The sequence below is a fragment of the Uloborus diversus genome, chromosome 3, assembly GCF_026930045.1.
Source record: "Uloborus diversus isolate 005 chromosome 3, Udiv.v.3.1, whole genome shotgun sequence".
In the NCBI taxonomy this organism is placed as follows: domain Eukaryota; kingdom Metazoa; phylum Arthropoda; class Arachnida; order Araneae; family Uloboridae; genus Uloborus; species Uloborus diversus.
Window position 1 is genome coordinate 137,629,145 of NC_072733.1, and position 144,179 is coordinate 137,773,323.

The 144,179-nt window shown below is 33.9% G+C and overlaps 1 protein-coding gene across 4 annotated transcripts; it reads right to left on the reverse strand.

The window, feature by feature from the left end:
- Window positions 1–3,828: 3,828 nt before the first annotated feature.
- Window positions 3,829–80,954, reverse strand: LOC129218623 (CCR4-NOT transcription complex subunit 7-like). 4 transcript variants are annotated; one of them, XM_054852943.1, is made up of 9 exons: window positions 80,827–80,917; window positions 77,656–77,804; window positions 69,234–69,332; window positions 56,011–56,148; window positions 39,015–39,208; window positions 29,979–30,140; window positions 13,633–13,810; window positions 11,047–11,124; window positions 3,829–4,478 (listed from the first exon to the last, which is right to left on the reverse strand). In XM_054852943.1, the coding sequence occupies exons 3-9, from the start codon at window positions 69,234–69,236 to the stop codon at window positions 4,353–4,355; spliced, it is 879 nt and encodes a 292-aa protein (XP_054708918.1). In that variant the 5' UTR covers window positions 69,237–69,332; window positions 77,656–77,804; window positions 80,827–80,917; the 3' UTR covers window positions 3,829–4,352. The 4 variants fall into 4 exon arrangements, with proteins under 4 accessions (XP_054708918.1, XP_054708916.1, XP_054708919.1 ...); XM_054852941.1 differs by lacking the exon at window positions 77,656–77,804 and having other exon boundaries at window positions 80,827–80,954; XM_054852944.1 differs by lacking the exons at window positions 69,234–69,332; window positions 77,656–77,804 and having other exon boundaries at window positions 80,827–80,908.
- Between the last annotated feature and the right edge of the window lie 63,225 nt (window positions 80,955–144,179).

A 144,179-nucleotide genomic window follows, 5' to 3' on the forward strand; every position in this document is an offset into this window, starting at 1 on the left:
TAACTTTTAGTATGCTAAAAATCATGAAATACAAGAGAATTCGCTAAGGTGAAGAAAAGGGACTGGAGAAGAAGCAGCTCTCCCCACTAGAGGTGACTCACCATCTGAGCAAGCTGGCCTTCCCTAGCGATGGTCACTGGGGGTGGGAGGGGGGATGTTGCTCATTAAAAAAAACCTGCCCCCCCCAAGGAACTTAGTCTTAAATCCGCCTATGCCATGGAGATATGGCGTATGACCTTGATGCGAAAACTTTTGTATGACTTGCAAAAGGTTGTTTGTTATTATTTTGTAAAATAGATACGAGCAGCAAAAATGTGCCTCTTACTACTCCGCACTTTCTGGCTGATTCTACCTATTAGAGCAAGTAGTCTAAATATGGGCCACCCACTGAAAGTGAGGGAAGGGGGGTTGAGTGCAGTCACAAAAATGGTATCGAATGAATCAACAGTAAGAAGCAAAAGCGTAGTGAGCAAATGACCTTGACAGCTAAAACACATGCTTTGTCAGGAATTGTTTTAAAAGATACACTCACTTTTGAAGAATTCGAAACTTTTCAAAGCTTGTACAGGTTAATATATACTTTCTAATTTATACTGTGAAGTAAGTGGTTTTTATCTTAAAATAAAGTAGATTATATGGGCTTTCTTTCAGTGTACTTGATTTGAAATATTTGTTTGTTTAGTAATGGTTTAGTATACAATAAACTTAAAGTACTGTGTGATCTAAAAATAGGCTACGGATGGTGGTCTAAAAACGAGCTAGCTCGTTTTTAAACCAACATTGGTTGCCCGTTTTTAGACCACGCTGTTTTTGATACTTGAAAGTTTGGACTTAATATAATGACTTAAATTAGTCCATTTGAAATGTCTCCAATCCCCACTTTTGCAAAGAAGAAGAACAATTGTGGCCGCAAGAGTGCCAAAACTTGCATTATCACTGGATTACCTTACAAAGACGAACTGGCGAAAAGTATGGAGTGTGCATTGAACAATAGTCAGAAAATTGTGAGCAGGAATCAGGTGTCCGTGGAAAGAGAAAACATCCAAAATCTTCAAATCAAAGAAGAAATCCCAACGATAGTAGTTGGACTCGAAAGGACGCCATACTGGTCTTCCTACTGATGGCAATGACAAGGATGAGGAGTTGGTGGTTCTTGTTTTTGATAAATCTGATGATGGTAATGTAGTATGCGCATTTTACAACAGATTCTTCTCAGATGACATTACAGGAGAAGTGTGGATTCTCTGCTGCAAGGCTAGACATCCGAGTGTGTGGGATGGGAGAAAAAAGGTTTACTATATTTGTAATTTCCGCAACTACAAAATGAAATAAATGATTTTTATTTTTCATAAAAATATCCAAGATGCTATGTAATGAAAATTTTGAATTGAAATGTCATGCTTTTTATTTATTTTTTAAGACATAAAATAGTTTTTTCCTCAAGTGCCCCGTGTTTGGACCACCTCTTGAAAAACGTGATTTTGCCCTTTTTCGTAATCATGAAGTTTTAAAACACTTAAAACTGGTGTAATGGTTTTTGAACCCTAAGATCATCTTCCTGAATGTTTTTAAGAGTTATTGGCACTAAAATTATCCCTTTAAGTGAACAGGTAAATCAATAGGTAGAAAATGAACATGGTGACTCATTTTTGGACCACTTCATCTACAAATGATACAAATGGTGTTTCCACTTCAAGATCATCTGTCATCTCTTGATAGTAAAGCTTTACCATTATTGTTAGTCAATTTTGTCATATAGTTTAAGGAGTAGTACTAGATGCCTTAAGAAGTGATTATATAGGATTCTACTTATCCTATGCAAATTGACTATATCCTAGTTGTAAAATTTGTGTTTCGTAAAATTTTCATAGAAGATGGAAATGACAAATCAGATTACCACAGCAGTTTCATGAATATCAAAGTAGGCAGTAGTACAAGTACAAATGTCATCCTGTTGAAACGAAAAGTTGGGTCATGTATTTATGTGTTCATGAAAGGAAAAGTTAGCAAACTTTGGTCATACTTAAGGACCTAATTTACCAACCACTGGTTTGTTCAAAATTTCACTCATGAAAATCAATAGCAGATAGGCCTCACATGAAATCACACGATGTATAACAATGTACACACAATGTAAAAATTTATATGCTTAAAATTCAAATAAGTTATGCTTACAATACATAACAAGAGTTATTTAATAAGAAGAACCTACATCTATACCCACATCTGTACTCAAAATGGCACATAAATATAATATCAGCGCTCTAGATCTTATACAATTTAAAGGAATAAATAGATTGAATATCTGCTGTGATAATCATATGATGAACTGCTTCTCAACAGCTTTGAAATGCGGTAGCTAAATCCAACATACCTTGTTTGTATCAAAATTATAATCTTTAGGTGTGTCATTCTATTTCAACTATCCTAGATTCTACAAAAACAAATCCTAAACTCACATTTTCAGTCATCCCTGGCACCTCCAGGGCTGAAACTTTCAAATATTAGAATTTCTAACAATAACAGAAAAAATTTTTACTTTGTAAAATACCTTGCTTCAGTATGAATGTAACATATTTTTTAACATATACCTTTTACATTTTTGTATAATTTTTAAAATGTATGGGATTAATGAACTCGAAGAGAATAAAAAGTACATGGAAAACTGTAGAAACAGAACAAAATGTACATATGGTTGATCAGAGCCGGATACAGACTACCATTTTAGGGGGCGGTCATGCTGAAGAATGCCCCATGAACAAACCTACGGTTTTTGGGTACGAAAAATTTCTGAAACTGCTTGGGTGTCAATAAAAAACACCGAATTGATCAAGAATAAGGCCCTTAGTAGATCATAAATGTTACAAATTATTTTCATAAGCAATGAAAAGAAAATTTCAAATGTTATCGTTTAAAAATAATTAATGAATCGTTAAGATAGTTGAAATTGTGATTTATAAAGTGTTTGAACACAATGTGTACTGATAGTATTGTCAATGGTTTAGAGGGGGGTCATGACCCTAATGACTCTTCCCTTGTACCTGCCCCTGTGGAAACTGCCAATAATGAAGCTCTATATAAGTTTTTCTGTGCAAGAAATTCGTTTAAAATGAAATATAAATTTTAACTCTCAATCATTACTTGAATACAAAACTAATTCCGTCCAATAAAAGCTTTTTAGGAAAATTGTTCATAACTTTGTTGTTAAAACATTTTCTTCCTTTTTTCTAATCAAACAAAATAGATAAATAAATCGTTTATAACTTGTTTGCCCATTTATCATTTGAGATGCAAATAAACAGAACTAGTAAAGTAAACAGAATAATAAAAGAGCAGCATGCTTTATAGCAGGAAAATACTAATATACATTTTTTGGTTTCCTTTCATTGACAGTCAAATCATTCCTTTCAGAAATGTAAACAACTTTATAATGGAGTATATTATTCAAAAGCAATGGTGAAATTTTGTTTAACAGTAGCTAAGTTAGAAAGCGCAAAAAATAAAAGCACACGTTTTAAATGTTTGTCTTTTAACAGTTGAAAAGTGTTTAGGCACAAAATACTTTTTCCAACTAATTGAATGAGATAGCTGGAAGAGTCTCCCTGTAAATAGCATGAAGGGCATATGTTTTACTGATACTGAAAATTGTCTGGTCTGAATTTTACTTATAATGAACTTTTATTACAAGGGGTTCGGTCAACCAAAGCAACCCAACCGATTTTATTAACAATCCGACAACTTTTTTTTACTTATTTTAAAAGTATTTTTTCTCTAAAATGTCTGATTAACACAAAGAGGGATATGATTAAAAGAACAGAAGAAAATTGATTAATGGAAATGATTTTTATTTTATAAAAACTATTTAGTTGAATTTATATACAGGTAAAATAACATCAATTGAAACAAATAAAAAAACACAATTTGCAATTTTCTAAATATTGAAAGACAATTGTTGACTAGTTCTGAAAACATTTAATTTTTTTTAAAGAACTTAATTTTAAGTTAAAATTTATATAAAGGTAATAAAACAAAGAGAAAAACTTTTGAAAAAAAAAATACTCCAAACCATTTATAGAGTTATTTAAGAGCAAGCAAAACAAATGACAACTTTATGGAAGATGACATAATTTCAGGTGAAAATGATTTTGTAACTTATCCTCATTCTTTATGTACTTTTTTTTTTCAACAGAAACTCAAATTGTATCAGGAAAATAAAATAAAACAAATTAGATTTTAAAATCTTTTGTAAAATATTAAAATTTTTATCCTTTTGAAAAATAACCAGAATATACTTTTGACTAAAACATTTTGATAATACTTATAACTTAAAGTAGCAATGAAATTATTTAACATTAAGCAGGAACTGATGATGAGGAAGGCAGCGCATCATCTTGAAAGTTTCCAGGGATGTAACAATTGCCAAGACCATATAAATGACCGCAATACTTATCATCATCAATATTATCTTCAAAGAACATCTGCAAAGTAATTATGTTAATTGATCACTATAAGAAAAATAGCAAAATTACATACTATTCAACAAATCTAAAATATAAATATAAGTCACCAATGTTTAAAAACATTTTAAAAAAACTAAAGTTAAAATTTAAGTAAAACAAGGTTATATACTTCAGGGAGAAAAAAAAATCAAGTACCTTTAAAAAGTCAAAAAATATTTTTCTAGATATTACCAGAAATTTGTACTGCGAATATTGTACGCAGATTTCATTTAATTCAAACCTATAAATAATAGGCAATAAGATTAAAAAGCATAAACAAACATCAGCAATTGCATTTTCTACAACAAGACACACTTCAATAAAAGATGTACTGTATCATAAGTATCTCTAAAAATCAAAATACCCAACTACAGTGACATGGCCAGGGGAAGGTTTCGGGATCAGTCCCTCCTGAGTCCTTCGAGGAGGGGGGGGGGGTTAACACATATTTCCAATCTTATTACAGTAGCTTACATACATGTAAGGGCAGTTATGACCAAAACTTCCATACAGAAGGTTATTTCTGGCTGTGTTACTGCTTAGGTTCTAAAACAATCGAGGTTTGCAAATCATTGTCAATATGCTAAGTTGTTATTATATGCTATTTGATGGAAGTAACAACACCAAAAATAATTTTCAAATGCTGCTTAAGCAATAAATATGCTGATCAATCTAAACTTCAGCCTGTTTTTACTGAATAAATTAATATAGTCAATAAATGTGAAAGTTCAGATTCATACAGCCATATTTTCAAATTGAAAATACTCATAAGAAGCTGAAATAGAATGACAATAGTAGCTATATTTTAGAAACAAATGCATATTTCGAACATTTGAGTTAGAATTCAAACTTAGAAAGATGATAATATTCCTGGGTGATTGTGAGTTCATGAAAAATTACCTGAAAGTTTAAGAGAAATTGGAAAGGGAAATCATTTTTAAAACTAAGACCCCTATAACTTAAATAGCTACATTAATTGCTTTTGATAAACATACTATTCATTTCTTACGTTTGAATAGTTTATTAGTTAAAATATTGCTCATTCTACTTTCAATAACTCAAAGTCCCAAAGGACAGAATAAAGCCTTCTAATTTGTGGTAGTTTGAGTTATGGGAAATTCCCACAGCCCTCTCAAGAATTTGGGACCCGGTGAAAACTTTGAGTTAAAAGAATATTCCAGTTATAAGGCTTCAAGTTATAAAAAATTGACTGTGTTATACTGATTATCTTCAAAAACTTACTTAAAACACAACATTGATAATAATAATAAAAAAAGTATACATACATTATCAAAGTTTTGTATCAATAGTAAAATTGTTTTTCAAGATAAAATCAAAAGCTAATAACAGTTTTCCATTTTGTCCCTCGCGAATATTTTTAAATTAATGAAAATTGTACTGTTGCTGAATATGGAAAAAGTTTAACTAGATGCAAAACATAAATCTCCTAAAAGAGATGGCATTTTTCAAAATGAAGGCATCATAAGAACAAAAACCGCAAACAAAATAATTTAATTTAGTAAAATAATTTTAGACCTGCATTTCACAGGTCTACATGATAAATAATATTAGTACCAACATCATAGCTGAAAATTAGGTGTAATGAAAAAAACGTCGGAGGTGAGGAGACAAAAGCATACCAAACAATGCTGCATTTCCGGTGCATAACCAGAACAGAAATATCCTTGTAATATACTTTGATTATTTTAGCACATATCAAGTCAATGATGTACATAGGTTCAACTTTATAAAATAGTACACATCAAATAGAAACATTACTTGAAAATATTATGTGCTCATTGTGTAAAATTTAATATTTTTCCAAAAAATCATTAATAACTGATAATATGCTTAAAACTTTTTAAATCAAGTTTGCAAAAAAAAAAAAAGGATTTTCAAAGACAAAAGTTATTATTCTTTAAGTTATTTAAAAAAAAATTAATGTAAGGTAACTCATGTCAAAATAACTTCTCCAAGTGGAAAAAATATTAAAATAACACAAAGACGAAAAGCAGATTTCTGCGAAGCACATTCAATGGTGGCATGCTTCCCAAAAATGAATTGATTCATTATTTAACAAAATTAAGCATAAAATCTGCAAATTTAAAGAAGTATATGTGAAAACAACATTCAATTGCACAAAATATTAAAATATTTAGAAGATGTAAAAAGATTGAAGCCTTAAACATGATTTTCTGCAAAATTTGAATAAGTTCAATGTTAGCATGCTTCCCAAAAATAAATTTATTTATTATTAACAAAACATGAACATAAATTTGCTAATATAAAGTAGCATATGTGAAAAAAACATCCAATTGCCCAAAATATTAAAATATTTATACAATGCAAAAAGATTGAAATCTCAAACATGAAGAGCTATTTTCTGCGAAGTTCGAGTACATTCAATGTTGCTTTGATTTTTTTTTAAAAATGCCATTTTCATTTATTGAAGTTAATCTAAAATTAAGCTAATCTACTATAGAATGAGTAAAAATGTTTTCCGATTATTAAAAATATCAAAATATTTACAAGATGCAAAAGGATTGAAGTCTCAAAAAAGGGAAGCAATTTTTTGTGACACTGTATTCACACTGTATACATTCAGAAAATTGTACTGATGAAATATTTTTGTCAAATTTTGAGCACAATTCAATGATTTTCTTAAAGAATTCAAGTTCTAAGAAACATTTCAAAAATTTCAAAGGTTTAGAAATTTTTTCAAGCACTTGAAAATTAACTTTTCTTTCCAACCACTTTTAAAGGTTTTTCAAGAGAGTATGAACCCTGTAAAAGGTGTTAGGGATGCGTATAAGCTACCATTACTCCTGTTCACAAGCATAGGAAAATTTCAGATCCTCTCATTGGCTTATTTGACTGTCAATCAAAGCTTCAAAGCTGTGACGCCACTGTAATGTTGCCAGTCATCTTTCGCAGTGTTTCTTGTTTGTAATCTACTAAATACGAATAAGCATTTGCAAATGAGATCTTTAATTTAATGTTGCTGACAAAAACAACATTCTTATTTCCAATCAATTTCATCCTTTGCAAAACAAATGAAAGCTGCCTTTGAGAAACTATGCTTTGAAATAAAACTAGGTGGAGCATCTTTAACCCCTTGAGGACCAGCGCTCGGAAAACGAAGCGCAGCTACGGGACCGAACGTTCTGAAATGGAACGCCGCCATCGGCCCGAGCATTTACAGCAGTTAAGCCTAACTGAACAAAAATATTCATATAAAATCAGCATCTCAAAATAATGGCTTGAAATTTTAATTTTGCTTAAACAATGTACTACTGATTACTAATTATTAATATAAAGACTATTACATTATTAGAAGGAAGTAAAATAAGTAGAATACTAAAACTTTAACCATGTGCACAAAATTAAATGATATGTGCACAAAAACAAAGTTAGAGTTTGACATCGTGAGTGTGGAATCAAAGAAAAAGAAATGTAGCAAAAAAATATGTTCCTTATGTAATTTTGATTAAAACAACTTAGGTCAACGAATTTAAACTAGTTATATTTCCCACGCGACAAGTCTCAAAACTGCTTCATAATTCACTCGAAAACATTCCCTTTCACTCACTTCGCTAATCATTTTTATTGCGGTTTTCTATCCCCAAATAAAAAAGAATAAATACAGAAGAACAATTTTAGAAAGGATTCAAAAATAATCATAAACTTCAGGCCTCTTGAAATCATTCCTATACTCTCATCGAACGGGGAATCCCAAAAGTCTGGAACACATACGCAAAAATATTTTAGCTTTCCTTCCCTCCCCCATAATTTATTCAGCTAGATGTATATCTCTTTCAATTACTCGTAAAAAAAAAAGAGAAGCAAAGATATAAACAAGAGCAATTGAGACCTCATAAATCATATGCGCAGAGCAGTGATTCACTGTTGTTTACATAAAAAAAAAAATCTATCCCATTGAGAGGCCCAAATAAGAAACTAAAGCGTGTACATGAAGGTCAAATACCATGTGACTCGAATATGATTAAAGTTATAGCCATTTAGCGCCATCTAGTATCATTTAAATATTCAATTCAATCGTTCCATTTCGAGAAAGCATATACGTGACGCTGGGACTACAGCGTAGATCAGAGCGCGTAGCGGATAAGTGACGCTGGGCTGATAGGAGAGGAATCGTTGCGTAGCGTCCGCGTGACGCTGGGTGCGAACGGGTTAAGCAAAAAATGCATATTTTACGACAATGTTTTAATTTAAATTGAAATTATTTTTTAAATAATTCCCAGGGCAAATTATTTTGTTAATTAAAAAGCAAATTCTGCAATTTTTCATATTCATAATGATATTTAATACAATTTAAACAGCTGTTGGTAAAGAAATGATTACCATTTAAGTTAATAATAAATACTTCTAGTGAATAATTTAATACACAATAATTTCTAATATAATTTTCCTTGTGCCAGTTTATTTCTAGTTAATTTCTATTGAATATGAGTTAGCATCTGAGAATAAGACCTTTAATTGAGTAGTGAGTGCATCTGGAAGAAGTTCCTTTTTGTTTTGGAAGAATTTCCTTCTTTACAAAAAATAAACTAATCCTCGACTTCAAAGATTATGTTTAAAAAAATCAGCTGTTCATGCACTACTATTGGTTAAAGTCAGCTGAACAAAATATTATATAGTTATTGGTCAAAAGCTTTATAAAGCTCTCTAACAGGTTGTCAATTTTTTTTTATGTTAATCTGCTTTTTTGTCTATATTTTGTTTATCTTATCGTTCATTGGTTGGATTGCTTTATATGTGTCTTCACTGGTTAAATTCATAATCCTGAATTAAATTATAAATAGCTCATGTGTACCCTTTATAAAATGCTAAAACAATTGAGATGTCTGTATTTAAAAAAGAAAGACTTCCACCTTCATTTGTTTTAAAGACAACTTAAGTTTAACACTTTTCAAAAAAAGAAATATTTACAAAGATTTTAAATTCAAATTTTTTTTAATACTTTAAATTTTTTTTAATGAATGTATGATATTTAATGTATTTGAATGATTACATTCGAATGGTTTCAGAACTATTCATGAAATCACGAAGGTCTTATCAGCAGTACAGCAAAAAAAATTAAGAGAACTTTTTTGCTAATTTTGCTGAAAATATTTAGCAGCTGCTGATCTCTTCATGGGCCCAGTCTAAAAAATTTAGTTGTATTTATTACAATACATTAAAAGTCATATATTGATTTCAAAAAATTTCAATATCATCTCAAAAATGATTGAATTTTCAAGTTTCAGGATTTTGTGAAACTTTTTGCTTCCCAAATGTATTTAAGCTAAATAGTAATTGAAACTGCATGAAATTATCTTAAATTGATTCATCAACTGTGTGTGATAAAAATTTTTAAAAAAATAAAAATGAATTTAAGGTGTCAAAGGGTGTGATTTCTGAAAGTTTGACTTGAAAGTGATTTGACTTGAAATAACATGTGTATAATTTTACATTAAGAAACATTGCTTTTTAATGTTATTTTCAATTATTTCATTCAAGATTTTAAATTACCTATTCCTTTTTACATAACTTTAAATATTATGAAGAATATGAAAAGATAAAGAATTTGCTGTTTAATTTAAAAAACTTACATTGAGAATTAGTTGACAAATGAGTTGAAATAAAATCGAATAGTACCTTCTTCAAAAGCGCCATTTTTTGCTTAAAGATAATGCTATTTATTCATTTAATTATATATTTTACATGGTTTTTTTTTTCTTAAAAAGAAAGCATTATTTTATTTTATGAGATATGAAATTAGTATGAGACAAGAAGGATATGTTTGCCAGATTCACTCAATATTCAATTGGAAGTCTTATTCTCGGATGCTAACTGATATTCAATAGAAATTAGCTAGAAATAAACTGGCACAAGATAAAATTATATTAGAAATTATTATGTATTAAATTATTCACTAGAAGTATTTATTATTAACTTAAATGGTAATCATTTCTTTAAGAAGAGCTGTTTAAATTGCATTAACTATCATTAAGAATATGAAAAGTTGCAGAATTCGCTTTTCCATCAACAAAATAATTTACCATAAGAATTATTTTAAAAAAAACTTCAATTTAAATTGGAACAATGTCGTAAAACACACATTTTTTGCTTAAAGATGGAGCCACCTATTTTTATTTCAAAGCATAGTTTCTCAAAGGCAGCTTTCATTTGTTTTGCAAAGGATGAAATTGATTGGAAATAATAATGCTGTTTTTGTCAGCAACATTCAATTAAAGATCTCATTTGCAAATTCTTATTCATATTTAACAGATGACAAACAAGAAGCACACTGCAAAAGACGACTAGCAACATTACAGTGACCTCACAGCTTTGAAGCTTTGATTGACACTTGAATAAGCCAATGAGAGGGCCTGAAATTTTCCTATGCTCGAACAGGAGTAAAGGTAGCAGCTTATATGTGTCAGGGAAAGCCAACAGTAATGAAATGATGGGAATTATGTTAATAATACAGTGCATCATATCAGAAACTTTTTACTAAATAGTATCTTTAAGACAGAATACAAACTTCTCGCATCTTGAAAAATGCAATCCCTGTTAACAAACTGTCACTACCAGCTTGATGTTGTGGCCCAATTCTTTCCAACTGAAAAAATAAAGAAACTCAGAATTTTTACTCTTCTTAATATTTTGCTGTACAAAAATAAAATGCTTATTTTTCTTTGTATGCTGGTTGTTTTCATAGAAAACTATTCAGTACCTGCCCAACAGTATTAAAAATACTATAATAATATGGTGCCAATATCAGTTTAAATTACTTAAAATATATTCAATAACAGTTGTTAGTCAAACAACTAAACAACTTGCCTATAAATGTACCACAAATAATTCAGTCCCCGAAAAGTCATCCTATGAGTGATTCTAAACCAGTGGGAAAATTTAAGTTTCAAATTGATCTTATTTTTAATTTTACACTTCTTATAGCAATATATTTTCATTATTTAAACAAATATAGAAGGACCTGCTCCTTTCTGCAGTCCCAATAGGGCAAGTTTTAGACTAACAATCGATGACTTTCTATATGGACACCTTCAGTAGGTATCTATCAGACAATCTATTCAGGTAGTAAGTAATAATAACTGTCCTTTGTGCTTCCAGGCTTAGTAATGAACCTTTTACATCTGACGAGGTGCTCTGCACTCTTTAGCATTAAAAATTGTAACCCGGACAACTCTACCAAGGTTAAACTTTATTGGGCTGCTAGGAGACTTATGGTAGATAACGCCACAGCTTTATGATGCACCGGAGGGGGGGGGGGGGTGACATTCAACCATGCCAAAGTTGATAATCTTATTCAATGAATTATAAAATTTTCAGTGACATGTCAACCAGATCCTTTGTCCCATAGCTATAATTATCATATTCTACAAAATTTGGGGATAAGCTGATTAGAAATTTCAGTTTCATCTCTTTTTACAATTAAATACATTTGCATTAAGAAAATGTCCCATAAAAAAACATCAAAACAACACCTCAAAAAAGGAGTCAATATAGCCCTATAGACCAATGACTAAAAATAAAATATTTTTCAAATGAAGATTTGATTCAAAAAGTGGCAACACTTCTGAGAAAAAAGGCATACTTATCAGATTAAAGATGAATGAAAGCAATTGGGGGGAAAACCCTGCCTCCCCCCCTTTTACATCCCACATCATGGGGTGACTATACTCAGGATTAGGTTCATATTGTCAGTAATTAGACTGAAAAGTGTATGAATTTAATGCTTACATATATATTTTCTTCATTGTGTGTGGGGGGCGGGGGTGACAACATAAATTGCCATCCGGGGCGTAACCCTGGCTAGGTACGACACTGGTATATATTCAATGCACATTCTATTGAAAATAACAGGAAACCAGGACTTCACATATGGAAATACATTGACTTCTCAACCTTAGTTAATTAAAGTTGAATGAAAGCAATCTGCTCTTATTTTATTATTATTATTTGAGATGAGGAGTTTAACTGCATTTCCTAATTATGTATTTTCAATCCCTGTCATTCACTTGCAAAATAACCAGCAATTTCAGGCAGAAGTTTTTGTGTCTTACATACTATATCAGTGGTGAACTATATTAAATGATGTAAAATTCAGCTAACAATAAATATTAGCATTACCTAAATATACAGGTAGGGTAACGCCACCAGTAACAGACATCGCTCTCAGGCCAACTCAATGTTCTGAGCCTTTTCATGTATTTTGACTTTTAAAACTTTTTTTTTTCGGGCAACTACATCTCATCTGACATTTTGGCTGTTTCTGGATGCTCTAAATTAGTTAATTCTATTTTTATTTGCTCAATTTCGAAAAAAGGTCTGACCCCCCCAGTAACAGACACTGACAATTCCAATGATACCCAGTAACAAATAGGATGAGTAATGGACAGAATTCTCTTCCTTTTCTTCAAAATGGGCAAAAGTTTTTTATTTTTAGATTTAAAGCCTTATAAAATCAAATGAACATGAAACACCGGCAGACTTTGTGGTGGCTGTTCATAACCTTCCACCCCTGCCTTGCAAATACCAACTGGCTCATAAAATTCACTTTGATAACATTAGATGGTTGCTCCATATTCATGGATCGCAGCAACATCAGTTTAACCCGCCTAAAATTCTAATTATTTAAATCCAAACTTACGACTGTCTGTTACTGGACCTTTGTCTGTTACTGGTGCCACTACCCTACACCTGTTTATAATAAAGTCGAAGAGACCAAATAAAAATTTCATTATCACTCTATCTTCATTTTAAAAAGTTAAACTATGCACAGCACAACGCAAAAAGGATTTGAAGCTATTACAATATAGCCATAAATTTGCTACATTTAGCTTTGCCATAAACAGGTGCAATTCTAAATCTCAGTAACTACAAAAACAAAAAATACAAATATTTAGGCTCTGTAGATGCCTCATTTCAATAATGTATCCTTTAAATTATCTTTGTTAAAGTTTTTTTCGCAATCTCTTTTTTTCTTTTTCTTTTTCATTTAACGCATAACACATGAACTCCAAACTTTCCTGTATTTATCAAATAACACATATAGAAATGAGGGAAAAAAACTAAATACTTAGCACTTTACACATCAAGGACTTACCTCAAGTTGATCAGCAACTTCTTGCAAACCTCCTTTCAGATTTTTACAGCTTTTCATCAAATACTTGACATCATAAATGGTTGGAAAATAGCATTGTAATAAATCAAAAAATACAGCTTCATTTGCAGGCAAATTCTGGTCAGTCAAAAGTTTTAAGAGGTAGCCAAAATCATACCCACTGAAAAAAATAAATTCAGAGGAAAAAATTTAACCGTGAACTGAAAATCACATAATTTATTTTTTCAACTATAACAGTGTAATTATACATTAAAAACATCTTACTTCAGCAACAGAATGTTTTTTTTTTTTTTTTTCAATTGTGTAAAGCATGTATAAAATGCAACATAATTTTACCTAGTCCCATCATTCCCTCCCCCTCCCCCAATTTTCCAAAGCCATTGCTACCAGGGTATATACAGTGGAGTCTCTACAGGGAAGGGGGACAGGGGGATGGTTCCCCGGGTGTCTTTCGTCTGGGGGGTGACAACCAAAATGGAATTGCAAGTTTGAAAAATATGAAGCTAAAATCCATTTTAGACTACAGATTTGAAAAAAATCCGGGGAAAACAATCCACTCCCCCCCCCCTTACATCCCACATCATGGGGTGACTAAAGTCAGAATTAGGTTCATATTGTCAGTAATTAGACTGAAAATTGTATGAATGTAATGCTTATATAGAATATTAAAACCTTTTTTTTTCGTTTGTGTGTGGTGACACCACAAATTGCCATCCTGGTTGTCACCCTGGCTAGGTACGCCAAAATTTCGACAAGTAGCGTCATTTCTGCGATAAAGAGGGGTGAGGTGTCATTTTCTTCAGTTTTTTGCGTAGGTTACAAATATGCGATGGTGGAAATCGAAATCGGTAGCTTTTGTACAGCAATTGTCAAAAGAAGCATCAAAATCATCAATTCTAGAAGTTTCGGCTTTTTGTCAGTTGAGGCAGTGAGAAGCAAAGGAATGTAAGTGGCAAAATTAAAAATTTGGAGATAACCAGCTAACAGTAGTAATTCTCAACCAAAGAGAAAGAAATAGAACAGGAAATGTTACATCCTGGTTCTTCTGTTGCAGTACAAAGGTCAGTTGCATTAAAAAAATTAACTTCTGAGGATGAAATGGAAGATGGCTGTGGTGTAATCCACATTGGATTCCCTTATTTTTTCGTTTGTTTCGATTTCGCGCAGATTTCCTCAGAGCGAACTTTCGATCTAACCCGGTCTGTGATTTTAGAAAAGTGATGACGTCAGAGCAGACGGTTATTTCGTATGTGGCGCCAGTGTCTTTTTCCCCGTGTTCATAGGCTGCCGTATATGGTAATATTTTGTTTAAGAGTGTTGATTTGTGCATTTCGATCACCCGTTTTGTTATCGGTGTAACCGACTTTTTCGCTTGCCACATAATTTGCTCGGATTTTTTTGACAGTTCATAATTTTCCTCCGTGCTATGCTGACGTGCGCGGGGCTTGTTTGTTTTTTTAGCGGATGTGCCGTTTCCCGCTATGCCTGGCCAAACTTCCCGATTTTGAGCCGGGGATTTTCATTATGTCCCCAACCTGCCTGTATGTGGGTGCTTGATGTTTTTTGGATGTAGGTTCCCTATCTCATATTATGATGGCCTAAATTGGAATTGATAAAGTGTTGTTGTTCTGAGCTGATGATATTTCGCCCCAGTGCTGCCAACCGGGCATTGCACAGCTTGTGAGCCAATTTTTGTGACATTATTCAACTTGGTGAAAATAAACTTCCTTAACTACCATTCTAAACGTTTGTGTGGACTTTTCATGTTTGGATTACAGCGGGCCTGCAAAGCGAGATCACATAATGGGTGAGACACTTCCATTTTATTTCCGTAATTACGTAATTAAAAGTGCCAACTTTAGTTATCTTTAAAAAGTGCTTGACCTGTATAATGATGTCATTTAAGTCTGATTGTCCCCGCCATATTATTCTCACACTTACGAGTTTCGCTTCATTGGACAAGGGGTTCTTGCAATGTGTCGTGGTTGCAAGACTCCGGCTTGGGTTCAATGCACCCACTATACGATACGGTTGCCTTCCAATTAATGTACCCCTCACCTTGGGGGGATCTACACGACATTTTTGGTGCGTGACCAGTCCCTTTTTGGGGTGTGACAAAAAAAAAAAAAAAATTCTGAACAAAATGAATAATTTGTGTGAAGAATTTTGCTGGGTTAATCAGACTCAAAATGTTTTTTGGGGGTCTAGAGGTGCAAATTTTTGATATGTTCAATGTGCATTTTTATATGTTGATGTTTTGCATGACCAAAAATATTTGATTTGTGAATATTGTGAGAAAAAAAAATTTTTTTTTCGAAGTGATAATCATGAAAAACAGAAATCATATTCGCAGAAATAGTGCACCTCGTGCTGCTATTTCTAACAGTACAAATAATGTGAATCCAAATGTAAACACAAATGTTACACAAACCCCTCAAAACATTTCAAGGTCTCCTAATGTAAACAAATCGCCTTTTATGTTGCATGTAAACAATTTTAGTGGTGATTCCACTCAGGTTGAATATTTTGTAGAGCAAGTAAAAGATATAATTGAAGTTAATTCTTGGCAAAATAAGAAGGGAGTGCTATATTTAAAAAGTAAATTGACTGGAGCCGCACTCAAATATATTTTGGAAACACCTGATTTATGCTATTCTGATTCAGTAGAAAAAATAACTGATGCTTTGTTGACATTTTTCAAGCCGGTCACAAATATTCATTCCATGAAAGATTTTCATGCCATTTGCATGGAAGAATCAGAGTCAATTTTGAATTTGGCTCATAGAATAAAATTAATTACCACTAATGTTTTCAAAATTAAAAATCCAGAATTCCAGAATGAGATAATGTTGCAGAAATTGCTATCCACTATCCCTTCAGACTTTAGATCCAAAATTTTGGAGTTGAACATAAAGTCTTTTGATTCAGCTGTAAACAAAATTGAACAATTGCAACAATTAGAACGAGATGTTCAGTCTTATGACCAACCTCAATTTTCTGATGAACAGGTAGTAGCTCTTAACAAAAAAATTGTGTTTTTGGAAGAGCAGTTAAAAAATGCTGAAAATCTCAATGTAAATTCACAAATGAACTCTGATGATTGTTTACCTAAAAAAAAGTTGTTTACTTCTATGGATGATTTGTCTGATGATGATGAAATTCCTTTAAAGTGTTCTGATCAAAATGGTGTGTTTCATGGGAAACAAAAATTTTGCAATGATAGAGAAAGTGCTAAAATCACTTGTTATTTTTGTGGTAAATTGGGTCATGTTCAATCAAAGTGTTTTCAATTTTTGAAACAATTTAATAATGTGAGATTTCAAAATAAATCTTTGTCGAGAAATTTTTCTCAATGTAATAATGTAAATGCTAGAACTGATAAATTGTATCGGCGAAGAAATGAACGTTTTCTTTTGCATGAAAATAAGGAGAATAGTCAGGTTAATTTTTTGAGTTATTCAGAAATTCTTAAAAATAAGGTGACATATAATGATGTGGGAACTCAATTTTCTCCAACTAAAAGTGTTCAGTGTTCGCAGACTGTTCGCGTTGACACAATTCAAAATTTTGTCCCACTGACATCAGAGAATTCGTGTCAAATGCAAAATCAAACACCAATGGTAAATTTTGAACATCATGTTCCAAATAGAAGTCTGTCGGTACAAAATCCAGAGCCCAGATTTCAGTTCCCACAACCTATTCATAACACTGTTGAATTGTTACCAAATTACAATTGTAATTTCATGCCTAACAATATTCCCATGGCTAATAATTCATATGGAGGTGATTCTTCATTAGTTCAACCAGTTGTTGAACACAGAGCAAATTTTGCCAACCAAAATGTTGTAAATGGACAAAATTTTATGAACTCTAATAGAAATACACAAAATGCCTATAATGGTAATAATGCTGGTTACAACGTACAAAATCAGGTTATTCCACCTCCTCCTGGTTTTAATTTGTCATTTTTGCCTGCAAATAATGCTGTGATGAAACAACCACCTGTTTTTGACAATTTAATGCCTTTCCATCAAAATTTAAGTGTGATGGGCAATAATCCTGTTAATCGTAGTGCTTATGTGTCAGATGTGACTCGCTCTAGTGGTTATGGTTGCTCGAAACCTGTTAGAAAGTCTACCGGTGTCATTAAATTGGGTAAAACTCTTGCAACTCAAACTTCTCCTGTGAAAAATAATTCCTCATTGTCGGTTGAAGCTCAGGAATTTATTCCTGCTGCTCTGGTAAATGTAAGATTACAAAGTTCACATCATGAGGACTTGTCAAATAAGTTACCATTGGTCAAAGTTCAAATTTCTAATTTGTTTTTTCCTTTTCTAATTGATTCTGGAGCTAGTCTAAGCATTTTGAGTGATGATGTTGTCCAAAAAATTAAACAAATTGTCAAAATCAAAAACTTAGGAAGACGAATAACTGTATCCACTGTGAATTCCAGTGTAGATTTTATTTCATGTGTGGAATTCTCATTTAAAATTCAAAGTAATTTCTTCCGTCATTCTTTCTACACTATGAATATCAGAGATAATTCTCCATTTGTGGGAATTCTTGGTTATGATTTCTTAACTAAACATAACATGTATATTCTCCCTAAAGAGAATGTATTATTTTATGACGGTAACAAATTTCCTTTGTTGAGGAGCCCTCATGAACTTGACAACAATGTGAACTTGTGTAATAATTGTAGTGCTTACACATCTCCCAGTCTGGAAGCAATGAATAGAGTTCAGGTTTTTTCTAAACAGTTTGTTGAACCAAAACAAACTGCTCTCATTAAAGTTTTTGCTCATGCGAAGTTAGACAACAAATCACATTTTTTGTTTACAATTTGTGATTCGGTAAATTCAGTTAAAATTGAAGACTCAATAATTGCTATTGATGAGGACTCGAATGGGTAGTTGTGCAAAAAAAAAAATTCTTTTTATCTATATGTTGAGAACAATTCTTCTCAAAAAGTTCATCTCAATAAAAACATGACTTTGGGGCATTTGAGTCAAATTGACCATATTCAGGAGATTGAGAATAAAAATAATGAGCATTCACTGAACTTTATTCAGGCGTCTAATGAAGTTGTGCAACTCAGGGAAAAGGAATTTAACTTGGAAAATTTTAATTTGGCTCATTTAAAGGATAATCAACTGTCTGACATGCAAAATATGTTGAAAGAAAATACACAGTGTTTTTCAAGTTCTTTGAACTCTCTCGGTCATTCAGACAGAATCAGAGTTGATTTTCAATTCACTCATGATTATCCAATTAAGGCGCTTCCTTTCCCCATACCTCAGAGTCTTCAAGAAGAAGCTAAAAATCAGTTAAATCAATTACAAGAGACTGGCATAATTTCTAGGAATTTATCTAACTATGGTTGCCCCTGTCTCCTGGTGAAGAAAAAAGATGATGGATCAGGTGTACAAAAGTACAGATTGGCCTTAGACTTAAGACTTTTAAATGCCATAATTGTTCATTCATCTTACCCGCTTCCGAAGATCCATTCCCTGATCAACTCATTGTCAGAATACAAATATTTTTCAACTTTGGACTTACATGCTGCCTATCATCAAATTGATTTACCAGAAGAGTACCGAGACAAATTTTCCTTCACTACCCCTTGGGGTACTTATGCTTTTCACAGAATTCCTTTTGGCGTGGCCAGTGGAGCGAGCATACAACAACATTATTCTGACACTGTTTGTGAACAAACAAACATGGATGGAATTTTTAGTTATCAAGATGATTTGATTGTAGGTTCCAGAACCTTTGATGAGATGAAGGCTAAGCTTCAGAAACTGTTTTCAGTCCTTAAAGACTTTAACTTGACTCTGTCACCAAAAAAATGTCATTTTTTCATGGACAAAATAGATTACCTGGGATTCCAGATTTCCCAACATAAAGTCTTGCCAATCTCATCAAATATTGTGAAAATTACTTCCTTTCCTCCGCCAAAAACAAAGAAGCAGCTGAAGCGTTTCATTGGTATTTGCTCATATTACAGAACACTCATATACAAATTTTCTGATTTGATTCATCCACTGAATCAGTTGACCCATCCTAAAGCAGTTTTTAAATGGACAGATGAAGTAAATGAATGTTTTCAAAAATTGCAAGAAGTGTTTTTCAAGAATCCATATATTGTTAAACCGAATTGGAATGAGAAATTCTATGTGAACACAGATGCAAGTGGACTGGCAATAAGTGGTGTACTCTTGCAAAGGAGGGATGGTTTGTTTATCCCAATTTCTTTCTTCTCGAAATTGCTGTCTCCAGCTGAAACGAGGTATCCTGCTATAAAGCTAGAATTGATGGCAATTGTGAAGACACTCGAAGCATTCAAGTCATACATATTTAATCGCCACATCTTTTTATTATGTGATGCCAAAAGTCTGAAATTTTACGGTAAAAACTCGTCTCATGCATCTTTAACTACTCGGTGGCTAATGACTTTATCTGAATACAATTATTCCTTCTTACATTTGGCTGGTGAAAAAAATTTATTTGCTGACATGCTCTCTCGCACAGACCTTACGAATCATCAAGTTGATATAGTAGCAGATCCTTCCTTGTTACGTGATAATCGAATTAACCCTGTGGTTGACACAACTTTCGATAAGGGGGAAGCTTTACCGGAAATTGTTGAAGTGTATGAGGATAATATTGGGAATTGTGTAAACACTGATGGTTTTGATCAAAATGTTAATTTTGTTGATAATGTACAGAATTCTGGTACACTTTTGCAACATTGTGTTAATGTTTCGAGTTTAATTGATGTTGGAGAAAAGGAGAAAGATCCTTTGTTGCAAGTAACTCAGTCGACAATTTTAAAAGAGCAGTTAAAAGATCCTAAATTATCTGTCATTTATAATAATATTCTTAATAGAGTTGCTCTTGAAAAACATAACAAATTTTGTATCCATCCTGAAACTTTGGTTTTAATGATGTGCAAAAGTAATTCATCTAATGATGATGAGGAAAATTTGAAAATTGTCATTCCTGATTCTTTAAAAGCTAAAGTTTTAAATATTGCTCATCATTCACATCTTGGCATAAATAAGACTTATGCATTTTTAACTAAAAATGTTTATTGGGAGAGAATGTATGTTGACTGCTTAAATTACTGTGCTAGTTGTACTAAGTGCATTCAGGCAAAGCCTCATCGGATAAACAAAGCACCCTTTCAGGAAACCTTTTCACCTGTTAAATGTAATCAATTAGTGACACTCGACATTGTTGGACCTCTTGGCAATAACAAATATATCTTAACTGTCATTGATGCCTTTTCGAGACACTTAGAGTTGTATATTTTGAATAATATAACTGCTGTGTCAGTTGCTAAATCTTTCTTTAAATACGTCACTTTGTTTGGCAGACCTGAATTAGTTTTGACAGATCTTTGTCGTCAGTTCAATTGTGAACTGTTTGCTAAATTTAATCAGCTTTTTAATATACAATTAAGGCATACAACGTCGGCAAATGCCCAGGCTAACACTCTGAGTCAAAGGGTGAACTTGTCCATTAAAACTTCAATTAAAGCTTTGCTAGCTTCTGGTCTTGATTTTGATTATGCTGTTGATGTTCATAAAGCCTGTTATAACGCGTCCACACATTCAACTACTGAATTCTCTCCTAATCTTGTTCACTTCGGTCGGGAGTTGTCTTTGATCACAGACATTGTCAATTTCAATATTAATCCATCTTTGGATTCGGCTTTTGAATTGCACAAGCTCTTAGAGCAACTTCAATTTGTGTATCGTGAAGTCTACCGGAATTCTGTAACTAAAAAGTTGGCACAAAATCAAAGTCATAATGAAAATTGTAAACCTCGTAATATTCAAGCTGGTCATCTTGTGTACTTGAAGTCAAAAAACAAGTACAAACCTTCATATGATGGCCCATATTTTGTAAAAAAAGTGATTTCACCTGTATTGCGTCTTATTCAGGAATTGAATAACAAGCAGGCACCATTGAAGAAAATACATGTAAACCGTTTGGTGAAGTTCCAGAAAAGACAATCACATTTGGGTGGTGAACAATCTGTGAAAAAGAACAATGATGTTGGGAGACCGGAATCTCCTATCCCATTTCAGGTACCTGTGAATGCTGATGTGGTTCCTGCTGTGAGACCCCAGAGCCCTGATGCTTCCGCCGGACCGTCTTCGGTTCCTGATGCCGTTCCTGTGCCTGACATCCAGAATGATGTCGGAGCTCCTGTTCCCCAGCATGATCCTGTGCCGGTGCAACAGACCAGATCCCCATACCAGCTTTGGCGACGTTGAGTGGCTGGATGTGCGCTGCCGCCGCTGTGTCCCTGTGGCTCCTTCTGCTGACCGTGATAGTGATTGGACCTGTGAAATAATAGTGCCTAATGATCCTGTCTCCATCTGCTGAGTGCCATGAAGGGACCTCTGATTTGTGCAAGTGATCCTGATGATGAAGTGATCTCATCAATAGGTGGTAGTGCCTCCAGAAATTCGGTGATAAGTGTTTAAATTTTTTTTTTACAGTGTATGTGCAATTGCGACTGGAACTTTTTGCAAATTAAAGCGCTTGAAGAAATGGTCTTCAGCAAGAAACATGGACCTTGGTTACCGCTTCCAAGATGAAATGATGTCAAGTATCTTGTATATATTTTTCTTTCTTGACGGAATTTTGATTGAAAATTTTGATGTTTGCTGGTGAAATTCTTTTTAAAATGATGATTGATGTTGTGCATATGCTTTCCCTTTGGCTTGTGGTTGAAATTTGGAATTGTCCTTGTCACACAATTCTAGTTTTTCTCTTTTGACAAAAGCAAATGTTGAGTGATGAAAAGTGAATTTTTTTTTAGGGGTTGATGCATAACATAAAATATGCTTGTGAATGAATAGCCAAATTTTTTTGATGATTGTCTATTGAAGTTAAAAATTCACTTGAAAGGCATTTGATCTCACTCAACTTGCATACCGCTTTGGTTTTTCTTTGCTTGTGACCCATCTGACGTTTTGCTGAAAAAAAAATGGCAGATTTTTGAGAAAAATTTTTTTTGTGCATTGCCCTTTCGAAAGCAAAATTTGGGAGCAATTTTTTTATTTGAATTTGAAATATATTTTGGTATGCTTTTAAATAATTGGTCACATGTCTTTGAAAGCATCTAAATAATTGGAAAGTGAATTTAGAATGAAAAAATTTTGATACCTGCTTTTGATATTTATATGTGAAATACTTTTTGTGTAAATATGAATTCCTTTGTTGTCACTTTTGTTTGCCCTTTTTGCAGGTTGACTGATTGTAATGATTTGCTGAATGTGAAAGGTTCATTTGATGGTGCTCTTTGGTTTGGTTGAGCCCTGTTGAAATTGGTGATCACCTACTTCTTTTGTCCCGTTTTCCCCATTTTGGTTTGTTGTGGTAGAGGTACATTTTTGGTTATCTAAATTTTATTCAGTACTGACTTTATTTCGACCTCAAAATTTCACAGATTTGGAAAAAAAAATTTTTTTTGTACAAAAGTGATTTGTGAAGTGAAGAAAAAATCTTCCTTCGTACCTCATTCAAAATTGTAACCTTCTTGGAGTACCAATTGAATGATGTGTGACAACTTGAAATGAATGATTTGAATGAAGGGCATTCTGTGTCAACATGTAAATATTTTTTCTTTGTTTCTTTGTGGAATTCCATGTTTTGTGAAGTGAATTTGAAGCATGCAATTTTTTTTTTTTTTTTTTTGAGATGACTGAAAATTTAACATCTCTGATTAGAGCTAATTCATGTGTGATTTTTTTTTCGTTTGTATGAATGCTGCAGTTGCCGTGTGTACACATATTTGATTTTGAGATTCACTAGTGATGGTAAATATTGCAAAAATTGATATATGGCCATTTTGTACATTTTTTTGGTACCAATGAAAAGTTTTTTGTGCATTTTGAGAAGTGAAAATTTTTTTTTGATTGAAATTTTTAATGCACCCATGTTCTGTGTTAGCTGAAACACTGTATGTATAAAGAGAATTGCATATGAATAATTTTGATTGCATGATGTGTAAATATTTTGAAATAATTTGAAGAAAATTTTTGAATTTGATGCAGGGCTTTTGGAAATGAATAATTTTGAATTTGATATTGTGAAATGACATGATAAAAATTTAATGCATCAAATATTTGTTGTAAAATGCCAATTTGAAAGTTTGAGTATCCTTGTATATATGGAGATGAATGAAAGTGAAAAGATATTTTACTGATCAGGATACTTTTGGCATGTTTTGGCCTTTTTGGAAAACCTTTGAAAGAGAGTTTTTTTTAATTGAAAATTTTTGGCCATTTTGCTCTCTTTTTGTGTTTGGCATTTGAAAATTTGAATTGTTGGCCATGCTTGATGCCATTGTATATAGTTGATTTTGAAAATTTTGGCAATTTTAAGAAAAAAAAAAGGTTTTTTTTGTTGATGCTCTTTTGGGAAGTTTTTGAGGCTCAATTGGAAGTGTTAAAATTTTGAGCAGCACGTGCCAATTTAATTTTTTTTGTTTGTTTGCAAATTGGAGCCTTTGTACATAATAGTTGCCCTGTGTTGTGCCTTCTTGGAGCATTTTGATGATTACGTGGCTTAAGTAGAATTTCGATGCACAATTTTTTTCTCACAACCTCTTGAATATTTTTTTTTTGTGATAACACATGTTGTGTAAGGCTACTTTACAGCATCTGCTGTGTGCCTGTGCCTATTTGTACTAGTTGTACCTGACAATTTTTTTTTTCTTCTCCTGTTTGACCAATTTTTTTTTTTTTTTTTTCAAAACTTTGTCGAAGGGGGGAAATGTGGTGTAATCCACATTGGATTCCCTTATTTTTTCGTTTGTTTTGATTTCGCGCAGATTTCCTCAGAGCGAACTTTTGATCTAACCCGGTCTGTGATTTTAGAAAAGTGATGACGTCAGAGCAGACGGTTATTTCGTATGTGGCGCCAGTGTCTTTTTCCCCGTGTTCATAGGCTGCCGTATATGGTAATATTTTGTTTAAGAGTGTTGATTTGTGCATTTCGATCACCCGTTTTGTTATCGGTGTAACCGACTTTTTCGCTTGCCACGTAATTTGCTCGGATTTTTTTGACAGTTCATAATTTTCCTCCGTGCTATGCTGACGTGCGCGGGGCTTGTTTGTTTTTTTAGCGGATGTGCCGTTTCCCGCTATGCCTGGCCAAACTTCCCGATTTTGAGCCGGGGATTTTCATTATGTCCCCAACCTGCCTGTATGTGGGTGCTTGATGTTTTTTGGATGTAGGTTCCCTATCTCATATTATGATGGCCTAAATTGGAATTGATAAAGTGTTGTTGTTCTGAGCTGATGATATTTCGCCCCAGTGCTGCCAACCGGGCATTGCACAGCTTGTGAGCCAATTTTTGTGACATTATTCAACTTGGTGAAAATAAACTTCCTTAACTACCATTCTAAACGTTTGTGTGGACTTTTCATGTTTGGATTACAGCGGGCCTGCAAAGCGAGATCACATAATGGGTGAGACACTTCCATTTTATTTCCGTAATTACGTAATTAAAAGTGCCAACTTTAGTTATCTTTAAAAAGTGCTTGACCTGTATAATGATGTCATTTAAGTCTGATTGTCCCCGCCATATTATTCTCACACTTACGAGTTTCGCTTCATTGGACAAGGGGTTCTTGCGATTGTCGTGGTTGCAAGACTCCGGCTTGGGTTCAATGCACCCACTATACGATACGGTTGCCTTCCAATTAATGTACCCCTCACCTTGGGGGGATCTACACGACAATGGCAATTTAAAAAGAGAGGTGCACTATTTTGATTTTAAACAGTGAGAAAGTTTGACATTTTGTACTTGGGAAAATAAACATCCAAATATAATGTTTATCCTTCCCCCTTATTTTCCACTTTCCTTGGAAATACATTGCAGAAAATTATGTGTGACAAAATTTAGACGCGTAGGGTCAGGTGGGGTAAAATGGGTATGAAATAGTCTACTTTTGGCTTTTTACTCAAGTATTTTGTCAAAATATTTCGTTTCCATTTTTTTTTTTTTAAATATACATTACATATATTGAGAGTAAAATTGAATGATTTTCAAACATAATTTGATAAAATTTTATTTGTGAGGGGAGTGTTTATGACTGTGTTTTGTATATCCATTTTACCCTACGCAGGTGAAAATGGGTAACCTGTGGGGTAAAATGGGTATAAAATTCTAAGAAATGATAGAAAAGCATACTATTTGTTCCGTGCAATGTGATAGTATAGACTTAACAGTCAGTTAACAAAATTTAACTATTTAATTAAAAAAAGTATAGTGCAGACACAACAACTATTTAGTTCGAAACGAGAATGATGCCGCTGAGAAAGCAATTAAACTTCATTTTAGTAAAATTTTCAAAGCAAATTAAATCAAAAAAATAAAAAATAAAAAATGCAGAAATGGGAAGAAATTTTTTTTTCTCTCACTTGTCGATTGTGGTTGAGATGTTTTGCGTGTATTACTAATATGTCAACTGTCTGAAATTCTTTTCTGGGATTCGTGACCCCAGGGAGGCCTTGTTCTAGTTAGGCTGGCACTAAGAAAACAAAAGTAGATTTTGGACATGGACAGAATTTTGTTTATGCACTAAAATGGCAGCTCACATGATCATTAAATGCCATCATTATTTTATTTTATCCTCCGCAGTTTCAAGCAAATGAATAATGTATGCATATGCCAACGAGGCAATCTTTTTTTTTCTTTGGTGTATTATGGTGTACTCTGTTCCTCAATCACAGATCCAAGTTGAATTTCAATGGAAAAGGAAATTACAATTGGTGAAGAGGATCAATCGTATAGTTGAATGTTGACTTACCCACACTATGAATTTCGATATTATGTAATGTTTTAAGTATTTCTAATGTGGTTTTTTTTTTAAGTGTATACCATGCACACCTAGCATGCAAGGGATTCTCATTTTCTTCTGCCGGGGGGTGGAAATGTAAAAGGGGAAATTGACTTTCAATGAATCTGATCCCAGTAGATGGCAGCACCATGCAGCATAAGCTTGCTGAGGTGAAATAACCAATCACGTGGTTTTAGCTTATCACCAGGTGCCTCTGCTGGCCTATGGGATTTCAAGAATTTTCCCGCCTTCTAGTCTTCCCTTTACAAAGAGCATCATATTTCCTCCAGCATTTTTTCTGCTTGCTGTTGCCATTTTCTTTCGCCGGAAGGATGATTCCCTGCTGGTGTACGCCTGAAGAATGCTCATCTTCGACGTGGAAGAAAAAGAAAAAAAAGGTGATCTGTGTGGCCAATAAAGCCAAAATTGAATTCATATCAAGGCCATTTTTTAACCCAGATTCTACACGGTCCTCAAAGAGTCAACGGTGTCACGATGTTTAACGATTGCCGCACAGAGAAAATAGCAGCTAAGACTTCCTGATCTACCGTCTATAAGGTAAGCGTATAATTTTAGTGCATCTATGGTGCTCCAAGACTGTGCCCATTGAACGATTGGATGTTCGAAATGAACTGATAATTGTCGCGCATTGAACTTTCAAGTCAGAGACTGCTCATTGAACCACCATTGACCTGAGAACATTCTATTCTATTCGGATGTAAATTGTACCTACTATTATGAAAAGGGGGCACCCTCGATAGTATCAATGCATTTCATCAAATATACATATGTCTTTAACAATAAACAGATGCGGTAAGTGAACATTTGACTATTTTTCTTTGTATCTTGCATACCTCTTCACGGCTATTAGGCCTACACCACCGATTCTCATGATTCAACGTGGTCTGGCATTTCAAATATGCCAGTATGGTATTTTTCACAACGCATATATCATATCGATAATACGGTATATCATGTACGATAATAATTCCAATAATTTAACATATCCCACCATTTAACAGGTGGAAGGATGACGTTTGCATCTCGCCTCTTTGCGCCACTGTACTTGCGCCTCTCGCTGATTGGATATTGAGTGCACAGCGTTGTTAAGGAGAAATTGTTGGCGGATGCCTTGTTGAATGGCGCGTTTGTTTCATTGTGTTCGATGTCTGAAACATCGGAGTAAGATAAGAATGCAGTCTTTACTTCATTAAAAGCTTTTATTTCTACTCTCAAGTATTTTTAAGAATGATAAATAAAACTTTAAGTTGTTTTTAGCCATTTTTCCTTTGAAAAATACATATGATTTGTGGAAAAACTGTACTTAATTTGCATTTTTTTTTTCTCACAAAATTCCTAAAAACGGACAAAAATTCCTGAATATACCCCTGTCCTTATCCTCAAAAAATTGTCAAAAATTAAGTTAAACTTCACTGTGATTAAATATTTCTGCAGACAAAAATACCTTAAAATGAGTAAAAGTTCATTTTTGACTAAGACTTTTGAAATTTGGCTAACACTTTAAAAATTTGGCTAATTTACTGGCGAACATTTCGAAATCCTTAGCGGGATCCCTACCTGTAAAATTAAATAGAACTAGTAGTAATTTCCACTAAATGGTCAACTACTGGCGAACCTATGTGACTTTTCGATCATTTTTAATAATAAATGAACAATATTACTACAATTAACATAATTGTTATACTGAAAATACCATAATTGAAAAAATAAATATTGAAAATATCAAAATATTACGATATTTTCAAAATAAATATGTGATATATATCCTGATATATATCACCATATATATAGGCTGATATATCCCTGGTAATGACTAAACTATTTCTGTCTTTAAGATCCAGATAACTAAGGTTGGTAAACCATTGTGACTTGAAAATTCTTAAAATGTTCCAAACGTGCAATGTCAGTGTTATAGATGTTATAATATATTAATTTTCACTTCTGATAGGAATTTGCATTGAAAGAAAATTGTGGCAAGGTTTGTCTGGCAACAGGGATAATCTGTGTTTGAAGTGGACAGTTGAATACTCGTTAGTACTATCTTGCTTATTTGCTTGTAACAGTGATGCTTTTATGTTTTACGTAATGCAAATGGATTTCTTATTTTACTAGAAATAATCCTGTATAAGTATTTTTTTCTCTCTTGGTAAAGTGCATAAAAAATACAATTTAATTAGTCATCCATATTGGTGACCTGGACAAGATTTGAACCTCTATTTTCGAACCTGGAGATAGAGCTCTACGTAAAGTGCACAAAGAATGGAATTAAATAGGTCTTTCAGGCTGTAAATGAAATATAACTACTGCAACTCAGAGTTACAATATTTAATTTAATTCTGATAATAGCAAGTCTGAGAAGCTTGATGAGGCTGAAGTAGCTACGGTCTCTCTCCTTTCCTCTTACTTTTGTAGTCCAATTTTAAATTCCACCTGTTTGTATTCTGTTCTATTATCTCTCAAGTCAAGAAGAGCTAAAACCTGCCATTTTCACAACTTATGCCTAAGTCCAGCCTTTTCTGAGTCCAGGTGGCATACAGGGGCTATTGTAACTCTTTAGGCACTATTCAGAAATTTTTACAATACACCATTCTATATGTTTTCCTTGTTTTACTGAAAGAACAATTTGATCCTATCTGAACAGCTTACACTATTGCAGTAATCAGAGCTTCTTAATAAAACACTGTCAAGAAAACGATAGCCTGCTAATGTTAAAATTATGAGCCCTATGTTTGGGACTTGGGAAAAGTGCATTATATCCGGTTGTCAGGTTACTTAAGTTTGACTGTAAAGTTAATACTGAAACGTTTACAGTCAAAAAGATAAAAAATAGTGCTTCTATCTCAGAAAGCTAAGCATCAATTTAGTCTTTTTCTTTTACATGATGACATTGGTTTTGTTAAAGCTCAGCACTGTATATCAGTTTGCACCAAGAACTGACATCTGCTGAAACAATATATTTTCGTAATCTCCTTTCTGTACCACACACACAAACATAAGATATATTTTATAATTCACTTCATGTTACATCAATATAATGTTTAATAAACAAAATGGATATTTACATCTCATGGGGTAAACCTTCCTTTTTTTTTTTTTTTTGGTACGCTTTTTTTTAAATTTTAAAGCTCCCATAATAGCCTAAGTTTCTTGCATATCATCGGAATGTGACACGAATTATGCAGATTGGTCCAATGTTGGAGCCCCCAGTTAAACCCTTATCATTTGCAGCACCTGCAATAGCTGACCTGATTACCACTATCTTTTTATAGTCATGCTACATATCTTACACAAAGCAATATTTCCAATCATATTCAAGTGAAATAACTTAGTAATGGTAGTTTAAATTACAACAATAAACAATAATACATTAATGTTGTTTAAATTACAACAATATACAAAAAATAAATATATATAAATAAATAAATAAAATGAAATACTAACCTATGAAAGGAAAGCCATTTAACACTATCAGAAAGAACTACACCTGATGTCATTAAGAGTTGAGCAAATTCATTAGGTTCAATACCTTCTTCTACATGCTTATTGAATTGAATACCTGAATTAGTTAGCAGGTCAATAGAGTCTTGAGCAAACATATCTTCACTAAAAGGAAATAAATCAAGATATAGTTTTTTAAGACTAAAAGCAACAACCTTAAATAGTTTGCTATACTAAAGAGGTCATACACAAATGATGTCATGTTTCAAGGGGAGAGGAGAGCTCTTGAACTTGGGGGACTTTATGACAGATGGAAGGAAGTAGGTAACAAGAACAGAGGCAATACACGTTTTCATTAAAATACTTTAAAATGCCAAATTAAACGAGTTCATTTTTTTATGCTCAACTTTTTTTTTCATCTTACTTTTATTTTTAAAAGACAAAATCAATGTTTTGTATTCTCAATGATTTTATTTCATAATGGAAAGCATTGAAGCAGACTAAAGCCCCCTTCAGATGAGGCGGTTAATTGAATATTTTTTTCAAACAAATTGACTGTCAACTAGTAGATCACAGTTTTTCCGGTTTTTTGTTATGTTCACTAATGCGCACCAAGGTGATGGTTTTGAGGGTAGAGGGAGTCACATATTGGGTTATTGCAAGGTAAAAAAAAAAAGTAGGCATGACTTTGGATTCCCTTATTTTTTCACACGTATACGTACATATATATACGCATTCTTAATACAAACTCAAAAATATGGACTCCCGAAATCTGGAAATTTCTAAAACCTGGACATGATTTTAAAGGGGTTTTTTTTTTCTTAAATCAAAGGTGGAAAACTTACAAATAAACATTCTGAAGAGTATGAAAACAAAATGTTTTTAACAAATTTAGGATCAGGAATGTACATAATTTGTAATTGTACATGAAAAAGGTTAGTTTTAGTGAAAACGATTATCCCTCCCCTCAAACTTTCATACACTCAACAATCTGGAAAATTTACAAATCTGAAATCCCGTACTTCCTGCATTTTACGAACAGTTAGAGCTTGTGTCGAGTTTCTATTATTCTTAGGTTGATGTAAATATTATTACAGTTGATTTATTTTAATTCTATCAGCTCGAGTTTGAGTTATCTTCATATTATACTTAATGCATGGGTCATTCCACAGAATTTCAAGAAAAAACTTTTTGATTGCTGAATTATTTTTAATTTTTTTCGAATTTTATATGAGGACCAACAGGCCTGGGGAACCTATAAACATGATTAAAAAATTCAGGACAAGCATCTTATTTTAAAGAAAAACTGTTTAATAGAAAACATATCGGTTGAGGGCAGTAAAAGGGGCACAAGTCAAAAAAACGCATTTTACAGAAGGACGGGTTGAATATTGAACAGCATACTGTAAATCAAAATTTCTCTCAATTATTTCACTATTTTAAAAACATACAGTAACGTTCTATCTTCAAGCATCAGTAATCTATATAAATAAAACAGAGAATATACATACAGTGAAGCACCGTTTATATGTTTCTCTTCTCTACGTTTTTATCAATTATACGTTTTTAAAATTGTTCCCTGCAAAGTCTAATTAACCTATACCTATTATACGTTTTTTCGTTTGTACGCTTTTTTCATACAGTCCCTTCAAAAACGTATAAACGGTGCTTCACTGTATATATATATTTATATGTGTGTATTTGGTCTAGGAAGATTGAGCGCCGGGAACTTTGGGCGGCGTGAACTTTGAGCACCGAGCACTTTAGCCGCAGGGAACTTTGGGCGCCGAGCATTTTAAGTGCCGAGCATATTGTGCCCAATGTTCCTGGGATCCAAAATGCTCGGCGCCCAATGTTTCCGGCGGCGAATTTTAAAACGCTCTTAAGACTTGCATTCGACGAGCTCAATTGGTAGCTACCAGTTAACCGATCACGTGACAGCTAATGATCACGTGCTTCAATCAACTAATCAACAGATTAATACAGTAACCGGTGCGATACCGGTAGATGATAGAATGCAGCGGTTAGCAACCAGTTACTCAGTGGGCGACCGGTTAGGATCGTCAAACAAAACCAATTACAGTGCATTGGCAAAACGAGAAATAAAAACGGGCGCGTTCTATCAAACAGCACGGTAACCTGGATACATTAAAGCAACCCCGCGTAAAATGTAAACAGAGCCGCCACTTTAAATTGTGAGGTAGAAATTACAATGCGAAATATTGCTGTTTAAGTTTCAGTTCGTTTTAATTTCAGATTTACTGTTATTTGTGTTGTGAAATATTTCCATTTTCGTAGGGTTTCTTCTGAATCTTAATTTACATCTGTATTGTTGTTATGTTTGGAAAATTCTACTCGCTGTAAACATTCGCAATAAACTCACATTGAAAGAGACGCGGAACAGATTTTAACATGATAGATAATGCATGCTGTTTCAAAATGAGTTTCTTTGACTGTTGATTTTTTTATATTTGTGAGAATTGTAACTGAAATACGATCTGAGTGTGCTTCTCTTATGTTGTTGATGTTTTAATTTATTGGTTTTCTCTGAACAATGTTGAAGATTTTGGTTAGTTCATCAGTTTTTTAAAAATAAAAATGTTGTGAGAAAATCTACAAAAAATACTACCATTTAATGATCTAAGAAATACATTTTATCACAGGAAAGAAGATAATCCTTTTCATTTAATTTGTAATTTCACCTCCATCTGTCTTAGTTTTTAGTTTTATAAAAAAAAATAAATTAGTTTAAAAGAGGTCAATAGACTTTGATCTTATGCTTTGAATTTCTGTGTTCAGACACTTTTTGTATATGGCACAAAACAAAAGTTAAAATATCTATTAGTACTCAGAGGACTTGTCATGGAAATATGTCTACCATGTGTAGTATGCAGTTTTTTATTTGTTCCCCTTGTTTTAAGGGGGGGGGGGGTTACATGTTTCTTTCTTTTATCTTTCAATCTCCCCCACCCCCTATTCTCTTAAAAACTGATTGCACCTATGATTTCATTTGCTAAAAATTCAATAAATTGCTATAATTATTTTTCATCTTTGTTAATGCCTTGATTCTATCAACCAATTATTTCTATACTGACAAAATATCTATCACTAATAAACTTTACATTGACATAAGAAGCTTCTCACTTCCATGTTACTTTGATTCAATGATTGATTAATTTTCTTCTTTTGTTTGATTTTTATATGGCAACTTGTTGTTATATTCTTCAGGGCTCAAAATTAATAGTAGTCTGCTGGTCCAAAACTTCCCCACCCCCCAAACGTCGCAAAAACATCAATCGGACCAGCAGAGTAAATTTTTGTGGTCCGTAAGACCAGTAAAGTTTTATTCTTGTTTTCCTTTCAAAAATTTTAATCATCATTTAATGTTTTGAAACTGTTGAGAGAAAGTTTGAACCTGTATTTGCAATGTTAAGATGTTCGTTGCACGAAAAGACAAGTTAAGATACTTCTACAGTATACGAGGGGGGAACCAAAAATAACAGGATTTTTGTTCTAAAATATTTATTTATTAGTTTATTCACAAAATTCCTTTAGTCTCCTTCAAAGTGTTAAACCTTAGATGCAATACACTTGTTAATTCTTTTTTTCCACTGTTAAAGCTCCACTGGAACTCTTTAACTTTGACCATGTCCAGTGCCCGTTGCAAAGCAGTTTTTATAACCTCTACATCATCAAAACACTTCACTTTCAGATTTTTTTCATCCTCGGGGACAGAAAAAGATCACAGGGGGCTAGGTCTGGCGAATACGGGGGTCGTTGAATGACTGGCCACCCCTGAGAGGCCAAGTAGCGGTAAATAGTGAAGGCTGTGTGTACGGGAGCGTTATCATGGTGAAGGAACCATTCTTCTGATCGCCCGTGCGAGATCCAACTCACTCTTATTTCTTTTAAAGTTTCATCAGTCATAAAAAGATGACTCTCGTTGATTTTTTGGTGGATTTTTTTCAACGTTTTCATCATTTCGAAACGTTGAAAGGCGCTCAGAACGAGGATGATCTTCAACATTCGTGCTACCACGTTTAAAGCGCCCAAACCACTCGAAAACTTGTGTACGGCTCATAGCATCATTGTTGAAAGCTTGTTGAAGCATTTGGTAAGCTATTCCATTGCCGACTTTTCAAGCAGGAAGCAAAATTTCAAGCTTACAGTTTGTTCTTTGAAATCTGCCATAATGAGTTCGCAGGCGGAAAGCAACAACACCTGAGAAAACCAACAGTACTATCCGATGGTATCAACTAAACTGAAGCCACTTGCACAGCTGGTTTGTGAAGGTCTCTACTTGAGACATCTAGCTGGAGAACACTCTACTACATCTAGGATTGGCATCGCACCATTAGTCCGGTTTCTTTTGGGTCCCCCCTCGTATTAGTTTTTGCCACGAAGCCTAGGGCGACAAGAGGCCATGTCAGCCTAGTAAGAAACTAAAGGCCCCTCCTTTGAAGGGGCCTGTCTCAGAATTGTAGTAGTATAAATTTGGCAAGTTTTAGGGGTGGAAAAGACCCAGTAACCAAATTGACAAGGGGTGCACCTCGGCTCTCGGCTAGGCCCAGAGACAGAATTCTCAGCCCCTGTGCAATTAAGAAGACCGGCCCCCTGGGTAGTAGCCGGGCCCCTAGCAATATCAAAACTAGAAAAATTAGTTAATAAAAGTTATCAGTTAAACTAACCTTCTAAAAGCAACACAGAACTGTGCAAAACCAATCGCACAAGAAAAAACAACACTGAAATGCGAGCTTGAAAGAAACCTAGGCTTACCATAAGTATATCATGTTGTTTACCATTCAGTCAGGTTGAAACCTGTAGTAAGGAAGGGGAAGGGGTGGGTGGGAAGATATTGAGCAGGGTTTAAGCTGGGTTCAAAAGTTCTTTAGCATAAAAGCTAAAATTGATGGAAAAATGTTAGCAAAATGCTAAAATGTTACACATTCTCATATATTTATATATGCCTCAGTATGTTTCATCTCCGGTTGAAAATAAAATTCATATTTCATTTGTGACATCCTTGAAGAAATAAGTACAACAGCAATTTTTTTTTAAACATAAAATAAAAAAAGAAAACATGATTGGTGTTTAGAATGTTGCAGTCCCCTCCTCCTAATAAAGCAGTTTTTGGGGGGACATAATGCTGGATAAGACTAATAGTTATTGAACTTAATTGTAGTTTAAACATCTTAGCTAAGATTTAAAAAAGATTAAGTTGATTATCGCCATGCACGCTTCCTCTCTAGGATCATACATTTCTTCTTTATTTAAAAAACTAATTTATTTTTTATTTGAGCAAAAAAACGAAAATGCATTGCTTTATTTTCGCAATTCAGATAGTGTTTTCGCATTATGCGAAAAATGCGACCGTAGCGAAAACCCTGATATTGAGCCACTGCTCCTGTGCCCTGTGGGGCTCGTGAGAATTTGAGCTACCAGCGTCAGGCAGGTACCACGGTTCTTGGAAATTTCTCACAGCCACACCACCATGCTCAGTTTTTAGAATGAAGCTAAACTAATCATTCCCTGCCCATTAAGCACATGTCACAAGAATAAAAAGAGCAGCTGTAAAGCATTTGACCTTATTTGCCATTTAAATTTTTAATGACGAGCGTACATTTTAAGCACTGGGATGTTTTTAATTTCGTTAGCCTCTGTGAGCCGGGGCCCCTATGCATTTGCCTCTTCTGCCCCCCTTGTTGTCAGCCCTGCCAATAAATGATGAAGTAAAAATATTTACGAAAAATGTCATGTTATTTAACAAGAAAAATAAGTGTTTAATAGCAAATAATTTTATTAAAATGAAATGTAAACTAAATAAGCAATCATTTAAGCAGTAAGTGATGCTCTTAAACCAGTGCAAAAGAATTTACCATAGATGTTCAATAAATAAAAATTAAACTTACTTTTCTAAAAGGAACCTAAAAGAATTTATTTAAAAAAATTATGAACAAATCGCAGTAACAATGATTGCTTCTGAATTGATTACTTTATTGACAAATAATTAAATGGATTAATAATGTCCTACCATAAATAACAAGCACATATTATGCATAACTTTTTTTTGGAAAGAAGTTTACTTTCGGTATTTATTATTTTTTTCCCTTGCAGTGGTTTGCTTTCTGATTGGAACTGAATGGGGAAACTTTTGTTGTGTTGCAAAATAAACTTCGAATTATCCAGCATGCCGAAAAATTCGAATTTCCTGGCATGCTTGTCATTCTTGCTTTTTTCCTGCATGCCGGATAATGTGCAGTAATTCGCTAATTATATAACCTTTGCACACTCCCCCCCCCCCCCTCATTTCCTGGAAAAAATTGAAATGACACGTTTGGCTACCACCAACTACTCGCAATCAGAGTCATTGGCCCCGGGAACTGTAAGCTGTTCCATTTTGACTGTTTCATGCTCCAAGCTTGTGGCGCTCCTTAACTGTACTAAATCATTATTGTCTCATAGGTGTGGGTTCATTTGTATGCTAATGATAATAATATATTCAGAGCTCTAAAAAAAATTTTTTTGGCCTTGTTAATCTTGCCTGAATGAACTGATAATTGATAACAATTTGCAGATTGCACCAAAATCTTAGTTATATTAAAATGTTCCCTACTAGGGGTTAACGGACCTATTGGCCCACGGGCCTTTGCACCTTCATTTTAAAAAAGTTATATGTTCATAGTGTATAGAGCAGCCCTACCCAAAGGAGTTTACAGCAAATATTGTATATTTGACTTTGAATTCATAGCACCTGTGATAGTTAAGTTAGAGGGGGTAGAGGAGCCAAAGTGAGCGCCCTTGGCTAGTGCATTCTTGCACCCTTTGAACTTGTTCGCCTCCGTTTTTTTCCCTTACATTCATGGCGTGTGAAGCAATCTGGAAAACTTGCAGAAGGGGTTGCTATTCATATGCTTGGGTTTATCAATAGATTTATTTCAAACAAATCTAAAGAAGTTCTTCTGCCTTTATATAGAAGTTTGGTAAGACCTCATTTGGAGTATGCTGTTCAGTTTTGGTCTCCTTATCTTAAGAAAGATATTAATGTATTAGAAAGGGTTCAAGGCTAATAAATGGACTTTCTCATTTAGACTATGATTCCAGGCTTAGAAGGCTAAAAATGTACTGTCTTGAGCAAAGAAGAGACCGAGGGGACATGATTCAGTTGTTTAAATTTATTAAAATGAAAAATGTTACGGGACTGAAGTTTAGCACTGAAAACAGGACAAGGGGTCATTGTTTTAAACTATTTAAATCTCAGGCTCACATTGGATATTAGAAAAAATTCTTATTATAGCAGGGTAGTGGAACCTTGGAACAGCTTACCGGAAGAAGTGGTAATGAGCAAGGGGGAGTAAATAGTTTTAAGAGGGCCATTGATCTTCACTGGGGATTGCAAATTGACAAGGACCAGTCTAGCTGGGCCCAGAGCCTGTTGCTGATCGTCACTTTTGTATTTGTATATCATGCCCTACTTTATATTTCATGCAATTTTTAGCTCACTCGCGTAAGTCCTTCGTGGTGTTGCAATTTTTACAAACAGGAGTGTAATATGCTACACTAAATCAATACTACGGAGGGAATATGGGAACAATTCACATGTGCCACTAGATGTTATGTTCACAAATGCCCCATCATCTAACTTATAAAGCTCACTTGTAAAATATGAGAATTCGTTATTTAATTTAAAAAGATAATAATTAAACATTTCCATAAATTTACTTGAATGTTCACATAATGGATTGCAATAATTAAGATTAGCTTAATAGTTAGTTGAAAATATGTTTTTACGAGAAAAAGACTGACAAAACTACATACAAATCTAAAACAAAAAAGTTGCCACCACGGAAACATAAAATGGCTTATTGCTCTAAAAGTTTGGCCAAGTACTCCCATTACTAGGGAATTTTTCAAGATTTTTTGCTTGAAGTTATCTTAGTAAAATATACCCTACTCACATGAGCTCCATTTTCACATGTGCCCCCTTTCCCCTATATATTTCATGTTTGTATTTGATAACTTTCTTTCTTTTTTTTTTTTTTTTACTTTTTCATCAAACTTTATTTGCTATTACTTTTGTTGCAGGTATGTAACAAAAGTGTTCAATGTGTTCTCCCACAGAGTGAGTTGAACCTATTTTTGCAATAAACAAAAATAGCTCAGAAGAAATTTTGGTGCATAGTTTGTTTTGAAGATTTTTCCATAGTGGATTTAGAGTCATAATCATTGTACAGTAGGGTGGGCCGAAAAACAACTTATTTTTATTTCGATGTTGGGTAGTGCCGAAAAGGTGCCATTGGTAGAGCACAGTGCACATAAAAAATTTGAATTACTTTGCAAAACTCCTTGATCTGCCACAATTGGGTTGAAGATTCAAAAAAAATTCAGTTTTTTCATCTTTTTAACCAAAATTAATAAAAATAGTATGTTTCTATTTTCGATGATGCGCGGAAAAGGTGCCATTGGTGGCACTAAACTCCCATAAAAATTTTGAGGTGTGTGGTTACTTCTTTCCTTTGCTACAAATAAGCAGAAGTTTTAGCAATTTTCATTTTTTTTTTTTTTAGTAAGTCTTTTCATTGACTTATAAGCAATACAGACTTTTTGAATGATGCCACATTATGCTAATGAACTATCCCAAAAATTTGAAACTAGATTCCAAGATTTATTGTGGCTCTGGACCAGTGTACAAAGGCTCAGTACTATTTTGGATCCCTATAGTCTTCAGAACTTGTTTTCACATGAAAAAACGAGTTCTATCAAAGTACAGGAGCTGAGCTCCAATGGAAATTGAGCAATGCCACTGAAACCAACATATTCAAAAAAATTTGCATATAGAAAATTCTTAAACATACTTTTTGATGTACCTTTAGTTGCACTGAAGATTTAGTCATGGGCAACATTGATGATAATTTAGGAATAAATGGGAAGAAGGGAAAAAGTGACAAAAAAAAACAGCACAAAAAATACATGAGAGAGAAACATTGATAGTTAAAATTTTAAACTGTACTGAATCAAATAAGTAATTAGAAATACACTCACGAAAGATTAAATTTGAAGTTAAACTGCCACGTTGAAAAGTCAGTAGGTCTATTTCCGTGGGCATCCAAAAACGTTAAACCAAGCTGAATAATTTTTAATAAATCCACATTACACCGTAAAAGTTGATACTGATATTCACCAGTACTTCGAAACTCTCCAATTGGCCTTGCTACCACTCCAGGAAATTCAGTATCCTATTTAAAAAATAACAACCATGAAAGTTATAACATATGTCCTTAAATGTTATTTAAAATATTTTCAACAAAACATAAGGATTAGATTAGCATGCTCATATTTTGGTACATAAACAATATATTTGATCCCTTGTAAAACTACAAGCACTTTTCTCAAAAATCATTTTTTAAAATCAACTTCTTAAAATTTAGTAAGCATTTCAAGATGTCCAGAAATTGGTGATTTTTTTCTAATCTGGAAAACAAATAAAGTATATAACAGTGATACTGAAAGCTTCAGAGTTTTGTAGTATATTTTGGAGCAGACAAACTTTTTCTTTAGCTATCTAATGCCAGAAGAAATTCCTTCTTTTCTTTTAATTCAATTTAAAAATTCAATTACAGTAAACTCCCGAATAGCCATTGAAGAGCATGGCATTGCATCTGTGGTGGCATTGCAACTGCGGATAAGTGACTGCTCAAATAATTCGCAAATAAGGTAAAAACGATGCTACTGTACGCAAGAGCTGAAGAAGATCAATAACACTTGTATACATTTCAAATATAGCAAAAATGAAAACAGTTTATGTAAAATATGCAGAGAAAAGCTAGAAAAAGATTGCTCATTAATGCAAATGGATTACACACATAGGGGAGCAAATTGTGCAAGCAGATATACAACAGTTAGGTTACACCAAAAGTGCCAGGAAGTTAGGGAGAGGATTTTTTCCAGATTGAATCAGCAAGTAGTAACGATCTAAAGCAGTAAGTAGTGTATATCTAAATATCAGGTTTCAACTAGTCAGGTTTCAGTGACCTGAAAACGTTTGATGTCATTTGAAGGGGGGAAGAAAGAAATAGAAATGTCTAAAAATAAATTTTGCACTTGTCAAGTTAATATGTGTGCATTTATCTACTCGGTAAATCTTTTTTTTTTTTTTTGTGAAAGTGTGAAAGGCCACAAATAATCCACCTTGCAGATAAACCCTTTGTGCATAACCGGGAGTTTTTTTGAAGTTAAATTAACTTGAAAAAAAATCAGTTATTTTCTTTTAATAATTTTACTTGTTTGTATTATCCATTGAACTATAAGTAACCTGGAAAGACTGCTCCCAATTCCCCCCTGTGTTAAAGAATTGTGCCCGCTTTCAAACCGGTTCTAAGTAGCTGACAGGAGAGAAGACGGCAAAAGACAGCGTTCTTAGCATTGGAGACATAGGAAGACGTACAAGAATTTCGTCAAAATTACTTTTAGTTATAACAATAATTCGTTGTATGACACAATGAATGACATATGTATGAACATCGTAGTAAAAAGCGCGCTGTCATTGATAAGGCTAACTTTTCTGATGATGACAGCATGCTTTTGTCTATGTATTCGGAATGTTTAGAGAGTACCGCCCCTACTAATTATCAAAATAATATATTGTATTACATAGGGGGCTTTGTGATCTCTAAAATTATACAAAATTGTACTTGCATTATGTGTATTGACATGTTACTCGACAAAGAGCTGCATAATAACGATTTAACTTCCAAAAATCCCAAAGCATTCACGTCTCATGTCTCGAAGGGTAACTTGTTTATGTGCTCAGATATAGTATTTAAAATTACTTGTGCTTCCGAAAAAGCCTTTCAAATATTAAAATCAAAACAGAATTTCTTTAAAAATAATACAAACATAGCAGTTAGAATAATAGCAAATGAATACATTCTAAACAAAGGTTTAAAATTTGCATACCCTATAACAGAAGAAATCGGATATGAGCATCTTCATAAATCTCAAATGGTTACAAAAATAATTGAAACGTACATTAATTTAAGACTGCATTCTCATGCAAAATATTTAACACTTCATATTTGTCATAGAAACACCACAACAGTGCGGTAAAAACTAAATAAATTGATTTTGTTCAAAAATTGTTAGCAGTGATCACATAATAACGATTGTAAAATATTTCACGTGATAAAATAAAAAATAATTCATTTTTCTATGTGTTATGTGCTTTGTTGTGTGCATATATTTCATTTTGTCATTGCCATTATAAATAATTTTCATTGTAATAATATAATCAGTTCTCTTTTGGCAATATTTTCTGTGGATTCTTTCTATCAAGGATTAAAATTTTCCAAGTTCGTTTCTTGACAGACGCATTCTGTGAAGATTTAAAAGTAAAATATTCTTAAAACTTAAAAAAAGAAATTCTTAATATTCCTTCACTTAGATTGCTTATTTAATACGTTTAAATAATGTTAAAAAAGTAAAGAGCGGAGTTCATCTGTTTATTATAAAAATAGGTTGTTATGGAGTTATGATGCATTTTTGTGTGAATTTAAGAAGGATTTTGTTTCAAATAATGTGATTTACTCTTGTATCCTAAGTGAGCAAAGCAGATTTCCCGAACCAGAGCGTTTGACAGATTCCGTGGCCTACGAGGATAACGCTAAATTTGCGTAGGCTACTTTTCTGTCTTCGCTCCTGTCAAGTGGAGGGGAGAAATCAGCACACTTTTTGCCCGCAGCACGCATTCCTGTTTTAGTATAGTTCAATGGTATTATCTCAGAGAGACCAAATTGCTCAAAATGGCTCTCCTCCCTCCTAGTAGTGTGGTTTTTACAGATTGCTCTGAAAATGCAATCACGGCACCTTGAAATTGCTGTGTAATACTTTTCTCTCTGCTTGGTTTAAACAAACAATTTTTAAAATAAAAGTCAATTCAAATCAGATTTGAACTTTAAACTGCAAATGAATAATTAGAAAAAATGTCATCACACACATCAGATAAGGTTATCAAATTTGAAATTATCCTTATTCGATTATGTCGTTAATAATTGACAGTGTAAGAGGCCTGACTGTGCAGACCTCTTAAAATGCCTTTCTGAAGTTATTTTACTTTAAAATACTTTCAGTTGCCATTTTTATACTTTTGGTGCCTTCATTTTGAAAAACGTGATCACTTTGCATTCAAATTGAGAAAAAAAAATTTTGACCAATCACGGTTGCTTATTGTTCTCACTTGACTGTTTTTGGCATTCCTATGATTTTATTTTCCCACCAGCACCCTCCGCAGCATCACCGTCGACCGGCTCCTCACGATGCTGCACCTCTAGCGAAAACGGTCTCCAGGTTTCGTCAATATCCTACACGTACACGCATACATACACCTACACACATAGATACACCTACACACATACATGCACCTACACACATACATACACCTACACACATATACAAACACATACACACACACCTACACACTCACATACACACAACTACCCACACACTCATGCCTGCACACAGACACAAACACATATGCTTACACACACATACCCCCTACACACAAACACACATACCCCCTACACACAAACACACATACCCCCTACACACAAACACACATGCCCCTGCACACAAACACACACGCCTGCATATACACATACACTCGTGATTCTGAAAAACATAATTTGAATTCCAGATGACAAAATTCAAATTAATTTTTTTCTTTTCATTTTATATACTTACTATGCTTCGTGAAGAGGCAAATAAATTGTTAAAAAATACATATTAAATTTTCAAACAAATTTCTGTGTTCTTCATGAAAGTCAGAAAGTTATAGTTTTAGTCGCTGGTTCAATTTTATTTTTGCCTCAATTGCATCGAGAGTAATTAATTACATGCTTATCGTAGAGCTTAAAAATGCAATTCTAAAATCATTCTAATTAAATAAATTCTTTCATATGATGTTTATACCTTTAACACCTTCAGTTTGAATATCGTGATCTTTTTGCATCCACTATAGGAATCGAATTTTCTTCATTTTCAATGTTTACTATACAGTCGACTCCCGCTAGAGCGCGATTTGACTTATGCGAAATGGCTGCAACGTGCGTTTTCCACGTACAACGAATTTTACAGCTGAAGTAAATTTCTCGCTCACAAAACAAAACTATTTGGAAAGGAATTGTGGTGTTATGTGTCGGCTTCATTATTGACTACTAAATATTTACTTCGTGATTGAATTTTTGTTAGCATCACTGATTGCACAAGTTCCTTCACACCGCACCAGTCGAAAAATCACTTTGTTAGTGTGTATAAATAACCACTCCATATTTTTCTTTTATTTAATCTTAAGATTAAAGGTGATGAAATCTTGTGTCACCTAGGAACTTTGTTGCTTAATCTAAAGTTTGTGAAGATGGAAACAAAAAGCAAATGTTTGTGACAATTTAAGAAAATGTCAAGATTCTTGTTACATTTAAACAACTAAAAAGTGGATCGAAGGTAGTACGACAATGAGGTATGGAGTGAATCTATCATACATACAATTAGAAGTCAAGAAAAGGCAATCTGTATAAGTTCAGAACTTATTTTTAATATGAAGCTTGCAGAATAGTGTGTAGGCAAAATGCTTATAGTATGAAATTGGAAGCTGCTCTGGAATCATGGAATATAGCGACCCTGAAAAAAGGGTGTTACCAGGGGTGGAAAAGGGGTGGAAAAGTTATACAAGTAAATGAAGTTAATGATTAAAAATATAGTAGAATAACGATATGACTGCACAGCATAAATTATCATCTTCAATTTTTAAGTGATAAATGTAACTATCAGGGGGCTGACCAGAGGATATTTGGACCCTTCACAAAAATTCGTTCAACCAAAACGGACCTTTCACAAAATCCCGATCAACTAAAACGGACCCTTCACAAAATTCTGATAAACAAGAACGGATCTTTCAAATTGTTTATTGAAAGAGCAAATCTTAAAGCAAAATAATGCATATTTCCGTGTATAAAACCAATAATTTTTGGAACTTTTTTTAAAGTCAAATTAGATCAGTTTATACAAAATCTGCCAATTTTGCAAAGAAAAAAAAAACGGTACTCTTGTGATGCTCCTGCAAGCGATAAATAATTGCTACTGCCAAATAAATATAATGCTTGTTGTTTGTTTCTTGGAAAGGAATTAACAGCTGAAAATAAGTTTGGATTTAAATAATTTTGTTTTGTTTTTTTGTTTTAACACAGCTAATTGGCAGCAGTGTTGTGGTAAACTTTTCTGAAAAGGTGCTGGTAAACACTTTTCTCCCCGCTCATGATTTAATAATCAACAATAATAATAATATATATCAGCGAAATGAACTTAGAACTGCAAAGGGATAGTAAGGGTGGGGAAAAAATATGATCGCTTCAGATAGGGTTACCAACTTCAAAATTATTGCCACTTAGCCTCTGGAGTTTTACCATCTTGTCAATATTTGCGTTTTTACGGGTGCGGTGCAATGTTTAACTGTTATTTTGGGAGAAATTATATGGGTTTGAGTTTTCGATGCTAAGAAGGATGATTAACTTTAAATAAACTCTTTTAGTTACCTTTTTTTTTTTTTAGATGTCTACATTTTGAAAAATGCAATCTTTTAACATCCAATGTGAGAATCCTATTTTGTTTTTTTTTTTTCAAGCTAACTTTGCTTTATTAGGATGCAAATAAATGAAAAGTCTCTTTATTTTTGTTAAAACGCTCATTTCAAGTTTTAGAAGCAAAATTTTTCATTTTCTTTTATTAGTCAAAAATTAAAATGCTGAGTCGATGTTTTCTTTTTTTTTTTCTTCAACTGTGTCCAGATTAGTGATGTGGATCGGGTAAATACCCAGTGGGTAGGTAAATATTTTTTGGGTATTTACCCAAGGCCTGGGTTAATACCCAAAAACAGGGTATTTTCCAAAAAATTACAAAAAGTGAATGGGAATATTTTAAAATTCAAATATGAAATAATTGGTAAAACTGATACATACATATGTATTACAGAGTTTATAATATTTTTTATTGAAAGAATTGATTTAATATGAATGAAACATATCGTGAACCAAAGAATCTTTCTTTTCAATGTCATAATTGGAGAAGTATAGGCAATTCAATGATGAACTTCAGGATTTCAAAGTCACAATCTAGATTAGTCATATCCAAAATGAAAAAAAAAAAAGAAGCATGAGGGATGTTTGGAAGAATAATCTGAGAAGTTATTAAGACTATGATGTTATTTATTTATTTTATTGCTGTTTAAGTGATAATGTGGCAAATATAGAAACAGTTTTCACATTAATAAGCACAAAAAAAATCGCTAAATTTTGAAGTGTAAATCACTTCAAAATTTTCTGTCGCATACAATTGAAATTGTGAAAACGATAAAACGAAGCCGTGTATTACAAGCAATGTTCGTCAAAATTTAAAACCAAGAGGTGGCGAAATCTGCTACTTCTTTGAAACTTCCAGTAAAACTTCGCTTTGTTTTCAATCTCGACACAATTCTTTAATAGTTTACAAAGTATTAGCAACAATGGAGGTCCTACATCAGTGCCTGCAACATGTCTAGCGACTGAATTTTTTTAGGTGCAAAAGGAAATTTTCTTAGGGGAAGTCTGTGGTCACTGGGGGCAAACTTTCTGTAGCTTCATTCCTAGAAAAATTTTGAACTGCTATTGAAAACCACAAAATGCTACACAGAAAGTTAGTCTCGTCAGGGTTCGTCTATGTATTTCTGTTAATTGAGGAACAAAAACGGGGAAAAAATTGAAAGTTTATGAAAAAGTGATTAACAATAAACCAAGACTCTGATTATAATATCCGATTTTTTTAACGTGTGTTAACATACAAATAATCCGGGACTTCGTGATTCTGATAACATTAAGCGAATGATCAGGGGTCTGTCCAGGTTTTTTCACAGGGTCCGTTTTTTGTGAAAAATCAAATAATTTTGTGAAAAATGAATTACTTTTGTAAAAAATCAAATAATTTTGCAAAAAAAAAAAAAAATTTGTTAAAACAAAATTTTAGAATTTAGAGATGGCACAAACTGCATCAATTAAACTTAAAGTTGAATGTTTTCCTCTTCTATGTCGAGAATATCATTCTGCAGTGTTTTTTTATATCGTTCTGGATATTTAGTGAGGGGGGGGGGGGCATCACTCTCTCAAGTATCAATATTTATCTACCATTCTACATTATGTTAAATTATACTAGAAACATTTCTGTACAGTATTAAAAATATTTGTAATAAAAAAATAAATAAAATTAAATTCAGTCAAGAGGGTTCAGCATTTTTAACTTTTTGACCCAAGACACTTAAAAAGCACAGAATTTCGTTTAAAACTTATAAATTCCGTGATTTTAACAAAAATAAAAAGATATTTTAATTGTTTACCTCTTAACAAAGCGTAATAAACATCAAAAATTTGAAAATTCGGATTCCCATAGCGGATGCAAAGAGATCGTAATTCTCAAATTGAAGGCATCAAAAGTATAAAAACGGCTTATAAAAGAAATATTTTTGATAAAATTATTTTAAAATTGCATTTTAGAGTCCTATGATAAACATTTCATTATTATCTGTGGACACAGTTGAAGCAAAAAAAAAAAAATATAATAATAATAAACCATTTATATCTATCCTCATAAAAGAAAATGGAATTTTGCTTTAAAAACTTGAAATGAGAGTTCTAACAAATATACAAATACTTTTCATTTATTTGCATCCTAATAAAGCGAAGTTAGCTTGAAAAAAGAACAAAATATGATTCTCATTTAGGATGTTAAAAGATTGCATTTTTCGAAGTGTAGACATCTAAAGAGAAAAAAATACGGTAATTAAAAGAGTTTATTTAAAGTTAATCATCCTTGTTAGCATCGAAAAATCAAAACCCATATAATTTTCTCCCAAAATAACAGTTAAACATCGCACCGCACTGCACCTTAAAAACGCAAATATTGACACGCTGGTAAAATGATGAGAATTTTTTCTAATCATGTCACTATAAAGGTTCAATGCCAGACTCTAAAAGTGGTGATAATTTTGAAGTTGGTGACCCTATCTGAAGCGATCATATTTTCCCCCCACCCTTACTATCCCTTTGCAGTTCTAAGTTCATTTCACAGATATATATTATTATTGTTTATTAAATCATGAGCGGGGAGAAAAGTGCTTACCAATGCCTTTTCAGAAAAGTTTACAACAACACCGCTGCTAATTAGCTGTGATAAAACAAACAACAAGCATTATATTTATTTGGCAGTAGCAATTATTTATCATTTGCGGGAGCATCAGAGTGCCTTTTTTTTTTGCAAAAGTAGACGATTTTGTATAAGCTGATCCCTCTAATTTGACTTCAGAAAAGGTTCCAAAAATTATCGGTTTATACACAGAAATATGCGTTATTTTGCTTTCGCATTTGCTCTTTCAACAAACAATTTGTGAAAGATCCGATCTTGCTTATCAGAATTTTGTGAAGGGTCCGTTTTGGTTGATCGGGATTTTGTGAAAGGTCCGTTTTGGTTGATTGGAATTTTGTGAAGGGTCCGTTAACGGACCCAAATATCCTCTGGCCAGACCCCTGATGATAACATTAATCGTGATCACATTAAGCGGCGCATACTGTATTTTAGTTGAATATAAATTTTTGAAATAAATACCCGGGTAAATACCCATTTTGGGTATTTACCCGGGTATATACCCTGGGTATTTACCCATAAAAAAATACCCGGGTATTTTACACCACTAGTCCAGATATTAATGATATGTTTATTATAGGACTCTAAAATGCAATTTTAAAATAGTTTTATCAAAAATATTTCTTTTACAAGCCGCTTTTATATTTTTGATGCCTTCACTTTGAGAATTGCGATATCTTTGCATTCGCTATGGGAATCCGATTTTTTGAATTTTTGATGTTTAGTACTAGTGATGTTCTGAATATCCATATCCGTATCCACGGATATTCGAGGGAAAATAAAGATCTGTATCCATATCCGTATCTGTTACTTTTTTGACAGATCTTAAACAGACCTTTTCTATTCTAAGAATTCTTAAATATTTGAATAAAAGACTCCTAAATTCTGTTTAATTAGGTTTTATTCCCTATATAAATTGTAAGGTATCATCTCAGAATCCAATTTGTACACCCTGTCGCAAAAAGGAAGGGGTAATAAGTTTTAAAAGTGTGTATCTGTGTGTTTATTTGTGGCATCGTAGTTCTTAAACAGATGAACCGGTTTGAGAGGTCTTTTTTTGTTCAAAAGGTAACTTGATGGAAAGTGTTCTTAGCTTGGCCTCGTTTTTGTAGAACTTTAATCACCGGAGACATAAAATAAAAACCGATTTAACGTTTTTCACAATTATGGAACTAAAAATTTACCCATACGTTAAAATTATTGGCCCTAATTGAAAGCACAAAGTTTTCTGCGTTTGATATTTATTTGGAACTTCCAAGTTATGTTATATACAATAGGAGCTATAATCTTGTTAATTAAATTTTAAATGCAATTCTAAGCCTTTATAAACGTGATTGGTAGCAATTTCATAGTCGGAAGATAAGGAGAAAAAGTTCAGTGATCTAAAATTTCTATCTGCTGTCAATTTATATTTGTTAACAATTTGTGTTCTGACCTGAGAAATTCACCTTAATATGAGGTCTGCCCTCTGAGACATGTCTTTTTTTTTTTTTTTTTTAATTTTTAATTTAATATTAGTTTTTGCTATTTGATTTGGGGTTTCTGTTAGTCTTCATTCTGGTTTTTCTTGGCATCCTTCAAAAAAAGTGAGACTAAATTCTCTATTTATTGTTTATAATGGAATTCCCGCCTCTTTTATTTCGTCAGTCGGAGTAAAATGGGTGGAATGAGTCAGCACTGCATTTATGCTGAAATAAAATGCGAAAAAATATTTCTAGCCTGTCCGTAGCAGCTTTACACTCTTGCTCCTGTATCCTACATCTACCGAGCAAGCTTGAAATATTTTTTCACATTCTATTTAAGCATTAATGCAGCGCTGACCATTCCTTCCAATTCTTCCTCAATTTTAACGGAAATTTCATTAAAGTAAACATAGTCGTGATTATATTTTCACCGTAGATGACATTTTTTGAAGAAACAGTGCCATTATCCTGATGGGAATACCTTCCGTAACAATTTTTAAACTTAGGTAGTTGAATTAAGTATAGAAATTTTGGGGTCCGTACCCGCGGATCTTACACTAATCATCCGGATCCGTATCCACGGATCTACTTTTTTAACGACCCAGCACATCACTATTTAGTGCGCTTTGTTAAGAGGTAAACAAGTAAAATCTCTTTGTATTTTTGTTAAAATCATGGAATTTATAAGTTTGAAACGAAATTCTGTGATTTTTAAGCGTGTCTTGGGTCAAAAAGTAAAATGCTGAACCCTTGTCTGATTTTTTTTTTTTTGTTACAGTTATTTTAAATGCTGTACAGAAATATTTCTAGTATAATTTAAAGTAGCGTAGAATAGTAGATAAATATCGATACTTGAGAGAGTGATGCCACCGCCCCCCCCCCCCCTGCCAAATACTAAAAAACAGCCCAGAATGATTCTCAACATAGATGAGGAAAACACTCAATTTTAAGTTTAAATGATGCAGTTTCTAAATTCTATTTTTTTTTTTTTGCAAAATTATTTGACTTTTCACAAAATTAATTCATTTTTCACAAAATTATTTGATTTTTCACAAAAAATGGACTCTGCGAAAAATCCTGGACAGACCCCCTAACTATGGATAAGTGTATAAACTGTACAGTACTACTCTAGTGCAGCACTTTATTGTTACTGCATAGTGTACACCTACCATACTGTTTTATTTTGTGTCTTTCTTTCCCATTGATCATTGATTTTGTGCATCGTAACAGCATTTTATGTTGAATAATGCAGCTTTTACAAAAATACAGTAAAAATTCCACTCTTTATGTAAGAAACGGTAATATATAGTTAAAATATGGTCTAAAACAGTTTGGGAGGTGTTCAAAAATAGCTAAAATAGTTGGGTATGTTGACAAAAAAATCATATACAGTGAAACCTCCTTTAATGGACACTCCCGAATAACGGACACCTCTAATTAACGGACATTTTTGCAAGTCCCAGTCCCTCAATATAGGCCATTCCATGTAATTCACTCTGAACAACGGACACTCCGAATAACGGACAGTTATTTCACAAAAAATTTCCCTTGCAATCGTAGCACTTCCGAGTTTTTTCTTTACACAGAATATCTTAGTAACTGCGTGCCTTACAAAGCTTTTCATCCTCCACAACTGATATCCCCCCCCCCCCGTCATTTCCTTATTGCTGTTTCTTGGAATTCAAAGGGTAGTAATGGGCAGAGGCAGCGATTGGGTCTTAAAAGTTGGGGGCAGAAAAAAAAAGCAACTAAAAGTCATTTTGGGGGCAGCAAAAAATGAAAAAGAAAAAAAAAAGTCATAATTTTGTTACGGCTAGTTTTGGGAGTATTGAAGCAGATAAGTGAAAACTGATGTCAGTCTAACAATTAACGTACGTTTTTCTTAAGATTTTAATGAATTTTGTACACAATAACTATTCAAAAGTTAAGATAAAAAAGAAGAAACTGGGCGCTTTTTCTAACTGGGGCTCTCGGGAGATGCAATTAAGCAGACCGGCGCCTGTAGTAGTCGGCTTTTTGGCGCCGTGGTTTCGTTGGGTTGTTTAATTTTTAGACATGAAAAAGATTGGCCCATATTCAAGGTCATATTGCCAACTGTCAATCATGCAATAGTGATACTCGAGATAAAATACATAAATTAACTATAAAAAGTGTGGGGGGGAGGGGGGTTGCTGCGCCGAATCGCCGCCGTTGGTAATGGGATATTCATAGCCTGAGATGAATTGAGAGGCAAGCGAACCTGCTTTTCATGCAGCAATCGTAGCTTTGCAGTTGCAAACTTTCCTAAAGGCGTGTTGATTTAGTTGATTTTTTTGTGTGACAATATTATTTGAGTTTTAAAATGGCAACTAAAAGAAAGAGACTGACATTGAAAGAAAAAAAATAATGTTTTGGATGTTGCCGAAAAAGAAAAAATAAGTGTGCGCTGTTATGCCGATCGTTTTCAAGTTGGGAAAACTCAAATCAGCGAAATTTAAAAAGATAAAGACGAATCTAGAAAATTGTGGATTGTAAGTTCGAATGAAAATTTAAAAAATGTAAAGTTTCACAACACAGAAACCAGTGAAATAGACGAAATTGTCATGAAATGGTTCAGAGCTGCTCGTGCGAAGAACGTCCCAATAAGCGGGTATTACTCCAAGAGAAATCCAGAGAAGTCGGGGAAAACTTTGAGGATAGACTTTGAGGATTTTAAGGCGTCAAATGGATGGCTTGAAAAATTCCGAACACGGCACAACATTTCTTTTAAATCCATTTGTGGCGAAAAACAAATTAATTACACTTGACGTAAAATGTAGTAAACCTTTCACAATTGTTTCGATTGTGTTCTACAAAGGGAACAGCAACCCATTTTGAAAAAGGTAAATTAAGTAGTTCCTCCTAATAGCGGACACCTCCCAATAATGGACAAAACTTCTAGTCCCTTGACTGTCCGTTATTTGGAGGTTTCACTGTATATACCCTTTTCCACAACTCGAAATTTCAATTTACGCGGGGAGTCTTGGAACGTATCCCTCACATAAGTTGGGATCTGATTGTACCTTGTTTGGATGCAAAACAAATAAATTTCTTTTGTCTTTCAATTAAGATCATTGAATTGAAAAGTTTCAATAGAAATTCAATAAGAGTGTCAAATGTCAAAAAAGATTAATCTATTGCTCGTTGAATTTTATATATATATACTAGCTGCATTATAGTGTGTTGCACGACCTATTCAAAAATAAAAGTTTTGTTAATTGCCGCGTGTTCAACAATCAGAGTAAAATTTCCCGTTGGAATAATTGCCACAGTTCCTAAACATGCCATTAAAATTTGGACCTTAGTCCCTAAAAGTTCCCATTCAAATGAAAAAACTTTGCAAGTAAAGTGTACACTCCCTAAAAAATCAAAATATCCGAATGAATAAGGAGAAATAGATAAAAGGATCATTTGAATAAAGGCAAGAAATCCACAATAGCATCAACAGACCCTTTGAATCCTCATTAGAATTAGAACAACAGCCCCTCACCCCCCAAATCCCCAGAAGAATCTCTACTCCACATTACTCCTTGAAATTCTTTTATTGAGTGAGGACAATAGCCCTTAAAGATCCCTATCAGAGTGAGGACAACATTCTCTAAAAATTCTCATCACCCCCCCCCCCCCCCCATATTCTCCATTGAAAAAAGAAAAAGTTCTTCAAAAAATTTTCTTATGATAAAAACTTCTATTTATAAATATCCCTTTTAGAATAAGGGTTACAGTTTTCAAATCTCATCAACAATCCCTCTAAAAATATCCGGAGAAGTCAAATACAGTAAAACCTGTAAAGTTGACCACCTTTGTAAGTTGACCACCTGTCTATGTTGACCACTTTTGTCAGGAACGGAATTTGTCCTATCTCATATAATGAAGGAAAACCTCTGTAACTTGACCACCTCTCTATCTTGACCACCTGTCTATCTTGGCCACTAATGTACGCCGAATTTGGTTTGAAGTATTGTAAAAAACCCTTTGTAAGTTGACCACTTGGTTTATTTTTTAAAACTTTCTTCAGCAAATTATTTTATTTTATTATTTATTAATTATTATTATTATTATTATTATTCGATAGCTTTCCAAGAATGTTTTTAATGCTTTGATGACAGACTAGCATTTTACTAACTAAACAGCAGCATAAAGCTTATGCTGCTCTTTATTCTCTAAACTTGTTTTTCATTTGTTGTTCTATTTGAGATAGCTTTTTGTTCTCTGCTCAATGAAAATAAGTGTCAGTAGAAAAGTTAAATCTTTTCTTTCAGTTGCAATATGTTATGGCAACACAGGAATTGTGCTAAAAAGAGCAGGCCCGGATCTATACATTTTGATTCCCCTGCAACAAAATATGTTGGGCCCCTCCCTAGTGGCCAGCAGTGTCTATTTGTAAAGTGCATAAGTCTTAGTGCTAGTTTTTTTCTATTTTATCTTCAATTTCTAGGGTCATTAGCCCCTTTAAGGATGCGGGCCCCTCGCACTGCGGATACACAGATCTGGGCTGCTAATGAGTAAAGTTATATGTTTCTGGTGCAAGGGATTAAGAGATAGGACATTTTAATTTTGCCTTTATGAACTGGGAGAGTCGAGCTTGTTACTATTTGTGCTATACATAAAAAGGCTTCAAAAAGAAAGTTAGTTGAACTTGAGATTAATAAAAAGTATGAAACATTAAAATTAATTGAAAATGGAGAAATCCAGAGGAAATTAGCTGGCATATATGGAATTTCTAAACCTACAGTGTCTAATATAGTTAAAAACAAGGAAAAAATAACAAAATTATTTTTTGTTTATTATTAAAAATACTAATAGGTATTTTTAATTATTGTTTCACTTTCAATAATGCTAAATACTGAAAGTGAGTTTAACAGAAAGAGTACATGATGCAAGAAATGACAAAAAGAAAAAAAAAATTACCGCCCTTTATAAGTTGACCACCTGTCTAAGTTGACCACCAAAGTGCTGAACCGCAAGTGGTCAACTTACACAGGTTTCACTGTAGTACTAAAAACCCCTTTCAGAATGAGAAAACATTTTAAAAATAACATCAAATCTCTATCAGAATTGGAACAATAGCTTCAAAAAACTTCCCTTTCAATAAATTCTTTATAAGTCTCCATTAGAATAATGACATCAGTCCCTCAAAATCTATATCAGCATCAACCATTCTTAAACAATATTAACAGCAAATCTAAAAGTCCCAATTAGATTAAAGTGAATAGTAAAAGTCTCCACTAAATACTATTGAAATCTTTGATTATATTCTGCTGGCAGTACAAAAGAAATTAGAAAATCGCAGAAAAATGACTAAAAAGAGAAGAAATTTTAAATCTCCTGATTTCAGGAAAAGCCTCAAAGCAAAAACAAGAAGAAAAAAATGACTGCAGATTTTCTTCTCAATGATTTTATTCACGCCAATTAAAACTGAGCTTGCTGTATAAGAATTTAAAATTGATTTTTCCTTACTTGAAATTGCTCCAAACTTTTCTCTTGGTGATTTGAGGGTCTTTGTGGTTTCAAAAATCTGAAGGAAGAAAATCTTTTGAAGGTTCGTTTTATCATGGACTTTCAAATGAGACTAAAATTGAGCCGATCAGATAATTATTTTACGTAGAAAGAGTCATTTAATACCATTTTGGATCCCAAATTTAAAATTTGAACAGTTTGGTACTTTTTTGGAATACAACCCCCGCCCCCCCCCCCCCTACAACTCTTCCTGAGTATAGAAGTACCTTCCTGCCAAATTTGGCCATGATCCAATGTAACCCATGGATATAAGTCTCTAAGGAGTTTTTGAGGGATAATTAGAACAACCCATATGACTTAAACTTTTTAAAAAAACATAGCTTTTGAGTACAATACGCAAGGTTAAAACATTGTATGCAAGCAAAAACTTATTTTTTACAATAATAACAACCTACTTCATTGTTTATATTTTTCTAATTGAACTATTTTTTAAATTTATTTATTTATTTTATTTATTTATTTATTTATTTATTTTCAAAAAATTGGGACAAGAAATCAATTTTTTGAAGAATGTATTGCGTCATGAAGGTTACCTAAAAATTTTTTATTTGAAAAATATTTTTTGGTGGGTCTATAGGGGCATATAGGGACAGCTTTTTATCAACCTGAAATTTTGAATTTTCAAAAATGTTTTTTTTTAATAGAAACCTGCTATAATCCCAATGCTTTTATTTTAAGGAGGTAATGTTTTTTAGTTATAGAAGAAAATTTGCTCTACACTCTCAAGTAACCCCTTTCCATAACTGGGAAAAGAAAGTAAGAAGATAAGTTCTATGATTCCAAAAGTGATTGAGCATTCAGTAATTCAAAAGAATAAAATTATTCTCAATCTTTCCTAGTCAAACTCCTAGATTCTTTTGTTCATCAATAACAAACAGTAAGATAGTGGTTAAAAATTAGTGTAAGATATTCTGTTTACACTGGTAGTCTTGCCATGAGAAGGGAAAAGGAATTTTTATTGAATAGCATTTTTGAAAAAGTAGCAGGGATTCCAGTTTGGCGCAGTAGAACAAACTCTGGTTAGAGTGATGAAAAATAATACACATTAGATTTTTTTTTCCTAATACAGTTGAACCTTGTTAATGTGAAATTGCTTAACACAAAATACTCGTTAGGCCCCATGAGTTACCAATCAACTAATAATTTAATGGATCAGATGAAATTTGGGAAACATGACACAATATCACAGTCTCATAATTTTGACGTTAACATGGTTCAGTTGTATTTTTTTAATGTTTCACTTTACTTACCAGAAATCCCAAAAATGTCTAATGAATTTCGAAAATCAGTAAAAGAAAATGGAATGAGATAGAAATGTTTCATTTACACCTTACCCTTGGGAAACCAGGGAATTCATTTCACTTATTTGGCACATTTGGTTATCATTTCCAACAACTGGTGGCACAGCAGATATGCAAAAACTGCAGATTAATTGTACCCGTGACATATTCATTCTAAATTTTTCAATGCAATCTGTTTGTGAAAGTGTTAACATTTATTTTTTACAAGTCCTTGTTACAATTTTCATATTAGTTTGAATTTTACTTGTTTATGCAGTGCCACATGTTTCCAGAAGAGGTAACTAAATATGCCAATTTTTTCGGATAAAATTCCCTGGTTTCCCAAGCATTAGTTTACAAACAAAACATTTCTATCATGTTCTATTTTTCTTTTACAATTATAAAAATTCATCAGTCAGTTTTGAGACACTTGGTATATGAGATCCAGTTACAGTAAATGTTAGACACTTAATGATGTGTTTCAACTTTGTGATAACCTGAAAAAAGATGACTTTAAGCTAATTACCAATTTCAATATCTTACCATAGCTACATATGGAAATTTTTGAACTATCTGTCTAATTCTAATAAATTCATTTTCCAAGTTGCTTGCCCAAACATCTCTTATTCCACAAGCTTCATTTGTAGCATAGTTATTTACCAGGATGTTCAGCCTGTCATGCTAAGAAAAATATTTATAGAATAGCTTTGAAAAAATTATTAAAAATTCAATATATATTTTAAAGAAGTCTATTATATATAATGTAATTTCAAAATTATTTCTTTTACATGTATTTAAAAGTTTCTGAAAAGTTTTCATCATCCTAAGAGCTAATTAAAACAACAGAGTTTATAAACAGAGCAAGATATCACTGAGGACACTTACTGCTAAATTATTTTTTTTCATAAAAAATGAATAAAATTTAATATATTACAGCTTTGCACAAATTTCAACCCATTGCGGCATAAACAAAAAATATACATAAATTTCAACCTGCTGTTTCAATATTTCAGAAATATTTTTAAGCTTCAAGTGCTGAACTCAAAAGTAAAAAAAAGAAGATTAATATACCTAGTAGTTTAGACATGCAAACAATAAAAAAAATCTGAAATTGCATTAAATTCAAATATTAAATATAATGAATATATAACATGCATTACTGTTAATGGAATAACCAGTGTTAAAAATGTACAATTATTTCAATAAACAAAAATGAATTAAACAAGTTAATCACATTCATTATTTGTTATAATAATTTACAGACAGACAAGTATATCTAACTAAAAACCTATTCATATGAAGACCTAGCTCCAAGTAAAGTTTAGTTGAATGGCAAAGAGAAGATGAAAGTTGCGTTTTTTTCCAAAAGAAATTATGTCACAAGTTAATTTGTGCCAAGTGAAAAGGAAATAAGTCAAGTTTAACCAAATGCAGTGTGCCTTGAGATCATGTGATTTGTCTCACTTGAGAAAAAAAATCTCATGTGGGATCTGAAATGAAAAGTAAAATCAATCTGAAACAAGCAAAATAAGAAGAAAAAAATAGATGCTTGGATTTTTCTTAAAGTTTTGTGAATTAAAAAAAATTACAGTGATATTTTTATTTTCATTAACCATCTTGCTATGACCTTTAGGTAACATTAGTGAAAATAATGTAGGGATGAGGAAATATAATTTGTAAATGAAGATTAGTGGTTGATTGTTTCCCAAAATTGTGTTTCAAAAATTTATTCTGTATATTTTACATAAAAAAATACATGGACTACTATCAAATGGCAGTAAGTCCTTGTTACTTGTTTGTGTCAAAAGGGCGTAAGTTATTGTTACTTGTTTATGTCAAAAGCACAAAGTAATGTGGTTTTGTTCCAAAAAGGTTTATGTCCCTTTTTCCATTTCTAAATAACTATACTGTTAGGAATTTTAACCATATACTTTTGTGTTATTATAGTCCATAGATTTCTAGGAAAAACTATTTTTTCCTTAGAGTCAATAATAAATGTTACACAACAAGATCACGCTTCTTGATTAATGGAAAAACTTTTAACACCATTTGGAACACAAGCAATTCATATGATACAATAATTTTTACTTTTATTTTCAAATTTTTAATGATTGGTACGAGAAATATTGAAAATAAAATATCAGTATAATTTAGGGGTGCACTGGAATACATTAAACATTTACAAAAATTTTATCATTTTACATATACAGTAAAATCCCTCCTAACAGACACCCTTCTTATGCAGACAATGTTTAATTCAATGATAACAAGGCAAATAACATTATTAAACCCCTGTCCTGCAGACACCCTTCTATTGTGGACTAAAAAAAAAAAACTTGCCAGGCTCATCAAATAACAGCATGTGCATTATTTGCATTGCGTAAAACCTTTGAAGATAGTATGAAAATCAATGAGAAGACAATCCAAAATCCACAGATGAAAACGATCGATATCTATTCAGAGAAGAAGAAAGTTCACAGTTCTGTTCTTGTTAGCTCATCCTAAAGACTGAACTTTGTGTCCTGAATTTCACACAAGCATTACATGCTGGAGATTTCAAACTCTATGTGCAAGCTCCTTCGAATTTAAAGTGTATGTTCTTCTCCCTTGATTGGCCGAACTACGCTTACGCTGTGTCAATCCATATGAGGGACATGCCGTCTTTGAGGGATCGTCTACTTCATATCTATTCCAAATTTCGCAGAAGATATTTTACAGTAAGGAAGACAAGAACGGCATTTTCGGGGATATCAATCAACAAAGCTCACAAACAAAATAATGCACTTATTAAAGCAGAGGGTAGAGCTGCTGACTGTCTGCACCCCCCTCCTCCCCCCTGAAGTTCCACGAATCGTCCATAAATTCAGTAATATTCTCAAATAAGATCAGCAGAGACGAGGAAAGCACCATGAAATTTCTAATGCAAACAACTTTCATTCATCAACAGCGTTGAGAGTGTGATTGATATTCTGAATGAAATAAGCAACCCCTTCTTAGAACCAAGTGGTGACCTCATGGTTTTGGACTCACGATTACTTGTAGATTCTGAAAGAGCATCCAATTGGCGTAGTATGAAAATAATTGACGAATCTCATGCAAATGAGTTCTTTCAAAAATGATTCATTGATTGCTCCATTTCTATTGACATACTAATACAGAAAAACAAGTTGACAGTATTTAACAGCGTTTCAGTGAAGTCCTTATCTGGGAAAGAACAGCTTGCTGCCGGGTCATTCCACGTCAAATCAACCAAAAAAATGAGATTTTGACACCCATAGTCTCGGATTTTGATGAAACTTGGCATAGTTGTTTCTATTATGGATGTAAGAAAGAATGTAATTTTTTTTTGCTGTATCTCGAACGGTTTAGATTTTATGGAATGTCAAAGTTTTCTGAATTTTACGATTTTTCCCGATGGTGTGCGTGAAAACTAATTCGCATTTATGCAGAAAACAAATTATAACTTCCCTGTTTACCAACCAATATTGTTGAAAAATTTTTTTAATAAACCTGATTATCCAAGGATTACAGAAAAAAATACAATTTCATCAATAATTATCAATAAAAAAATAAGAAAAATTCCTAAAGTACAATTTATTAAGTTTTTTTGAGAAAGTTGGGAGCTATACTTAAAATGAGATATCTCCAAATGGGTAGTAAATAATCCCTCCATTTTTTTTTTATTTCTGATCTAAAAGATGTATTTTATCACATAAAAAAATAATTTAGGTGGTTTTTACACTCCTTCATTTCAACAAGAGGCAGAAAACATTTTTTAAGATAGCTGCATGAAGAAAAAAAACATCAACACCAGCCTTGCTCTCAAAGGGTAAAAATCTGACTACTATTATGCAATTTTGTCTGAAGCATACCTTTATATTGAATACACAACTTATAAATGGTAAAAATTACATTTAAAAATTTTGATTACAAAATTAAATGCTGTAATGAACATTCGATGAGCACGTTCATTGTAATGAAAATCGCAATCTTTAAAAACTTACCTCAAGGAACATGCATAATATTAAATACTCTTTTAATTGCAGATAGGGGAACTTGTATTTTCAAAAATTGAGTTGATTGTTTTCATAAAGTTTTGAGAAAATTGGTAAGTTCTTCCAGTTGTTGTTTTGGGGGGCTCCACAACTGCAAGGACATGAGTAATAGGGACTGCAGAAATAGCCTCCCTATTTGGCCAGAAAAATGATGGCGAAGGTGCATGAGGATGCATAAAATTTCCAGTAACATCTTTTTCTTCTTCATTTACCTCATTCACCATGCCAAAATACCACAAATTGTCATATATACTTGCGATGAAGCACCCAGAATACAACTGTTCTATTTTCACAATTGAAGTTTGCTGTTTGTTGTAGAGATTGAAAGTGAGAGCTGGTTTTTCATCACTACTAATTCTTCTTGCTTCAATGTTTCCCAAATTATCCAATGGTCGAAAATTGTGGAACATTCTTATTCCGGGAAGAGTTTCTACTGATTTAAATCGACTTTCTTAAGTCTGGCGAGTTAAATCGACTTCCTGTTTAGAAATTAATTGGAAGTGAATATTTTTGAAGCTAGTTTTGCAAAACTCAAAAAGATCATTTGTGGTTAATACTTCTTTGCCTAGCTCTTGTTGATAACTGTTTTCTGGCTCCACATTTGACAGTACCCCCTATTCCGTCACATTCCGTTTTTCCATGACTAGTTGCGTGGAATGACCACTGAGCTTTTACTCGAAAGTCATTCTCGTGCATGCACAAATTTATAAAATTGAACTTGTTTTTGTACTGCCCAGCACATCCATCACTGAAGTAGTGAACAATCCTGATTTGAGGGTGTTTCTCTTTGATGAATGCTATTACTATTTCCCGAATCTTATGCACCATAGCTACATCATGTTTTAGGTCATCAGATATTATGCAAAGTGATGAAATATTTTTTTCATTACTTGGAGCTTTGCAATAGATCATAACAGGATGAATAGTACATGACTGTGAGGTACAATGGTAACCTTGAGCTTCATCTTGTATTGTAAAACCATAATTTTCGCTAAAATTCATTGATACGAATTACGTTCCATTGATTACGAATTACCATCCATTCATTGATTACGAATACGATTCGCTAAAATTCATCATACAGCAATGTATGATGAAACAGTTTCTTTTAAATTTTTGAAAAATGAAGTTTGCGATTTGGCTATGAATGCATGTGGAATCAATTTGTTCAATTTTTCAACCAATATATCAATGAATTCTGTCACTGAGCTTGAACATCTTATCATTTCAGTACGATCTGTAGTAACCCACTGGCTCTACTCAACAAGTTCTTCATTTTCATAATTTTCGAATTTAGACTCTAAAAACTGGATTAGGTTGGTTTTTGATGGGCAGTCATCACAATGTCGCAGCATGCATTCACTTTTTGTGTCCTGGCAAACAATGAAGGACATAAGTTTTTTATAATCTTCTACCACTCCCGCCCCCTTAATTAGCAAAATTACATTTTGGTGAATTGTGCATACACACACTAAGTGTGTGCCACTAGCACCAGCCAAAACACACCACTTTGGTCTTAATGAACAGAACTTGGACAAACCTATCTTCATATTTGGGTATTCTATTTTAAATTTTAAATACAGTTCCCAGAGGTTACACAAAATTAAGCGTTTTCTTTCGTAAACGTTTTTTCGAACACTCACAACATCCTTCATTCCAGGCAGAATTCTAAAATGTTCGCTACTTTGATAAAACTGTTCTACTAATTGAATAGTTTCAGAACTTAACATTTTCCCCAGCCTTGGCTCCGGTTCTGCTAAAAAACCTTTATCTTTAAACAGTTTTTGTGCTTTGCGAACTGTGTAATCAGAAGCATTGAAAGTCTGTATTATTTTCCTTTTTGGCCACATCAATGCAGCTGGAATTGTCAACATTTGAATTTGTTTTTTTTTTTTTTTTTTGGAACATTGCTTAAGTCTTTTTTAATAATGGAAATAAGTTGATCTAGATCTTTGGATTTTTGAATAATATCTTTTTCTGGGACATCATTTTCTTCTGGCAAATTAACTTCAAGAATATGTTGATTTTTTTCTTTTACAGTTTCATGCACTCTCTGTAGCTTTTCTTTGCCATAAGATGGTTTGCTGTGTTCTCCAAGTGCATGTAATTTCACTGGGGAGCATCCAATTTCATGCAAAGAAGAATTCAGTTCCTCAATTTGTCTTTTTTTTTTTTTTTTGTAATTTTTTTAACTCATTAAGATTCAATCCATCATCTTCTTCTTCTGAGGAATTTCTGCTTTCACTGGTTTTTTCAATATCGTCAGAATATTCATTCAATTGAGAAAACTTGTTCCTGCAATTCGCACAAAGCTTCTGTCCTGGTTTCACTTGAAATCCTTTTGCTGAAATAGTCCTACTTAGTTCTAAAGTTACAATGTGAAGTCCTTTCTGAATTGAAGATTTGTGTCTTTCAAAAGGATCACAACAACACTTTTGTAAAAATTCATACTTTTGCAAATACACACATTGATGATGAAGACAAATAGTTTTTAACTCATTGCTTGCACCTGTTCTTAATTTCAATAAAGTTAACTCGGATTCAGAGAGGTTTTTAGTACTCTTTGTGTCCTTTTTCTTGACAAAACTCAACAAATGACAATCACTATGCGTAACTTCTCCAACGCTACATGTCTCCATTTTTAGTTTACAGCCATGCAAAATCAAAATTTTACTAGCAATTTTTTTTTTTTTTTAAACGACAATATTAGAACAAAAACTTTTCACTTCTAATTACAACTAAAAATACTGTAATTGGAAATAAGAATCAGTTAAAGTATTAAACTCAATCATATGTTTACTCAAGCAACAGCTTTTGAATGACTGACTGGTTAAGGTTTGTAGTTCTGTTTCTATGATGATTTCATGTGTGGGAAACCCTAAGTGCAACTGCACAATCTCCAATCATATAATATGTGGTATGAACTTGTATATTTTACACAAGTCAAGGCCATATGTTCTGTTTCAAAAAGACCTAACTTTTTCAGACAAGTTTCATGTATGAGCTCTCAAGGGAGGGGAGGGGCTCAATGAGCCTCTCAAGAGAGAGGCTCATTGGGCCTCTCAAGGGGTTTGTGCAGCTACTTTGTTTATTTTCATTCATCACTTGGAAGTGTAGGAGGAAGGGAGGGGGAGCTCTTTTTTATTACTTGATGAATAAAGATGAATGACAGTGGATTATCCTGGTTGATCACTTTTTCTTCTTTCTTCTTTTTTTTTTTTTTTTTTTTTTTGGCTTAACATTTTGGTTTTGAAGTTCCCAGAGAAGTTAGTTGAAACAATTTCTATCTTTAAAGATTAAAAAAATGATGAAGGAAGGGAAAAATTACAAAGGTGATTTTTAAATGTGATAAAATGAATTTTTAAGATCATAAATAGAAGAAAAAAAGGGGGGGGGATATTGTCAGCTCAATTTTTGAAAGTATTAGTTCACTTATCTGCAGTTAAAAGATTTTTTAACATTATGTATGTTCCTTGAGGTAAGTTGATGATTTTCATTGCAATAAACATGTTCGTCGGATGTTCATCATTGCACCTAATTTTTGTAATCACAAATTTTAAATGTAATTTTTACCATTTATTTGTTGCATATTCAATCTAATTTTTCATCCAGACAAAATTGCATAATAGTAGTCAGATTTTTACCCTTTGAGAGCAAGGCTGGTGTTAATGTTTTTTTTCTTCATGCAGCTATCTTAAAAAATGTTTTGTGCCCCTTGTTGAAATGAAGGAGTGTAAAAACCACCTAAATTATTTTTTTATGTGATAAAATACATCTTTTAGATCAGAAATTTAAAAAAAAATGGAGGGATTATTTACTACCCATTTGGAGATATCTCATTTTAAGTATAGCTCAAAACTTTCTCAAAAAAACTTAATAAATTGTACTTTAGGAATTTTTCATATTTTTTTATTGATAATTATTGATGAAATTGTACTTTTTCTGTAATCCTTGCATAATCAGGTTTATTTTTAAAAAAATTCAACAATATTCGTTGGTAAATAGGGAAGTTATAATTTATTTTCTGCATAAATGCAAATTAGTTTTCACGCGCGCCATCGGCAAAAATCGTAAAATTCAGAAAACTTTGACATTCCATAAAATCTAAACCGTTCGAGATACAGCAAAAAAATTTTGCATTCTCTCATAACTTTATAAAAGGAACAATTGTGCCAAATTTCACCAAAATCTGAGACTATGGGTGTCATGACTGGGTTGAAGTGACATGGATTGACCCTGCCTTAAAAAATGACTGCAGCCGTTTTTCCAGACACTATTGCATTGCTTGTCAAGTACGTCGGGCTTATTTGCACAGTCCACATTTCAATAAGGCACAGAGAATGGATGCAGCATTTGATGAGTATGTACCTGCTTCTCTAAAGTCTGCATTAATATTGAAAAGAGGAAAAGGTTCTTGTCACCAAAAGTGGAGGCAACAAAACAAGTTTTTAAAAACTGGTCTGAGTTTTTGAGCAAAGACTCAAATAAGCAGGAACTATTCAAATGCTTGGAGGAATTTTTAGCAGAATAAATTTTCAACGGAAAGTCGTTATGGTCACTCGTCACAGGATTGTCCTTTGCAATGGCGATTTTGATTTGACATTCTTGATGCCTTGCTCCTATGATGAAGCCGATGGTAGAATGCTGTTCCATGTACACACGGTGCATCTCTTGATTACAATCAAGTTTTTATCAGGACAGTAGACAACAACATTATCATTTTGGCCACTGCGCTTCTTAAAAACCTCGAGGGGTGTGATCAGCTGCTGTGGACTGAGTTAGACACTGGAAAATCATACCGAATCTCCAATATCTGCACCATAGAGCAATTACTTGGTTTGGAAAAGTGTGCCGGACTTTCATGCTTTTTTAGAATGTGACACAACCTTGTCTTTCAGAAACAAAGGAAAACGATCAGCTTGGGCAGCATGGCAAGCCTTATCTGCTGTCAAAGACGTTTTTAAATCTCTTTTACCCATTACTCCAAAAGAGGTACTGTACATTGTATTTGAGCTGGAAAAGTACGTCATAAAACTATATGATAGATGCAGTGAAGAGGATAACACCAACTTTTCACAGAAAACATTGTACTCTTCTCAAAGGAAAATTGAAAACATTCCCCCAACTTAGGATGCATTAGTAATAACGCTCTTTGAATGTTGGTTCAAGCAGGGCATATATCAAAGAGGTGTCTACAAGTAACTCCAGTCTTTCTTACCCTCAAGAGTATGGTTGAATAAAATCGAGCGAATGGCTGGCAACTTGGAAGACATTCCTATACCTTCTTTTTCTTTATTTTAAATTTATATTAACTTTAACATTTTACTGTAATAATACAATCAAAATCTAACTTTCAAGTCAAACGAACTTCCAACCTCCTACTTCCGAAGTTTGTAAGGAAATAATTGCAAGATCAAGTATTGTAACTCTTGATGCCGCTGTGGAAAAGCTGGTCTCCCTTGCACTTTGTGCAAACGTTCTCGTGAAAATGATGAGACCCACTGAGATATGTACAGTAATGTTTAAACTCTGCTTTTGTATTAAAGACACTAATTGATCACAATTTAAAATGTTTTTGATTGAAATTCGGTTATTTTTTAAAAAGTTAAGTAGAAGATCATTAGTGCTATATTTTGAGACACATTTTCAGGAACCAAGTTTTATAATGCCTTTCTATCGCTGCTTTTAACCTAAGGTAAGTCCTATCCACAGGTAAGATAACTTTCCAACGTTATAAAAAACAATCCAAATGACATAGCGAATGCCTTCGTGGCTAAAAATGAACCTTAATGACCCTAACACATAGTTAAAAAAAGAAATTGCTTGAACTTCAAAATGCACAATCTTTTCGTTATGCTGCCGGACTAACAGTGGTTTGCTGACTTCTGAAAAGCAAGATCCAGCCAAGAATTTTAGAGTTGAAGGACGAAGTTCAAATTTCTGATGTTTCACAAAGAAATGAAACATATCATTTTAACACAAGACAAATATTTCATGCGAAAGCAAGCGAATGTGGCTTAGAGTTTTGCAAATCTTAATGAACTTAATAGAATTCATGGACAAAGTGAGATTGTATTAATATGTATGGACAAGCTTAACGGATTCAAACCAGAAATTCAGTTATCGAGAGGATGTAGAGATTTAAGAGAGTAGTTGGGGCAAACCAAGTCTAGCAACCTTTTGAAAACATAATGAAGGCTGCATTATGATTAAAAACAAAGTTTAAGCACTACTTCAAGTTGACTGGCACAGAACAATATGATTGGGCTCATGATTTGTTGACGCATCAGCAAGGGACTTTCTTTAAAGCATGAGAAAAAATTATTGACCTCAGCAGCAATCAGTCCTTAAAACTGAGGTTCAGCAAAGTGTCTTTGGACATATATTGGTTGTTAATAAAAAGAGTATACCTAAAACACCCATGATTATGTTTATATATATATGGACAAACTAAACGGATTCAAACCAAAAATTTGGTTGTGGAGAGAAAAATTTGATTGTGGATCCACTGAAAATCATTAAACAGACCAGCTATATTTGGGGCAAACATGCGTGGCAGCATTTTGATTCAGAACAAAGTTTAGCACTACTTCAAGTTGACTAGGGTAGAACAATGTGATTGGGTTCATGATCCATTGACTTTAAAGGCATGAGAAAAATTTATTGACCTCAGGAGCAATCACTTCTTAAAACTGGGGTTCAGTGAAGCATTTTGACGTATATTGGCTGTTAGTAAAGAGTATACCTAAAAATTTATGATCACTTTATTCATTAGCTGTTACTGTTACTATTATTCTTAGCACTGACACTTTCCAAGAACAACAAAATATCATGCCTAGATCTTCAATTTAAAAACTTCCTGTAGTTTTTCCCAACATGGAGCTGAATAAAAAGCTCCACTTTCTCACAGGACAGGCAATAAGTGTCTCAGCTGTGTTAAGTGAAAGTTTGGAACTTGCTGGACGTAATGATCACTAAAATTCATGATAAGCCTTAATTCAATTTCTAAAGAAACTGAAATGTTTAAAATATTAAATATTATATCCATATGGAAATGCTGTTTTTCCCCCCCTCTTCCTTGCTTCTATTAGTGAATGATAAAAATATTGTCCATATTGACATATGAAATTTGGTTCAGTGTAGTGCAAGAATCGAGCCAACTATTAAGTGTGCCGTTACGTCAAAAAGGTTGAGAAGCACTGATGTAGGCAATAACACCTTTAGGTGCAACTTTTATTACTTTTTTCTAGTATTTTAAAAGAAATTGCTAGACTGATTTAAGTTTTGAATGGTTAATGTGGAATATGAGAATTTTTTCTGGACCTAGGAAAAGATTTTCAAAAGTGTAGGGCTCCGGAATCTATTTAAAATTACTTGCTGACCTCTGATCTAGGTCGCCTAGGTATTACCATTTTCTCAGAATGCAAAAGACTAATTTCTAACTTTTTAGATACATAAATATTTACAATAAAAATAGTTTTCTATCTTTACTATGACAACAGCTTTAACCTTTCATAGTCCTCAGATTGGAAGAAATGATATTGAAACCATTTATTGCTGATTATACTACCTGACATCATAAACGCATCCAGGTCAAAAATAGCTATTTCCGAAAAATTTAGCCTAGCAAACACAAAAATCACCAGAAAAAGTTGAGATTAGCTCTAGTTCTCATGATATAGAGCCAACTGAGTTTGTGAAATCTCATTAATGTAAATTTTTTCCCGGAAGATAGAAGTACCTCCTATGGGAATGACCATCTCCTCAACCCAAATGGACTTCAAGAAATATAAATTCTGGGAAGAGAAATGTCCAAAGTGAACCTCTTGTAGTTCCACCCATTTCTGCTTCCACCCATGCTCATTCTGCTGGGAATAATGAAGAACTTCATGAACAAAGATGGTTTTCCTGTACCTTAGAGGGACATTTCCAAGATAGAGTGAAGTTAAAGTGAAGGAAAGAATTTTTAATGACCCTTCAAAAATGCAGTTATTAAGACCACTATTTTTGATAAAAATCTTGGAGGTTTAGAGAAAAACACATTGAAAGCATTTAAGGGTGCATTATAGATAGTTCTAAGCAGCAGAGAAGACAAGAACTACGCACAGTTAGTCAAATAACTCCTACAGAAATTATGTGACGATTGATACAATATACGTCTCTGAAGCTCCACTTTCTCCAAGATATTATGTATAAAAACTATGTAGCTGCGAGCTATGAGCATGGGGAAAGATTTCACCAAGACATCTGCAATGGATCGCAGATATCAGGGTCATAGAGCTGAGTTGATGCTTGCCCAAGTTATGATCCTTCTTTGATGTACAACAAGAAGCAATAGAAAATACAGTGTTTAAAATACAGCAATAGGCTGTAAGCTTTTTTCAAATTAAACATAGTTTAACGAAACTGGATCTATTTAATTACATTTAATGCACAGGATTTTTTTCTTTTAAAATTCACCTTCAAATGAATGGATAGCGCAGTTGTACCAAAAAACCCAATCTAACCAACCAATGGATGGCATCTGTGCATCTTTCTCTCATAGGTTTTTAATGTAGTATTTTGAAAATAAGAGTTAATTTTAAAAAATTGTACAAACATACGCTTTTTTTTATGCAGAATTTGTAAGAACTGACTAATTAAAACCAGGATACAGACAATTTTTTTTTTTTTTGTGCAGTGTTATTTTATCGCTAATATTTTCAAAAACACTTCTTGCAAATGAACATTGGCAGCAGGAACCCCAAAACAGGGGGGTCAAAGAAGGGGGACAGATTAGGTAGGCGGTGCCACTAAAATAGACTTTTTTAAACTTAATTTTAAACGTCATTGTTGATTAAATGACCTTCTCTAAAAAATTTGTGATACAGTCTCAAAATTCGGGACAGATAGTCATATGCTAAATGCCAGGGGTGCCCACCTAGGGGGGGGTCATGACACAGACTGTGCCATTGAAATTTTTAGGGGCGGTGTTTTGAGGGGTATTTTTCTCTTTTCTTGGGGGGGGGGGGCTTTTGCTTTTGGGAGCATTGCAACATTTGGTGGGGTGAGCCCTTGCTCTTAGGGGAATGGGCACCCCTGTAAATGCCCTGCTTCCAATTTAAAACTACATTTTAATTTTTATGTAAAATAATAAAATGACGAAAATATAAAATGCATGTTAATTATTTTTTTTAACATGTGAATTAATGAATTTTTATATTTTTGATCGATCGTTCAATTTGAACTGAAGTGGAGGAGCAAAGCCCCTTTACTATGAAAAGTGAGAGGGCCATTGCCTTCCGTACCAGCCGCCTATGCTAATAAATATAAAAATTCACATTTAATGCTAATTACAAAAATTGATAAAAATCAGATGATTCATTCAAATGAGAGAACAATGAAAATCAGCCAGTCAGAAGGAGTACTATCAAATCTAAGACAGGTATCCTATTTAGCTTGGATTAAGCCCATGATACAAAAAAACTTAATGCACAAACTTCTGCTTTGAATTCATTCATACTCAGAAAAAGTTCAAGACATGTGAGGTGAAACATCAGCCAGTAGTTAGATTATTGATGCCAGACATAAAAGCCTTATTTTTTTCAGAAAGTAAAGTAACAATTTATGTGCACATATGCTTCAACTTGGACTTTTTATTCATCAAAATCAAATTTTCTATTCAGATAAAAATTTGTATTTCTTTATATAAATATATAAAATATTACCTACCATATTTGTTTTAAAAAATCAAAGTATCGTTAACTTGTGTATTACAGCAAAGCTCTAATTTTCTTTGGAATATTATCATAGCTAGTCAAACCAAACCATCTGTAAAAGAAACACTGATGTAGCATTACAATTATGACAAATAGATTGCTTTCTTCTTTTTTTTAATGCATGAGAAAATACATCTCCAGGGTTTTTTTTTTTCTTTTTTTTTTTAAATATCATTGAGTATTTCTTGACTTAGGGAGCTGTCTATAAATGAGGTCACTTTTTTATAACGTTATTGACCCCTCTCCCAATCACCACACTTCATCATAATCCCTCCCTTCCCCACTCAACATTGCACTCTATAACATACAAACATATCAATGGCATGGTATATAAGAGAGGTTAGGCCGCACTCAAAATCTGTTTTTGAAAATACATGCATAAAGGCACTGTATATATTCACATGCAAGTCGACCACCTTACGCTTAGGAGGAAAATCAAGAAAAAATTGCTTGTAAGTCGAGGTCCTACTTTCAGAAAAAAATCGGAAACACTTTGATGCAATTTTTTTGAGTAAACAGTTTAAAAGGAAAGAAAATGAATTTAAATAAATATTCTTGCAATCAAACAAGCATGATTTTCATATTTTTGCACAAAAAGGTTTCATTTTTGCGATCACGATCTTTGTAAAGAGTTCACTTTCGCAGTTACAAGTTTTGGTACTAGTTGCTTTTATTCTGAATTAATATCAATAAAATTTCTTGCTGTAGCCATATTTCATTATTTTTTTTTAGAATAAGCATTAAATTCTACTACGACCAATGAAGGAAATTCCTTAACAAGACAACTCCCGCACTTTGCTATAATTGATCTTTTGCTGCAATAAATAATCTTTATTTTGAAATCAAACCATTTAAAATTATTGCAGAATGCGCAACTATTAAATTTTTATGCGGAAGTTTAAAATAGTTAGATTAAAATCGGGAAAATTTTCAAATATTTGAATGTTTTTCTCCAAGAATTGTTCAAGGAAATTTTCCCGAAATTCTACCCCATGTAAAAGTTGATATCATTTTTTGTACTAAATTTTTTATTACGCCTTATATGCAAATATAAAAGGCATGCGCACATGGGGCACAGGCCCAGGGCACCAACACTTGGGGGGGGCACCAAATATGTAGGTAAATTTTTAGTTGGACTCAATTTCATATGGCACTGTAGTAAAGTGTAATTGTAAAATCTAGAAAGAAATTCGCCTTAAAAATTTAATCTCTTTCACAAATCCCAAAGCTTCTCAAAATTTAGTTTATATTTGCACAACTAAAAGTTATATTATAGATAATTTTGATAATTTATGGCTTTTACTGCAAAGGGCAAAGTTTAATGACCTCCTATATTAAAATGATTAATTGTCATACTCTGACACATAGGCAACTCGTAAGGGGAGGACAATTGGCGCAACTACCCCCTTACTTCCAAAAGTAAATGGCTTTAACCCTCCAGTTTTCTAAGTTTAAAATTAACCCTCAACCAAAAAGCAATAAAATTAAATAAGTGTTTAGTTTATATTTTTCTTATGTCATTAAAAAAATGGAGCTTTGAATTAGAAGGAAGGAGTGTACTATGGCCATTTGTATGCATTTTTGAGGGTGCAACAAAAATGTTTTAAAAGAGGTGGTTCAATCAATAATGACGTTAACATTCCCTTTCTCCATTTTCACCCATCTCTCAACACTTTTTTGACCCTCCACTTTTTTGGTACACCAGCAGCCTATGCTGGGGCAGATACTAGAGAAGGGTCAGGAGGGTCATGCCTTCTCTCCCCCTAAATTGTCATCAAGTTTATCCATCCATATTGTGTTACAATAACCAGGGCTGCCGAGAGGGGGGCAGCAAGGGCAAAATCCCTGGGGCCCGGCCAGAGAGGGGGCCCGGGCGCCTCATGAAAAAGAAAAAAAAAATTTTTTCACAGTATATGCTGCTAAATGAAATTCTTTTTGGTGTTGGAAAAGCAAAAACATATGTCATTCAAAATTTTAGCCCATTATCCAACATCTGCATGTTCACAGCATCAAGTGCTTGTGGACCAGTTCCTTATGGGGCTGTCTAGCAGAGATGTTTCTATTGGGAAGGAAAATGAAGAGCAGCGTGACCACCATGACAAACAGTGCACGCTCCTTTCGTCACATGCTTTCCTCCTTTTACCTGGGCCCGGAACACGATTGGGTGACATCAAGGTAGGGGTTCCCAAACTTCGTGTCACGCCTCCCAATCATTTCTTCTGGGGTCGTGACATTATCCCTACATTTAAAAATACAGTGAAATCCCGTTACAACAAACTTCAAGGGACCAAAAATTTTGCTACTTGTACAGGGTTTGCTGATATATATCATGACATATATCATGATATATATCCAATATTTACTTTGAAAATATCATATTTAGATATTTTTGACATTTATTTTTTCAACTACGGGATTTTGAAAAAAAATCGTGTTAATCACTGTAATATTGTTCGTTTATTATTAAAAATAACCAAAAAGTGATGTACTATATTTTAATGATGTATAACTACATCACTGATATAACAAAGTAATATAACATTCCTTTTTTATTTTATATTCATAGTAATGTAACAATTTGAATTCAGATAAAAAATGCCTAATAAAATAATAAACGTTGGTCAGAAAAAAGAAAATGTCTTATGACTGTGCACCAACTAATGCATATTTTTTATTTCTGAATCATATAACTGTAAAACTAGGTAACGGAAGAAAAATGAGTAAAACAGCTGAAGCTAAACTAACTCCATTAAAATTGTCAAAAATGTTAAATGACATATTAGATGTAAATAATGAAAGAAACCTTAATTTTAAGTCCACATATCGTAATAACAATATAAGAAAATAAAGAGTGATTTGAGGATGCATTTACTATTTTGAAGATTTGAGTTTGTGCTGATTGAAAATATTGGATATATATCAAAATATCCAACATAGATCAAAATATCAGATATTTTCGAAAATATCATGATATTTTCAAAACCTGCGTTGTAACGAGAATTTCATTGTAATGAAATTCCAGCAATATAATGGAAATTAAAATGGGACTCAAAACTTACTTCGTTCAAACTGATATTTTGTTGTTTTGGTATTTCTTGTAACAGGATTTCACTGCATATCACTGCATAGTTTTAAAATTAAAATACATTGGGGAAAATAACATTTTAGAGTAGTATCAACAAAGACCATGTAGCTTCGCATAAGACTGGACACTTACATAGAGATCAATGCTTTTGCATTTTCTCCCACTTTAAAGAAAGTTATCATAGAAAACAACTTTAAGGTTAGAGTTGGCGATTCAGTGTTGGCAGAAAAAAGTTTTACACTGTGTGCAGCGATTATTCCCCAAGTTCTGCTACTGTGCGTAGTGTGCCGTGTTTGAATCAGGTCTTCTCCCCTCCCTCTGGCGAAGAGTGGTAATTACAAGTGTATTTAAGCCTCAGAGAGGGTCATTAGGAAAATATGAAAGCAAATAAATAAGAAAAAGTAACACAGGAGAAGTTTGTTGTATCAATAACAGGCTGTTCACGAAGATGCAAAGATTTTTCTCATTTGTTTTTTTGCTATTTTATTTATTTTTATTTTCATTTACTGCATATTTATTTTATTTAATTCATTGATTTTGTATTTATTTACTTTTTGAAGTGAGTGCCGAGATGTATTTTTATTTTGGTTACAATTGTTTAACTTATAAGTTTTATTTCTCTAATCACATTATAATTTTATTTTTTTCATGTCAACAAATCATGTATTAAATTACAATTAAGTTAAAGATGTGAAACTAGCAGAAAGAAAAAGATGTAAATATAATGAATTTAAGTTAAGGAAAAAGTGTTTGAACACAACGTGGACTTATAATCTGTCGACGGTTAGGGAAGAGTCATGATTCCCATAACTCTCCCCTTGTATCCCCCTGTTTAATACCGAATATTAATCACGTGAATGACAAAATAATTTTAAAGTAGAATAGCTAGTTATTTTGTATTCAGTTCAGACAAAATTATCGATGAAACTAAAGTATTATTAATGCATACTTTTTAATTTTTTGCTTATATTTTAGGTATTTTGAAGCATATTTGCTGTTAATGATTTTTTTAATGCATATAACATGACTCTACTCTTAAGCTTCTTGTACTTACTATTAAGGAATCATGTTCTATCGTGTGCTTTATCATTCCAGCCAGTGGCATAGCTACAGTGTTTGCCGCCCAGGGCTTTTCCTCAATTTGCCGCCCTTTCATTGTTAAATATTTAATACATAAAACTGTCAAAAAAAGGTAACTAGAAATTTAACTAGAAACTTTTAACTAACTTCTAACTAGAAATTTAATTGAAGAAAAAATAAGACTTAATTATTCTCTATATACTTTCAAAAGAAAAAAAAGGGGGGGGATTAGGGCCCGCACTTGGAGAAAATTGCTAAATTTAAGTCAAAAACCGCAATTTTAGTAAAGTTATTAAATAGGTCGAATTGGGTTTGCTCCCGATTTTTTTCAAAATTAGTCTCTTTTAGTGTTTCTTTGTTGACGTTATGGGATCGGTGGGCAACAAAAGGAAATTTTACAAAATTTTAAAATGCAACTTAGGCTACTTAGAAGAAGTCAAGGAAATAGGAAATGGTTGGATACTCAATGTGAAAATTTTTAGCTCTAAAATATGCAATTTTAGGCTATCTTTGGCAACGCAATTGCATGCGTATTCTGACACAGTTGTAGGAGTTAGAAGAGAGAGCAAGGAGAGAGGGGGCGCTGAGGTTTTTTACTGAAATGTTTTCAAAATTGAAACAAATTTTAAGGGTATCTTTGGAGGAAATTAACTTTAATCTGAAAAAAGTTCTGAAGGAAAAAACCAAACCTCCTCTATTCTCTACCTATACCAAACATTACAATATTTTACTTCAATTTCGAAATTTTCTTCCAGGTAGGACCCCTTCTCCATGCACAGATCTGCTCTTTCTCCTAATTACCAAAAGAAGTATTTCTACTACTTCAGTTTCGAAAATTTTCTGGAGGACTTATACCAATGTCCCATTTTTGCCCTTTTTCTGATGTAACCAGAGATGTTTTTAAATTGGTGTTTTAAAACTTACAACTTTTAGAATCTGCTTTGCTTCAAAGAAATATGTTGCACATAAAAAATTTCTCATCATTAAACTTACCTTAGTTTCAATGAATTCTCCTCTTTTAAAAATAAATAAAACTTGATAAAGATTCTGGAAGAAAGACTAGTAGGGCCAAAGTATCAAGTCTTTGCCCCACCTCAGAAAGATTGGAGATCTGACCTAGTTGTTTCCCCTACCAAAAAGATTTAATTACAAAAAAACGCGGAGGGGACAAAGTTTGGTTTTAATGGCCCCCTTCAAAATAAAAACATATAAGCTGCTGAAAAATATTGCTATAAATGTGTTTTTATTTCAATCAAAATGAAGAATGTCACACTTCTAGCTACCCCCTCTTTCCTCATCATAACAAACTCACAATTTTCACGGGGGCCCCTTTAGTAGCAAAGTCTGACATCACTTGCAGGGTTCATACATTTTTAAAAGTGAAAATTAAGGACTTTTTAAGGACTCTCAAAAATTTTAAAGGACTCATCTGAAATAAATAACTTTAGGTGCACCATTTCAAAGTTTCCGGGAGGGAGGGAGGGTTAGTACTTGATATACATTATATACATATACACATACACAAATGCATAACATTTTTCTCAAAATGCAGGGAGAGGTGCAATTGACTGTGATGCTGCATTATCAGTGAACAGGGGTCTGTCCAGGATTTTTCACAGGGTCCGTTTTTTGTGAAAAATCAATTATTTTTGTGAAAAATCAAATAATTAAAAAAAAAATTTTTTTTTCTTGTAAAAACGAAAGTTTAGACTCTTGAGATGGTGGAAACTGCATCATTGACACTTAAAGTTGAGTGTTTTCTCTCTTTTCTGTTGAGACTATCATTCTTGAGTGTTTTTCTAGTATTTGAAGAGAGGGGGGGGCATCCCTCAAGTATCAATATTTATCTACCATTCTACATCACGTTAAATTATACTAGAAATGTTTTTTGTATAGTATTTAAAATAACTGTAAGAAAAAAAAATTAGGCAGGGGTTCAGCATTTAACTTTTTAACCCAAGACACTGTGTAAGAGCACAGAGTTTCGTTCAAACCTTATAAATTCCGTGACTTTCACAAAAATAAAAAAAATATTTTATTTGTTTACCTCTTAACTAAGCGTACTAAACATCAAAAATTCGAAAAATCAGATTTCCACAGCGGATGCAAAGAGATTGCAATCCTCAAAGTGAAGTAATCAAAAGTATAAAAACGGCTTGTAAAATAAATATTTTTGATAAAATTACTTTTGAATTGCATTTTAGAGTCCTATGATAAACATATCATTAATACCTGGACACAGATGAAGCAAAAATAAAAAAATAAACCATCGATTCAGCATTTTAATTATTGACTCATAAAAGAAAATGTAATTCCCCTTTAAAAACTTGAAATAAGCTTTGTTACAAAAATAAAGAGACTTTTCATTTATTTGCATCCTAATAAAGCAAAGTTAGCTTGAAAAAAAGAATAAAATATGATTCTCATATCGGATGTAAAAAGATTGCGTTTTTCAAAATGTAGAAATCTATAGAAAAAAATAACGGTAAATAAAAGTTTATTTAAAGTTAATTATCCTTTTTAGTATCGAAAAACCAAACCCATATAACTTTCTCCCAAAATAACAGTTTAACATCGCACCACACGACACTAAGTGGCGATAAGTTTAAATTTTGTAACCCTATCTGAAGCGATCACATCCGCCCCACCCATACTATCCTTTGTAGTTCTAAATTCATTTCGCTGTATATTATTGATGATTAAATCATGAGTGGGGAGAAAAGTGCTTACTACGCCTATTCAGAGAATGTTGACGCTTTTCCAAAGACGTTTACAACAACACCACTGCATAAAACAAACAAGCAAAATTATAAACCAAACTGACTTTCAGCTGTTAATTTCTTTCAAAGAAACCAACAACAGGCATTATATTTATTTGGCGGTAGTAATTATTTATGGCTTGCTGGAGCATCACAAGAGCAGTGGCGTAGCTAGGGAGGGGCGGAGGGGGCGGTCCGCCCCGGGCGGCACTTTTTGGGGGCGGCAATTTCACACTTTTGATTTGAAAAAATTTAACCCGTTTTCCCAAAAAGTAAATCATGCTTTTGATTTTTTTTTTGAGTCAAAAAAAAAGGTCTTTTAATTCTAAGGTTGTGGTACGAATAAAAGAATAAAATTATTCAAATACAAAATGTGTGTTGTTCTTATGGATATCTCAGCATTATATTGTTTGTTTTTCCTCTGAAACTACAGACTGAGGATAGCCCAAAATTGCTATCAAGATAGCCTTAAATTGTTTTTTTAAGCCTTCAATTTCGGATAATTTCCTTGCGAACTCCCGATTCTCCTAACGTCACCAAAGAAAGCATAAAACTGACTTTAATTTTGAAAAAAAAAAATCAGGAGGGATTCAAACGCCTCTTTCTATAAACCGTTACAAAAAATTGCTTAAATTTCCGAATTTTGACTTAACTCTTGTAATTTTTCGTTGGAGTTCTGAATTTCTTTTTTTTCTTCTGCAAGAGAAGTAAGAAGGAAAAAAATAATTTTATTTTTTTTGTTTTGGTTGATCGGATTTTTGTGAAGGGTCCGTTAACAGACCCAAATTTGCTCTGGCCAGACCCCTGGTGAATTATATTTTAAAATTTCATACATTATAGGGATGAGAGTGGTCAGAGAGCAAAAAGGAGGAAATCAGGAAAAAAAAAGAAAAAAACATTTTTAAAATCATGCAGAAAAGGGATGAGATCAAAATAGCCCCCAGAGTCCATGACATTCCAGATTTCAACAAAAAAAAAAAAAAAAAATGGCTAATTTACGAGTTTCAAAGGTAATACAAAAATTTCCCCAGTTAATTATGTTTGAAATAATTGTGTAGTAATTAATACAATACATGGCACATATTGTTCTTAAAGCATAGTATTTATTTTTTAAATTTCAGTTTAAAATACAGTAAAACCTGTGAAGTTGACCACCCAAGATTTCAGGGGAGGAAATAGAAAAAATACAAAAATGGGGACCGAAATTGATATAGTTTTTACCAAATTAAGGAAATTTACAGAAAATTAAGGACTTTTTAAGGGTTTTTTAGGAACCTAAATTTTGTTTGATGAAATTAGGGGTTTCTTAAGGGTTTTTTAATGAAGTACGAACCCTGACTTGGGGAAAATCCCGAAGAGAGTTTTTAGATTTTTATGCTACATTCAAGAGTAACTTAATAAATTTGATACGCAAAAAAAAATGTAAAATAAAAATAAATAAAATAAGTTACCATGTACTTTTACCATTAAGCTACAACATAAACAATTGTAAATAACTCCACTTAGTAGAGATATTAACAATTTCGAGAATAATGATTTTCTAATAATTGTTATCCATTTGTAGTAGACATCACTTTATTTCATTCACTAACTTTAAAACCTAAAACAGATAAAATCAAAAAACACATTTCTTTGTTAATATCATCCTATTCAAATAATTGAAACACAAAAGATTAACTTAGAATTTAAATCAATTCACGAATCATACAAACCTATTACGGTTCCGTAATCGGAAACCAATATGCAGCAGGGTCAGGTGGAGTAAAATAGGCCAGTGTTTTCTTTTTTTTTTTTTAATTCTTTAAAAAACATAAAAATATTTTCTTTCTGTGTTGCCAATTTTATATAGTAAAATCCCGAAAGTAACCCCCCTATCGATTATAGCCCCCCCCCTTTTTTTGTGGAAAGTGAAATTATTTTAAAATCCTGAATATACCCTCCCCCCCCCCTTTTTCACCTGAAAAAAAATCTGATCATCTTCATTTTCCACTCCCTCTAAAAAAAGGATAACATTTTCTGCTTTACTTGAAAAGCAATTACAGAGGTTTAGTTCTCCCCCCCCCCCTTCGCCCCCATGTGCAGGTTTTCTTTTCTAAAAAAAAAAAAAGAAAGAAAACAGAATGATTTGAACAAAAAAGAAAAAAATGGTCTCCACGGTTTATTCCTTCCAAAATGTTTAGACTCCTTTTGATGCAAGGGCGCCTGGTTTTTTTTTTGTTGACAGTATTACAGCAGAAATTTATTTGACTGTACTGCTTTTTATTTATTTTAGAAGGAGCGTTTTTGTTCTGACTTGTGAAAATGAACAATCTTCAACACGACGCCATTTTGAAAACGTGGCGCCATTTTGGAAATGCGTTGCTTAAAAAGTAGCGCGAAACTTAAAAATAACCTTTTTTAAAGGCAGAATAAAATAATTGAACGAGTTAATGATCATCAGAAATGTATATTTCACAAAATCAAATAAGAGATTTGTCTCTGTTTGCGTTCGCGAACTTTGCAAAGCTCAGTTTTCGAAATTACGATCTTCGTAACGAATTGGCGGCCGTGATTGCGATTTTTGCTTTTATTCTGAAACAAGAACGTTAAGATTTTGCTTCTTTTACTGTAACCTTATTACATTCAGTACATGATGAATTTTCAAGCGATAAATTATAGGGATTTCGCCAACTAAGGTACAAAATCCTTTCTTTTGAAAAAGATGGCGCCCACATGCAATTTTTTACTACTTGAAAATTAGGACAGGTTTTTATTAATTAATTTCTCACTCTTCATTAATATTAACTCTTATTTACTTATTTCTTTTCTGACTCTAAAAATAATTCTACTAAAAACAATTATTTTGGCTCATTTTTCAAAAAAATCTCGATTATAACCCCCCCTTCTGAAATTAACAAGTTTTGTTTTGAAAATAGGGGGGGGTTACTTTCGGGATTTTACAGTATCATTGGCACCAGACATCATTTCATATGCAGAATTAGCAGAAAACAGTGTTGTATTTACGTATGGGTTTACTGGGCAATAGCATGATTGGGAGGCGGCACTTTTTCTCATATCAAAATAAGTAAAAACCTTTTTTTTTATTCTTAGGGCCATAGGAGCGATCTCGTTATTTCATCATACGGCTCTGGGGCTGTAATGCAAAGAGTAATTGAAATTTTTGACTAAGTTCTCAGCTCATTAAACATACAGTCACTACACAATACTTGTTCTATTTTTGATGATCTGATGCTGTTGCGTAGTGAAAACTCATAAAATCTGATGTGTAGGTAAGATTTTTAATTAAGAACAAATGGAATAAATCTCCGAACTCTATGAGAAAGCTTTAATCCTGCTTTTCTGTTCATGATTTTGAACATAATTTATTTTTAAAAAATATTTAAATAAAAATAAAGCTAATTTAAATTTAAAAAAAAATCCAGTTTAAGTATTAAAAAAAATTGTGATTTGTTTACCAACCCTGTAATTCTCAACACCTCTAGACGGCGGCCAGTTTCAAAAGCCCTGGGCTGCTTTACATCCAAATACGCTACTGGCAGAAACTTATACTTTGTAATTAATGATATTAGAGATTTAATATAATTAAAGATATTAGAGATTTAATGTTTTCAATAATAGAAGCTTGAATGTGTTCATCATTAAAACTTTTGATTGAAGGAAAATTAAGGGCAAGGGAAAAAAGTCAAAGAAGTATGTATTTCCATGCAATTATTCTTTCCTACAATGTAGAATTGTATACAACGAAATTTAAAAAGAACATCAAAGTCTTTGTTTTTCCGGAGAGAGATGATATTTTGACTGCTGATGCATCATAAATAGTGAAAGCCATTCATGACCCTGAGATTAACCACAGCAGAGACAATATTATTTTCTAGAAATGTTTATATGCAATGCTTTCTCACCAATGAATAAAAGTACAAAATTACTATTCAGTAAATTGTGAAATTAAAGCTTTTAAAGCATGACTTAATTTTCCCCACCAGTGACTTATTTGACCCAACCCTATGAGGTAAAATAAGTTATTGTGACAACATGTTTAAAACTTCTTTATCAGTATCAATATTTTCTTTTCTCATTGATTTTCCACTTTAAATGTCAAAGAAATATTCATTTGTATATTCTGAGCATTTTATTCACTGGTTGATCGGTTGGTTTATTTGATTTTAATGGCGCAAGAGCCCTTCAGGGCTATGCTGAGCTAAACAATTCTTTATTTTATACCATTTATTTTTCATTCAAATATAAAACAAGAAAATGAATTCACTGGTTGAATTCATGTATATTTTTTGCTACCAAGCTATGATCGTAAAACTGCTGTTTTTTAACCTATTTGAAACTCCAAAAAAAAGAAAAAAAACTGGAATATTCATTTGATATCATCCAAAGCAATCACTCTTAACAACTGGTTAATTAAACGATCATACGTAACAAGACAATTTAAAAATAAATTTCTACATAGTTTACAGATTACAAGTTTAAACATAAAACAATCCACAGCTTTAACACATGTGGAATAGATATCAAAGAATGACGATAATTAATTTCCCAATAACTTGTGATGTACATCACTCACTTATTCTATTACCTGCAAAGTAGATAAGATCATAAACTTTTTTTTTTACCTTTTTACTCAAATATTTAAAACGTGATAAGAAAAGTGAAGAAAACCATCTAAAAATGTAGCTCAAATACGAGAATCATTCAATATCTTTTTTTGATTTCATTTCATTAGGCATCAAGGAGCAGTCTTCAGATAGGAAAAGAGAGAAATAAAAACTAAGTTCCTTCTCTCCAGCATTGAGAAAAAATAAAATGAAAGGACTGAAGACGTTCAGCGTGAAGCAGAGACTCCTTGCGACTTGTCACGTGATAAGTAAAATATTGAGACAAATCAGGTTCTTTTCGCTAGTTTCATGCAAAAAAAGTCAACCATTAGTTGTTGTTGCGTCACATGACTTGGAAAATTTGCCTCGGCTTTTGCTAAGTGCTATGGTTGTTTGATTGATAACGCCAAAGGTTGATTTGAGCGAAATGGGAAGATTGGGCGCCAACTATTGGGCGCCGCATATTGTGCGCCGGGAACATTGGGCGCCGGGAACTTTGGGCGCCGAGTGTTTTGGGCGCCGAGCATTTTGGGCGCCGGGAACTTTGGGCGCCGAGCGTTTAGGGCACCGGGAACTTTGAGCGCTGAGCGTTTTGGGCGCCGGGAACTTTGGGCGCCGAGCATTTTAGGCGCCGGGAACTTTGGGCGCCGGCAAGCGAATTTTGAAACCCTCTCAATTACAGTGCATTGGCGAAATTCGGAAGCTGCCAAAATGGTTGGCGAGAATTTCGCAGTGCTGCTCTTTGCGGAGCGCAATGTTGCTTATGCTCTGCTCAAGCACATGCCTCTGCTATAGTGCCTAGAAAGAGTAGTGTGCCGACCGACGCTTTTTTCCCCACGATTCTTGAAGACAAATTGTATGAAAACCGCTAGATGGCAGTGCGGTCGAGATGTACGTTCAATTTCGCGGTGTTTACATTAGTAGACGCGGGATTTTGTTACAATTTAGTTCCGCGTTTCTCTTTTTTACCTTTATTTTGTGAATATTTCATGAAACAGCGTTTAAGGCTTTTAATGGAGACATCAAAGTTGAACATTGGAAGAAATAAAGCTTCATCTTGTTTCGTACCTGGGTGCAAAAGTGGGTACAAAACATGCAAGGAAAAAGTTGCGCTTTTTAAAGCTCCAGCAGATGAAGAAAAACTAAAGTGGAACTCGTTAATTCCCAGGTTAGATAAAGTTTTTGATAAATACTGCTCAATTTGTGCTCTGCATTTCGAAAAACATTTTATTGAAACGCATTTTAAGCATGTTATAAATGGTGAGGAAGTTTTGATTCCTCGGGGAAAAACTTTTTTTAAAGATGAGGCAATTCCGACAATTTTCATAAGTCTGCCAACATACTTTACTAAAAAATTACCAAAGAAAAGGTCCATCAGGAATTATGCAGTTAGGAAAAAGTTCCCTGTTTGAAAAAAATAAAACTTGATCTTTCCGCAGATGAAACTGAAATAACCACGTATAAATCTATTATAAATGAAATTGTTCATATTAATTTGCCTAACGAATATTGGGTTTGTATGAAATTTAAAAAATCTCCAAATATTGTAGTTTTTGTATATAATGAAAATTATGTGGAAAATAATATTGACGATAAAAAGATCATTATTGAAGTAGACACAAAGACAAGGATGTTTTCAAAACAAAATTTTACACAATTGACTGAAAATTTGATACTTATACTTTAAGGCAAATGTATAATCAATCGAGATGGCTTAGGGCGGAGTTTGTTGTTGTTTTAAAAACACTTGGGAGACTCAAGCCCCATTCATGTAGCCAGCATGAGTTTAAAGTAGAATGGAGCGACCCCTGAGTCAATGAGGCCCCTAAATGAGAAAGAGCCCGACTTGGGCACGGTATATGGTAGCATCACCTCTACAGTTTATAGGTCTGGAGAATAGGTTGGAAATCTCTAGCAACGCTACGCCTGGTAACTGTTAGCGACCGACCATTCGACTTTCGGACAAACGGAATCAACGAGCACGTAAGTTATATTTAAAAAAAAATTTTTTTTTTAATTTTAGCCTTTTAAAATCCTGTACGAAATTGATAATTATTTTTGTTATCGTCCCCCGTTATCGAGATAAAAGGTATTTAAGTCTCCGAAATTTTAAGAAAAGTGGCAAATTTAAACACTTGGCGAGGGATTGAAGGTACCAGTTTTATTATTAGTAGAGAAATAAGAGACGCGCAGTTATTGAATACTTAGGGGCCATTCATTAATTGCGTAAGGATGATTTTGGCAACTTTTGATCCCCCTCCCCCATGTAAGGATACGTAAGATTTTTCATCCCCCCCCCCTATTCTTACGTAAGATTCCATTTCATTTTTCAAAATGATAAAATAACAAATCTTGGAATCGTTACATCACTGGAATCGTTATTAAATTCACATTATTAAATTTAACTTTTTGCGTAAAGAAATAGTTACTGAAAAGTTAGAATCTAAACTGAATGTTTTTTCGACATTTTTTTAAAATGTAATATTAATTAAAAATAAAACATGCCATACATAATGCGACTCTTTTATTATATTTTACACTCTTCATTCTTTGTAAAACAAATAAAAAAACATCTTATCCTAACACGTTTCTTAACTTCCATACGCATATGGAACATAATCTCTGCCAAATCACTTGTTGACCGCGCAATTTCTAATGTGAAATACCGACCTGGAAAATATTACGTAAGAAAGAGTTTGACCCCCCCCCCCCAAAGGTACGTAGAGGCTTTTCCAACCCCCCTCCCCCTCGGGACCCTTACATATTTAATGAATGGCCCCTTATAGTCTACTATTTTCATTAAAGATAAATTAGCATAAGGTAATTTTATATTCTTCAAAAAATAAATGAACACCCATGTAACAAATAGCACTTGTTACAGAATTTGTCTTTTGCGCAGAAATACGTTCAATCCGAAAGACGGGGCTTTTAAACTGCGAAATGAGCATGCAATCGCTGATTTAAAACGAGTCTGATTGAGGAGCATAACGTACACCTCGAGCGCAGCGCCATCTGGTTTTTCCTCAGATCTGACCTCACTTTTTCCCCGTCGATCGGCACACTACTCTTTCTAGGCACTATACCTCTGCTTGCAACCTGTCCGTTTGAAAACAAAGTTCATTGTAATAGTCGCGATTGTCATAAAGTTCTGTATTTTTAAAACTCTGAACGATATTCTTGGTCTAATTAAACAATTATTTGAACACAATATGTATAAGTTTTTAAATGTTGCAAGTCGTGTATGGATATTACACGCTAGTTAAATTTTGTATTGAGACTTATAAATTTTGTTTACAAATGTTCCTTGTGCAGTCGTGAAAGCTTGGCTTCATCTTCATACGTTATGGCTTTCATATTTTAACTCGTATTATATTTAAAATCCTTGAAACTTATGTTTTGTCACATACAATCTTATTTTGTGAAAAAGCCACGAATTTTGTTAGCGTTACTAAAAAAATGTTATATTGTTGACTAATATAATGTAAAAAATATATGAATTTTTTAGGATATATTTGACATTTCTTTTAATTCAGTATTGATTCAATGTATTTTAATTCGTAAATATACTTCAGTTTGATTCTTATTCTGTGCGTTGAAGTTACGCCTAATTCAAATTGCAGACGATATTCCTTTTATATTTTCCGAAAAATATTAAAGTGCATATTACTTATGAGTTAAAATCAAGTTGGGTTGTGGAACAGTCAAAAAATATTAAGAATTTTTCCTACCTTTCCTGCAATCCTACTGGTGATTAAAAAGTTAAAGTTGAAAATAAAGAATGATAGCGGAATATCATATCAATTTATTTTAAATACTAATAAAATCTCGGTTGTGTTTCTTTAAAAAAATCCCTATATTTTCCCCTCAAAGCAACAGTAAGATATCTTAGTGTTATATCTGTGACTAGGTATGTTACTGTTGTTCTGAAGCTATGATGTATTTTCGTTTTGCATTAAAAAAATCCGAGTTTAGACCAAAATATCTAGGACAGCATCAAGACAAGTAAAAAAAAAAAAAAAAAAAATTCTAAAGATGGAATGGCAGATCTACCATGTTGCAATTGTAAGGGGCTCCCAGGACCATAAGGCTATAAAGATGATTCAAAATTGCAGCCTTTTTTTTTTTTTTTTTTTACTTAGTTCTATGGTAGACAAAGACTTAATAAACTTTTTAGAAATATTAATATTTTGAAATTTACCAAACTAAACAATGCGATGGGCTGGTCATTTCTCAAGAATGGAAAATGACAGAGCTGCGTTGACGGTCTTTAGTGCGGTCCCATTTTGACAGCGACCAATGGGTAGACCAAAAACAAGATAGGTCGACTGTGTTGACTCTGATTTTGATTTCATTAAAATCAAAAACTGGAGGTCAACGACAAAGAGGAGGACAGCCTGTCGGGATCTCCTGAAAAAGGCCAAGGCTCGCAATGGGCTATCCAGCCAATTATGATGATAATTACAGACAAAGGGGTCCCCAAAAATATATTTCAATGGGCCTCTTAAACCCATAAATCAGCCACTGAAAACTAATCTTCTGGTAACTCTGAAGTAATTTGAAGTGAATATTTACCAAATACTTGAACTACCTATAATCTGTGAAAAGGTAATTGTTTCTTATTCACAGTAATTATTACAATTGGCTAAAATCACATTGGTTTGCTCAAGACATGAATAAGTACAGAAATTCTTAATTTCTTAGTATTCCTGAACTGCTAATACTTCGTATAAGCAGGCTTGTCATTTCGAATTTTTCCAGGGTTTGAGGGGTGGGAGAGGGTGTTTACTCAATGCAAATTTTATTGCAGAAACTACAACCCCTTATATGTAACATTAATTTCTCAAAGCTAGGGGTGAGGCAATTGACCCTCCTAAATGACAGGCCTGCTTATAGGAAGTTTAAATTTCGACGGGGTCAACAAGAGGCCATGTCTGCCTGGTGTAAACCTAACCGGCAGCTCTGTAATGCTGTGATTAGGATTTGCGTAGCCTTCACAATATTCCCAGGTTAGGTTTGCCCCAACTATAGTGGGCCTAGCTTGGAATCTAAGTGATATATTTATGGAGGACTGAAAAGAATAAGGTTTTGTCAAAATGTCTTCTGTTGAAAGGTTCTTCATTCCTAAGGGCGTAAGGATTGGTAGGGGCACCATGGGCTATCACAACCCTTTGCACTGAATCTTATTCAGCTCCCTATTCTGCACAAAGTATGAAGTTGAGAAGACGATTGAATGTCATGGAGAAACGTGCCATATCTTGCGCTCACTTAGGCTTCAGATCTGGCCCCTCCCCCAATTTTCCTTCCACTTCCACAGTGCCTTGAATTCAAAATTATTTATAATTCAAGAATAATTAACTGCAAGCTCCTTCTGAAAACTTATATGGATTGCTTTGAACCTTAAAAAGAAAAACATGGGTGGCTCACATGTTGTAGGGTGCTTACTTTGGCTCAAGAGACTCCCCCCCCCCTTTCCCCCGACTACCAATCACTTCTGAAGTGCTCCAAATTCAGAGTTAATTACAATACAATATGAATAGCAACCCCTTCTGCAAGTTTTCCGGATTGCTTCACATGCCATGAATGTAAGGGAAAAAAAACGGAAACGAACAAGTTCAAAGGGTGCAAGAATGCACTAGCCAAGGGCACCCACTTTGGCTCCCCTCCCCCCTCTAACTTAACTATCACAGGTGCTATGAATTCAAAGTCAATCCACTATAATATTAAAATCTGTTCGCGTCCGTCTGTCTGTCTGTCTGAAGATCGATCTTCTCGAGAACCACGGCGAATCGGGAGTCAAACGAGATACCGATCAATTCGAAATTTTCCAAAGAAAACAATAGGACCATTCTCATAATTACACGACTTTAATTAACGGAGATATTAATTAAAACGTTAATTAACATAACGCTATTCAGGAATTTTTATTTCTTTCTTGTTGCCATTTTGCATATGGGTGAGCAAATAAAATTCTAATAATTGTGTCAAGAGATTTTTTTGGCTGCTGTCCAAATCTTAAAACAACGTTTCCATCTAGAATTTCATTTTTAATTAGTTTAAAATTGGTTGCTCTATTTGGACATTTATCGTCTGTCCTTTCTTATTTTTTCACATTCAACGTTCTTAACTCTTTTCAGCATATGAAAAATGTTTCTTTAGCTATGTTTATTGATTGTAGTGTAAGTTTATTATTCACCGGCCTCATATTTGGGTACATTTAGGATGTGCGACTAATTATGTTTATTTTGTTGGACTTTTTTCCGTCACATGGGTGAGTTTTCGAATTGTAATAAATCTCTTTTTCCTTCCTGTTTCGATTTTTGCAATACAGTTTGTATCGTTAAAAGAACACGTTAAATTAAGATTGTTTGGATTTCTTTAAGTGAAACAAAGTTGAACAAAAAAGATTGTTTTAACGATTTTAACTAAAGCTTAATTGGAATCTGATGGCTTGATATTAAATTAATACTTATTGGTATTTAATAAGTCTTGGTGCTTTAGTTTCACGTAATCAACAAAAAAAGTGTGTGTCATTTTATGTAAAAAGCTGATTGTAATTGTACATAAATATTTCAGATATATTCTATCAGATTTAATTCAGTTTAAAGTGAGCACATATTATAGTTGAGAATGCATATATTTTTATGTTTTGTGCTAATTGAAAATACTCATAACTTGTATTATTGATAAATATGATTAACGTTAAAGAGGTTTTTGCCAAAAATATGCTCTACTGGTGTTTTGCAAACCTTGCATTACGCGTAATTATTTACTCCTTCGCGCTTTAGAAACTGATGTCAGAATAATACAAAAACATCAATTGAACAGCTCTTTCATTTTTTAAGTAGCCCGTGCAACGCCGGGCACGCAGGCTAGTTATACAATATTTGCTGTAAACTCCTTTGATAGGGAACATTTTAATATAATTAAGATTTTGGTGCAATCTGCAATTTGTTATCAATTATCAGTTCATTCAGGCAAAATTAACAAGGCCAAAAAAAATTTTTTTAGAGCTCTGATTATATTATTATCATTAGCATACAAATGAACTCACACCTATTAGACTACAATGATTTAGTACAGTTAAGGAGTGACATAAGCTCGGAGCATAAAACAATCGAAATGGAACAGCTTACAGTTCCTGGGGCCAATGACTACTGATTGCGAGTAGTTGGTGGTAGAGAAACGTGTCATTTCAATTTTTTTTAGGAAATGGGAGGAGGGGAGGAGTGTGAAAAGGCTGACACTGGTCGCTCAAATTCTCACGAGCCCCACAGAGCATAGGAGCAGTGACTCAACATCTTCCCACCCATCCTTTCCCCTTTTTATTTTTTTTATAAAACTAAAAACTGAGACAGATGAAGGTGAAATTACAAATTAAATAAAAAGGGTTATATTCTTTCCTGAGATAAAATGTATTTCTTAGATCATTAAATGGTAGTATTTTTTACAGATTTTCTCACGACATTTTATTGTTAAAAAACTTTATGAATTAACCAAAATCTTCAACATTGTTCAGAGAAAACCAATAAATTAAAACATCAACAACATAAGAGAAGCACACTCAGATCGTATTTCAGTTACTATTCTCAAGAATATAAAAAAAATCAACAGTCAAAGAAACTCATTTTGAAACAGCAAGTATTATCTACCATGTTTAAATCTGTTCTGCGTCTCTTTCAATGTGAGTTTATTGCGAATGTTTACAGCAAGTAGAATTTTCCAAACATAACAACAATACAGACGTAAATTAAGATTCAGAAGAAACCCTACGAAAACGGAAATATTTCACAACACAAAAACGGTAAATCGTGAAATTAAAACGAACTAAAACTTTAAACAGCAATATTTCGCATTGCAATTTTTACCTCACAATTTAAAAGGGCGGCTCTGTTTACATTTTACTCGGGGTTGCTTAAAATGTATCCAGGTTACCGTGCTGTTTAATAGAACGCGCTCGTTTTTATTTCTCATTTCGCCAATGTACTGTAATTGGTTTTGTTCGGCGATCCTAACCGGTCGACCACTGAGCAACCGGTTGCTAACCGCTGCGTTCTATCATCAACCGGTTACCGTATTAATATGTTGATTAGTTGATTGAAGCACGTGATCATTAGATGTCACGTGATCGATTAACCGGTAGCTACCAGTTGAGCTCGTCGAACGCAAGCGTTCCTTGCGTTCGACGAACCTCACCGGTCGACCGGTTACTAACCACAGCGTTCTATTATCAACCGGTTACCATTCTAAGCAGTTGATTAGAGCATGTGATCATTAGCTGTCACGTGATTAACTAACCGGTAGCTACCGTAACGTAAGCATTGAGGGCGTTTCAGAATTCGCCGCCGGGAACATTGGGCGCCGACGAGCATTTTAGACCCCGGGAATACTGGGCACAATATGTTCCGCGCCCAAAGTTCCCGGCGCCTAAAATGCTCGGCGCCCAATATGCGGCGCCCAATCTTCCTAGACCGGATTTGAGGACGTCACGGTCAAAATGGGAAACCTGGGCGACGTCAATTGGACTTTGGGAACATTGTGCGCCTAGCATATTGGGCGCTTGAAATATCGGTCGCCGAGCATATTGGGCGTCGGGAACATTGGGCACCGAGCATATTAGGCGCCGGGAACATTGGGTGCCGAGCATATTGAGCGCCCAGGTTTCGTACGCTGCAAAACGTTGAAATATTAAATACTGAGTTCCGAGACAGCATTTTCCTATGTGAAAAGGACTTTGTCGTACGCACGGCGTAACCACATGGCATGTCGATGCTTTTTATCGCATTGTAGCGTGTTAGTGCAGCTCGGCATCCTGGTAGCCAGTTTTTCTTTGAAAAAGCAAACCCATTTGAATAATACGGCGCACCAACCCCCCTCTTTCCAAGAACAAAGTCTCCAAAAAGAAAAAAAAAACGTAAAAATTTCATTGGTGCAGTGTACACCCTGATCCCTCCTCCGAAAAAGCTCTAGATATAAAAGAAAATCTTTCTGCCAAAGATGACGTTCATGTGTAAATTAAAGCATAATATTACGATTAAAAGAAAAAGCAAATAAGAATGCGAAGGAGATTTTTTCATTGAAACGAGAAACGCAATAAATATTATGTGTGTGTTTTTAAACAATAAAATTTTGAAGATAGTCTGGTAACGAACTTATAAAAAAAATAAATCATTAAAAATATATTTGAGTGGAGACTTAAATCATTTGCATGATGCAACACTCCACAATGGCATTTTACTTAAAAAGGGCTGCCGAGAGCTTAACTATGGGGCCCCCACCCCAAACAATCCTATTTCAAGTAGTAGCGCACCTTTTAAATGGGGAGGTTATCAGAATACAAGGATTTATATCTAAAAAACCAGTGCGGGAGTTTGAGTCTTCAGTAATTCTCTTTATGCGTAAATACTTTTAATTCCGTTTTACAGGTAAAGAAAGAGCACGTAAAATGAAAGTGCGGGATGTAGCATACGTAAGTTCCTATTTGAAAATTAAGCTGAGACTAAGCACGAGGCATCTTATGACTGCATAAGTGTTGTATAATATTTTCATATGACGTCATTTCTAAAAAATGTATAGGCCATCTTTAGCATAAGTGTCTGCTTCCTAAGACCTGCAATGAAGACAGCCATTGTCTATTTCGATAAATAAATACTGTTTAAGGCTTTCACGGCCGGCGTGAATATGAGGAGATATCATTTCCGGGCTTATTGGCCGTGGTCTAATTGGAGTAGAAATTCCAGACATTTCGGCTTGCTTTGCTGCAGGCATCATCAGTGGTTTGAGTTTGGTGAGACTGATTCCTGGCTTCGGTGGCTCCGGTATTTAAGCAAACTGCTGCTGCACTGCTGGTCCTGATTGGGAGGCGTTCTCAAGCCGCTGGTGGAATAAGGTTCCTGATTGGATGAGATTCAAGCCGCTGGGTGATCCTCGTACCTGATTGGATGGGATTCACATGCCGTGGTGGCTACCGGTTTCTGATTGGATGAGCCCGGTAGCCACCACGGATTGCGAATCCATCCAATCAGGTACCAGGATCACCCAGCAGCTCGAATCTCATCCAATCAGGAACCTTATTCCACCAGCGGCTTGAGAACGCCTCCCAATCAGGACCAGCAGTGCAGCAGCAGTTTGCTTAAATACCGGAGCCGCCGAAGCCAGGAATCAGTCTCACCAAACTCAAACCACTGATGATGGCTGCAGCAAAGCAAGCCGAAACGTCTGGAATTTCTACTCCAATTAGACCAATGCCAATAAGCCCGAAAATGATATCTCCTCAGATAAATAAATAGTTCACAAATTTACTCTAATAACAAGAGCTGAAACAAGGGTGCCTATGTAAGGAGGGTGGTGGGGTCGCGACACAGACTGTACCAACCAAGTTTTCTGGGAAGTTCTTTTATAAAAGAATTTCAGTTAGAACTTCTAGATTAAGGGGTCGCGTTTTTTGCTGAGAGGCTCCGAGAAGAGAGGGCAGGGCCGGACTAATACTCCGTCAGTCCATGCCCCGGCACGGAGTAAAAAATTTTGAGTGGCGCAAAATTGCCAAATCAAAATGAGAAAAATATTTGCAACGGAGCGGCTGATAAAAAAAACTAAGTTCTCTGGAAAAAATACTGGCACCATCTACAAATGAAGAGGGCACATCGCGATATCCCTTTATCTATTCTATAATCGTAGTCTGCACAAGATTGAAGTAAAAGGTGTTAGTCCTTTTGCTAATTACAGAGACTTTAAATTCAATTTAAACGAAGGAGAATCATCAGTAGGATCAACACCAGCAGGGGCGCCCCGAAATTAAATTTTTGGGACGAGAGAATGGAACTCCAAACTTTCCTGAATGATAAATTATGGATAAGCACACATGTACTTACATCTGTAGTAAATAGTTGCATTTAGGCATTTAAGAGCCAGTTTTTATAAGAACTGGGCCTTTTTATAAGAAATGGGCCTCTTTTTATAAGAAATGGGGATATACACCAGTTTTGATTTAGCTCAAATTTTTATGGTGTATTCTTTTAAAGATTTTAGAAAACACGTATTTTTTCTTTCCCTCCAAAAAAATTTTGAGGGGCCTGTAAAAATTCGTTAAATGGAGCCCGTCGTAGAGGTTTTTCCAAATCGGCGTTTTTTAAAATGCGATTATTTCTGTGTATTAAGCATCAGCCAAAAAAATTCTTGTGTTGACAATATGAAATTTAGTACCTAAATTGAAATATATCGTAAATTTTGTGACTGACCTTCAGTAACAGTCTTTCAGGCATGGGCGTCTCGGCCGGGGGGGGTCCAAGGGGTCCGGACCCCCCCAATATTTGAGGACCGGACCCCCTCAATATTTGAAAATCGGACCCCCTCGATAATTGTCAAGATGAAATTTATTATTTTGGGGAAATTATTTTTGCTTTGAAGACTTTAAACAGTTGCATAATACATAATTGACCATGTTTAATTCATATCAAATAAAACGAAATGAACAGCGAAAAAAAAAGAACTAAATAAAAACAAAATAGGTGATGTGTATAGTGAACAGAAAGTCGGAAAGTGAACTCCAATGACAAACCATTGCTCTGCTCTCTGCGCACACGAGCTTCAGTGGAGGATGCTAGAAAGGGGACACCTTCTCCCGAGTGCAATGTCAGCCATCCATAGTCGTGTCGCCGGCCTCCCCAGCTTGAAAGCAGGGCTGCGGAGTCGGAAGGAAAATGACCGACTCCAACTCCTGGATTTTTTAAACGCCCGACTCCAACTCCAGATTTTTTTATTTTTATTTTATTGTATTTTTTCAATTCCCTCTCCTCCTTCAGGAAGGGGGAAAAACCACAAACAGAGATTGAAATATTAATTATTTTCCATGAAAATTTCGCATTTTGTATTTTATTGTAAACGTAAGATGCATACAACGTCAGAAATTCAATTAGAAAATCAAATTTTCCAATAGTTACGAGTTCAAAGTGAGATGACTTAAAAATACCATTTCTTTCTTTTTCAATAATTTAAAAGGATTACTTGTAATTTGCCCCCTTTTAATGTTTAACAAATACATGTTGATAAAATCGTGTGCTTTCAAATTTTGAAAGTTGCAACTTGAAAGAAAAAAAGCTTTTTTCTAAGTCTAAGTTCTTGAGAAGGGGGTTTGCCCCGGGTGATTCATCTGGTAGGTGACACCCAAAGTTAATTTCAGAGTTTGTAAAAAATATAAATATTTTAATTCTGAAAATTTTCTTGGAACATATTTTAAATTATATTTAACTTTTCAATTTCAACGAAAGTAAGGCACATATACGTCAGGAGCAAATTTTGCACAAAATGCGGCGGTATACAAATTTGTACGAATAGATTTTGCTATACCTACATTTCTTCTTTGCTAAATTTTTAATTTAAATTTTATAGTCTGCTTTATAATTAACCTTAATATGAAGATTTAAAGATTAACTGCAATTATTGAGAGTTGTAACCAAGAAATCAATTACACTTATTTTGTTCCATACTTTTTATGGAGAATTAAGCATATAGAAATGGTATTGACAAAAAAAAAAAATTCATCGGATCTTTTAGATTCGTGCTTTTATGCCAGAACTTATTTGCAAATTTGCCGAACACTCTCAAAAGTTTCCGCCCGAGCTACGGGCCTCGACTTACTAAATTGTTACTTTCCTTTAACTATTTTATAACTGAGATTGAACAAAACACTATATTTCTCCTTTTATTTGAAAGTGATTACTTGAAAATGTTAGGCAGTTGCTGACAGTTGCTATTTGTTAAGTTAAAAAGCAAGCAAACTAGGGGACGGCTACAGAAAGTTCGGAAAGCACTTAAGTTAGCTGATTGCCATAATCGCAGTTATTTTCTCATTAGTAGCTTTTTATACATGTAATCGAACCAATTGCTAGTCAGTTTTTAAAAAATGCAAGGAGAGTCAGTGAAAATGAAAGTAAAAAAGAAGGTCGGAGTCGGAATGTTTTCTAATGACTCCGACTCCACAGCCCTGCTTGAAAGTCATTCCAGCGTATTTGTTGCTATTTAGGGGGAAACAAGGGGACAACTTTAAGATACTGAAACTAGATGGACAACTCCCCCCCCCCCCTTTTTACGACTCAACAGAAGTCAGACGGGGATCTGAGTTTCTGCCCCTTTCTTTCTTATCTCGTTTCTCGGCGCTTCCAGGTTTCTGTTTCAAGTTTGGCAGTGTTTGTTTCTCCGATTCGATTCAATTTATAGCGACCCCGACGTTACCCAAACAAAATGAGACACCTGACCTCTTTGGCGGTTTTTTGCAGCTGGCAACTACACCCTGGCCAAAGGATGCTCAAAATTTTAGAGAACCACTTAGCTGGTCAAAGGTTAAGTTTGGGGTAGAAAGGGAAAGGACGTGTCATGTGTTTGTCATTATTCAACACGTGGCTTCAAAGTACCTTACCGAAGCGCGGTTTCTCAAATGTGCTTGCGGCATCTCAAATTTGACCAAAAAAGCGTTACGTTACAGAAAAAAAAAGAGGAGGAGTCTAAAAATGAACGTGCAATTTCAAAAGCAAATCGTAAGTCAGCATAACGATGGATACTGTGATGTCACTTCCGATAGACCAACGAAAAAAGAAGCGCAAGATGACCAGAAAAAAAAAAAAACAGAAATAAAAGGAGCTTCCCTATTGGGAAACGTTCCGACAAAAACAAAAATAATTTCATATTGTCTTTTAGTCTCCTTGAGAGTAAGTGACCTGAAGAGCGCTCCATTTTTGGTAAAAATACTTTTTTTTACATATTCGATTACGGCTATGGATAGGTGACTTGAAACGGGAAAATGTAGCAAACCTTCTACGTCAAATGAACCTGAGTCATTTCTAACTACTGAATCATCAACAACATCCACGGAACCATTTTTAAAAAGTCAAAACACCGTGATAGGTAAGTACTATTCTGTTTAGTGTATCATGCATGGATTCCCCGATTTTATACTATTCAGATTAGGTTATTTCTCGATTTTCTGAATGAAATTCCTAATTACCCACATCACTACTACCCACATCACTATCTAATAAGAATCTCCTTTTAATGCAATATTTCACAAAAAACTTCGAAATTTGAAGACTCGTCAGAATTTTCTGGGAAAGGAAAGTTTATGAAAGTTCACAGTGACCTCCTATCGAGTAGCCCCTGCATGCCTGTTAATCAGGTATGCTTTACAGTCAATATTTTGACATTATGAGTCCTATCCGAGCTAATGCGTTCAACTTTCTCTCTCTCTCTCTTTTTTTTTTTTTTTTTTTTGAAATGTTTCATCTTTTATAAATTTTAATGGAATAAATAATACTCCTTTTAGTTATTAAAGCTTAACAGAAAATTATCCATTAATAATCCTGCTTTACTGAACAAATTTTATTGAAAGAACCATTTTAAAACTTATTGTCACGTGTCAGAAAAAAGCAGTTCATTTCTCTATTTCTTTCCCATCGTCCGCTGATCAGAATTCAATTATGCACCAAATGCTGTTTGTTCTCTGTGTAGGCCAGTACTTTTCAATCTGTGGGGTGTGCCTCTCAAGGCAGGCCTATCACTTAAAGAGGATCAGGAGGGGCACTTTCCCCGCTGACTTAGAGAAATCAAAAATTAAGGTATATACGAGTACATGGGCATGGCTATTGCTGTTTTTTGGTTGCTTATGCATTGAGTGTATGAAGGATTTTATTTTTGTATTTGTGTTTTTCGTAGGTTCGTGAATGTCATAAGGGTGAATTATATACTTTAATTTTTTAATTAAAAAACATCAAATTAAACTCTTTCGAATCCAACTTGTGCCAAGAACTTAGAACTGCAGGGTTTATCACTATGTAATATAAAATTTAATTATACAGTTGTCGCGGCTTATATATGAGTCACACTTTGTTCTAAACAGCTTTGATTCCATAAAGCGGCTGATTCAATGAAGCTAGATTTCGTTTTTGATGATTTCATTCATTAAGAACGGTTAATTCAATTGTCCACTGTTTCAAAATGTTGAAAATTTGGTGCGGCTACTCTTCGTGTGCCGCCCTTCGTCGTGTAAAGCTGAAAGAAGCTTCATTGCGCTGAGAAAGCTGAAATTGTATCTAAGGTCGACTATGACACAAAAGCGGTTGAATCATGTTGTTTTATGTTACGTTCACAAAAAACATCTTGGACGAAATTGATCACAAAAAATAGCACGGATATTCGTATTCCATGTGCAGTCTAGAAAAAAATGTATCTGTTGGTATTTAATGTTTTTTCTTATTGTGTAATTATGTAAATCAAGATGTAAACCTTTGAAAGTATTGTATCAAATGTAAATCCAATTCTATTTGATGTCAAGTTTTTGTTTCACACACACACACACACACATATATATATATATATATATATATATATATATATATATATATATATATATATATATATATATATATATATAAACGAATTTTTCTTAATGCAACTTGAAAATGACAGAGTCAAAATGCCCCCCCCCCCCCCAATAAATTTCAGCTGACGACGCCAATGCTTTCAGGGGTTTCCAAACTTTGTCAAAAAAGACGAAAAAGTGCCATGTTTGAGGCCCTCTGGTTCCCTGCATTTAGGCTCAACCATGGTTTTTGTTCGTAATTTGTGTAAGAGAATATATGAATTATTCAATACCCTCATTAGTTGCATGGCTCACTCTCTGCCCTGCCAAAAAATGGCAGTTCTTGTATCGAAAAATGCTAAAACGTGCCGTTTTCATGAGCCTTGATCTCAGTGCACTGAGGGTCAATGTAGAACTGGATGCCTGCATTTCAAACTAGAGTATGTATGTAGAATTTGCGGCACTGTCTAGGGATATTTTGAACGATACTCGTATCCTATTCTTCATTGCAGTAGGATGTAGGATCGGTTGCAAAGAACTACAACCAGGTGACATACAACACACAATATTTATTATTTACAACACAAAGCACAAGACAAAACACACGCTGGAAAAAAGACGTCTGCCATCGCAGAACATAAACAGGCGTGTCTCCCTTTATCGAACTCCCCGCCAGAGTTGCAGGGAATGAACATAATTCAGTTGCCAGCTTATTTCCTACAGATTCGGCCATCCTGCAGGAAGGCCTCAGTGACTGACATAAAGTTTCGATGTATGAAAATAAACATAATTAAGCTTTATATAAATCACAACGAAAGTCAATACAACAAACCAAAAAGAATGAAACACAATCCTAAATTCGTGAATAGTATTTCATCATGTCAGCGGATGAAATCGTTAAGTTAGGGCCCTCATGGTTACCTACTTTTTCTACTTCAATACCTATCTTTTGATTTAACACTTTTTATTTTGTACGGTCCTAAAAATTTCGGCCGTAATTTTAGACCAGTTCCGAACTGCGTCCGTTGGATAGCCACTAAATCTCCCTCTAAGTATACTGGAGCTTTTTTACGCTTTTTATCGTACGTTCTTTTGTTTTCAGCCTGAATTTTCTGGATATTTTTCTTTGCTTCTTGTCGGAGTAGATTTCGAGCGTCTTCCAGTTCTTCCATTAACAGTTCCCGCACATGAAGATCTTCTTTGTTAGTAAGACTGATGCTTGTTCTAAAATGTCTGAACCTATGATCGCCTGAAAATTTAAATACCATTCAGGAACAACATGCCATGTCAAAGTACATTTTTTTTTCATCTAATTCAAACTCTTCCTGAAAATACCCTTTAGTCTTTACTTGAAATTTACCTAGGCCGGACAGTACAATTGGTTTTTTCGAAAGTTCGGAGGTTTTTATGATTTTTTTTTTGCTGGATATCTTTGCGTATTAGGCTGACGGAACTACCATTGTCGATTAATGCATTAAAAATGTTATTCCTCGGGGTAATTTTCCTTGTCCCCCTTTTTTCTAGCGAAGTTTAAGAACAAGTTTGCACCATGGAGACTTGTTATTTTTCCGATTAATGTTAGGGCGATTTGGGCAGTCTACACCATAATGACCTGGTGCTCGGCAGTAACAACATATCACTTGCCTCGGGATATTATTTCTCTCGGTATATGGACCTCGATTCGTCTGAAAATGTTTTCTCTCGTTCCTATTATTTTCGTTCCTAAAATGTTCTGGGTTACGTGAAAAGTTCTCGAACTTATTAACTTCTCTATCTTCATATTTTTCTCTTTCAAACGAATAGGACGGCTTCAGCTTCAATGTCCTTCGTACGTCCTCATATTCTTCAAATTTCTTTGCTAATTTAACAGGTGAATTAATGGTGGACCATTGATCTAGAAAGTGTTCCTTGAACTCGTACGGTGCCTTTCTCTTCATTTGATCAGCTATAATTAGATCATTAAGTTGCTCAAACGTTTCTATCTTCAAGCCTGAAATCCATCCTTCGTAATATGTTTTCAATTCATGGTAATAATCTGACCATGTGTGTTCGGTGACTTTTCGATGCGAAACAAATAGTTGGGGCAGTTTTTCCGGAGACAATTTGAATCGTTTTAAGAGTAGGCTTTTGACGTGGTCGTAATCGTTTGCTTTTTCGGTAGGTTCCATGGCGATCATGTAAGCAACGTCTAGCGGTATCAATCCTATAAGTTTTTGGACCCAGTCTTTCTTCGGCAAAAAAATTAGTTCAGCATGTCTTTCAAATAGAGTGAGGTTTAAGCTAATATCGTCTTTCATATTAAACTTGTGGAACGTTTCATGAACAAATTTAGTCGGCGTTGAGGCATTTTCAGAAGAACTATCTGGATTTATTTTGTGTTGCGCCTGTATTCTTAATTTCTCAAGCTCAAATTCCTTCTCTTCTCGTATTCTTTTTTTTTTTTTTCAAGTCCATACTGTTTCTCCTCTTGTATTTTTAACTTTGCTAGTTCATGTTCCCTCTCCTTCTGTATTTTTAATTTTTCAAGTTCTTTCTCTTCCTATATTTTTAATTTTTCAAGTTCCCTTTCTTCTAGTCGGATTTTTTCTGCATCGGCGCTTTCTTGCAAAATAGCTTCGATCATAGCTTTTACATCTTCTTCAACATATTTGGGGTCGGTGATAATCATTTTCTTTATCTTAACTTTAGTGGCATCCGCCTCAACCGTTAATCCTAATTCTTTCGTTAACTCGAACAATTCTGCTTTCTTATAACGCAGTAGAAAAGCCATTTTGTCAGAACAGTTACGTGAATTCGTGACGGTTTTTAGAAAAAGGGCCTTTGAAATGAAGATACACTAACTGGAACCATGTAATTACGAAAACTTTAAAAATAAATTAAAATATAAATACAAATATCAAATACTGTAAAAGAAAAACATATTCATAGCAATAATCAATTCTCTTTCTAAAATCAAATGCACACGATGAATAATTGTTTCATATAATAAAAAATACCAACTGTATGAAAAAGTAAGCAATTCAATATAAAAGCAATATTTCACCAAAACTAATTGCTAGGCAATAAATATCAAAATGATCCGAAAGCAAAAAGAAAAATATAAAACACGAACTCATTTCTTTCCCCCCTCTCGTCTGGAAAATCTTAGCGTAGCATGTTCTAAAAGTAAATTTAACACCCGGGGAACATTTCTTTCTTTTTTGTTTTTGATACTATTTCGATAACGGAACAGCATTTGAAAACAGAAATAAATACCGATACTATTTTCGAAATCGTTCACACTAATTTCTCGGACAGATATAATATTCACATGACTTAAACACTTAATGATACGAAGAATAAATCAAATGAATAAACAAATTAACTCTGAATGATTGCGAGTTTAAGAACTAAGAAATAGAATGCATGCATTTCACCAATATTTTAGTCGGTGCTGCTTAAAAGTTTTTCACGAACTTAACTACGAAGTATATGAGAAACGAAGTGTTCTTATTGTCCTTGAAAGGTGGTCGAAATCTGGAAGCACTTGGTACTCGAAGAACATCGACGGGGAACAGTTCTTTTTTTCTTTAATACGGCGCAATGTAATCACTTGAACGAGGGCGAGGTCGGTAGAAATCTGCACGCAATTGGTACTCGAAGAACATCGACGGGGAACAGTTCTTTTTCTGCAATGCAGCACGATAATTTCACTTGAAGACCACTTAAAATCTGCAAGTATTAGGTACTTGGCAGGTAACATAGATGATGGATGTTTCTGTTTCGTTATTAACACAGCATTCACTTTATCGAGGGCGATGGAAATCTGCTTGCACTTGGCACGGAATATCGATGATGAACAGTTCTTTTTGCGGCACGGTAATTTAAATTGAATGTGGGCATCGATGAGGAAGAGCTCGTTCGGTTTATTTCTCGGAGTCATCATATCCCGGGCGGGCCCCCAAGTTTGTAGAATTTGTGGCACTGTCTAGGGGTGTTTTGAACGATATACTCGTATCGTATTCTTCATTGCATTGCAGTAGGGTGTGGGATCCGTTGCAAAGAATTACAACCAGGTGACGACACATAATATTTATTATTTACAACACAAAGCACAAGACAAAACACACACGGGAAAAAAAGACGTCCGCCATCGTAGAACATAAACAGGCGTCTCTCTCTTTATCGAACTCCCCGCTAGAGGGCAGAGTTGCACGGAATGAACATAATTTAGTTGCCAGCTTATTTCCTACATGTATATTATCACAAATAAGTGACAGAACTGTGAGCAAATTCTTTTCAAGAACACAGTAGGTATTTCAAAACAGTAAAATGAACTACTCAGTTTTCAATTCAGTCAACATATCTGGGTTTAAACTCTCCTCCAGGGACTTCCAGATACTATTTAAAAAACTAGCATGATCAAAAACTTACCATAAAAGAGTTAGAAACTTGCAAATAGAATGTTTATGCTTACTCTCATACTTTATAATGTGATAACTAGAAGTAAAGTGAATTATAAACATCAAAATCTGTTAAAAAAATGTACTTTTTAGGGGCTTGTATCTCAATTCACTGAGGGCTAGTATAGAACTTGATGCCTAAATTTCAAACTAGAGTGTATGTCTTTTCACAAACAAGTGACATAACTGTGGGCAATGGTTCTGCAAGCTCATAAAAGGCAATTCAAGATGTGGAAATTGCATAAGAGTTCGCATCCATTTAGTTGTACTCAAGCTACAATGCTTTGTCTCGCTTTTTTTTATTGTCCCACTAGTCAGTTAGGCAACTATACCCTTGTTTTATACTGTCATAGTACTGCTTTTATGATAAGTAATAAAATATGACTTAGTAATTGTTTGCTATCATGGTAGTTTAGTGCGGAGAAAATATTTTTTGTCACTATAACGTACAGCCTAAACGAATGTCAACAAACTATAATGTACAGTACAAACGAAAAAGAAGTCATCTGAATTAAAATAATTAAAAATATACCCAAAACACCTTCAAAAAAAAATTACAAATAACTTACGTTTTTACCGCAATAATAACCGTTTTTTTTTTTTTTTTTTTTTTTTTTTTTTTCACTTTGCTTCCAGTTATCATATTATAAAGTATGCGAGTAAGCATAATCAATCTATTTGCAAGTCTATAACTCTTTTATGGTAAGTTTTTGATCGTACTAGTTTTTTAAATAGTAACTGGAAGTCTCTGGAGGAAAGTTTGAACCCGGATATGTTGATTGAATTGAAAACTAAATAGTTCATTTTACTGCTTTGAAATGCAGGCAGTAAGTTCTATACTGACCCTCAGTGATAAGCGACTGGTGCCTCAAAAAAGTGGGGGGGGGGGGCAGAAGCGATGTGAGTGCGTTGGCGGGGCGCAACACCCTTCTTTTCTTTTTTCTTTTTCGCATAATTGAGCAGTAACATTAGATTTTAACAACATAACAGATAAAAAAACATTCAGTTCACAGTCATAGGTGGATTTAGGCTGTAAATTCTAAGGGTGCCACACCACGAGTCGAGGGAGGGGAAAACCCCAAGAGCGACAAGGGATCCCGCAGTGGCGCCACCAGAAAATAATTTGAGTACTAACACAAGAGACGTGTGCAACCTTCCATGCACATATGTACAGATTAATATACTAAATTAAGATGTCTTTACCGTTAATTTTTGTGAAAAAACTTAATATAAAGCATATTTACTAAATTTTATGAAGTCAAAAATTTTTTAATAATACAAAGTTTTTGTTGAATAAAAAGGTACTAAATTGGAAAATTGTTAAATGTACGTTGTAACTGTATGTATAAACTTTGAATGTAATAACTGAAAAAAAGAAAAGAGAGAGAGAGATTGTATTGTAGTTTTCCATTAATCGCTTGGGGGACGGGGAGGGGGAGAACTAATCACAGTCACATTTTCTTTAATGCAAAATATTTCAGTAAACTATTTTTAAAAAATAAACTAAGAAACTGGTTTTAATTCTGTATATTTTTATTTTTATGAATTTATTTATTGCTACTAATAATCTTATTTAAGAAAAAAAATACATGTATTAATTGTTTTTTAACTCATTCAGCATAATTTCTTGCTTTAATTAGTTATTGCTTTAATTAATTTAAAATGAAAAATGATATCTCAATCGATTAATGGGTAAAATCTGTCGATTACAAATAATCAGAAAAATGGCGCTGGTTTCCGATTAATCCGTATATCTGTGCAGTTTGCCAAGTGTTCTAACCTGAATTGCATTAACTAAAAGGGCTGGAGAAATTGTCAAATACTTTGTGCTAAAAATGAAAAACGTTTTACTACGTTATCTTATTTTGCTCCGTTCATTTGGAATCTCTCTCTGTCGTACGCACCATTTTCTACTCAGAGAAGTCATACAAAAGAAAGAAAAAAAAAACTTTGTAATCCGAACGCATTTGACGCTTTTCAACAAGAGACACAATAACGTCCCTTCCCCCACCCCTCGAGGAGAGCATTGCACAAGTTGAGAAATGCCGAGTTAAAGTTAATTCACGGGATTGTTTTTGGAATTATAGAAACATTTTAAAACTGTGAATGCCAAAGGAGAGGATAGGAAGCTAAGAAGGATGGTATATCGGTCGTTTAGCTGGTTTATCTGAAATTATTCAAATGTAATTTTTCGCTTTCCTAAAGTAAAAAAAAATGAAAAAGTCACTTTTCGTCGATCGTCAATTTTGAGCTTTGAAAAGGGGGGCAAGGCCCCTCCACTTTTAAAAGTGAGTGGGCGGTTGCCCCCCCCTGCCCCCCAGCACGAGCCGCCTATGCCTCAGTGCACTATGGTAGAAGCCCCTAAAAAGTACACTTTTTATCATATTTTGATGACAAAACAGCAATTTTTTCGCAGCATTGAGCATTAACCATGCATTTAATAAGCCTATTTAATAATTTATATATATCACTACACAAATTGCTCGCAAAAACTAGGGTTGAACTTCAGTTCATGGAACCAGGATGCCTCAAACATTACACATTTTCACTTTCTTCGGCACAGTTTAGACACCTCTGCCAGGGACCACTGAAGATCAGTCATAAAATTTACGATATATTTCATTTGAGGCACTAAATATCATGTTGTAATCAAAGATTACTTTTGCTGATGCTCAAATCGCAGAGATAATTGAATATTAAAAAATGTCGATTTGAAAAAAATCCTAAGTTGGGACCAAATTTCGGAATTTTTGTGGGTCACAAAAAAATTTTTTTGGAAAAAAAAATGTGTCTTCTAAAGTCATTCAAAGAAGCCACTGTAAATTTTTTAGCGAAATCAAAAATGGCATGTATCTGACCTGCATGATTCTTATAAAAACTGGCTCTTAAATATTTCAATTATGTCTCCAAATTTGCAGAATCGTCAGGCAAAATTTGCCGAGCTATGAAATTTTTGGAAGATCAGAGTGACTTTCCCATCAGAGTGCCCATAGTCTCCAGGAGGGGGGAGGGGAGCAGAGTAAACATCCCAGTTTTTTAGAAAACAAGCAGCCAATTTGATTTTACTTATATAACGAAAAGAAATCCTTCGCGGCGTTAAAGATTTAAAAGAAAAAAATAATGAAAATGACAATTTTTTTCTGTAGAATTTGAGAACAAAATGCAAATTAAAAAAACTATACAGTGGCTCCCAAAAGTGTTCGTACACTTTGAAATTTTTTAGTAAAACCAAAATAACGCGAAACTGAATTCGAATATGAAGTTCAATATTTTTTCACATCATTTCTACGTCATTCTAAATAAAACATTAGTTTTTTCAAAATATTGACGGATCTTCTTTTTGAAATGGGTCAAAAAACGAAGAGACAGAGAAATGATATGCCACAAAAGTCATCGTACACTCAAATATTTTCGAATAAATTCGTGATTAAAAATATCATATGTCGTTTTTTTTTTTTTTATTATTATTATTTTGCATTGTGTTGACCCCTAAAAGTCATTTGGCTGCATTTTTTTTTTTTTTTTGCTTATTTATTCCGTAATATTGTAATTATTACTTTAAAATGGCTGGTATTCGTAAGAAATCAAACACCATTCGAAATTTGAATTTTTTTCCTCACAGTAGCGGTAAATTGGTTTGAAATGTCTTTAAACTAGTTACTTTATTACATTCTATGGTAAAGTGCTAGCTAAAATGCTTTAAAGAAAAGAATCGAACCGAAAACAAGGTAAGAAAAGGTAAAAGTAAGAAAAGTTGACAAGTTGTCGTTTTTTTTTTTTGTTTTTTTTATTTTGCATTGTGTTGACCCCTAAAAGTCATTTGGCTGCATTTTTTTGAGCAATCACGATTGCTTATTGTTCTCATTTGACTGTTTTGATGTCCTATCTTTTTCTTTTCCCACCGCCACCCTCCGCACCCTGTCACCGTCGACTGGCTCCTCACGATGCTGCTCCTACAGCGAAAGCCGTCTCCAGGTTGCATCCATGTCCTACACGCACGCGCATACATACGCAGCTACACACACACACGCACGCACACACACATACACACAACTACCCACACATTCATGCCAGCACACTGACACAAACACATATGCCTACACACACATACACATACCCCCCACACATACACACATTCATATACACAACTACCCACACACTTATGCCAGCACACAGACAAACACACATGCCTACACACAACTACCCACACATTCATGCAAGCACACTGACACAAACACATATGCCTACACACACATACACATACCCCCCCCCCCCACACATACACACATTCATATACACAACTACCCACACACTTATGCCAGCACACAGACAAACCCACATGCCTACACACACATACACATACCCCTACACACAAACACGCATACCCCCACACACAAACACACACGCCTACATACACACACTTGTGATTGCGAAAAACATAATTTGAATTCAAGATGTCAAAATTCAAATTAATTTTTTTTTTTTTTGTTTTTTGTTTATTTATTCCGTAATATTGTAATTATTACTTTAAAATGGCTGGTATTCGTAAGAAATCAAACACCATTCGAAATTTGAATTTTTTCCTAACAGTAGCGGTAAATTGGTTTGAAATGTCTTTAAATTAGTTAATTTATTCCATTCTATGGTAAAGTGCTAGCTAAAATGCTTTAAAGAAAAGAATCGAACCGAAAACAAGGTAAGAAAAGGTCAAAGTAAGAAAAGTTGACAAAGCGTGATCGGGGATTTAGTTAAATAAATTATGAAAAATACATATTTGAGTGCAGTAAAAGTTTCTGCAGAGTTAAATGAAAATTTTTACATTTAATTTTCACCTAAAATTGTTCTCCAAGTTCTCTGATTAGCTGGATTAAATGGGACCACTTCCCGCAGAAATTTTCTTGGCCGTGCGAAAATTAGAAAGCTTGCACTTTTCGTTGCAAAATCAATGATAAATAAGCTCAAAACGTTTTGAAATTACGTCTTACTTACAGATAAAACTGAATTCAACATTTTTGGTTAAATTGTTGCATAATTGTAAATAGAAGAAAAAGTGAGGAACTTAATCTAAAGAACTTTTAGTTGGACCAGTTCATTTGAATATTTTAAAAACCAATTTTAAACTCTTCCCCAAAAATTTGGTTATCGGAAATAGCTTTGTGTTTTATCAAAATAACGATAAGAAGCACACGGTTTTCAACGTTTGCCTCTAGTGCCTCAAAAATTGTCCTAAAGTTTAGAAAATACCCCTTCAATCTCCAAATTTGAACTTAATGTAATATATTTGGAACGGGATGGGATCTGGGATCATCCCCCATGCATTTTTTTTTTTTGTCCATTATGCGTAATTGCAAGTCATCTTAAGAGAAGGAATGGGATTGGAGAGTTTTAGACGATATTCGAGATGTTAGGATAAGGAGAGTTAAGTTTTTATGGGATGGTTGATCGGGCAGGCCCGAAGGGCCTTTTTCCCGGTAGGTGGGGGGAAAAGTTGGCTCAGAAAGGGGAGTAGGAGAGAGAGTGCACAGGAGTGAGAGAAAGGTATGTACGGGACGGTGGAGAAAAAAAAAGGAATCTTTTCAGGGCCTATTTACAATATTTACACTATGTACAAGAGGGTTTCCTGTCGGGGGTATGAGTGACACAATTGAAATAATAATAACTAGGCTAAATATAGTATGTACAGGTCAAAATATACAGTTAAGCTATGTACAGGTCTGGCGAAGTGAAGCCCGCAGGGCAGGCAGTATGGAGGAAGATAGTCACTGTCATCTTCCAGGACCAGATCTCCCGATACCGGCGCCAGTCCTAGTACAGGAGAGGTCGTGGTCCACAAACATCGTATCAGAGGGGTACGATGTGTTGGGGATGTCACGAATATAGTTTGTTTGTTCCCTTATTAGAGGGTTGGGGTGGGTTTCAATTTTGGTATAAAATTGGGTGGCGATATCCCTGATGTGGGGCATGAGATACTTAATGTTTAGATCCTTATGCAGGGTATCGTTACGTATATACCAGAGGTTGCCAGTTGCAGCCCTAAGGTATTTGTTTTGGATGACTTGGAGGATATGCATGTTTGTTTTTGCCGCATGACCCCAGATGGGGATGGCATAAGTGAAAGTTGGTCTGATGATTGACTTGTAAAGTCTTATTTTGTTTTTTAAGTTCAAACCACCAGGGTTATTGGTGAGGCATTTGAGCAGTCCAACCTTTTTTTTAGCTCTGCTCGTTACTGTTTTCACATGGGAGGAGAAGGTGGTACAGCAGTCAAATGTGACTCCAAGGTATGTCACTGACCTGGAGAATGGGACGATCGAGTCATTAAGGCTCTTCTAAAGCTCTCCATAAAATCTGACACGGCGAAAACACGAAATCTGTGGCAACACGGAGGGTGTATCTGGGAGGGTCTAACTCGATTTTTTTTGCACTGCTAATTGGTCAGATTTCATGATGGACAGCGTCAATCACAGAGTACGTGAATGGACAGCCATAAATCTAAGCTGTGCCTGTCGGTACTGTCTTTGCGATCGGACGAAGGCAGAGAGAGCTTCCCTGAGGCAGAGGATCCTGTTCCAAAACATGTTTCCCACCCGGCCTGTTTCCCCTCCGTAAGTTAGTAAACATGTGTTTTCGTTTCAAGGTGTTTCTAGCTGACTGCTTACGATTTCCGAGAAATCGGTATTCAGCGAAAGGAATAGCAGGGACAGCTGTCTGAGTTGTCCACTCAAGTTCTCCCGCCAAAGGGTGACAGAAGAAAAGAAGAAAGAAGACCATGTGTCAGGAAATTAACTTTTTCTGCAAACTAGAAAATGTGCAGAATGCGTAGAAAATAGAATTGAGAAATGAAGGCATAAAAAAAAAAGAGAGAAAAGAAAAGTTATAAAATAAATTCAAGTGCTTTATTAATGATCTAAGTTTCAATATTGAACATGGTGCGCACAAATGATGAACAAAATTTTTAAAAATCGAATTTTCGAAACTACTGCACATATCACAATAAGTGATACTTGAGAATAAATAGGAACATTCCAAGGTTTTTTTTTCCTTTTCAGTTACAAACAGGGGCGGAGGGCGGGAACAGAAATTAATGTTGCGAGGGGGGAGGGGGATGTATAATAGTCATTGAGATAAAAGACGCAATTTCAAGAACTATCACTAACAAAAACAAAAACATTATTATTCCACTATAAATATGGATGTTATTCTCAGACATTAGTCATTCGTCCTGAATAAAATTTTATCAAATTTTTTTATGTTAATATTTATTTCTAACAATGCTACAAGTTAGAAATAAATTCTCGTTCCTTGAATTTATTTTTTCATATCAACTGATGTATTTGACTGTACTCGGGTTTTCAACGCAACATTTCAATCCGAAGAAAGGAGTAAGCAATGAAAACTACCTAATAACATAACATAAAATCAAGTTACATGACATAAAGTGGAAACAATAGATCGCAGTCCGACGGAAAAGGTATTTCTACTTCTTTCATTCGATTTAAAACTGCTCGGGGTTTCAATTTTTTAATGCAGTAATGAAAATAATTGAGATCAATATCATTAAGTACAATAATGACACCTTGAGAACAAAAATTAACATTACCCAAAACCGCTGAACTATGCACTGGAAAATTGTTAAAAGTCATTTTATATAACTGCCGAGCACAGACCAGGCATTAAAAAAAAAAAAAAAGGTTCAAAAGGTTCGCGTACATTCAAGGAGGATATAATAAAAATTCTAATTTTATCAACCCAGTATGTCGAAGGGAAACATGTTAGGAAATATTTTTTTATCATTTCATTGAACAAAAGAACCTTTCAGTAATTCATGCATTAGAGACGCACCGAGTAGCACTTTGGTCGAGTATCGAGTTCCAAGTTCCTATTATGTTTTAAGAAGAACCACCGACACACACGTGACGAATTTTGAACTCAGTGGTCAGTGGAATAGTATATACCTCCATGTCCACACACACACACAAATAATAGTTTTAAAAACAAAATTCCAGCCGAAATTTAATTGCACATTATTGAAAAGATTTGTTTCTGTCAATAATTTGACAAATAAGTTATTTTTTAAATTAAAAAAATAAACAAATACATAAAAGGTAGGGTTAATCAAGTTGGAATTAAAACAAATTATATCAATCCATATTTCTAGTCCGCCAAACGTAAATAATTTTGAAAAGCCAATGGAACAACGTTAAAAGCACAAATGTGTTGGAACACTGCTGACACGTGTTTCTGCATCACGAGGAACATCTTTTTCAGTGCATAAAGTGTGAGCTAATGAATGTTTAAAAAATACGACTTTTGTCGGATGTCTTCAAATCCATAAGCTCACGTTTTGTGCATTGAAAAAAGCATTTCTTGTAATGCCAGAACACGTGTCTGCAGTGTTCATGCACATTTGTGCTTTTAACGTTGTTTTATTTTTTTAAGAAAAGGTATTTTTATGCTTCAAAAATCCATTTAACAACATAGAAATTTCATATTTTCTGTACTTACCTTTTTTGTTCCATTTTTAATAAATAAGTTTCATTAACTTTGGGGCATTAAAATATAAGATTTACTCCATTGAAGCTTAAAAAAATTCCTTATTCTCAAAATTTGAATTTGACTTTAAAATTTGAATTGTAAATGATTGCAGTATATTATATGCTTGCACTTTTTTATTAATTGTAAAATCTGCTTTGAACAATATTCAATTTTTTACAACTACGCGGTATTGGCCGAGTTCTTGATCAAAATATGGACGAGTACCGAGTACTCGGTGCGTCTCCTGCATGCATGCTGCAACAGGGAAAGTGACAAAAATTTTTTTAAAGTTAATGACAATGTCTGAAAAAATCTACTTCACACTCTTGCAAAACTCTACCTTGCAATAATCTATTCTGTTGTGCTAGTAATTAAACTGTCCATAGCTGTAATTCCGTGATCAAAATATAATTATGCTACAATCCTACAAAGCTTTTTTAAAAAGGTTTCTTTTGGTATTTCTGCTTTATTTTCGTTCACGTGGAATAGGAATGAGGCTCTTTTCCGTTACGATTAAAATTTGTAATTAACGTATGAATGCTTGGTGTTTTTTCAAGTTTTCTTGAAGATGTAAAATATGAGCACCTAACATTTTATTAAAAATTTATTTTAAAATGAGAGAGAAGAAGAAGGAGAAAGCTATAAAGACATATTTTTTAAAGTTTAAAACATCTTCAATCAGGGGTGCCAGAGTGCCAAATCTTTCTGCGATGCTCGAGTACACTGTTAAAAATACAGGTTGCATTCGGCACCTTTCAGGGGTTGAACGCTTGACCACCAGCGGCACCCTATACGGAGCCGAAATGGTACCTCTATCTAGGGTGAAAAACAGGCACCTTTTAAAAAATAGGCAGCTGGGTTGAAAAATAATCATTCTCAAAGAAAGAAAACGGCAAATCGAAAGTCCCGAAAAAATTAAACGCAACCCTCCATAAATACAACTAAAATCCACCCCCCACCCACCCAAAAAAAAAAAAGAAAGAAAGAAAGAAAGAAGATAAATCGCCAAATAATAAACCAAAAGGCGAATTTTTTACCTCAAAACAAAAATAAAATTTTATTTAGTCATAACCGAGAAAAAAAAAAAAAAAACCTGGCAACCTTCTGAACGCTAATTTAAAATGAGTCGTGTCCGATGTAAAATTAGAGTTCCATTAGGCTTAGCAGTGCTTTTTAGTTTTTTCCCGGTGATTTAACGGCCTTTTTTTTTTTTTTATTCGAAAGAAATGAATGAATGAACTGTATGGGAGTTTTACGCGCGTTTTCGAATGGCGCCAAAACCGAACTGATCGGATAGTTATTTCTAATAGTCATTTAATGTCATTTTCGGGCCCTAAAATTAAAATTCGAATGGTTCGGTTCTTTTTTGGCGTCTGAGCCCCCCCCCCCCCCTACGTTCCTTCTCGGGTGCGCAAGTACCTCCCTGCTAAATTTGGTCCCGATCCGACGAAAACTGTGGATTGGTATAGGGAACATATACACACATATATATACACACACATATTTGTTTTATTTATATACGAGTTGCGTTGCCCTACTTTGCACGGTCTACCTCGAAAATAAAAGTTAGGTCAAGTGACGCATGCTCAACAATCAGGCTTCAATTACAGAAAAAAAATACGACAAAATTTCCCGTCAAAATAATCAATCTCAAAGAAAGAAAACGGCAAATCAAAAGTTCCCGAAAAAAATTAAACACAACCCTCTATAAATACAACTAAAATCCTGAAGAAAAAAAAAAGATAAATCGCCAAATAATGATCAAAAGGGGAAATTTTTACCTCAAAACGAAAATGAAATTTTATTTAGTCCTAACCGAGAAAAAAAAAAACTGGCAACCTTATAAACGCTACTTTAAAATAAGATAGCGCAAACGATAATTTTCCGATTTAAAATTTCTGTTCCATTAGGCTTAGTAGTGATTTTTAATTTTTTCCTGGTGATTTTAAAGCTTTTTTACTTACAAAAAAGGAAGTATTGTATTCGCGAAAAAAAATTATCTCAAAATTCGGACTTAATTTCCATTTTACTCACCCCCGAATGAATATTGAGTTTTTTTTTTCCAACCCGACCACACGCGCATAAGTGCCTAAGAACGTACAGTGGCTCCCATAAATCTTCGTACACCTACGACTTTCAACGAAATAGGCCCCAATCCATTGGTTAGAAATAATATTTCGGAATAGGTATTTAATTATAAGATCTATGATCAATTTTAAACAAAACTACATGAAAAGTTTTTAAAAAATATTAAAACTTAATTTTTTAAAAAATTAAAATCAAAAAGTGCCGGAAATTTTATCTCACAAAAGTCTTCGTACACTTTATAAAATGTCTATATATTATTGAATAATCTAACTTTTGATTAAGTTATTAATTAGTAGAATATCATACAGTATTCATAACACCTTTTAAACGTCTAGGAATAGATTTCATTCTTTTTCTTTCTTTTTTTTTTTGCGTAATTTCTAATTAAGTGTTCAACCACACTTCGAGTCTTACTGTTTCTAGCTCTATTTTCGTTTTAAAGCCCTATTTTCGTAATCTAGCCTTCAGATATCTCTAAATACGTTACATTAAGTTAAAATCTGGAGATTAAGGGGTTATTTTCTAAACTTTAGGACAATTTTCGAGGCACTAGACGCAAATGTTGAAAACCGTGTGCTTCTTATCGTTATTTTGATAAAAAACAAAGTTGTTTCCAATAACCAAATTTTTCGCTAAGAGTTCAAAATTGGTTTTTAAAATATTTAAAGGAACAGCATGATTCATTATTTCATCAAAAAATTACAAACTACCAAGTCCTGATGCTGATATGCACCCTCACACTAGAACACCTCCACCGTCCTGATTAACTGATCCAAATAAGTTCTTAAGATTAAGTTCCTAATTTTTTCTTCTACTTACAGTTATACAACAATTCAACCAAAAATGTTGAATTAATTTTTATGTGTAAGTAAGACGTGATTCTAAAACGTTTTTAGCTTATTTATCATTGATTTTGAGACGAAAAGCGTAAGCTTTCTGTTTTTCGAACAACCAAGAAAATTTCTGCGGGAAGAGATCCCATTCAATCCAGCTAATCAGAGAACTTGGCGAACAATTTTAGGTGAAAATTAAATGTAAAATGTTTTGTTTAACTCTGCAGAAACTTTTACAGCACTCAAATGTATATTTTTCATAAATGTTTTAACTTTAAATCTCCGATCACGTTTTGTCAACTTTGCCGGTTGACCTTTTCTTACCTTGTTTTCGGTCCGATTCCTTTCTTCAAAGCATTTTATCAAGCACTTTACTATACAAACAAATAAATTAACTAATTTAGAGACATTTCAAACAAATTTACCACTTCTGTGGGGAAAAAAATCAAATTTTGAATGGTGTTTGCATTTTTTTACGAATACCAACCATTTTACAGTAATAAGCATAATGTTAAGGAATAAATAAACAAAAAATTAAAGCCAAATGATTTATAAGGGTCAACACAATGCAAAACTATTAATAAAACTGTATATGATAATTTTAATCATGAATTTATTCGAAAATATTTGAGTGTACGATGACTTTTGTGGCGTGTTATTTCTCTGTCTCTTCGTTTTCTGACCCATTTCAAAAAGAATATCCGTCAATATTTTGAAAAAACCAATGGGTTGTATTTAGAATGACATAGGAATGAAGTGGAAAAATATTGCACTTCATATTCGAAATCAGTTTCGAGTTATTTTGATTTTACTAAAAAATTTCAAAGTGTACGAACACTTTTGGGAGCCACTGTATAAACACCCGAAATATCCATTTTGACATTCCCCGAGTTAATTAAAAAGATTTTTCTAGTGACGTCCGTATGTACGTATCTGTATGTCGCATAACTCAAGAACGGTATGTCCTAGAAAGTTGAAATTTGGTACGTAGACTCCTAGTGGGGTCTAGTTGTGCACCTCCTATTTTGGTTTCATTCGGATGTTCCAAAGGGGGTCTTTTACAACTTTTGGGGGGGGGGGAATCAATGTTAATTCAATGCAAACTCAAGTAGTGTTATAATTTATGCAAACACTTGGCAATTTTTTGCCAAGCTTTTGGTCACCAAGTTTTGTCGCCAACTTTGCGACAAATTTGGCGTTTTTTTGAGCAATCACGATCGCTAATTGTTTTCATTTGACCGTCCTTGATGTCTGGTTCCATTTTTAACCCCGTCTCCCTCTGCAGGAGCGACTTTGGCACGACTCCTCTGGTCCTGAGCACTGGACGCCAGTAACCGATGCTCGTGGTCAGTGGTGTCCATGTCCTAGACACACGCACGCTCACACACACACGCGCCTTTACACACATACACACACACCAACGTACATACACACAGGTCTACACACACATACAAGCCTACACATACACGTAACCACCTAAGAGAAGGGGCAGGCTTTCAGGGACAAGAACAGTTTCCAGAAACAAGTGAGTGGGGTAGTAACCAATGAGTAGCGTCCTATCGCAACTCGTGATTGCGTAAAACTTATTTAAATTCAAAACTTCAAAATTCAAATTAATTTTGAAAAAAAAAATTTGTTTTTGTTTTGTTTTGTTTTTTTTAAATCTGGTTTCAATCTGGCCATTGTTGGTGATATTTAGAGAGTTAACTATTGAATCAAATTAAAATTGGCAATAATGGGGAAATAACTTTAAATTGGTGTAAAAGGAAGTCATGTGATGCACACATCAGCTCGTTTCTTTTAGTGAAACTCGAAGGAAATGAATGAGCTCTACCGGTGTTTTTCGCGGGCTTTTGAATGGCGCCAAAATCGAACTGATCGACTAATTATTTCGGCTAGAGAGAACCATTTAATGCCATTTTCAGGCTTTAAAATTAAAATTCGAAAGGTTCGGTACTTTTTGCTTTCGAAAACGGTCCTACGTTCCTTCTCGGGTGCCCAAGTACCTCCCTGCCAAATTTGGTCGAGATCCGACGTAAACTGTGAATTTGTATAGGTAACATATACACACACACACACATATAAATATATTCTCTATTTTATTTATATAGACTAGCTGCATTGCCAGGCTTTGCACGGTCTACCTCGAAAATAAAAGTTTTGTCAAATGACGCATGTTCAACAATTCAATTAGAGAAAAAAAAAAAAACTACAAAATTTCCCATCAAAACAATCGTTCTCAAAGATAGAAAAAAGAAAACGGGAAATCAACAGTTCCCGAAAAAATTAAACGCAACCCTCCAGAAATACAACTAAAATCCTAAAAAAAAAAGAAAGAAAGAAGACTAATCGCCTAATAATAATCAAAAGGGGAAATTTTTACCTCAAAACAGAAACAGAAAACAAAATTTTATTAAGTCACAACCGAGAAACAAAAGGGGTAACCTTCTGAACGCTAATTTAGAACGAGATCGCGCAAACGATAATTTTCCGATTTAAAATTTCTGTATCATATAGCTTAGCAGTGTTTTTTAATGTTTTCCCGGTGATTTTAAAGCCTTTTTTTTTTTTTTTTTTTCGAAATTCGAAGGAAATGAAGGAACTCTTTGGGTGTTTTTCGCGGACTTTCGAATGGGACTTGAATTAAAGAAATCGGTTAATCATTTCGGGTAAAAAGAGCCATTTAATGCCATTTTCAGGTCCTTAAATTAAAATTCGAACGGTTCGGTTCTTTTTTTGGCGTTCGAAAAACTCCCTACGTTCCTACTCGAGTGCCCAAGTACCTCCCTGCCAAATTTGGTCCAAATCCGACGAAAAGTGTGGATTTGCATAGGGAACATACATATACACACATATTCTATATATATATATATATATATATATATATATATATATATATATATATATATATATATATTTATTTATTTATTTATTTATTTATTTATGTGTGTGTGTGTAACGAAAACAAACTGTTGATTATATATAACTAGTGACGATTATTCATAATTTTCAATAGACTTGGTAAAAATGATACATTATGTAATGTTTATCAAATTTTCTAGTTTATTCACCATAATTTCCTATTCTTCGTGGATAATGCAATAAATTAGGATTATTCGTGGAGTAATGAGATCTTAATTGCAAAAATTGAACATTTTCAAGCAACACAAGAAAACTCAATCGTCTAAAAAAGAAAAATCTTTCGGTTGCAATTAAACTTTCTAATAATATTTCAATTAAAAAACTGAAATGTGCCTTTTTTCGTACATTACTTTCATTTCTTACCTTGTAAAATGTATATTAGATAATAGTATTAATTCTATAATTAAAAAAAAAAGTTTATATTATTAACTATTTAATTTTTACCTAAACAAAACGGAACTTCAATTTTAATTACATATTTAGAATTCTAGATAATGTCAAAGTCTTGAAAATTGAAGATCTGAAAGTAAATGCACCAAGAAGCAAACTAAGCCAATATTCTATAAAGAAAAACATTTTCTTGTAAGATAACCTATTCAGACTCATTCTGCTGTGACTTTCAGAATTATTACCAACTTTTTTACTAAACTTCATTTTCAAAGGCATCGTTGTGTGTGATATATCTGATCCTTCCAGAAAGAGACGATTATTTTTAATTAATATTGCTAGTTCTGGAACATTGTCAAGCAAAATATTTTTTCTATACAAATTGACCTGATTTTTAGTAAAGCTATGGACTTTTATTATATTCACCACTACGAGTCAAGGAATATATTTGATAAATATTAAATACTAGTTATACCCACACGGCTTTGCCCGTAGTAGAAAATTAAAAAGTCTTATGGTTCGCCTGTATAATTACAAAAAATGTATGGTGAATTTTTCGTCAGTTGGCTTACACCATGTTACGGTTCCACGTTATGATAACTTGGTAATTTACTCGTCCATCGTATGATAATTTTGCTCGGGAAAATGTTCTTAAAATTGGAGTAGAAAAAGAACAAAAACGAATTTTTGAAAAATTGCTTCGAGGCGCACACCCCACGCTTACAAACTAACTTTGTGCCAAATTTCCTGAAAATCGACCGAACGGTCTAGGCGCTATGCGCGTCAAAGAGATCCAGACAACCAGACATCCTTCAGACATCCAGACAGAGAGACTTTCAGCTTTATTATTAGTAAAGACTATTTCCCAACTTTAGTGGCAATGGGGTTGTTTCCAAAATTAAAAGTTTTTTTTTTCTGAAAGAGTATGCTTAAAAACATTCGCAACTCCAATAAACTATAGGGGACGCTGCAATCACTGTCTAATGGCGGATGAAAAAGGTAAAACAAACAGATGCCGTAACTTATAACCTGCTTTGACGCTTAGTGAATGACAGTAATTTTTGATCGTGTTTGTGGAAAGCTTTCTTTTCTATTCTTCTGAAATTACATTACACAACAAACTGGCTGAAGCCTGTAATTTACCCCAAAGAAAACACGTGGAATGGAATGTTTTACCTCTTTCTTTAGTATTGTTAATCGCCGCAAGGTAGCGTATTCGAGCTCTGGAGATGCGAATAGGATCTGACCGTTTTTTAAATAATTTGACTAAGTTTAATAATTTAAAATTTTTTTTAATCGGTGCGCTTTTATTATGTACGCTTCTGCCGATGACATCACAAATGATGAAATGTCATTCACTGTTGCCATTCGCAGAGCGTAATATTTAATTCGCTTCTTGATTACAATAACGTGAAAACGCAGTACACAGATGCGCCTAAGTACATCATTTGTGACGTCATAAAGACCACGTCTTATTTTCAAAGTCGGACATGTTAAAAAATTCGTTAAAAAATAAGCATCTGGAAAATGAAAGTTTTTTCTCACTTCATGTTATTTTTATTTTTTGCTTATTCTATCAATTTCAATGACTAAAAATAGTACTTTTGACTGAAGGAAACAACCCCATTTTGAATAATCTCTGCGGAATATGTATACAGGGCCTGATTACCGCACAGGCCTACTAGGCCTGGGGCTGGGGCTCTCTCTTCTTAGGGGCCCCAAATTACTTAAAGAATTTTGCATAACATTATAACTATACAAAAAAATAATCACATTTTTAAAATAATAGCCTTCAGAGGGCCTCAAAATTATTGTGGGCCTTGGGCCTCACTTTTAGTTAGTCGGGCTCTGTATGTATAATCTCGCCAGATTAATCTCATTCTACTGCACATACACTCAGGAGCGGGAAATTTCATGATTTACTTGCCACTTCCCCTAATGTGGCTGGTGTATTTTAAGTGAATGGTTTATATTTTTGCAAATTTCACATCGAGATATAAATCGCAATCACTGTACCTGGCTATATATTTTTTAAATTAATAATTTAATAAAGAAATACATTAATAAAAATGGCTTTTTGAATTTTTTTTCCCATTTTAAAATGCGGTAATTTTCACTGATTTTTCAAACAAAATAACTTCTACATTTAAACGGGGGGGGGTACTTATATTAAAACAGCATTGAAAAATATATCACCTAAATAATTTCAAAAACTTATCGAATAGAACTCGAATAAAGAAAAAAACTGTTCTTTTTAGAACGAGTTTCGTCGATGTCACAGAAATACAAGACCAACACACAAAACGACAAAGAATGAATGGTCCTTAGTAGGGATTCAGTAGTTTTATTGCCTGCCATTGAGGCAAAGCGGAGGAGCGGAGAAGCAGCAGACAAGACCCTAAAGACCCTGGGGGAGAAGAGAAAGTGGTCCCTCAAAGTGGGAGGAAATGGGTGTGGTCTGGTAAAAGGCGTGTTTTTCGCAGTTTTTCACAATTTTTCGAAAACAAGGCTTTACTACGTGGAGAATATCAATAGAACAAATTGTCTCAGAAATAAACTTGAAATATGTTTTTAAAGAGAAATGTTCAATCTCTTGCGCTCCTTTTTCCGTTTTTTCATATCATTTTTCAAACGTGTGAAAATAGTCGTTTAAAGTTTTAAAATGTTAATAAAAAAATTTCAAACTAACCACAGAAAAAATAAAGAAGCACATCTCTAGTTCTGTGTCATAGCCATTGTTTAAAACAAACCGCATGAAAATATTCCAGTGATTTCTCGTGTTATGCTTTGAATAGGTAGCAGATTTTCCCGTAGAGAAAGCATTAGCGTCGAAAACCAAGATGGACGGTATAGAAGAGCCTTAAGGGTAATGGGCCGGGGGCTTTTGTCTCTACCATCCCTCCTTGCAAAGATAACTGCCTTTGTTTTGGAGGGGTTGATGGAGATGCGCCAGTCATTAAAATATGAGGCAATAATTTCGACGTGTTTCTTTAGAAAAAATCTGGCATATTTGAGGCTGGGGTCGACTGCAAGTACAGCGGTGTCGTCTGCAAAGAGGGAGCTGAAAGTAAATAGGTTGGTAGGGAAGTCGTATGTATAAATACAATATAAAAGGGGGCTAATTGCGGATCCCTGAGGGACGCCGGCGGCTATGGGTTTTTCGTCTGGCAGGACATTGCCTCTCCCCTCGGAATTTTTCATTTAAACAAAAGTTAATCTTTACTGGTGGAAAGGGAAGGTTCGGAAGAACTTCCGCGAAAACTTTTGGAAATTGAAATTATAACTACGGAAATTGTAAGCAATTTTTGATGACGTTAGGGGAAGGGGTAAGATTCGAGGAGACGTCCTCGGAAATTTTTCAAAATTAAAGCTTTGTAAACAACTGTAGACAATCTTTGATGATGTTATAGGGATTAGGTTTTAGGGTTCTAGGGTTTCCCCTATCCCTAGGAACTCTTTCAAAATTACATTCCTAAAACCGCAAATATTAAAATTTTTAATTTTCACCCCTACCGTACATTTTAACATGTTTGAATTCAAGTAGAATATTTCATTGTTTTGGACGGAAGTGTTTCTATTTATTTATTATTTTATTGTATTTTATTTTTGACTTTTTGTGTGACAACTATGGTCATTTTTTCTACTATGTTTCATTTTAAATATCGTGCCTCTTTAATCTCCTGCAGAATTCTTGTTTTAATCTTCGTTTTTTCCCTTCAACCATTTAACAACTTCTGGTGCGACTTTTCATAACAATCGTTAAAATCTCACTTTTCTCTATCTCTCTCTACTTTGATTTTTTATCTGTATGAACCATATTTCAGCGGCACATACATTTTTCAGCATTTAGCTGTGAGATTTTCACGGTAAGAAAGAAAAATGAAAGTAAAAAAAAAACAGAAACAGAAAAACATCAGCTCCCCAGACGCTATCTTGTTAATTTATAAATTTATACATTTTCTAGCCTAAAGCTTGCCATGAGTTTCCAAATTGCACTGAATACTGTAAAAGCACTTTTTTCGCGAGGCTTTAAATAAATATATATATATACAGTGGCTCCCAAAAGTGTTCGTACACCTACGACTTTCAATGAAATAGAACTCTATCCATTGATTAGAATTAATACTTCGGAATAGGTATTCAATTATAAGATCTATGATCAATTTTCAACAAAACTACATGAAATTTTTTTAAAAAGTGTTAAAACTTAATTTTTTAAAAATCAAAAACCAAAAAGTGCCGGAAATTTCATCTCACAAAAGTCTTCGTAGACTTTAAAAAAAAGTCTATATATTTTTGAATAATCTAACTTTTTATTAAGTTAATATTTAGTCAATATCATGCAGTATCAACAACACCTTTTAAACGTCTGGGAATAGATTTCATTGTTTTTTCTTTCTTTTTGTCGCGTAATTTCTGAGTAAGTGCTCAACCACACTTCCAGTGGCGAATCATGTGATTGTGAGGCCCCAAGCGCAACCTGATCCTAAAGCCCTCACAACAAAAACGATAGAATCTTACTAATATTAACAATGCTGGAAATTATAACTTTTTTTGTTTTTTGAATAAACGAACAAGCTTGGGGGGGGGGCAGTTACATTCTTATTTAAAAGTAAAAAACGACATTTCTGACCCCCCCCCCCCCCCAAAAAAAAATAGTGAAAAATTTTGCCTCCTATATTTGTTTGTAATTTAGTCAGTACAGGGGGAGAGATCCCCGAGCCCCGCTTTCTGGCATTTACAGGGATCGGTGTGGTGATTTCAAAAATTTTAGGATACAATTTTGATAAAATTTTAGGACAACAGATATCAAGTTTTTTTTAACTTAAACGTAACGTATAAGCTTAATTTTCGCAATGGATGATAAAACGATTCAAATTCAATCTTGAAAATTACAATACAATGCATTCAATCTTTTATTCTTTAACACAGTGACCGGTATGAAGTAAAAATAAATGTACATATGTCCAATTGCGTCTGTCAACTTGCTTTGTTGTTGTTGAAAAAATGTCCTTAAGAAGGAGGGATTAAAAGTAGAGTGCAAGGTGTAAGTCCAAAATTTATTGCTTTTTCTTTTCATCAGATAATTGGAATCTCAGAATCATCAAAAATACCCCTGTAAATTCCAGATAAATCATTTAAAGACGCAAATGAATAATTGTTTTTTATGGCAACTAAAACTATAAGAAAACCTCCGCTTACGAAATTTTATCTTGGAGTGAATTTGAAACAAAAGCTTTGGATTGCTTCATTATAACCAATATGTTTTCAGTAAAAGACAAAGAACATGGAATTTAAAATACAGCTTGATTTTTCAAGCTACTTGTCAACCTCTTATGTCTCGCCGCATCAGCATGAGACAATACCTGTGAAAATAAAATGCTTTAAATTCATCCTTGTCTGCATGGCACCATGTGTTAATTTTGCATCTATTTCTCTCTGCCTTTTCAATCACAGGGAAGAGAATTTCGTTTCCCATGGCATTTAAATAAAACAAACTGTTATTCACATTTTTAAAACAAAAAGTTAGTGACTAAATTTAAAAATTATATGTGCAAGAAATAATCCAACTTCACTGAACAGAAACACAAATAAAAGCAAACTGAGTCTTTGTATTGGAAGAACAAACTAATGCTCAGACTACAACGCAAGATACGCATTATAAAAATAAATATTACTTCCCACTTGGGGACAAACCATTTAACTTTTGTTCTAAATAAGCTTTTTGAACCAAGTGCTTACATTTGGGTTCTTATTTTGTTGTATAGCTTTTTTGTAGAAGAGGAATGACTGCAAGATTTAGAAAGTATAGATAAAACAGTTTTATAACTGAGGATTTGTTTTTGTTAACTGCATCCCCCCCCCCTCTAGAAAAAAAATGTAGCAGCAGCATAGGTTTTTCTCTTTCTTTAAAAAAAAAAATCTTAAGGTCTACGAAGTTTGTCTTGTCTTAAAATACAGGCACATCAGCATGAAAAGTTTCATTTTTCTGCACAAGTAGGGAATATAGTGCGAACATTATAGAAATTTTAGGAATTTTAGAACAATTCCTAACCCTGGGCATTTAGCAAAATCCCAGCTTTCCTCAGTTTACCAATGGAAGTATAATTCAGTTGTGCGATCAGAAAAAAGTCCAAGGAGGGCGATGCACTTAGCAAAAAGAAGAGAGAGAAAACTTGTGATCTGATAAGGAAAGGGGGTCTAAGGGTTCTCCCGGGAAAATTTTTGAAACTTAGAAGGTTTAAAAACGCCATTTTAGACTTTCTTTGCTGATGTTTATGGACAAAAAGGTGAAGTTGTCTCATCGGAAGGTGGTAGAAATTGAAACCTTAAAAACGCGATTATAAGCCATTTTATTAACGTTAGGGTAATGGATGGAGCGCAGGGAGTGCCCCCAATATATTTTTTTAAAAATAGATCGAAATCAATTTTCTGCCCCTCGCTGGGGTTCTTCCATGAAATTTTTTTTTCAAAATTATGGTCCTAAAAACTTCAGCAAACATTTTATTTTCAGGGGCTATGCCATTTAAATTTTTTCTAAGTGTAGTTTAAAAAACTTAATTTTTTTATGATATTAAAGAAAGTCTGTTCGGGGACCTTTGCTCAAGCATTTTCTGAAATTCAAGGAGTTCATCGGCTTTCGGAGTCCTGGGAGGTAATCCTAAAGCGTACGCTAAGAAGTGTGGTGATGATGAGAAAAGTATAATGAGTTCGCGCGCGCAACTACGAACGAATCCAAGTGAAATTCTTACTCTCATATTTTTACTTTTCCTGAAATTATTTATATACTTCTGAAATTCAAAATTCGTAATTTAATTTCCTTTAATGTTTGAAAATTCTGATTCTTCAGAAGTTTTCAAGCAAATCTTAAAGCCTATGTTTTTTTTTTTTTTATAATCATTATCATCGTTTTTTTTTTTTTTTTTTTCTGAAGCAGTAAAACATGCTTTTTAGTACATGACAAATGTTGATGTACAGTCCTGAAAATAAAACTGAAACACTTCAATAGTTGGGGAGAAATTAACCTGGCAGCATTAAGAAAGCTACGCAGATCTTAATTATAGCATTACGAAGCTGTCAGGTTAGGTTTGCCGCAACTACAGTTTTTATATAAAACGTTTGTCTTTAATAAGTAAATCAATCTTAATGAAGCTGAAATTGTAAAATATATTACAACAAATGGCACCAGTAAAATAAGGAGAACACTCAAAATCAACTACTTTCGCAGCAGAGGCATTTAAATTTTTTATAGTAATTTCATAAAGCGTATTTGTAATGAATTGACAAATGGTTCTTTCCTCTGTGATGGAAATATAATTTAAAGAAGAATTAACAGTATATTCTTTTTTTCAAAAGCAATACCTTTGTACCACTTTAATTGTAGCCTATTATATTTCAAAATTTATCATTTAACACCAAGATTGCAGCATAATTCTAAAAATTAAATAGCTATTAAAACATATTCAACTTATCTCAAAAGGAATGGTCTTGTCGTTGATGGAAGACACAGAGCAAAAGCACGTGCACGAGTGAATCAAAACAGCAAATGGCACAACTTCTTCGTTCTTCCTCCAAAAAAAAGAAAGAAAAAATTCCCGCCTTTTCCAAACTGCTTATTTAGTTAAATATGTCATAAAACTATCTTGTTACGGGTTGGTCACTGGTGGGAAAGTGGGAAATTTAGCAAAAAGTAAAGAAAGAAAACACAGCTGTGCGCTGTACTTCGCTCTGGACCCCCCACAGATCTGTCTCTTCTCCCTGCAGCATTCTAGATAAGGAAAGGGAATATAATTGTTAGTCAAGAAGAGTGACCATTCCAAGAGGTCGAGTTTTACAACCCTTGTTGTAAATCCTGCTATCTGCTCCCCTTATTTAGAAAAACAACGATTCGGGCATAATCGCACAAATGTCGATTGGTATATTTTGAGGACTGATATAATACTAACACAAAAATGACGACTGGTTATCATTTATTTGGGTAGATGGGGGGGGGGGGGTCTCACCCCACTCTGCCCCCTCTCGACACTTCCTAGCTATATGGCTATTCCAATTAAAGCAAGTATCTTCATGTGTATATCAATAGTACTTTTTTAAAACAAGATGCATACTCCTTACTCAGACGAAGCCGACTTGTAAGTGGTCAAAGAACTCATTGGAACGGGAAAAGTTCTTCTGGAAAGCAGGTCCGGATGTATAAATTTTGGGGCCCCCTGCAAAAACTCTGTAGGGCCACTCCCCAGAGGCCAGCAATGTGTACATTCGTACCGTTAATAAGAACTTAGTGCTATTTTTTTTATTTTCATTTATTATTATTTTTTCAATTTCTTGGGACATTGGGCCCTTTCAGGTCGTGTCCCCCCCCCCCTGCACTGCGTGGTTTGCGGGTACGCAGATCCGGGCCTGTTGGACTAACTGTGCATTTTATCAGAATAATTTTTTCGAGTATTTTACAAAGACAATTTTATGCTGAAATTGTGGGAAGAAAAAGGAAAATCCAAACTCTAGGGAAAATCCAAACAAAGGCACCTGAAGCCAGGGGCCTCTAAGATTCAGGGGGCCCTATTGGAATCAATCAGCCCGCGCTTAAAATTCATGATTACATATCAATTTTCATGAGTTTTGAACATTTTGCACTCAAAATTATGGCTTTAATTTTGGTTTTGAGGATAGGCTAGTTCGCAGCTCCGAGGCCCCCTGCTTTTCTGGAGGCCCCAGCTAGCGCCTCATGCGCCTATGCGGTGATCCGCCACTGCACACTTCGAGTCTTACTGTTTCTAGCTCTATTTTCGTTTCAAAACCGTATTTTCGCAATCTATCCAGATATCTCAACAAGTGTTGCCTGCCGACCGAGTGGTGTAATGATTAGGCGTTGGCATTTTACGCCTAAAGACACAGGTTCAAACCTGGCTCCAATCGGTGGATTTTCAAGATGCATAAAATAGACAGCGCCCGAGTCATATGATTTTGCGGCATGTGAAAGATCCTTCGATTATTCGTTTGGCTTGAAGTACTCTTGGAAAAATTCGAAATTTCCAGCTCAGTTTCGCATTGTAAAAGCCCAGGTATAGCTTGACCACAAAGAGAAGGCGGATGACCTTGAAGCGAAACCTCATTTTGTATCATTTGTAATAGGTAGAATCAACCAGAAAGCACCTAAAAGTGAGAGTCGTTCTCATTGATCCTATCTATCACAAAATAATTACAATCAACCTATTACAAACGATACAAATGATGTGTTTGCTTCAAGGTCAGCCGCCTTCTCTTCACGGTCAGGCTTTACCTCCATCTGATACGGAAACTGTGCGTCGATATTATCGTGACACGGTGCCACATGAAAGAATGGATGCTACATCGGGAGATCGCACTTAGTATACAAAAGTCAAAGCTTCTAACACAGCACCGTTAGAAATAAATAAAAAGAAGACAAAGATTGCTAACAACTGCATTTTTTTTTTTTTTTTTTTTGGAAACTTTTCCTCTCTAGACGTTTTGACAACCTCCTTTTCCCTTCCTCTTTTCAAATTTTGTTTACAGAATTAAAATTTTGAATCATTTAAAAATTTGTTTTGAGCCTTTAAGTTCGAAAAATTCAAAAGTAAGGTCCCCCTTAGCATTCCTTCTCTTTCTTATATCATCAAAGACTGTCTAAAATAGCGTTTTCAGAGCTACTATTCAGGAAACTTTCCCAGGGTGTAACCCCTGGATCCTATTTATGCGCAAAATTTACCCATGACACAATGTTCACATTTTGTTTTTAAAAAAGCAATCACGAATTGCTTATTGTTTTCCCTTCACCGTTGAACGACTCCATCCCTTGATTTTATTTTTCTATTATAATGCAGGCGTCCACGTGCCTCGGAATCGAATTATTTATAAACGACCTTCTCGACTGTACACAATCTTTTTTTCACGAAAAACGTATCCAGCACACAGCATTCAGCACATAACAACCAGCCCCTGGCATTCATTTGAATTTTAAAGTCTTGAATTGCTATTTTCGTTGCGATAAGAGTCGTTAGTAGAACTCAACGAGTAGGGTCCTATCGCAATTCGTGATTGCAAAAAACATAATCTGATTTCAAAATCTCAAAATTCAAATTATTTTATTTATTTATTTACACATAGAAAAAGGATTAGTAATAATGATGTAACACATAAGCATAATTCTACTAATTCCAGATTGCATTTAGATAACACAAGTCCCCTAATTTGTGTGCTCATATTCTAGTAATATAAGGACTCCCACTTAAACCAGACGTTAGATCCGCTCTCTCTCAGACTGCTGTCTTATGAATGGAGAATTGGAAATCACCAGAATCAAATCTGTCAACCGATTTGAAAATTATTAATAATATTTACAATTTATATTAATTGCCAAGACACATTTTATGCGTTTGCCTAAAGATGTAAAAAATAGCATGTGTTTTTTATTCATTGGGGGGGGGGAGGGGGGCTCTTTCTACATGCAGTTCAAAGGGCGCTCAATTTTTCCTTTTTGCACGGAGTGGTTCAAAAGCTAAATCCGGCCCAGCAGAGATAATATGTTACTTCAACAGGAAATTAAAACTGGGTGAAAACATTACACTAACTCAACTGCATGAATACCAAAAAATGGATACAATAGCTTTTGAGAAATCCAACCATGGCAAAAAAAAAAAAAAAAAAAAAGTGAGAACTTTTAAAAAGCTTGATCATGAAGTGTTAATTTGCATTTAAATGAAATTTGAGGTAAATTAATTCGAGCTGCGTTTTTTTTTTTTTCAATTAAAAAGCAATAGGTACAATAGTATTTTCCAAAGCAAGTTCAACAGCATTTTAAAACGCATGGCGATCATTTATTACATTGGCTTGTAAACACAAATAACTATAGAAAAAGTTGTGACTTACTTGATTTGCTTTTAATGTGGGGTCGGTATTTTTTTTTTTTTTTCACACGGTTTGAATTCGGTCACCAACAAATGCACCATTTCCGAAGTCCAGTTGATGCCGTGGCCACCTCCATGGTCATCTCTTTTTTTTTTGAGAAGAATCAGTAATTGTGTGCTGTTGAGTGTGTGCCCTGCAGCTCTCTTCATCAAGAAATAGCTGATTACACACACTGCACACAAAAAATCTCTGGTCGTGCTCCCAATTCATTTTTGGCACAAGATGGTTATGTTCTTATTTTCAACTCGCAAATTGAAATTCCCCTTTTTGCGCTAAAACAGTAATCGATCGGTCACGTGACGAATCGTCCGGTCTCAGCGAGGAGAGTTTATAAGCACTCCTGTGTGGTCTCGAGTTTAGAAACGCGCCCTCGGAATAATACGAAAGCAATCTTGGTGATGGAAAATCACCACAGGGGGAATTTTGAAATGTCTCCCCTTCTAAAATTGTTTGTAAGGACATTGCCTACATGCATGCCAAGTTTCATGATTTTATCACAAAATGCAGTTTCCGGCTATATTTTCTACCATAGCCCCTCGACTAAATGCAATGTAATTGGCAGGGTTTCAAAATTCGCTTCCTGGCACCCAATGTTCCTGGGACCCAAAATGCTCGGCGCCCAATCTTCCCATTTCGCTACCCCGCGGGGTACGTAGGTCGGGAGATCGGGGCCTGCTTTTGATTTTTAATATTAATAAAAAAAAAAAAAAGTATTTTACATTACAGTTTTTGATACAAGATAACTTTTTTTCCATAAATTATTCAAGATTTTATATAAGTACATAACTTTTAAAATGCTTACTAGATTTATTTACTTAAGTTTTCATTGTTGCTTTTAAAATTTATTTTTACTTTTCATTAAATACTATAGTTATTTGAGAACAATTGTTTACGTTTTCCAAACAAATATTTTTTGAAGGCATTTAAAAACAGTTAAAGCTTGACACCGAGGAGAAGGCGGATGACCTTGAAGCAAAAACATCATTTCTGTCATTTGTAATAGGTTGATTGTTATTATTTTGTTTTTGTGAAAATCACTCTTACTTTTAGGTGCTTTCTGGTTGATTCTACCTATTACAAGTGATACAAAAAGAGGTTTTTCTTCAAGGTCATCCACCTGCTCCTCGCGGTCAAGCTTTAGCATCTGTAGAATTTATTATTCATTGGCTTCAAGTACAAATGATAGTTTTGAAAAGAGACGTGTTTTCCCGAAATGGGAAGATTGGGCACCGTCAATTGCGCACCAGGAACATTGGGCGGTGAGAATTTTGGGCGCTGGGAACTTTGGGCGCCGAGCATTTTAGGCGCCGGGAGAACAATGGGCGCTAATCACTTAATGCGCCGGGAACATTGGGTCCTGTTAGATTTTTAATTTAAACTTTCACAAAAAGTGAAAGAATCACTTAATTTGAAAAAAAAATCATTAAAAATACATTTTTGCATCATGCAGAATCAATCCTTTTTCGATGTAAACATTGCATCACGTTGTGACGTCATTCGTGCGATCGGTTGAGATAAATCAGTCAAATGAATGAACTTTTGGGTGAACCGAGTCACCAGATCATTAACCGCGAGAGTTTTTTTTAGATTGAGTTACTTTTTGATTGGCAACACATCTTTAACTTTCTTGCATTGGCAACACATCTTGTGTTTTGCATATTCTTAATTTGAAAGCCATGTGAATACTTTAAATTAAATACTTTGAGCGATCTTTTTCGCTCTCTCTCTCACAGCCGTCATTTAGTACTTTGTAGTAATTTGTCATGTCTGCCAGTGCTCTTTACTCCTGGCAGGTCGTAATACAACGTGATGTCAATTTTAAAGTTCTAAAATGCCTTTAGGCCTATTTTGTGTGTTACGGAAATGCTTTATATTCCATGGAACCAGCATGTTCGTAAATTGAACTTTGTTTCGTTGTATCATAGCGGCTGATATATTTATTTTTCAAAATGTTTTTTAAATAATAATGAAGATGTTGTTCTACAACTTAAGCAATCTATGAAGATAATAAATACAGATTTTCCTGAAGGAAAAATGCTCCACGTGTTTTTTATTTTCTTCAACTTCAGGCTGTGGACACGTTTTGCAGGTTCACTTCTACTAGCGGTGTAGTCAATCTAATTCTACTACACTTAATGCTCACAAGTGGTTATGGGCCCAGGTCACCTGGTCTTTGCAATTCCTGGCCATAACCTGAAGAACTTGGAGAATTTATATTTTTATGCTCTGAAGAAATTTTGAACATCGTGAATTTTTGAAAGTATGGAAGTCCCTACAATACCTTTACTAAATGCCAATAATTGGAATACTTGGAAGAGAAACATACAAGTTGTCCTGCGTCATTCGGGCAGCTGGGAATTCATCGAAGCTGACGAAAAAGATGAAAAAGAAAAGAAACTTGAAGAAGAAAAATTGAGGTTCCAAGATAAAGCGGAAATGAATCTTAGAAGAACTCGAGCTTATACTACCATTTATCAGTTCCTGTCAGAAGAATTCAAGCCTCTCATCGAATGCACTACTGAAGGAAAGATAGCTTGGGAAATCCTGTGCAAGTATTTTGAACCCGACACCCGTGCCAGATTGATATCCCTGTTGGATAAATTTTTTCAAGTCAAGTTTAAAAAAGGTGAAACCGTTGGTCTTTTCATCTGCCGAGTGAAAGCAGCTGCATCACAATTAAAAGAAGTTGGCCATGCGATGTCCGACCTTTACATAGGTTTCCAGTATATCCGGAGTTTACCTGCTGAATTCACACCCATAGTACAGCAAATCTACTGATGGTCTGACGTGGATTTTACTCCATTAAAAATAAAACAAGAACTGTTGCTCGAAGCAAATAGGATTTCTGAAATGAACATTCCACCACAGCCACCTGCTGTTTATGTGACCGTTCCTAATTCGCTACCTGCTGGTAAGATCCATCCTTGTAAAATTAGCTGTAAACCTGTGTCAAATTTTAGTAAAAATAGATTTAAAGGGAAATGTAATTTTTGTGGGATTTTTGGGCATAAAAGGGTTGATTGTTTTAAATTTAAGGCAAAGTTAAATTCAAAAAATTTATCTCAAGGGTCTTCTAATTCTCAACATATTGAAAGTGAAATTAATGAGTCAGAAGCTTTGAATATTACTTCGTCTGATTCAGATATAACGTGGATTGTCGATTCTGGAGCTACGTCACATGTCACTAAAAATAAAAGTCTTTTCTCTGATTTTAGGCCGGTTAATAACTTAAAAATGTCTATGGCTGTTGACGGTAAACAAAGCAATATTTTAGGGGTTGGTACAGTTCAATTGTTGGTCAAAATTAATGGTAGACATAGAAAAATTATCTTGAAAGTTGTTTTGTACAATCCTGAAATCCGTCGTAATTTATTGTCATTATCTAAATTGGAACAGGAAGGTAACAAATTTGTTGGTCATAATACCATTCTTAAAGTTTATGATAAAAATTGGAATCAATTGTTTTATGCAAAGCGTAGAAATGACATAAATTTGTATTTCTTTAAGCCTAATAGATATTTGTATTTGAAAAATAGTGAACATTGTGATAATTCTGAGCCTATTTGTAACATTTCTGAAAAAATTGGTAAAATTTCACCTGAAGATTTATGGCACAAGAGATATTGTCAAATTAATTATGAATATTGTCATGCTGGGGGGTGGATTTACCAGGGCGGACGCGATTTGTATAGTGGTTAGTACAAGAAGAATCTCCTGATTACAGGAGTTTAGAGTACGAGCTTGGCTGCATCAAAAACGATTAACGTTAGGTCAGAAAAACACATCTTTATTCTCTCTAGCAGACATTAGATTTATCACAATTACTTGTATTAGGTGTACAGGGAAGTTTTCGATAAAGGTGCGTCTTGGCGACTTTTTCAAAGTTCGCCAAATTTTTTGGCGCCAAAGTCTAGGCACTATTTTTCCCGCTCTGCCAATGAAAAAAAGGGGGGGAGAAACGTATGATTTTTTTACTAACCTACTGGAAAATGAATGAAATGGAGTTTTTGCATCAGAAATACAAGAAATTGAAACATCAAAATGTAAACAAAAGGTTCAAAAACAACTAAATCTCGAGAAAAATACTAAAAAACTCAACTGCTTAAAAACATTAAATATGAACTAATGTAATCAAATAAACACTGAAAATTACATTGAAATGCAAAGAAAACTAGGCCAAAAAAATTCTTTAAAAAACGGTAAAAAGCCTTAAAATAAATAATTAACCTATTAAAAAAGAAATTAATTTGAATAATTTAATGCACAAAAACACTAATTATAAACTAATCTAAATAAATAAACAATACAATAAAATGCTGCGAAAACTAGATAGATATGTTGCAGATCCGACCGCCGGAAATGTAATGAAGCACCGACCAACTTCTGTGCATGAGCAGAGTAGAAATTACTGCCTGGGGTCGGGACTGTTTTATGAACCCGACCAAAGGGGCGGGATCTAATTTCAACAGCCGACCAATGATATTCTATGCGGTCGGACGAATTAAGTATGGCCGACCACACAAATTAAGATACTTTCCCAATGACCATAAAAACATTAAAACAAACATCAAATCAAAAATTAATTTGGGAAATATCCTCAAAAACACTATTATTTAACTAATCTAAGTAAATAAACTCTTAAAAATTCAATTAAAAAATAAATCCTACAAAACACGAGAAATTCATTCATTTTCCACGGAAGTAGGATAGAAAAAAAAATATTTTCACCCTTTCTTTTTCATTTGCAGAGCGAAAAGAAATAGCGTTTGGAAATGGGGGCCAAAAAATTTAACAACAGTTGAAGGAAAACACATAAAATCACAAAAATAAAACTGCATGGTTGCAAACACGTTTAGCCTGATTAGAGAAAAATCTAAATACATCTGGACAGAAAAAAATAAAAAAACGATTGGAAAAGATAAATTTAGGATTAAAATAAATATTAGACTCAAATAAATTTATTTTTGTAAAATTAAGCACTACAAAAGAGGGGGTGGTTATGTAACAATGAAATCACTGCATCCCATGCCGTTTTATAAAAACTACTTAGAAATTTAAATTTAAAAAAAGTAAAAAGTTGTACTCACTGCTTGCAGGTTTTCAAATCCTCTTAGTTTTTTGAAAAAAGAAAAACGCCCAATTTAAATTAATTTAAAAAAAAAAAAATGACCACGAGGTTAAACCACTGCACTCCCATCCGAAATGCGAAAAGCGGGGGTGGGGGGGAAAGGCAGAGGGCGCTCCGCTCCGTAGAATGGGTGGTAAAGGGGTTGCCGTAGTATCCCCGTAGTGGCACCGGTTTGCTATGAGAGCAGTTTATCGCCAGGGAAGGGGCAAATAGTAGGGTTGCTGTAGGATTGCGACAGTGGCGCTTGGTTGCCATAAGAGAGAGATTTATCGCCAAAATTTGGCGACATTTGGAAAAGCACCTTTATCGAATCATACATGTACATAGGAATTAAACATGGTAAAAAGAAATATACATGTGCAAAAGGAATTAACCTCACCCAAACAATCCAGTTCAAAAACTCGGACGACGACGCCGGATGCGGACAGGAGCATAGAAGCGACCTTAGGTCGCGCGCGGGCCGTAGAATCGACCTCTACGAGCCCTTGCTTGAAAGAACACGCGCACTGGATACACTGATTCTTCGCCTTATCGGCCACTACACATCATCGGGGCGAGGGAGCCGGACATTTTTCCAACAGGGCTAGGATGTTTTCCTACCCTTGCTCCGGGGATCCGGAAGATGTTCAGGCGGTAGGAAGTCGTTGCGCCATTTTCACACGTGCTCAGCCGTGCAGGGGCTGCTCTGCTGTGCTGGGGCTGCTCCGCTACGGCGGGGTCTTTGCTCCGGGGATCCGATAGATGGTCATGCGATAGGAAGACGTAGCGCCATTTTCACACGTGCTCAGCCGTGCAGGGGCTGCTCTGCTGTGCTGGGGCTGCTCCGCTGCGCCGGGCTCTGAGAAAGTTGAGGATATAGCTCCGAAGACTTCTTAGATGAATCCAGATGAGGACTGCAGACGGTGCTAGAAGATTACCAGCGGCTTGAGCATCAATTTGCCGGGGCTATGTTTCCGAGTCTAGAGTTCCTAGTCTCTGGTCGCCATCTGTTTCCATCAGGCCCGAATCCAGTTATTCATGCTTGTATCGTATTATTGGGCAAAGGCGATGCGCTTCTAGTTTGACGAGGATGGTTATTGTTCGATTATTTTCATTTTCATGTCACGCTACAAAAAAACTCCTTTCTTCCTTCGCTTCTTCCAAGCCTCTCTCTTCTTCAGCACCCATCTCGCCATCGCTCCTTGCGCAAGTGGCGGGAAGGAAAAAAAATCTCTCTCCAGATAGAAGATAGGCTGGGAGAAAAACAGGTTTTCTTTTAGATTCTCGCTGTATGGTGCTGACATCTAGGTTTGGTGCATGGCGTTAATTGATTTTCGGTATGAGGTATTATTTGAAATTGTGACAAGTTTTGTTGTCACAAATATATTTCTAGAACAAGCAAAAACAATACTAAATCTAGGAGTATTTCTTTTAAATCGATTGGGGCCGTGAGATCTTCAAAACCTTTAGAGCTTATACACATGGATGTAGGTGAAGTTCCAAATTTAACTTTGAGGGGAGAGAAATATTTATCCATTATGGACGATTTTTCAAAACGCGTTGCTGTATACCCTATGAAATTGAAGTCGGATGTTTTCCATATTTTTGTAGGATTTTTAAATCGTAATGAAAGGCTTTTAGGGAGGAAAATTAAATCAATTCGTACAGATGGGGGAAAAGAATTTTGCAATCAAAATTTTGGAATTTTCTTGAATAACCGTGGCATTAGGCATGAGAAAACTAATCCCTACACACCGATGATGAATGGCATAATTGAACGATATAACCAGACATTAATGGGGGGAGTTAGAGCACTTTCAAAAGAGTGTAACTTACCTTCGAAATTCTGGGGGAAGCTGCATTTTGTTTTTCTTATGTTTGGAATAGGTCTTGTCATGGGAGCAATCATACCCCGTTTGAACTGTTTTTCAATAAAAAGCCTAACGTGAAACATCTCAGAACTTTTGGCTGTTTAACTTTTGTAAATGTTCCAAGCCAGAAAAGAAAGAAATTGGACGATAAATCTAAACCAGGAATTTTGTTAGGTTACGCTCAAAATACTAGAGGTTATCGTGTCTGGCTGGAAGACGAGCAAAGAACCATAGAAACATGTAATGTCAGTTTTGATGAGGGAACTAAAGAGGCAGATGTTGTACTAGGTTCTGGATCAAGTAGTCCAAGGGTTATCAAGTACTTACCTGACAATTTTGCATGGGCGGATTTATGGGGGGGGGGCGGAGGGGGGCAATGCCCCCCCCTCAGTTTTGGGAGGACTTTATGTAGTTACAACACATCTTCCAAAAATTTAAAAAAAAATCATTATTTTTTTGTTTTTGAACAGTTTAGAAGAGCATGGGTGGATTTATGGGGGGGGGGGCAAAGGGGGCAATGCCCCCAGTTTTGGGAAGAGTTTATATAGTAACAACTTATCTTCCAAAATCTTATAACAAAAAAAGATCATGATTTTTTCTTTTTTGAATAGTTCAATGAAAATGAAGAGAATAGCGAATGTCCTTTTCTGAAGGGAGAAGAAAAAGAAAAAAAACGAACATTAAATACAAATAGTACAGCTGTCACTGGGGTACTGAAAATTGGTCTAAATTCACTATTTTGGACTGAAAACCATTTGGTCAAGTATATGAATGAAAATATAGGCTAAACGAGCTATGCATTCAGCTGCAACACTTATAATAATTGACTTTCAGGATCCTCCCTTCCCCCTCCCCAATTTTCTCTAATAGAACGATCTACTCGTTACGATTTGTTTTCTCTCTTTTCAGAATGTTTATTTTCAATTTGCGTGATTTCAAATACTAGATGTTTTGGGCTGTTACAGACGAAAGATTTTGAAGAACCTTCTGGATCACACGTTCAAATGAAATTGGCTGATTTGAAATGTATGTTATTGGAAAAGAAGTACATAGCTAAAAGGTTTTTGTACAGCAAAATACTATCAAATGTAACAATTAACACCATACTCAATGAATGTATGTAACAATGAAACAAGAAACTGGAAAAATTGTCCAACCATTGAACAAACAGAACGTAAAATAACTAAATCAAAACTAAATTTCTGATTTTCCAGAATCATACATTGTAAGGAAAACATCTGAATAAAAGAAAAAGTGAGGGAGATATATTTCCGGCACGAAAGTTTTGCACAATTCATGTAAGATCGCATTATTCCCTGATGAAATGTTTTTATAACTGTGTTTTCTTTATTTTTTAAAGGAAAAAATTTGTATATATGAAATTAATAGTTAGAAATGTACTTCATGCGCTTGGAAAATTTTCGGCTTGTCTTTTTTTTTTTGAGAAAGAAAAGTAAATACTATCGCAGACTGAATAAATTTCAGTTATCTGAACGTTTTGATTAATTGAATCTTTTTACTTAGAGGGAAAGTACCATTTTCCTTACTTTCTAAATACTGTTTAAAAATTATGGTAAGTCATAATCATCTAAGTCTAAATGAGACAGTTATTGTCATCATTGAAATCTGAGTAATTCAGTCATCAAAAGTTTTGGGAAAGTTTGCTTAAATTTGATAAAAACCGATAAAAACTTTACACAGATTTGTAAAACCATAAAAATCCTTTAACTGTAAAAACTGACGAATATTCGTTCAAATTATAAAAAATCTACAGGTAAGAGTGAATTACGTGCAGGGCCGGATTTGCCTATAAGATAAACAAGCTATAGCTTAGGGCCCCTGCTTTGAAGTGGGCCCCTAACTCCCAAAAAATTGTGATTCGTTCCTTAAAAAAATGGAAAGTGCTTGAAAAACTAATTTCATTTTCAAGTACTTGAAAACTTTGAATATTTGGAAACGTGTGGCTACAAACCTTAAATTTTAAAATTTCTTTCAAATTGTAGGGGGAGGAATGCCAAAATGTGTCAAATTCAGCTACTTGCTACATCCTGCATCAAAAACGTATAAAAATCATGGTTCTCGCGTTTGTAACATATTACTTGAAATAAATTTTTGTGATTCAAATGCTTCATATCTTGCTATTTATTTAATCCCGAATGCAGAATTTTGGAAATTCTTTTGTATTGATTGCTTTTATCTTACTTTTACTGCATATTGTTAATCTGTTTAGCCCGGGGAAAAAATGATACACCACCCCTATTTCTTTTCGTTTTCTGCACTACTTATAATTAAAAAAAAGTTGTAATGACCCAGGTCAAAATTCATGCTAGAATTTCTTTGCTAGCATAGCGTCACATGCTTATTCCCAGCAAGTAAAACAGCATAAACTAGCATGAATTTTTGCTAGTTCTAGCAGACTTGCTAGCATGCCATGCACTGTTTTGGCCCACTTTTTATGCTAGCTAGCAAAGGACTAGCTAGCATGCCATGCACTGTTTTGGCCCACTTTTTATGCTAGCTAGCAAAAGCCTTGCTAGCATGTCATGCACTGTTTTGGCCCAATTTTTATGCTAGCTAGCATAAAATTTCTAGCTTGTGTTGCTTGAATAAGTTGCTAGCCTAGCAGCAATTACTAGCACCACTTGCTGCTATTCTAGCAATAATTGACTAGCACCACTTGCTTCTATTCTAGCAGTAATTGACTAGCACCACTTGCTGCTATTCTAGCAGTAATTGACTAGCACCAGATGCTATTTTTTCATTGCTAGATACCATTCATTGCTTTTTATTGTAGCTTTTCTAGCAAGATTTCTACCACATGTTGCTTTAATTTTTTGCTAGTTCTAGCAGACTTGCTAGCATGCCATGCCAGGGTCTTTAGAAGAGGAGACTAGGGTTGGACCATCTCCCGAAACAGGTTGTGGGGGAATGAAATTGGTGACGTAGCTCCGGAAGCACTCGCGGAGCACTTTAAGACGATTTCAATAGGAAATGGCATTGCTTCGCTCCTATTTTTGGACGTAAAAGCATAATTCGGAAGAAAAAAAAAAAAAATTAAGTCTTCGTGTCTTAATTTACCTTCTTTGATACTAGTGTCTCACCCATATTTTACGAGAATTATTTTGAATTCGAATAAAATGGAGGAACAAAACTTGATCATGAGTGATGTCAAACGATAATTATTATGAAACTAAACCAAGTTTGAATACAACTTAAAATAATTTTATTTGAAGAAAATGGTAATCTATGAGAGTCATTAAATTCGTAAACTGCTACAAAAAATCTTTTCCTGATTTGGAAGAGAAATTACTGTTATTCATTTACTTTAAAGTTTATCTTCAAAAAATTGTAGAAGAGAGAAAGAATCATTATTAATATTAATAATATAATAAATTAATATTAATTCTAAGAAGTAAAAAACGAATTTTTCAATGAATAATGATTGAATTTAATAATATATAGCAACTATATTAGTTCAAAATAGTTATATATTTACATTTATAAAATATATACAACAACATAGAGGGAAAAATACAAATACTCAGAAACTGATTACCACATGGCAATACTTCATTTATACGTCTTTTATGAAAGAAATTAAATACCTCATGAAGCATTTTTAAAGCAATTACTGTTATTACAAGCAGATATTTCCCAAGTACTGTTACTCGTGTATAATGGAAAGATTTTGTAACTACTATGTTGATTCAAAATGCAAATAGCTGTGTACATAAATGACTACAATAAATACATATATTAAAATATTATTTTTGCAGAATATTGAAATAACTATAGAGGAATATGTACGGAATATCAGAAGCTGGTTGGTACATAACGTTTCTTTAATAACCCCCCAAAAAAATTATCCTATGAAATATTTTTAAGATCAAACCTTTACTTTAAACTCATATTTCCAAGAACTATTGGCTGTGACTTTTCAAATGGATACCACTGATGAACATTCAAAGTATGATCAACTATGTAATTACTGATGTTTATGATTCAAATAAATGAAATAAGCTATAATAAATACATATACTGCAAAAAAATTGCATTTGTAGAATATATGCGCAACTGTAGATGGAAAAATATGCGTTATACGAAACTGACACAACAGGTTGGCACATAACGTTTTATTAATAACCCCACAAAGGAATATTATTCAATTGAAACATTTTTTAAAACAACTACCTTTACTTTAAACAGATATTTCCAAGAACTATTGTTGTGACTTTTTAACTGGCTATCAATGAAAAAAATTCAAATTATAATCAGCTACGTAATTACTGATGATTATGGAACAAATAAATGAAATAAACTATAATGAATACATGCACTGAAATGTTTGCATTTGTAGAATATATGTACAACTCTAGATGATAAAAATATGTATTCTCCGAAAATGACACCACATAACGATTCGTTGAAGTTCATCATCCAATGATTTTTTGTTCGTTCGTTTGTTTTTTAACAGTTTAAGATGTTGCTAGAAATTAATCCATGAAATATTTAAATTTGCAAAATAGATAAAACAACTAAAAATGGAAAAATATTGATTATTTGACATTTAAACCACTCATTGTTCCAATATTTAACTGCTGTATTAAGAGATTTATTATCCTATGAAACATTTTTGAGAACTCGTACTATATTTCAAAGAGATATTCAAACAGCACACTCCGGATTGAAATGAAAAGATGCACAAATCATCAAATATATGCATATTTTTTATTAATCTCCAATTAATTTACATTCTTAAATAATTTCATTCAATAAACATCATTGATTATGAAATAACAAAAAAGTGCGTAACATTTCGAATTCAAAGGTAATTTTTAAAAAACCACTCTGAAATCCATAACTATTCAGGGGCGAACAGGATTCCCCAAGATAGAACCAACCTTGACTCCCAAAGGTTTCAAAAAAAAAAAAAAAGAAAAAAAAAACCCTCGAAAGTCCGCAGGTTTAAGGGGGGGGGGGGGGAACACCCCTAAAGCGCACAGGTTTTAGTCCGTAAAAAATTAAGTAAAATAAAATAAATAAACCGAAGGTACACAGGTTCAAGGGATGAAAGAAAAACTGAGCTTAGGTTTGAGGAAGCAAGGAAAAAAAAAAGAGGTTCAGGATTGAAGGGGTGCAAAAAAATAAAAAAAAGAATGAATGAAAAAAAAAAAAACGAAGTCACACAAATTTGAGGGTGCAAAAAAGAAAATAATAATAACCAAGGTACACTGAGGGCGCATCGGCCGGCGGGCCCGTCCGCCCCTATCACTGTCTGACCCCTTTTTTTCCAATTATACCAAAACCTATGTTGCAGCTGCTCTTAATTTTCGTCATTAGTTATTTTATTTTTGCTTCTGTGTTTTAAATTCATTATAAACTACACCCCCCCTCACCGAACGAAAAAGGGAAAACAATATAGGAAGGAATACTAAGAATTAAAGAATTTATTTCAAAACACTAGGATAGTTTTTGAAAAATAATTTAAATGAAGTATAAAAAATTCTCCTGTTTCTTGGAAATGTCATGCCCAGGGCACGGGCAAGGGGAGCCCGTGCGATAAACAGTGCGAGCAGAAAAATTAAAATTGAAGATGCAAACCAGTATTGAGCTATGGAAATACGCAAGTCAGTGCTTCCAGGATGACGTCAGACACGACCGTTTCCCCCCTCCTTTAACCACTAAGCGGCGAAACTGAAAGATCAAAGACACGGTCCCACCCTCCTTTTCCTTCACCCTGATGCCATGCACTGTTTTGGCACACTTTTAATGCTAGCTAGCATACAATTTCTAGCTTGTGTTGCTTGAATAAGTTGCTAGCCTAGCAGCAATTACTATCACTACTTGCTGTTATTCTAGCAGTAATTTACTACCACCGGGTGCTAATTTTTCTTTGCTAGCAACCATCCAGTGCTCTTTTTTTAGCTTTTCTAGCAAGATTTCTACCATGTGTTGCTTTAATTTTTTGCTAGTTCTAGCAGAAGTGCTGGCATGCCATGCACTGTTTTGGCCCACTTTTAATGCTAGCTAGCATACAAATTCTAGTTTGTGTTACTAGAACAAGTTGCTAGCCTAGCATCAATACTAGTACCACTTGCTGCTATTCTAGCAGTAATTTACTACCACCAGCTACATTTTTTTCCAGTTACCTTCCATATCAGTTGCTTTCCTAACATGATCAGGGATAGAAGTGACATTTGCCAACAAAAATATAGGAAAATATAGGAATTTTCTGAAAAAAATATAGGAATTCGATAGAAAATATAGGAATTTTCTGCAAACAATATAGGAGTTTTTCGAAATAATATAGGAATATTTTGAAAAAAAAAAAATGGATATACAGGAATTTCGATAACAAAGCTCGCCAGTATGACATTTTTTTTCAAAATGCAATACTACTATTCGATTAAAAACATGTAATTACACTACCTGACATAAGTGCAATACATACGCATAAATAAGTCTAAAAATACACACAAAATCAATTTTACAAACAGTAAAAGAGCGTAAAACTGTAATTTGTACTAAACATATTAAGGCATACTTCTTTAAAAATAAAAAAAAATAGACGAAACTTTTTGTAGATGAACACAAATCTTTCTTAAAATAGTTGAGTCACTAATCTAATTTTTAATGAAAGATTTTGCATGATCCGATACTGCGATGGGCAAACTGTGCAGTAGAATGAAATTCGTGAAGTTCTGTTCTAATTTATGTTATCACTTGACAATGCAGTAAAAGCCAAACTTAAAGTTTTATAAGTTGTTGAAACATGTGCTATGCTGAAATCAAAGTCACATGTCACAGTAATATCAGGGGTCAATCCAGGTTTCATTTTTTAAGTCCCCGTTATGCGAAAAAGCAAAATATTTTTTGTGAATTTTCTTTATTTTTGTAAAAAAGAAATTATTGTGAATTTCCTTTTCTTTTCTAGAAAAAAGTGTTCAGGTAAAAATTTAAATGTATGCAAATTAAAAATTTAAATGTATACTGTTTTTTTTTTCAGAAAAATCTCTGATATGATACTTTTTGACCATTTTTCCCCCCTGAAAATCCTGACTTTTCAGTACCAAATTCGATCATAGTTGAAATCCACGATTTCCCATGACTTTGAAGGACACCCAGTAAAATATATATTTGATTTAGAAATATTTGGTCATTAAAGCAAAATAATCCAGACCTAAAAAACTTGGTGGCCACCACTGTCCCAAAGTTTTAAAGTACAAAAGTGAGGGGGGGGGTTAGTTTTTACTACTTTCATAAAAAAATTAATAAATAGAACCTTGCACTTGTTTACAAAAACATGCATTTTGGAAAATTTAAGTTAAAATAGGTTTTTAAATTACTTCAAAATAAATAAATGAGAAGTTGTTAGGAAACTGCATTTTAGTAATCAAAACCGTTTCTTTAAGTTCATACCAAAGCCTCCAAATCAATGAGGATCGAATGCAATTGTGCAGATAAAATTTCACTTTTCTAGAAACTAATGCAGGGCTCCCAACACATTTTAGTTTTAGAAAAGGGTAAAAGAGGACCAATTTCAATCAAAAAGAGGACTAAAGAGGACCAGTTAGGATTAAAAAGAGGATCTTGAGAGGACTATTCATTTAAACACAAGGAAGCATCAAAAGGCAAATTAGCTGACTGCTGCTAAATCCCTGAAAATAATTTGTTAATTAACCATAATACTGATTTTTAATAATACAATTCCTTTATCACCTTCTGCACAACTGATCTTTTTATCCATTGAATAATATTATTTACACAAACATTTGGATGGGAGGGGGGGGGGAGGCACTTAGCGCAGCACTTAAGGCAGCCTCCATAGAACTAAATGGGCGTAATGATACATTTTGAATTGAACCAGGGATGCTGGTAGTCTCACTGAAGGATAGATGAAGCTGTGCTTCATCTTTCTATAGTTTAAAATTATTTTTGTGTTTTTCTGTATTGTAATGCTTCTTTAATAGCATTTATATCCCTTCTCCACCGATATGAATCCATCACACACCAAACAGATCTACTGTATTGAAAGTTTCCCTAAAAATGTCTGAAATTCTCAATCACAAAGAGAAGCAGATCACATGAGGCATAGTTTTGCAATTTTCATATTCAAAGTATATTTTCAAGAATCATAAAGCTTACATTAAAAAAAATAATCCATGATTGCAGGGCTTTGAACTTTTATGGGGGGGGGGAACAAATTCCCCCCTTTAGCAGGCATCATGCCGCCTGCCTTGTCTAGTGGTCAGAGAAGTCTGACTGCGATAGGAAGGTCCGGGTTCGAATCCCGGCTCTGGCATGGAAGTACTTTCTCTCTCCTGTCCTTGTCCCCTATAAACGGGTCCTTATGGCATGTGTGTACTGTAGAAGTCGGACTTCACACCAAATTACTTTACAGTTGGAAAAGTGAAGCAGTGCACCTCAAATTGCCAGCCTACTTGGCACACGACAACAACAGCAGCAGGCATCATGACAATGAAATGATGTACAAATTCAACTTCATATAATTACCTAATTCAACTTTGTTTCATATACAGACGCTACTTTAAAATGTTATGTGCTCAATTGTTTAAATTTAATACCCCTCCCCCTCCCACACAAAAAAACAGTAATAACCGAAAATAAGCTAATGATAATCAAAATTATGTTTGGAAAACTAAATAAGCTTGAATTAAACAACACAAAAAATATTAATTTTTTAGTTATTTAAGTGAAAATTTAATCGAGTTAATCTGACGTAACATGTCAAAATAACTTCTAATTGCCATAAATATAAAAATATTTATAAGATGCAAAATGATTGAAAGCTCAGAGAAGCAAATTTTCACGAACCAAGTTCAATGTTGGCATGCTTCCCATAAAATAAATTTATTTATTTTCTACTAAATTAAACCTAAAACATGCTAATCTAAGTTGGAATATGGGAAAATAACATTCGATTGGGCAAAATATTTTAATATTTACATGATTCAAAAAGATTGAAATTTCAAACATTAAAAGCAATTTTCCGCGAAGTCCGAGTAAGTTCAATGTTACCATGGTTTCCAAAATAATTCCTACGTTAATTATTGAAATTAAATGAAAAATAAGCTAATCTAAAGTAGTATATGTCAAAATAACTTCCAATTGTCAAAAACATCTAAATGTTTACAAGATGCAAAAGGATTGAAATTATTTTCCGCGAAGTCCGAATAAGCTCAATGTTGTTATTGTTTTCAAAATATTTCCTTCGCTAATTATTGAAATTAAACGAAAAATAAGCTAAACTAAGGTAGCATATGTCAAAATAACTTCCAATTGTGGAAAACATCAAAATATTTACAAGATGCAAAAGGATTGAAATTTCCAACGCGAGAAGCATTTTGCCGCGAAATCCGATTAAGTTCAATGTTGCCATGGCTTCCAAAATAATTCCTTCGTTAATTATTGAAATTAAACGAAAAATAAGCTAATTTATAGTACCATATGTCAAAATAACTTCCAATTGTCAAAAACATCAAAATGTTTACAAGGTGCAAAAGGATTGAAACTATTTTCCGCGAATTCCGAATAAGCTCAATGTTGTTATGGTTTTCAAAATATTTCCGTCGTTAATTATTGAAATTAAACGAAAAATAAGCTAAACTAAGGTAGCATATGTCAAAATAACTTCCAATTGTGGAAAACATCAAAATATTTACAAGATGCAAAAGGATTGAAATTTCCAACGCGAGAAGCATTTTTCCGCGAAATCCGAGTAAGTTCAATGTTGCCATGGCTTCCAAAATAATTCCTTCATTAATTATTGAAATTAAACGAAAAATAAGCTAATCTATAAAAACATATGTCAAAATAACTTCCAATTGTCAAAACATCAAAATGTTCACAAGATGCAAAAGGATTGAAATTTCAAACGCGAGATGCAATTTTCCGCGAAGTCCGAATAAGCTCAATGTTATTGTTATGGTTTCCAAAATATTTCCTTGGTTAACTATTGAAATTAAACGAAAAATAAGCCAATCTATAGAAACATACGTCAAAATAACTTCAAATTGCCAAAAACATCAAAATGTTCACAAGATGCAAAAGGATTGAAATTTCAAACGCGAGATGCAATTTTCTGCGAAGTCCGAATAAGCTCAATGTTATTGTTATGGTTTCCAAAATATTTCCTTCGTTAATTATTAAAATCAAACGAAAAATAAGCTAAACTAAAGTAGCATATACTAAAATAACTTCTAATTGTAGAAAACATCAACATATTTACAAGATGCAAAAGGATTGAAATTTCAAAAGCGAGAAGCATTTTTTCCGCGTCCGAGCCGAGTAAGTTCAATGTTGCCATGGTTTCCAAAATAATTCCTTCATTAATTATTGAAATTAAACGAAAAACAAGCTAAGGTAAGCACATGTCAAAATCACTTTGGATTGTAAAAAGAATCAAAATATTAACAAGATGCAAAAGGATTGAAACTTCAAACACGAAAGCAATTTTTCGCGATAAATCATATCGAATATATATGTTCAGAAAATTGCACTAATGAAATATTTTTAAAAGAATTACAAGCACAATCCAAACAATAAATAAATTCAAGCAATAAAGAAACTTTTTATACTTTTTCAAGGTTTTCAAACACTAGAAAATGTGTGTGTGTGACCTTTTTTTCCCCCCAAGAACTTTTCAAGGTTTTTCATGGGCGTACGAACTTTGTTTAACACGCGCTGCGGCGGCGTGCTTGGGAGAACAGTAACTTTTAACGAAATGAAAAACTTTTAAAATATGATATTTAAGTAAAAACAATATAAAAGCGAACTAATCAGACCATAATGTTAAAAGTCTAAAGCGGACTTTACCATAACACACGGACTTTGGCGGGAAAAGCGAACCATTTGGGAGCCCTGCACAGTAGGAAAGATAAAATGGCGGCTGCA

Coding starts and splice junctions, on each gene's coding strand:
- LOC129218623 (XM_054852941.1), bottom strand. Junction 13,811..29,978: donor AAATGGCTTTCCTTTCATAG/GTTAGTATTTCA, acceptor TATTTTTTTCAG/TGGGTATGATTTTGGCTACC. Junction 4,479..11,046: donor CATTTTTCAAGATGCGAGAA/GTTTGTATTCTG, acceptor ATTACTTTGCAG/ATGTTCTTTGAAGATAATAT.